The 112,408-nt window shown below is 42.9% G+C and overlaps 5 protein-coding genes and 1 pseudogene across 5 annotated transcripts; 3 read left to right on the plus strand and 3 right to left on the minus strand.

Moving 5' to 3' along the window:
* Positions 1-33,026: 33,026 nt before the first annotated feature.
* Positions 33,027-36,414, minus strand: LOC137591529 (homeobox protein engrailed-1-B-like). Its single transcript, XM_068309587.1, has 2 exons — positions 35,549-36,414; positions 33,027-33,613 (listed from the first exon to the last, which is right to left on the minus strand). The coding sequence occupies exons 1-2, from the start codon at positions 36,093-36,095 to the stop codon at positions 33,294-33,296; spliced, it is 867 nt and encodes a 288-aa protein (XP_068165688.1). The 5' UTR covers positions 36,096-36,414; the 3' UTR covers positions 33,027-33,293.
* A 9,071-nt stretch (positions 36,415-45,485) lies between these two features.
* c1ql2 (complement component 1, q subcomponent-like 2) lies at positions 45,486-47,916 on the minus strand. Its single transcript, XM_068309256.1, has 2 exons — positions 47,206-47,916; positions 45,486-46,613 (listed from the first exon to the last, which is right to left on the minus strand). The coding sequence occupies exons 1-2, from the start codon at positions 47,806-47,808 to the stop codon at positions 46,434-46,436; spliced, it is 783 nt and encodes a 260-aa protein (XP_068165357.1). The 5' UTR covers positions 47,809-47,916; the 3' UTR covers positions 45,486-46,433.
* A 4,505-nt stretch (positions 47,917-52,421) lies between these two features.
* On the plus strand, positions 52,422-58,415 carry LOC137591331 (metalloreductase STEAP3-like). Its single transcript, XM_068309254.1, has 6 exons — positions 52,422-52,512; positions 53,276-53,507; positions 53,898-54,164; positions 54,259-54,786; positions 54,887-55,051; positions 56,756-58,415. Exons 2-6 carry the CDS (start codon positions 53,289-53,291, stop codon positions 57,041-57,043), a joined length of 1,467 nt encoding a protein of 488 aa, XP_068165355.1. The 5' UTR covers positions 52,422-52,512; positions 53,276-53,288; the 3' UTR covers positions 57,044-58,415.
* Positions 58,416-60,729: 2,314 nt separating this feature from the next.
* Positions 60,730-64,563, minus strand: sctr (secretin receptor). The gene is made up of 13 exons (XM_068309255.1): positions 64,403-64,563; positions 64,208-64,307; positions 63,703-63,819; positions 63,160-63,266; positions 62,961-63,070; positions 62,742-62,874; positions 62,056-62,209; positions 61,905-61,965; positions 61,758-61,827; positions 61,534-61,625; positions 61,152-61,290; positions 61,022-61,063; positions 60,730-60,942 (listed from the first exon to the last, which is right to left on the minus strand). Exons 1-13 carry the CDS (start codon positions 64,442-64,444, stop codon positions 60,766-60,768), a joined length of 1,344 nt encoding a protein of 447 aa, XP_068165356.1. The 5' UTR covers positions 64,445-64,563; the 3' UTR covers positions 60,730-60,765.
* Positions 64,564-64,997: 434 nt separating this feature from the next.
* On the plus strand, positions 64,998-83,137 carry cfap221 (cilia and flagella associated protein 221). The gene is made up of 25 exons (XM_068309629.1): positions 64,998-65,088; positions 65,482-65,690; positions 65,889-65,989; positions 66,669-66,755; positions 66,846-66,941; positions 67,318-67,418; positions 67,549-67,652; positions 68,204-68,363; positions 70,127-70,244; positions 70,427-70,541; positions 70,629-70,740; positions 70,849-70,936; positions 77,664-77,753; positions 77,845-77,940; positions 78,359-78,443; positions 78,565-78,656; positions 78,858-78,938; positions 79,142-79,249; positions 79,352-79,522; positions 79,601-79,686; positions 79,776-79,839; positions 79,931-80,031; positions 81,649-81,741; positions 81,857-81,964; positions 82,709-83,137. The coding sequence occupies exons 2-25, from the start codon at positions 65,561-65,563 to the stop codon at positions 82,833-82,835; spliced, it is 2,514 nt and encodes an 837-aa protein (XP_068165730.1). The 5' UTR covers positions 64,998-65,088; positions 65,482-65,560; the 3' UTR covers positions 82,836-83,137.
* LOC137591554 (protein Mdm4 pseudogene) lies at positions 73,772-75,157 on the plus strand (annotated as a pseudogene).
* Positions 83,138-112,408: the final 29,271 nt, after the last annotated feature.

Here is a 112,408-nt window from a genome sequence, read left to right on the forward strand (position 1 = left end):
GTGTATGTGTGTGTGTGGAGGGGACAGCACAGTAAACACAGTTCCCAAGAGGCCTCTCTCTCCTCTCCCTTTCTAACGGGCTTAAATCCTCTTTTAATGAATATAGGGTCAAGCTAAATGGGAAATCCATCATGGCAATAAAAGCAGGAGGTTCCAGCCGGGGAGAGCTTGAAACGTGAGCAGGAAGACTTTTAACCGCGTATGAACCCAAATGGGTGAGTTTTGAGGGTGGGGGTGATCTCAACAACTGGATGGGTTGGCTGAGAAATTGATGTTCGTGTTCCCCCAGAAGATGACTCTTATACAAACGCGTCCACTGATCAGGTGAGGTCTTTAAATCTGTTGGACGGATTGCCTCCAAATGTTTCTGTTTGTGTTGGAGGTTATAATTAGCTCAGATTCGGGTTAAGTTTAACCAGGTTGATTGAGATTTGAATCAAGCTGACTTTGTTATAACATGTCAGCATTATAAAAAATGTAAAAAAAGACGTCTGAGGTCTCAAAAGGACTCAACAATAAGTCCAGTTGATATATTTTTTGCTCTTTTTAATATATAAGACATTAGCATTGTCATTAACATAACAGTAGCTAATAAGCTTCGGATGATCAAAAATCCGTGACCAATATAAATACATTTTGAATCAGCCTTTTATTTTGAAGAGGTTGCAGTTCCTCCTTTCATTTTGCCTCGCCTTCTTATGAAAGTGGTGTAAATCCTGTATCATGTTAGTTTTTATTATTGATGGTAATATGTGGGCAACTTTTTAATATCACACCTGAGACGGAAAAGATTGTAACTTCAACTATAATTTAAAAAAAAATAAAAAAATACACAACTGGCTTTTTTTTTTTTTGGGAAAAGCTAGAAAGTCCAGACGCCTCTCCTCCTCCCGCGTCCTTAAGCATCCAGGACACTTCCTTTGAGAGATTCATCTCCTCTAATCCAACACACTTTGCTTTCTCCCCTCGGTGGCTGTTCAAGCTTTGCCTATTTATTAAAGGCAAACTTTGAATCCTTTAATCCTAAATGCAGCGCTTTATCCCCTGAAGCATCCAGGAAATAAATCAGGATGCTTTTCCTTCTCTTCTCCTGCTACACGGCGACCCCGTTAATACCTCTACCGGGAGCCGCGGCGGCGCCCTGTTTGCTTGTAGCGGCGTGAACCCCAACAAAGGCCCCTGGTGACAACCAAGGTTAATCCTATATGTCACCATTATGCGAGGTCAAGCCTCCATATATTCAATGTGTCATTAATTTCCAACCTGCTCCAGCGAGAACAAGCCCTGCTCAGGTCCCTAGGTGCACACACATGAACGCACATATGCAGATGACTCCACACACACACACACACACACACACAATGACTCGCTACATTAGCTAAATAGCCAGAGCGCCGTCTCCTCTCTCTAATGAGACCGGTCTCTGGATCATGTAGTCCATTCATCATCCTGCTTGTTCCAATCCAGCTCTTCTTTTATCAGGCTTTCGTTCGAGGGCCGGAGTCGTCAGAGGCGACATAAATCACCCGTCAGCGCCGGTCCCTGAGCTCCCATAATGCTCTATTAGCAGTTCCGCCACCGCTATTGACAAAGCAGTGGCAAAGGTCTATAACACCCGGAGAGGCCGGGTTCATTCCTGCTAGTGTGCTTTATAGGGTGTTAATATTACCGGTCATTAATGTGTTGTAGTGCTACAGTGCTGCTGCTGGGCTGTGCTGCAAAATATATATTAGTAGGATAGCCTTGAGCCATAATAGATGCTAAAGTGTTTCCATGTCGACGCTAAATCAGCCACAATGAAGAATGAGTCGTTTGTATTTCTCTACATGCAAATAAAGCTCAACTTAGTCACAGTATGGGGACTTGGATGGGTTTGGACATCTGTTGGAATTTACTAGATTAGAATAAATAAATTCAGACTTGAGTACCTGAAGATTTTTACCAACTGACTTGTATTCCCTGCTTCACACAACTTTAAAACCCTGACATGCACTTGTGTGTCTTGAAGGTTACACGTTTCAGATATTCTGTGCGGTGTGTTGAGTCACTTCACCGATGGCGTTCCATGAGAGAAAAAAACGCCAGTTTGACTTCTTCAACCCTGAGAAACTTTTAAAAAATGTAAAAAAAAAAGAGTCAAGGAAGACGCCTTCTCCATCTCCTCACGAGGAAGTCGACCCCTCGGCCTTCACATCTGCAGCCAGTCCCTCAGGTCTGATCAGAAAAGACAGGATATGACCTCATATCCGACCCCGCGACCCAAGGAAGTGCTTCAAAAGGAATCGAGGGTTTAGCTGGAGGAAGGTTTGCACGAAAGATGAGGGTCCTGTCTGACCTTGAAAGGAATCTACGCTGTGATTTTCGCTTGTCAGATATGGATCCATCCATATCCATCTTTCGGATTAGATTTCCGATGGATTCATAAAGGTTTACATTCAGAAATGCTTTAGAAAACGTGTTGGGTTCCTAAAAAACAAGTCAATTCTAAAGATGTTCGTTGGCCTCTTTTATCCCATCAGCCCAAACCCAGGTGTTTGTATTCACTCGTGCGCCGCAACCACCGACCAGTCAAGACAAAAGGAGGTCCCGCTGGGGAGAGCATGGAAGTCCTGGTGAAGATAGACACCTCTGTGTCTCCAAAGAAGAATGGACAAAGGAGGAGGAGGAGGAGGAGGAGGGAGAGATGCTGGGGAGGAAACAAGGCTTTACCCATCATCTCCTGATCTGCAGCCAAGAGCACAGCTCGGTCCGATGGGAACACCCCCGTCTGTACACCTGTTCAAACCAGCTGGCCACCGCTACCTGTCTCAGACACACCCCCATCATCCCAGAGGTGTGTGTGTCTGTGTGTGTGTGTGTGTGTTTTTGTTGGTGAAGGCAGGCAACAATGTAAAAAAGGCAAATGCAGAACAGACATTGGACGATCAGTTAGCATCCAAATGTTGGAGATCGACCGACGCAACTCCCTGTATTGAGACACAAAACAAGGCTGTGAACAATCCTCCACTCTTCCTATATTCTTGGGTCTTGAAGTGTTTTTACCTCATAAAGAAATAAAAGAAAAAATGTTCCACACCTGACGATCTAAAGAGCGTCTTAAGAAGCACCGTCTTTCTTTGTCGGACATTTTTATTTATGTCTCCAAATCCAATATGTTCCAGGAAAGAGCAGAAAGAATAGAGCAGAAACCAAAAGGGAGGGCGATTTCTGAATGGATGAATGAACAGATGACCCCCCCTCCCCTCTGGGTGTCACAGATGTGTGTGTGTATGTGTGTGCGCGCAGCGGATGATAAACGCCAAACCAATTGAAGCATTTCAACACCAGCCACCTTTAAAGGGCCTAAATGCCATTTGCATGGTGTAATTACCACCGGGCGTCCTTCCCTTTGTGTCGGCGGGGCCACCGGGGTCCCGCAGAGAAATCATTCCTCAATGGGTGCCGAGGGAAATGAGGTGGGAAAGGTGCGACGGGGTTAAGGTGGTGGCATGTTCCCAGTTAGCCTCCGCATCATTTTCTCTCCCCCCCCCCCCGGATGAAATCCCTCCCTGGGATAATAATGTTCTCGATATGGGAAGATCACGTTCAGCAGACGTGACACCCCGACACCGGCAGCAGCCGCCGAGGCCTGGAAATGTAAATCTCACCAGATTAGCTCATCTGTAAGATGTAAGCAGCTTCTGTGTGTGTGTGTGTGTGTGTGTGTAGGTGAGATTTACGTGGAGGAAGAGGGAGATTTATAGGTACGCGTCTCAGATCTCGTTCCCTGAAATAGACCCTGAACGGATCTCATTGGTCCACATCCAGAAGACTTCCTGATCGTTCCAACTCCACTCCAGAACCACAAACCCTCTGCTTGGTTTTATGGACATCAGCGACGCAGCTTCTGTATAAAATGCCCATTTGTGGTTAAGAAAAGTTCCAATCACGTTGCCCAAAGGAGCTTGACTTAATATCTGACAGGTCCGTTCTTTCTCTTGTTCGCGTTTTATATTGTTCTACCTCAAATGTAAGACATATGTCTCAGTTTTAAGCAGTGTCCCTGCATTCATTTAGGAGTCAAACGGTTTTTTTCCTTGGGTAACTGAGCGGAGAACCTTGGAAGTTAGAAAAGTAAAAATTTTGACTTTTGTGCGCTTTAGTTTTCTAAAGAGGAGACAAAATAAGCTAATTATTTAGCATTTTGTTTCTTTCTGACTCTAAAAACTGAAGACTTGAAAAATAGCCTTCAGGCACTTTCAAAATAAAATCCTGGAAATAAAAGCAAATCAAATTTAAAATGATTGAAAGGATTTTATTTGTATGACATTGAATTTGTTAACATGATAAACCTTCCAAGCTATATATTGGCGATGTCTCCACTCCTCTACATTACCACCCTGTGACCTGGAACATATCATCAACTGCCAAATATAGATTTGAAACTCCTGTATCCAGATGATATGGATCTGGATCCAGTTGCCTATAAAACATAGAGTATCAGGAGTTCCCCATATTTAGATATTTGTATTGGAACATTTTTCACGGCCTGGAAATACAATCAGCTTCTCCTCGACCCAAGACCCACCCGACACAAAATTTGATCAAGATCCGTCATCAGCATTTTCAGATATTTCGCAAACATTAAAAATCTGCTTTTTTTTTTCTGAAACCCATCACGTAAAAATGGCTCAATGACAAACTTCGTCACTATTTTACGAGGCTCGGTGCAAACACGTTCCCTTTTCCTCAGATTTCCCGTGATATAAACCAGCCATCACATCCTGTCTGAACGTGGTTTAAAGGATTAGGCCGAGGTGACAGTATTGATCAGTGATGCATGATATCTCATTTTCTCTCCTACTCCCAACCTAAATATATATATATATCTCAGTGTATCACATAACCTGTGTCCTCTGGATGTATTATAATTTACTAAATTTCTTATAAATATTTTGTATAATAGTTTTCGTTATGCCCCAAGTGTGCAGGACTGACATTCTGTGCATTAGAATAACTTTATTACTAATAAATATCTTGAAAAAAAAAAAGAAAAAGACTCAGTCATTTATGCTAATGCCAATTTGCACCACCAGTTGTGTGTGCAGCCCAACGGCCTTGCATGTGTACATATGCATGCTTCAGGTGCATCTATTCCAGCACAGGCATAGTGCATACAGAGTGTGTGTGTGTGTGTGTGTGTATATGTGTGTGTGTGTGTGTGTCAGCAGCATCGCTCCATCTCCCACGGCGTCTACTGGAAGCTGACAACTGGATAATAGCTTTTTACTTTTCCAGAGCAGGGCTCCGGAGAGAACTAATATGATTATAAATCATTATTCAAATAGAAAGGTGAAGCGCGGCGCTCGGGATAGTAACAGAGCATGATAATAGCGTCATTACCTTTTATTTATAATTCAGATTTCTCTTATTTATTTTGCAGACGTGGCAACTCAACCTAATGCAAGACTACAGGGGATTTCTCTCTGTTGTGAGGAGGCGTGGATGCATCAAACCCCTCCTGGAAGAGAGGAGACAGCTGGAGATGAAGTGATGTGAAAGGAGGAACATTTATTACAGGGAGGGGGTGTTTGTTGCAACAAGCTAAATCCCTTCAATCAAAATCCTTTAAATGTTTTTTTAAAATGATGGTTTTTAGTGTTTTATTTGCCATCCAGATAAAAGGCTAAATAGCATTGATTAAAATGACATTCAGGTGATTTAGAAATTACAAAACATTCATTCTAGTTTTTAGCAGCCAGATTAAAAGATGAACCATTCGAGATGATCAGTTGAGGTGGATTTTGTTTGGAGTTTTGTGAGTAGAAAAAAAAAAATCAGATGCAAATTTGAAGTGTAAAGATGGTGAAAATATTTTAGAAAAATGACTAAAGCTCAATTGTATTCAAAGGCTTCACAGCACTCATTAAACTTATTTGTCTGGTTTGTTAAAACAGACATAAAACATGCAGGTACTGAAATGTCTTGTTGATTTCAATATTCTTCAAAAATGCTTCTACATAAGAATCCTATATTTCAGCTAGAAAGTTCAACTTGTGTCTTAAATATGGCAGACAAATTCTTTCTTGTATTTTTTTCCAAATGTCTGACCTCATGTAAAAATGTTTTACCTTGACTTTAATTTCTAAACAAGTAAAGTTTTTGCAGAGGCTGAAAGTTGCTGGGATCCAGATTCGTTGGCGGATATTCGGATTTAAACTGACAGCCTTCCTGCAGAACGAAGGTTTCCTACATCTGTTACATTAAATTACGGAGTAAAAAAAAAAAAAAAGTCGAATGCTGGCAGTGAGGGATCCTATGACTTGTTAGTTATCTGTAGGGTGTTCTTTGTTCTCTTAAAAGAAAACATCTCATTTCTGCATGAGATTCATCTGCGGCTTGGATGTGGCCGACCTGGACATCTGAATAGCGTTATGTATTTAAATCAGACTTGCATCCTCCTGAGAGTTGGCTTTTATTCAGATTGCAGAGTTAGGGGTTTATCTGATGGTTTTATCCAAAGTTTCAGCATCATTTCTATGGGGAAACATTGCACGACTTAAGTAACCCCTTTGTTATTCAAGCAGTCGTTCACACATGAGCTGCCGGTGAGCAGGCAGTGCATCAAATGTCACTAAAATTCACATGATTTAGCAGCTGATTAGTCACAAAGCTGGAGATTTGTGCAGAAATACGACAGGGAGGGAGAACAGAGCAAATCCATCTTTGTCGAGACGTGAAGATGCCGCTTGCTCCAGATTTGGTATTTTCCCGCACCGATGGTCCAAAATGATATAAATCAGAGAAAATGTGAAGTGACTGAAACAATGTCATCTACATGCTTAAGATAAGACTGCCATTAAACATCCTGAGAGTAAGGAGATTCTGATTAAGAGCTGATTGAGGATCAGTACGTCCTCAGAGGTTATGACAGCTGTTCTAAGCCCGAGATAAAAATCAGAGCCTTGATGTTCTCTCCAACAAAATGTTCCTCTTTAATCCAGCCATGTAACTAGGCTTTCTGCTGCCATTGTGTACATGCATCAGTGCAGAATGTACTTATTTATGATAGCACATGCATCGGAGGTGTGTTTGCATGTATTCTCGCTCATGCAGGGTTTTCCACGGCGTCCTACTGAGAAGGAATCTCACCATTTGTCCTCCAGCTGATTTCTGCAAATGCAGCAAAGGGGGCCCAACCCAGTAACTTTATTTTTGGCCTTCTAGCTTTAAGGCTTAACAGATGTCACTCTCGACTCAATTGCTGCTTATTGTTGCTGCAGAGGAACGTGTAGCCAGAAACGTCTTTAAAAATCAATAATTACTGCCATGAGAGTACATTCAAAAGCTAAATTACTTCCTTAACTCCATCCAAACCAGCCGCTTGAAAAAGTTACACAACAAAGAACTAAACACTCATCAACTGACATCTGACTGTCCACTGGAAATACATGTGTGTCCAAGATGGACACTTCGCAAACTACTTCATTAAGTTTCAATAAACAAGCAGAGAAAGCCGCACCAGTGATTTTCACACATGTGGTCGTTCAGAGAGCAAAACCGTGCTCGTCTGATCCACGATCGGCGTGACCGTCAAGCAATCTGGGTCAGAGCAAAACATTTGTTTCCCTCGATGACAGCCAATCATAGCAATGAACTACTTTACATGCACCTAATGCACGTTACTGTGGGGCTTCAGTTGCATCGCCCATCCTTTATGTCTGGGAGTAGGGAAGACCATATTTTTGCAAGTGACATTTGGAGAGAATAAAGAAAAACGAACAACATCAGTTGTTTCAGCGGTTGTTCCAAAACTACATCTGCTCACGTTCAAATGACCAAACCCTCTACAAGTTGTTTAAAATACGATCATTGCGTATAGAGGAAGGGCGATGTAGAGCAAAGACAAGTCAACTAAAGACTGGAGGTCACTGGAATTCTCATTTTCAATCTGGAGCCAAGAGTTATTCGAGAAAAAATATTGGTTTCCCCCATAATCATAACCCACTTGATTTTTGTCTAAACCTAGCAATGACTTTTGATAGCGTTGAAAGGCTCAGACAAATGATGTCATCCCGCTGACGAGGGTTGTTGGATCAGAAAATACTGGGAAGAAGTCAGACTGAAGAGGAGCAAGAGGATTGAATCCAGGTATTACACACTGGAACTGACAAGTGACAAGAAAACAGTTGTACAGTCACATCTAGGGAGGTCAAACTGAGACGTCTGTGGTGGACAACAGCTACACTTACCAGCATCCTGTGGTAAAAGTGTGGTTACTTTTTCAAGGGAGTAATCCTTCAGCAGAGGCCCTGAACCTCTAATTACCTCTGCAGAGCTCTTTAGCAGAGAACAAAAGAAGAGCCTGCACTGGTTTGGGCAAATTTAAAAAGGAGTGGATGGGAAACATGGAGTCTTTGACAAAGGAACATGCACATTCAGCTTCCCACCGGACCTAAATGGTATTTGTTGTTTCCTCTTGTGGATGCAGACTGGACTCTCGCCAGTGCAATAAAATCACTTTTAAAACCGAAAGACTGTCAGAGCTGCAGGTTCTGCCAAGGGATGATAAAGCAGGGTGGGGTAGGAGTCTTGACCTTGCAGTCCAGAGGAAGAGGGGGGACCATCATTAATGTGGCACCAGGAAGGTTGTACTCTTGACCTGACAGCCCTCGGTGTCTAGATAAGAGTGACGGATGAGATCCTTCCTCAATCCTATTTCTTTTTACTCTAAAGCCTGGGAAAACTGCGACCAGATATTGCCGTAATGAAGAGCAAAAAAACGGACATTTAACTGCTGAGGTGCTCAAGCACTCACTAATTCTGGCTGCTTAGCAACACTTCATTTCTCTCCTCCTCCTCACCCTCCTTCTCCATCCCCGGCGACAACACAGTCTTGTTGGAAGACTGATGTCTGCCCCAGTTTAACTAATTAATCTTTCTCAACTTGAGAGCTTTTCCCGAAGCCCAGCAGAGCTCGATACATCACTTCACATCAGGTGACAAGAGAACAAAACAGAGGAGAAGCCTCGGATGGATTACCGTGACTGAATATCCGAGAGTAGCGCAGTTCGTCAGGTCTTGCTCTGAACATTAATACACTACTTCAGTCCATTGCTGATGACATGTGTACCTGGAAACAGTTTCTAAAAGGTTCCCTTTGTTGACCCCTACCTATACTGACCAATCTTGGCCTGACCAATCTTGATCAGAGGAACTCGTCTAGGAAACCCCGATCATCTTGGAGCAATGTTTCCAGAGTTCCGGATCTTTTACTTGTGGTCGGTTGGGATGTTAGCCAGCAGTCACCCCTTCCGACCCAACCGGAGATGGGTTGTTTGTTTGTCCATCCCTTTAGATCAATGTGCTCTGCATGTGAGGCCAGTCAGGCAAGACTCTCCTTGGAGATCTCCTTCTGTGACACCTAGCGACCCTACCATCCCAGTTAAAGTCCACAGCCTACTGTAGGGCTTTCTTGGGTGGAGAAACGGAAGATTCAGTTGTCGTTTTTGTTCATGCAAGGTTGGTCTTTGTCAGCAAAGACTTCGTCTTGTCTGACAAGACATTGCGAGTAAATCTTGCAGACGCTGCAGCCCACTATCACAGAAATTAAGTCCACATTGTGTGGATTCTGATCGGGTTGGACCACGTGTGAGTCTTTTAATGAAGACTGAGCTTTTCAGTGCTCCACCTCTTTCTTCATCCTCTGGCTCTGATGCAATGACTTGTGCAGACAGCGGCCAACGTACTTAACCGGTCATTAATCTGATTTGGATTGGTCTACTGCCGCTATGATAACTTCTATCTGACAAGTCTGGAAAGCCCAAATTAGGACTCAATAAATGCATTCAAAATATTTGCTTGAGGTCTTTAAACTACTACTGTTATGTACTGTGACACATATAAATCAGGTTTTCAGACATTAGTCTTAGCACAGCAAATAAATTATCATTGTTACATGTGCTCTCTATCAAGCCTTGGCGGATCACATTGGATCTTGGCCGCACTGAGATCCTTCTGTATAAAAAGACGTACAGGAAACTCTTCCATTTCCCTGGGAACCAACAGGAACATCAAACGCTCCTCATTCTCATTTTTGTCCCGAGCCTTGTTTATATTAAGCATCAAAAGTGAAACTCCATCCACTGACGCCTCCCCCTGTTGCATCCTCGCTACAGCGTCTGGAATATTTTTAGGATGTCTGCTCTTAACATTGTTTTGGCAGTAGAAAATACATCTATACTATGGACTAATTAAAATGTCCCCTCCCACCAAGAGAGGAGGGAATTTAGAGGCAATTTTGTTTTAATGCAGACAACACAACACATTTGTTACAGATAAGTTGACAATGATTTATTTAAATGTATAACAATATAATTCCCAAACACAGCAGCTGTAAAATTTGACCTTTTAAACATTCAGGAACATCGGGCTGCAACAAATTATGTCTTCTTCATCGTAAATCCAGAATAGATAATGTTGCTTCTGTCTGCCAGGTAGGATCGTCTGTCTGCAGGACAGGAGTATGAGCTCTTATGTCAAAGCATCATTAAGTCCTGGTCGACGCTGATTGTTCCCAGCTGTACTCAAACATAGTCTGCATGTGCATACGTGAGTGTTTGTGGAGTTAGTAGACGCTGGCCCGTTTGGAACAGTGAGTTATATCTCCCCCCAAATAGTTTCCCTGATGTCTTTTTATTTGCTTCAGAGAATGACATAATATAGAGTGTAATGTGTGGAGCAGGAGTACGGTAGGAACCCAGACTTTCCCAGAGTCGATCCTCCCTCGGAGCATCGAGGTAATCACTGGATGTTTGAGAGAGGAGACACGTGACAAGGAGACAAGTTTCCCTTACAAGCATGTTGGCGCCTCAGAACAGTATCAGAAAAATGCTTAGTTTTGTGATAGTCCCACAGATTTGTAGATTCATACATGTAGTTTGATTGAATTGGAGCGTGGAATCAATCTCAGACCAAACAGACACAAGGCTTGGACAGCGGATCAAAAGAAGACTCCAGTTTTTGTCTCTTCAGGTTGAGAGGGTTCATTTCTGCAGCCAGAGATTTTCAATGTTAGTAATATAATGTCATGCTCTCCCCCCCTTAATCCAGGCCCCAGATTGGCGACGAGACAGACATTTCAACTGGAAAACCTGCGTGAGGCCTTTGACTTGCCCAAATGATCGGTTACTTGCATCAATATCAAGATCAGAGCCGCTTCAAATTAAAAATCAATATTCTTCCGTTTTCTTTGGCAGGAGCTCAATGTCAGAGAGTCAGGAGGCAGTAGCTTTAGCATTAGCTTAGCCTGGGTTTGCTTTTTTTTTTTTTTTACATAAAGAGATCTCCAAAGTGAAACTGTCATCAATGAAAAGCAAGAATCCTCAGTTTGAGGAAATCACTTTAAGGTTTCTTCTGCTAGATCTGCACACAGAATCAGAATCTATAGACTATCGTAATCTAACATGCTTTATGGGTTTCCTTTTAAAAAATAATGTTTGACACATCAGAAAGAAATAAGAAGTTGGGTTATGCTACCTGGGGCGCACCAATCAAACCCAGGATGCTGCGGAACGTAAGCACTGAGAAAGTCATTGTTTGAAATCAAGATTTGATGGATGTCAAACGGTCCATGCTGATCTAATAAAATCACACCTCGCCCTCAGTGGGACGTCGCTCTGGCGTGGTTGATCGATCTTGACCCTTGCTTCACTTCTAAAGCCAATAAACAGTTATCACAAACTGATCAAGGCGAAGGGAAACTGTTACTCTTGGCTCGCTGCTCTCTACAGTGATGAGAAATCACTTCGCCGTGCCTTATAGTCTAAATACGTACATCTGCACCTCACTTAGTTCGTGTTTTATCCGCATTTGCAAACATTTTTCTTCCCTCAGTGAGCAACTGTACAGAGATTTCTAATGAAAATCGTCTGTCGCTTCGTGATTGATTGCACAAACGACCAATCGGAACCCCAGCTACTAACAGTAGGTTTCATGCAAGGCTGCAATGGCACCGCCGCCTCTTCTTTTCATAAAGTGTACCATTACAATGCCTTTTTATCCACATCCTCGCACTGAACGAAAGAGAGCCAGACAGGATGGATCCAAAGCCATGTGTGCAATAGTGCAAATAATTCCACTTTTCATCAAATGGAATAGCGGTGGAGGAAGACGAGCGCAAAACAAAGCATGTGCCAAACGAATTAGCGAAATATATATCATGGAAAATAACTTCTTTATAAAGCGAGGGTCATGTACCTGCGCTGGATTTAAGATGCTTCTATGAGTTATCATGCCATCATTCCACGCTGTCAGTGCCTTATTATTTGGAGGATCAGTGACGCTTGTATTATATTTCACCCTGTACTCCTTTTGGGAATGTTCCACTGCAGCCCTGCTGGGCCCACTCATAACTGGGGGAAGGTTTAGGACTTCATAAGTTTTCCCCGAGAAAAGCCACAAGACTGATTTAGCTGTAATCTTATCCTATGTCTTTATAGAAGCCAGATCTGGTGCATCACGAGCGGTGCAGTTCATGAGCTGTAGAAACAAGATTCACCTTCTCGGTTACATCTAACGGGACGATCTCTGCAGAGAGAAATTAAAACAGCTTTGTAGGATCTGAAAGCGAGGCTACTTGTATACCTTGCGGCTGGATGGGTCAATTTAGATCACGTTCAGAGCTTAAATTAATCAGGGAGCTGGGGGAGAGGGTTTCAATTAAGAGAACATGGATTGAATTGTGCTTGTCTTATCAGTTGAGTGGATTTTCATGCACTTGTCCCTTTAGTGTGTCAAAAAAATGTATTAATATATCATTATGTGGACAAAAGACTGACCTTAAATCAAGAAGAAGTCAAAGCTGTCCCAAATTTCTCTCACAAATGCATGCATTTCATTAAAAAATAAATAAATAATGGCGCATTGTGAGCTAACCCACATCAGAAATCCAAAATTCATGCATGCTGTTTTTGTGGCAACGCATGAGAAGCAGCACCGCCGACTTATCCCAAATGCAGATGTCAGATCAGGCTCTCTGGTTATCTGATCTGACACGTAACATGGCAGACCCATCTGAGCGGTATGCGCCTCGAGACGGGAATGAAGATGAATCTTCCTTTTCATTTATCGGTGGGTTTTTGGGGTTTTTTTTAAAGATGATGCATGGTTTGTGTTTTTTGTTTTGTTTTTTTTTAAAAAGGTGTAAAGTGGCGTGGTTTCATGCAGAGGACATCCAAAAATCTCACACACACAGTTCAATGTGGCGTGGGTCAGATGAAGCATACCTTCAGCAAATCTAGCTTATGTTCTTGCAGCCTTATTGACATGCAGAGAGAGGAGCGAACGCCCGATTGTGGTCAAACTGAACCCTGAGGTGAGAAAAACTAGTTCTGTGTCAGAAGTTTTGCTGGTTTCTGACGGCATGCGAACTTGGCAGGCGGTGAGGATCCTGCAGAGAGTCGTTTTAGAACTTTAGAACAGAAAAAAATTGGGCTGGGACAGAGTAGATTCACATAAAAGTGTCTCAAATTTGAAAGTTTTTTTTTTACTTCACTGCGTCTCTGATGGACATAGCAGCAAATTCTGAGAGCTAGGAATGGATGAGGTTCCCCAGATTCACTTGACATCCCACGACCCAAAGTTCAGAATCTTAATTTGTTAAATTGACCAGATAAAGTTAAACCCATATTGCGTCTCAACATCCCCCCCCCCTGAGCAGGAACACAGAAAGCCAACTGATGGTGTCGACTCTCTGGAGGCAATGAGGAAGCACCAACCTCCTTATAACAGCTCCCATCTGATCGCCACCAGCTGGGGGGAACATAGCAGGTGAAGCTAATGACTCCTGATCAGCTGAAAGAAGCCGATCATAATTTATTAAAAATCTTTTTGGTACAAATCGGTAAACTCTGAATTATCTGCTTGACTTCCTGTTTGCTCTATTAACAGATTGGAATCAGATCTGATGTTTATCAGGATATTTATCACTCACTGACGTAAGATATTGACAAATTAATCAGAGAACTTTCCAAACTTCCCATAATCCACCTCAAAAATTCTCATATTTCTTGTTGAGAGATGTTTTCAAACCACTTACAAACTGAATTAAAAGTGGGAGTTGTGTACCGACAACCAAAGAACAATTAACAGATATGATGTAAATGATTTAAAACACACAGAATCACACCCTCTTAATTAAACAAGATTACTGATTGGTCAGAAGAGCATTTTTATTTTCACTTAAACTCATTCTCGATGAAAGAGTTCACATTTTTTTGCGGAGCTGGAAAGTCACCACAAAGTCTTTCCCGCTGCCTCTGACGATGACTCTTAAGGGGCTAAAATCTGGAGGGAAACACATGTTTCTGATCACTAATTTGATGTGATGAAGATGCAAACAAAGTGTCGGGCTGGATATCCCAGAGACGTCGGCGCTGGGCGAGGCCCCCCCCCCCTCTTTTCCTCATGGTTTCGGCTGGGCTCGGCTGAGAAACACAAACCGACGGAGGCGTTGGTCGGTCGGCGCTGAGAAAACCGTGTTACACAATTTGATGAGAAGTCGGGGAGAGAAAAATAAGAGTTAGATGGAGACGGAGCTGATGAAGAGGGAGGAATGAGAGCTGGTTAGTGGTTGTAGACGTGAACTCTGGCTGAACTCCCTCTCATTCTAGCGGCCTCCATCGCAGTCTCAATGGGATGAGGCGTTCGGGTACGACTCAGAGAGCCTGACATCAAACCGACAGCAAGACGTGATATCTTATTTTCCTGAACTGCGCTGACACAAACTCAGCTCTCCATTTAGTGTTTTCTCATGCCTGCAGTGAGAGGAGAACTTCCACGGTAACAGAAAACTCCCCGGCGCTCGATCCCAGATGTTCGTGCAGCCTCCTTCGCTTTTAATTCCAATAATTTACGGATTGTTTTCATGACGGAGGATAAAGACGTTCCCCTTGTCAGAGACTCTTTTGTGATTGAAAGAAATCCTTGACCCCTGAGTTCCTTCAAATTAAGCTGAAGGAACAGGAATGCATGTGCATGCAATTGTATCTGTCAATCACTGCTTGACTATAAGAGATGTGGACAAGCCTTCGCCACATGATTGAGCGCTTGCGTGAACGAGAGCGGTCCAAAAAGATAAAATTCTGGTTTCAAATATACACTCCGATTGCTGTAATATGTAGAGACCTGCTGATTACCTTTATCGCACAATATCTGACAGCGACATTTTTAAAAAAAAATTGGCTCTCGCTAATCGTAGAACTGCATCGAATCCGTCCTGATCCCGTGCCAACGTGTCACCTTCCTGCAGCTGGGGTTCCCCTGTGGAAGCGTCCACAATTAAAGCTGCGCAAATAAAAGGCTATCGCGTCACACGCCGAGGTGAAATTGGCTCATTTCAAGCATATCAATCAGAGCAGATGTGTGTTAAGATAATAGAACGACCGCAGCGAGGGGGGGGGGGTTTCTATCCTGAGTCTGGAAACCAGCTGCTTGGTCGTCGAGGAGGGAAATACGAAAGATGTTTTACCGAAAAACGGTTCAACTTGGTGGTCAGGCCTCGCTACGTAGCAACGGGCTAGTTTAAAGCTAACAAATTTGCGGCTTGGTTTTGATGCAATTTCCATTCCCTGAGAATCAAAACACATAACGTGATTATAAATGACTGGTATTTCACTTGTTTGACTTCATGTGAGACAAAACATGTCAGGCTACAACTTTTTAGCGTCTTCGTAGAAAAAGAAAACTGAAGGTTTTTGCATTTTTCCGTGACCGATCGCCACGACGACTCAAGATATGATTATGCTTGTAAAATTATTAGTCCACGCACCAAGGTAACTACAATTCAGCTTTAATTTCCTGTATCAGGTTCTGTTTGAACAGTGTCGCTGCAGCTCCCACTAAAATACGAATATAGAATATTTTTTACATTTATTTGATATATTTATTACTCAGAATTTTTTTTTCTGATTTTTTGGAAACCATGTTTTGTTGGGATCTGTTGGGAAACCAGAGCAGACTTTAAAGTTGAGTGTTTTCTGGCCATGAACTGGATCTGCTTTTTGGGGTTTAAAGGTAAAACAAAACCAACTCTTGAACGAGGGGAATTCTGGGAATGCAAATCACAGAAACTGAAAATATCCAATATCACGAGGACGTCTCCCCCCCCCCTTTATTGTTGTGCAGCGCTAGATTTTAACCATACCCACAAGAACAATAGCTCGCTGTAATAATTTGTAAGACTGGAATCAATGATATTCGGCCACTTGGGGGTTACAAAGCACGGATTCGGATATGGAGAATGTGTGAGTGGTTTTTCTTTAACATCGAACATTCATTTGGAGTCATGTTTCTGAAGAGTTAAGTCCAGTTCTGTCTCCTTTTTATATCTCCACCAACTCCCGAAGGTAACGTCTGTCTGTTTTCTCTAAACAAGTGTCTAAATACGCTTGGTTCCTGAACAAGAAGCGGCTTTCCCTCGGACCCGTTCGCTGAAACCAGTTGATTAAACCAACACCCAACGCGTTTGAGTCACAGGCGGATATTTCTCTGACGTTTGTCACTTCAAGTGTCTTTTATCCGTTTGTTTCGCCTCCCAATACTTCAAGCTTGACTGCCCATTTCGTGGAAGTGCTGATCTCTCCCCCGGGGCGGGGGGGGGGGGCACAAAGTCTGTTTGTCATCTTGCTAACAAAGTAAATTCCAGACTATTAAGGTTGAAGCATCGACAGAAGTAGCAGCATCTTCAGGGCTTTGCTTTTTAATGTCACGACTAAAACGTTCCGAAAGGAGTCTCCGTTGGGTAAAAATGCAGGTGTTTCTGGTACAAAAAAAAAAAAAAAATCCCAAGCAGATTAGCATAGGTGTTGTGATCGATCCATCACGGAGAGACTCAAATTGCCGCTGTTCCTCATCTCGTCCCTTGTTTGGCCTTGTTTGCAGAGGAAGTCGTGAACTCAGGGGAGAGCGAAGAGGCGGCTCATTCAAGTCGATATTTGCTCTCCGAAAGTAATTTGGAGCAGATTTTTTGGAATCAACGAAAAGGGGCTCCATTGTGATTCCCTTTCATGCTCATCTTCTATCTCTGAAGTCACCACAGGGCCTAAACAGCAGCATAAGGATGCCAGATGGATTAGAGGGGATTGTTTCTTTCTCTCCCTTTCTCCGTCTCTTCCAATCGTAACATGTTTTGCGTACAGGGATCCAGAAGGCAGATGACAGAGGACCAAATCACACTGGCTCTCTCTCACTGTCACTCGTTTCTTTCCTCAAAGTAACTAACTCTGACATATCTGGGGGGTTTTTGGGGGGTTTTTTTTCTTTCTTTCCCTGAACTGATCTCCTCCTCCACATGGCGACTCGCTCCAACAGTGGTTGGAAAAGGATGATCAGGGACCACTAGGGCGCTACTATCGGTTCCAATTAGTATTTTTCCTCTCCTTCAATTTATTAAAAACAGAAAACTGCCTCATACTTTTATAATCAAGTTATTTTGTCGCTTTAAGCACCTTTGTGCCGTTATATCAAACTAATATCTAAGTATTATTGATATCCCAGACATAACACATGATGTTACCACTCGCAGAGGGTGGAGTTCATCCATTTTTAACCGCAAACTTCATCACAGACGACCACCGTCAAACCACGTAGGGAACACTTCCTTTGAAAGCAATTAAAGAGGTTTGCGTTGCGCAAGTTATCATAACAGAAGTGATGCAAACAAGGTCGATAGAAGTGTTTCATATATAACGAAACCCATATTTCTCTTTCAAAAACAAAACTCGTTACTGATGAGCTGCGTCTCGCATTGGACGGATCCACATGGAGAAACATCTTCCCGGAGTGACAGCTGGGGGTAACATGTTAAGTGCGATTGCAGGGGTGGGGGAATGAAAAGAGAAATAGCGGAGTGCCCCTGTTCGGAGTCATCCGCCTGGGATCTGCCAGGGTGGTTACGAGCATCCTCATAAATACCTCTCACCAGCTCATCAGCTGCCTCATGCGCCGTTTTCCAGAGTTGCGGCCTGGCGGAGATGAACCGTGATGGATGCGGTGTGGAGCGGGTCGAGTTGATAACCCCCACAGTCTGTGCGCGGAGGGCAAAAGGTAATAGTAAAAAAAAATTTTTAAATTTTTTTTTTTAGGAATGTAACATTTCTTTCCAAGAATTATCAGAAAGTCGACCCTCATGTGTGTATAGTTAAAACACAATCATGCTGAAGGGTAGATTTAGCTTCGCTTTGTTGCATTCAATTGAGAACTTTCTCTTGGGGCCTGCTTAACCAACATATGGAAATAATTAAAAAAGAATATGCCGACAAAACGTGTAATATTTCAAATTAATTTCAAACATTGGCAGCGGTAACATAATAAACTGGAGGGTTGCCAGTTTGGATTTGGTGGCGACAGGTTAGTCCCTCTCTGTAAAGATGCACAAACTCAAACTCTTGACACAAAACCCTTGAGCAAGTCAAAGACCCAGGAGTTGCGTCCTGTGATTGCAGCGCAGGTATTTCCTCAAGGCATGCACTTCCTGTTTAAATGCCATCTTTAAAACACCGAGGAGCTGAACGCTGCATGCTAGCGCCAAAACCTATTTACTGCGCCGACGTCTCCCAGGACAAACGTGAAATCCTGGAGTCGGTTGCCATCTCTTCTGTCACGCTTGCTGGTAACAGAATTACTTGCTCTTGTCTGTACCTACATTTGTGACAAGATTCCAGCCAATGAAATTACAACTGCTGTTAGCAGCGGCTATCGCACACAGATGGAGATCATCCCGTTGCTTGTAGTCAGGTTAAATACTAGCTGGAACGGCGCGAGTGTAGCGGAATAAGCCAGGAAAATAATGTCCAAGTCCAAATTGTTCGTGTGTAATTGTAAATTTTAGCTGACAGGCAGGATCTGGAATGCACCTGCAGCTAACTGCGTTGCATGGAAATCAATAAGCTGCTCGGGTTTTTTTTGTTTTATTTCATACGTCCTTTCAAGGAAAATAAACATCAAATTATGAAGTGGCAGAAGCTTTAAATAAAGAAACGGTGAAGAGAGGCTTCCTCCATCATTCTAGGCTGAGTCCCCCCCCCCCCGGTTCGTCTCACCCACCACCACCTCACACCTCCCCAGCAGCCTGATCCCACCAGGTGGTTTGACTTTGCAGCCACTTTTCCACTTGAGGACTTAATGCAGACACACAGACCCAGCTGGAAACCATTAGGCCCACGGCCCAGCCACCTAGGTTTAAGACATAACACCAGCTCAATCAGCTGGTACAGGAGGCCTCCGACTGGACAGGAAGCTAACCGGGAACCGTTCGGAGTCTTTTAACCCTCGCTCCTGGAACGAAAACGTAGTTTACAAAATGCTTTTAATGTCTTTGTTAGCAGGGTGATGCAGTTGTATGAAACTCTACGTTGAAAGATTGAACATCTAAAGCTCACCAGTGACTTGCCAACTTTGTCCATCTGCGGCTCGGCGCTTAGCAAGTTATGCAAAATGAGTTTGCATTGCCTTTATCAGTAAGAACAGCTGCCTGATGCTGCTGATAAAACTCTGATGACAAAACCACAACAAAGACAAAGCCATAAAAACTATAAAATGTTCAGTAGAGAGGACGGAAACTGTAGAACTAAGACCCAACATTCCCCAACTGAGCAAGCAGTTGGCGACAGCGTCGGGGAAAAAACTGCTGGGTGGGCGGCCATCTGCCTTGAACAGTTTGCAGCAACAATAATTAGAGTTGAAATACAAGAAATATGGCTCATAATAAAAGAATAACATGATAAAAGTCAAGAAGATGGTTCCACAAGAGAAAAGGATGAGACTAAAATACGTGAGATCTTCTCAGAATGAATGCAACTTACTAAAACAACCGATCATTTTATGGCATTGAATTCTTTTTTTTCATATGTATTATTAAGAGAATCAAACAACGTTTTCTTTTCTCTTTGCCGAGCATGATTGGAATATTTCAAAATATCACTTACAAAGACGTTCTTGATCCCGGTCTTATTTTTACGGTGTGAAGTAATACAGTCTGGTCTGCGTTTTGGGATCCAGTGTCTGCTCCGAGGGTCTTTAAAAAGGTCCGCGAGGTCGCTGAAGGCTGAGTCGGGCTGAACAGAGAGACATCTGTCCGGGCCTGGAAGGATTTCACGCTTCTGCCCGTCCAGATGATTTAGGCCCTCCAGGGCTACCTGCTGGGAGAGGCTCCCAGCGGGTTAACCTGACACAGATGGATCCCCATGCTGACACTGAACACACACATGGACGAACACACAAACACATGCACAAACACATATGTGAGGAGGGGGAATGACAGATGCAAGTGTGGACACATAGGAGAAGGTACGTACTCGCATGCAGAAATATGCAAACAGACATGCATAAAGCTGGATTTCACACATTTCCACGCTGCAGACGGAGACTGGACAACAATCCAAGAAGACAAGGATGGGTAGTTTTTGGTGATCTCATATGAACAATAAACAAGTCGACTTTGGTTTTAAATGTAAAACGTTAAATTTTCCGATATTTGCTGTGTTTGTCAGAAAAGCAATAGAATTTAAAGAATCAGCTTTTAAATGTGACAAACGGTTGAGCCAATTGTGTTAAATATCAATGAATTTCCCGTCAACTAGTTCTTACAGCCTTTTCTTTTAATGGCATCTTAATGGGAAGGACATATTCTTTAAGGGATTATTTTTTTCCGATAACTAGATAAATGATCAAAGTGTTCCATGTCAGTCAGATCATCCTGATGACATCATGATGATGTCAGAATTTTTTTTAAATACCAAGCTTACTAGAACATATAAAGTTGTACAATGTTCATCTACATCGAGATTTCTCTTTTTATGAATCTCAAGCTTCACTTGTGAATGAATGCTGCAATACACCTCGACCGCCTGCGGTGGCGCTGCTGTGCAGCTGAATCAGAGCCAACTATACGAGTTTGAATTCTTTTCAAAAAGTCCAGACTGGTGTTTATCTTTATATGATGCATTCAGGTAATAATGTACTCTGAAAAGTTTCATTAGGTGTTCATATAAAAACCAAGGCGTTAACAAATAAAGAAGGATTTCCTTTTAACATCGGTCCAAATTCGTCCAATGGGATTGAGCGTCCGGTCCCAGTCGCCTCTCTTTATTCTGTAAAGTTCCCTGTGTTGAGTGGCAGGGATCAGCAACATCTGGCCAGAACATCAGGAAACTCCTTTCTGTCTCACACACACACACACACACACACACACACACACTGGTACTAAGACTCCAGTGAGTGTGAGGCGTAAGAACATCTGGCTTCCCAGACTTCCCCTACTGGGAATCAACTTTTTGTTGTTTTTAACCAACTGCCTCTCATTTCATTTCTGCTTCTTCTCCTCTTAGAGTCCACATAAATTAAGGACAAACTCGGTCACGTCTTATTTAATCCTCCCTCCTTCCATCACAGAAGCAAAAGCAACACATGACAGGACTTCCTTCTTTTTCAGCCTGACTCTGTAATTAATGCGTGGAAACAGAAAATTAGAGACTGAGCTTTAACGAACATTTGCAGGGATTTCCTCACCAATGAGCGGCGAGTTCAGCCTCAGACGGACTTCTGATCTTCTACTGTTCAGCTAATGTTATCATGATAACTAAACATAGATGCAGAGTCGGCTAAACAAGCTTTTCCTGGATCAGTTTCACCTTCAGGTGCAATCCTTGATCTAATCAGCACCTGTTTGGTTGCCAGGTTGTTTCTCCTCTTGCCTCATCCCACACTATGGCTTCTAAAAGACAATTTGACCTTTGACCTCATGGAAAACATCGGCAAGGGAACTGCTGAAAATTTACGACGGCGTAATTATTGTGAAGCTATTTAAAATTATAGACGTGAGTAAAAACATTGCGATTAGCCATCGGATTGGAGTCGCCAACGATTCGACTGATTGTGAGGAAGCGGCTCAAAACGTGCTGCAGATTCTTCGGCAAAAAAATTTGATTTAATCAGGCAAAATCTGTTGTTTTCAGTTTAGAGTATGCAATGCAAACAAATTCACCTCCATTTACCCCCCCCCCCTCCTTAATTCATCTGCTTGATCCCATTTTGGAGTCTGCGGGGCCTTTTTTCTGTAAAGCAACCGAGCCAAATAAGCAGCGAAGGCGAGCTGCTGTGTCGGTTTCCTCGGGGAGCGCCCCGGCTTTACCAGCGGCCCCAGGGGGGGGGCCTCCCGCTTCTGCACACATTAGTGGTTAATTATTATCAGCCTGCGGCCATAATGAGCGCCGCATCGACCTGTGGCTGCACATGTAGCAGTGATATTACTTAATGGAAAAACAATCAGTCGGTTATTCCCACCGAGTTTGCATAGATGAGTCGATTGATTGGAGAGAAAATGGGAACGAGAACATTTGTGCGTGTGTGAATACGTAGAAAATACACAAGTGTGTATTTAGCTCTTCGCTTGTTATAGAAAAATAAATAAGAAAATAAATAGGTAATTTAAATACATTTTTTGACAGTTGCGAGTGTGTAAAACTAATCAAGATTCACTTAAAACGATTAGGGATCATTTTATGACTGTTTGTATAGACTGAGGGACACACTAAAAACTGGATGAGGCAATAAACACTTCTTTCGCTCTTTACTTTCACTGAATAAAATTCTCTTTTCGCCTGCTGAGATTTTTTATGTGTGGATGCGAGAAAAGATAACAACAAAAAAAATAGGAAAAAGGAATTTAAAAGGAGGAATTCAAAACCAATAAATTGCATAACTGGTAGCAAACATTGAAAGTTGGCCCCATGATCGGTTTAAATGTTGATTGATTAGTAGATAAAGGACTTGAATATATCATATAGTCAATTACATTACACACCAGGGTAGAAATATAGTATATATGAGGCAGAAATATGTCTTACATTCACATATTAAACTTGATAAGACTTTCAATCTTGCTGCAAAAGATCATTCTGGAAGATTATTGAGAGAAAATGAAATGAATTTGCTTTCTGACGATTTAAGGCACTGAAATATAATATTTTTAAATTTAAAATAGCTCTAAAGAAGACCACTGCCCCGTCTTCTTCCACAGATCTGTGACCCTGGAGACGACTAAACGTGGCCTGACTTTAACACCATAATGAAAAACTGTCTCTTTTCACATCTGTCTTCAAATCCAGCTCCAACCAAGACAAGATCTTTGCAAAGAAAATAAATGCAAAATGTGGATTCAAATGTAACCTTGTGTGCTAAAATTTTTTCCCTCCCCATTATTGTGAAATGAGGACATAGTTTCCATGATTCCTGTGAAGACATTTGATTTACAGAGAAATCATGATTCATCCAAACCGAGAAAAATATTATCATGGCTGATGTTATCCTTTCATATCAAGAAAGTATATTTGTGTGGTATGAGGTTGGTTTAATTTTCAGCTAAATCAGTGAGTTTATATTACATAATGTTTAAACAGAATTAGCTACAGACATTAGAATTACTAGAATAAAGTACAAATGTGTTCTGATGCTTCAGATTCTTAAATATTTTTCACACTGACAGATTTTTTAACTTTGTTTAAATAAAGAGTTACATTTTACATTTCATATATTAAAAATTAAATTCTATGAAACAAATATTTTTACTCTTAGCTACTTTATTTGACTTTGTTATGTGACTGGATTCATTTCATGCTGATTTATGCTTCCACTCTTTTATTTTACAAACAAGTTTTACAAGATTTTTCCAACTTTTCTGATCCTTCATGAAATCTGTTAGCTGTTAGCACCTCCCCTTTAAAATTTTACGTGACTCAATTTAATATTCACCACACAAATAAACAAATTAAATTAGCCAAAAGAAAATAGGAAGTGTTTTTTTTTTCCCGAATATTTGGAAGGAGCCCCAAATATATTATTGTATTGATGATTACTTCTAATTGGATCTGAGCTGTGTTGGTTAACTTAACTCGCATACGAGTCGCTGGTACGCGTACGAACCCACACAAACACACTTACTGGTATCGCATGTCTGTGTTTGGCAGCCCCCGATCATTTTTTCTCTCCTCGGAGTTAAACACACGGCGTAGAGACTGTAACCAGAATGCTATTCTTACATGCAGAGCCTGAAAGAGCAGCGTCACACTGCTCTGAAGTCTGTATTTGTGAATTCCTGTGGAAGACATGGCAAGGATGCACACACACACACACACACACACACAAGCATGTGCACACACAAACTGTGCATTTCCATCCGCTAACCAAAACTAGCTTTTCTTCAAAAAGCTGACGTTTAAATTTCTCTTTGCACTTGCAACTTTTTGGGGGAGTTCATCCTTTAAAAAAAAACCCAGGTATAAACGATCAATTTTGCTCGTGGGCACTTCGGTGCACGCTTTAGATTCCTGTTTGGACACAAAAACAAACCCTTTCACCTTATAAAACCACCCCTCCTTTCTCAAGCGTAATTTCTGTTTCTGTGCATCTGGTTTCCAGTATATTAAATCGTTGTAGGAGGTCATCTAAGCACTGACACAAATCTGATCCCTGACCAGCTGTTAGAGATGGCTGATGTCGACAAACATCTGCGGTTCATCTCCGCAGCTTGACGGGAAATGGAGGACTCCAGCTCCCTCGTGCTCCTCTCCTTTTCTCCTTCTCGCTCATTCCGGGTTTCTCTCTGATGTTTTTGTTGTTTTTTTTTCCCCGCTGCCACCATCTGCTTCCCGATGATTTCTGGAATAGCGAGTTCATACAGAAGCAACGCGGAGAAGAAAACAAATTTAGTCGATATTCATCTCCACTTTAGGTTCGGTGAAGGGTAAAGAAAATTGTCCATATTGTGTAAGAGTTTGAGAGGATTCCTCCTGTCGCCTAGCTACTCGCGCTCACGAGGACATTCGTCACATCAACATGTCTTCCACGTTGCACGCCTGATCTTTCACCCCTCGGATTTGTCACGGATGCACACAGGTGTTCGGCCTCACACCTGTTAGCAAAGACACGGAAAGTCCAATCGAACGCTTCCCGATCTTTCTAAATCGCATTGGAGCGGCATAACGAAGAGTTTGTGTAACTGTCAGCTCACGCCTCGAAAAACAAAGTTATAAAGTCAGATCCGACGGCGGTACCAGCTGTGTGGGAATGCAAAACAAAAACCGACACTTCAAGATGCTGCCCGGAAAAATAAAAGAATAATTTATTTTCACTATGATTCCACCCGTAAGTGACACAATAAAAATATATGACAATTTTGGTTTTCGGTTTCTGCAATCAAACATCTAAAAAGCAAATTGTTATCAGATGAGGGGCCGCTGGAACAAAATCGGTTGAAACAGGGGGACTGTGGTCGAATTCATGACGACGATTCACATCTGGGTCGAATCCGGCTTCACATCTAGATTGTTGTATTAAACCCGAATCGGCCTAATCTCTCCGTATGAACGTAAGGTCACGTGACCTTTTCTAGTTTGACCGACTCGGATCGAAAGCAGAAATTCGACAAAAAACGAGAACTTTATCGTGACGTCGCACGTTCACAAGACAGTCAAACAGAATGACGGGAGGTGAAACACGTGTGCGTCGGGGGACGCTGACGTCAAGACGTCGGCGCAGACACGGAGGTATGCCTTAGATGCGACGTCGCGGACCACACATCGCGCTAGGCTGTGTGCTAAAACAGTTATCCACGGTCGTGCATTCCTCCGAGTTTGTGTCAACGTGCATGCATGCAAGAATGTGCGCACATGTGCATGGAAATGTCTTTTGGTTGCACGTAGTTGGGTTGAAAAACCTTCTCGAAGATGTCTGTTTGCGTTGCACGTAATTGTCCACGAACTAAATTGCTCATCTGCAGCAAATTGAACTTTGCTGTCATAGATGGAGCAGTCAGACCCACTAAATATGGGAAACTTTACTGCCTTTTGTCAAGAGAGGCTTCATAAATAATTTAGATTTCCTCTTCTGGATGCCTGCCAGCGGCTCTTCTCTATAAACCGCATGAGCTCCACGTCTTTGTCTGAGCAGCAGACTGCAAAAATGGACTGCCGACTCTTGACCCCTGGACGAGTTCAGAGCCATATTGGAGCTAATGCTTCTGCGAGGAAGGAGCTGAATCCACCGGCCTGCCCTCCCCGTGCCGGAAGGTGTGACCCACCTGTTAAACCAAAATCACTGATAATAATGTAATGCAATAATTCAGTCGATCATTTCGTTCGTTCCAGAGTTGTGACCGATCTGTCTGAGAGATGAGACGAACATCGTGTGTCTAGGAGAGGAAGCATCAAACCCATATTGTCTGGATAAGTCCCAGCAGAGGTTTGCCGCCGCACAAGATCCAATCTGTGCACGCAAGAGACTCGTTCACCCGTTCACTTGGACTCATTCACCCGGAGACTTGAGAATCGACGTACGAGTTGTGAACTTTAGCGTTTAGCCGACGTAAAGCAGGCAAGTCTAGCTCAGCATTAGCCTGATTAGGTTGGCGTTTGCTGCACATTTTGAAAAGATGTGATCGTTCCTTGAGTTTTATCTGCTGGATTTGACTCTCTTCTACACGAACCCCTCCACGAATGATTGAAATCCGCTTGTGTTTTTACTTTTTGCCTGTCATTACGTGGAGAGATGCCTTTCCTCTTCACTGGAACGCTGCAGAGCACAACTGTCGTCTCTGCTTTCTCACGGCAAACAGACTCCCTTTGCGCCCGGACTTCAATCCTTCACGAAGAACGTGAAATATTCTTCATGCATTGCAACCGAAGCGCGTGGTGCAGAATATTATGTTGCATTGAAAGTATTTACCCAGAATCCAGGAGTAATGTTGCAGCTGTGACTGAAAAATTTCATGGAGATGCACAAAAATTCGACAGTTTTGAGCACCTTTTTCGAATGATGCGAACATGTGGTCTCCATGTTGAGATGTGAGGTTTTACTTCCAAATACTGTTGATTTCTGTGTAATAGAAAACAGAAATCGAAGGAAAAAAAACCTGACAATGACTGTTTAACGTATTAATTACCAAAAAATAAATGTTTAGATCATATAAAACTACCATTCGGTTTCTTGCGATTGAGGTTAGCGGAGCCAAGATGGCCACCAAAGCCAAAAAAAAAGTAGCAAAAATAACAAGTACAAATATAAATTTTTAAAAAAGTAACTAAAATCAGCTGTTTTTGAAGTATTGATGACAACCTTGTTGAAATATTTACGTTAGAGGATCTTTTTCCTGATTGTGGTGAGTTCAAATTCGTAGGAAAGACCAGAGCGATAAAAATGTGTGTGAGACAAAACTCTCTTCTAAAAATAGTCAGATTTTTTTTAAAAACAAATTTAAGGAGGCTGTCAGAAAGAAAAATGTGTTTAAATTTTTAAACTTTCGATTTTAATTTTTTTATTTTGATGATTTGTCATCAAAATAAATTTTAAAAAAATCAAAACGCCAGATCGCAAACCTGCGTGTAAACCAAACGCTAAACCAGACAAAAATACTGGCCCACATTCATCACAATGATAGCACTCCCATCGGGGGATGATCCCCCCCCCAACTCAACATGCGAGAAGTCTTCCCATACGCCGGGTGGCTGCGGAGGGGCCCCACGCACAGATGACATCAGCGTTCAGCCCCTGACAGCCGTATGTAAATTGAATATGACTAATCGCTTCCCCGCATCACCTCCGGGCCACCTCGTTGAAAGATGGAGGGAGGAAGGAGGAGTGGAAGATCCCCACAAGAGCGCCGGCGTTTGAAGTGAGAGGAGAGGGCAAGAGGGTAGCCGAGCAGACGGACGACAAATAAGTCAGTCGGCGTTTGAATTTTTTTTTTTAACCCTTTGTGCTGAATTTTGACCAATGGGGATGCAGGAATGGTTTGAGTTTTATTCTCATCTCTTGTTTGACCAACATGGCAACTTCCAAATGAAATTGATGCAAAGGTTGAAGAGAAAAATCCCTTTTCTTTTTAAAGCATAATACCCCTCAAGGGGGTTAAATCGCTCTTCTGATCAAGGGCATCTTCTCAGGTTCGGTTTCCTCCAGTGATGTGGCACACACACACACACACACACACACACACACACACACACACTGCAAGGAGGAGAAGACGTGAAGAGTGTGAGAGGCAGTTGGAAGATGAAGTGTTTCCACATGTGGGAGGCGTGAGGAGGCCGAGGTGTGTGTGTGTGTGTGTGTGTGTGTGTGTGTGTGTGTGTGTGTGTGTGTGTGTGTGTGTGTGTGTGTGTGTGTGTGTGTGTGTGTGTGTGTGTGACCACCCATACAACAAGGGAATCCCAGGTGTTGTTCGCTTTACTCCCATTGCGTATTTATCCATCAAAGCGTCGCCATGACAATCAGATGCATCACATAAATGGTTTAAACTTTACACTCTCCTCACTTTTTGTTCATTTTTGTCACATTTCTGCGCGTCTACGTGGTTTTTCTGCTCATGTGACGACTTCCTGCACCGCAGATTTAAAAAAAGACGCCCCGGTTCTGATTTGAAGCTTGTCTGGCACGTAGTTGTGGCTGGAGATGCACTGTCATTTCCTGACGCTTCCTTTTTAATTAGAGCCGTTCCCCAAACTGCCCCGCCTTCGCAGCGCCGTGGTGCAAATTGGGAAATCATAAGAATCACATCCTCACATTTCAGTCAACTTAAAAAAAACATGCTTGGAGAAGTTGATTTTCTTTTGATTTTCTCGACATCCTTATAAACTGCTGAAAGTTCCTCTGGAGTTTTTGAGCAAAGTGAGTTTGCATTGTTTGTAGGGTGGTGCCCCCCCCCCCCACCCCCACCCCCACCCCGATGGGCAGAGTAAACAAGTGGCGCTGTTTGTATCCCCCATGTAATCTGGATTTAGTTCGGTGAGATCACGACTGTTGGAGCAGAGAGCCCCCTGGACGCTCAGATGCATTGTGGGACGTTCCCTCTCAATGCCACCTTTGTCTGTGTGTGTGTGTGTGTGTGTGTGTGTGTGTGTGTGTGTGTGTGTGTGTGTGTGTGTGTGTGTGTGTGTGTGTGTGTGTCAGGAGTACACTTCACTCACTGGGAATTGATCAAGTGTATTTTGACCCTTAAATTCAAACACTTTGATCCCCCCCCTTTGAATTCTGATTGGTCGCCTGCAAAAAGGACAAACCAATCAGATGAGCGATGCCTCCTCTTCATCACCCAAGTTTGAAGCATTTGTGCTTTATATTTAAATAAAAGTCGCATTGTTGTGCTAACTGGTGCTAACTAATCCATCTATAAAAAGCAACTTTCTGAGATAAAACGTTGAAAAGAGATAAAAGTGATGCAAAATGAAATGAGGTCAGTCAACATTAATAGGGATGAAGAAATAACATCCCTCTCAGATGACTGTCTCTGCTTATCACTAACTCCATAGATATGTAATCATTTTTAATATTAATCTCTATATGAGCCACAGCCAGCATGAGCTGAAGCTAAAATTAAATTTAAACTATACGTTAAATGTAAAAATATGACTTGAGAAGTTGTTGTTTTTGATCAGAATTAATTAATTCGTGTGTCATAATGATGAATTAAAAACCAGGTCCTGCTGATGCAAACAGCTTTTAAACAGCAGCTATTACTTTACAAATGCTTATATTTACATCTTTGAAATCAGAAAACAGCATTGATTTCTATATTTTTATGCCATCAGTGAACCACAATATTTAATTTGGGTAAATAAATATAAGAGCTAACGCTGGATAATAAAGGAGAGAAAAGGAGCACAGCTAGCGTGAAGCTAATACCTTTCATGCTTTGAATTATCTGGAAGGGGGTTTATTTCCTTTTTAACATGAATTATTTATAGGAAATGTTTTTTTCTTTTGTATTTTGGTACAAATATTTAGCATTTGCATATTTGCTGCATAATTTTTTACAACTGATGTTTGTTTGTCAACTGTTTAGAGAGAAAAGAAGAGCAAGTTTTATGTTTTAATTGTAAATTAGCCAATCAGAAGCAGCATAGGATGACTTTATCTTTAGTTGTTGTGCTCTTGTTCTTAAAAACAGAGATGATGATAACAAATGTTGTGAAATCGGTATTGGTTTTTATCCTGTTTTATACTCCATTTCAATGTGATGAATTGTGTGAAGCAAAAGAGAAAAATAAAGTAAAAATAAATCCTTTTCTGAATCCAGGTGGACATCTACACCAGGAAAAGAAGAAGAAGAAGAATTAGGATTCACTCTTCCTCCTCCTCTTCTCTTCCATTTAGTGTGGAAGGCCTGTCTGGAGTTCTGTACTCAGCACCACCGTCGTCACGGTGACCTGAAGCCCTTTGAATCCAGTGTGTGTGGAAACCCAGGATCTCTTTTCCCTGCTTGTACGTCTCTGCATGGGTGCACTACATTGTGTGTGTGTGTGTGTGTGTGTGTGTGTGTGTGTGTGTGTGTGTGTGTGTGTGTGTGTTTGTGTGTTTTCCCTCCACCTCTGTGTGACATGTATTTTCCAGCAGTGTGTTTAACACAAAATCAGGTCACCCCATTTGTTTGAATGACAGGTGGTTAGCCTGCATGTTTCTGGAGGAGACCACAGTTTGTGTTTTGTGTGCTCCCATATATCATGTTTAATTTTTTCTGATGGGGTAAAGAAGAAAAAGAAATCATGTGATGTTTGAGTTTAGTGCAGACTTTAAAAAGTTCAATCACCAAACGGATAAATACTCAAATGAAAGATGTGAATTTCTTTTCATTTTATACAGTAAATAAATTATTTCAATTTTAAATTAATCCTAATTATGACAGCTAACTTTTTTAATTCAACCAAGATTGTGTTCTCAAAATACCACAGCAGGCCCAATCCCACAATTGTAATTCTAATGCATTTCTAACCTACTTTTTGACGTGTCATGAATGCAACGTTAGTTCTAATAGAAATCGTATTTAATTTGATTTAAATGTAAGGTTTTTGTACAATCTTATAGCTTCAGATGTTATATAACCATGCTGGTTGGTGTTAACGCTTCATTTTGTGCTACCTGCTCTGAATCCAACTCTCTCCCTTTAAAACCGAAGAGATTTCCAGTGTGTATTCTCCTTTTATTGCTTTCATTTGCATATAAATTAAATCCATATTGTGCCTTCCAGGCAGAGTATGCTAACTATGCAAACGATCCTGGGCTTTTCTTTGTTTTACAGATAAATCCTCGGCTTCATAAGTGACAAGGTGGGAGGAAAGAGGGGGGAGAGAAGAGAGGAATCCTCTCGCTGTTTCATAATTGTATGAATTTTAAATACATTGTCACTGGATCCTCTTCCGCATTCACAGCAGGGAATGAAACTCTCATCAGAATATTATAGAGCTGCAGGGTTGCCTGGATGGAAAGTGCCTCCTCACCTCTGCTCACATGTAGGCCAGATGGCAAAGAAAGTGGCTTCAGAACACAATAATTGTGTTGCATCTGACAAAGAATATAGAATAACTATTTACATTGTTCATTTAAAGCAGCAGATGCTAAATATTTAAAATCTGCAATGTTTTATAAACACGTTTAGATTTGATTTTGACTCAAACTGGAAAACAAACAGCATTAAAGTGAATTAATAGATTATTTTTTATTTTATTATGGTCAGATTATTCCCTGTATTTATCTGGAGCCACCGGAACCCCTTCAAGGACAATCGGAGAACAGAAGATTGACTAGTGGAACTAGCTTTCAATTAAATTCAATTGCGCACTTCTACTACACTAAGTGTGTGCATTTTTCATAAAGAGGATAAATAATTTTTTTTTAAAAAGAATAAAGGTCAAACGGAACCTGAAAGCTCGTCATAATTGAAATCAATTATTAACTCGCAGCGCTGCGCGCTTATTAAATCTGCGCTCTATAGGCGGAGCTGAACGCAAACGCAGCAGCACCGCGACAAATAATTAAAAAGCCTGAAACGCGGAGGCCGTGAACCCCTCCGCTGCAGACCTCTGCAGGCTCGTTAGCTCTTAATTAAATAATCCGATCACTTGTATCCAAAACAAATAGAATCATATACATCATGGCAGTCAGAGCCGCCGGGTTTCAAAACCACGCGTCTGCACCCACCCCAGGAATAAAATACATCCAGTTCAGACGCCACTCTTCCTTTGAATATTAAAAATAATAATAATAATAATAATCATATATCAACTGAAACTGAAGGTTAAACAAGAAATCCGACTTTTACAAAATCAATGCAAGCCAAGAAAGCAGAAAGAAGGAGAAAGAATGATCTTTTCACAGGAACCCCCCCCCCCACTCATAACATCCGATTAGATACAGAATCTCTATAGATGCATGAGCCGAGATTATGGGATTGAAACCGACAGGATTTACAATCAGCAAAAGTTTAATTGTGGAATGTTTTTTTTTTTTTTTTTTTTAAAAACAGAAAAATGTTGAAATAATTCATTTAAAACGAGAATCAAATCTGATTTACGCTGAGATTCTCGATTTTTTTTCCATCAACATTGACATTTGGGCATCACACACACACACACACACACACACACACACACACACACACACACACACACACACACAGTTTACAGCAGCTGCTATCGAACTTGAACTATAGGTCAGACAAAGAGACGGACGAAGCGAGAATCTCTCAAAAAAGACTTTTCTCCATAAGACAAAAAAAAAAATTGAAATTAAAAAAAAAAGGAGAAATGAAGGAAAAAGTTTCCCACTGAAAAACAAATGAGTGTGATGAGCATCACGTTTATTTTTAGTTTAGTTCGCGCCTCATCAAACGTCAAAATAATAGAAAAATAAAGATTTCATTCAAGCACAGCTTTAAAAAGAGTTTGTTCCTTTATATTTGCTCCAATTAAATATCCTTGTTTTTTTTTAAAAAAGTAATAATATTCAAATAACATCATTTTAAACTAAAATTGATCCTTTTCTGCTCTTTTAACGTCGAGTGAAAGAAAGAAGTGTAGCCCGTCGTTCTACCGTTCTCTCTCTTTATTTCAGACTACATGTGGACAGATGAAAATCTTTGGCTTGTTTTGAGTCTGATGTGTTTGAAGGAAAAATGTGGCGCGACTGTTGGGGGGGGTTGGGATGGGGGGTTGTGGGGGGGGGGTGTCACGAAAACCTATATGGAGCCAATTTGACATCCTGAAAACAAGAAGAGAACAGATGCGGGGGAGGGGGGGGGGTGAGTCTGAAATGAAATATACTGTATACAACATGATAACTGTGGCTATATAAACTTTAATAAGGGTCATTCATATAATTATGTCCGTATACTGTCATTAACACGGTTCTTTTTGTCATTTATCTCCAAAAGAGTCAGGCCCCCGTGCAGCTGGGGGGAGGTGAGGGGGTAAAGGGGGGGTCCGGGTCGGTCATTCGCTTTCCTCCTTGTCGTCCTGTACGGTGGTGGTGGAGTGGTTGTACAGTCCTTGCGCCATGAGCTGCAGGGCTAGAGAGTTCTTGTAGCCGGTGGCCTTTTTAATCTTGGCCCTCTTATTCTGGAACCAGATTTTAATCTGGGACTCGTTCAGGTTCAGTTCCTGCGCCAGAGACTGTCTCCTCTGCTCCGTGATGTACCGGTTGGCCTGGAACTCGTTTTTCAGTCTCTGCAGCTGCTCGGCCGTGAACGCCGTCCGGGGCCGCTTGTCCTCCTTGGTGCTCTTCTTCTTCTTCAGTTTCCGTGTCCTCGGGCCTGGCGTGGAAACAACAATGGGAATAAAATATTTATTCTATGGCTGAACCACGAGCACCGGGATTCATCAGAGGAGGAGGAGGAGGAGGAGGAGGAGTGATGATGGCGCGTAATCGTCTCCTTTTTCCTGATCGAATGTAGGTCAACGACGGGAAGGCGCAACAGAGTTCAATATCTGAGATGAATCCATAATCAATACTGTAGGGAACAATAATAGTAAAGAAAGACACTCCCCTCTGCTGCTGAGGTCAAGATCGAACAGATCCAGAAAAATAAAAATCATTTCCCTGGACCCTGTTACAAAATTTACTAGAATAAATGTCTCCTTCAGAGCATCCAGGATTATTATTTAATATACGCGTGTGTGTGTGTGTGTGTGTGTGTGTGTGTGTGTGTGTGTTTCCAAAAATTAAATCAGAACCACGCGCTCGTTCGATCAGTGGTTTCCAGTATCTGTCAGATTGTTTACAAGAGAAACCGGATCAATGTGCGTGGATATAATCAAAACTCAAACCGGTTCTATGGTGGATATAATCTGGTGTCTGAATCCGGTTCGGATCCAGGTGGGCCTCAGTGTTTACTCCACTGCAGGTGGGACTTCTCCAAATGCGTAAAATGTACACATTCCAGATTTACAGCAAACCGCAAACGCATCTTTGAGGATGAAGTTTAAATCTAGAACCAACTGGTGTGAACGAAAGATTTTTAAGAGATCCACACTGGATCCATGAAGGTGTTTACTCCACACAGCAGCTACTTCACAACCAGAAGAAGACGGACTGACAGAAAGCATCATTAACACCCAGCCCGACGCCCCACGGAGCGTGAAAAGCAAAGCAGTAAAATGGAATGGCCCCCATTGAAAAGTAACGGGATCAAAATCACTGTCACACTTCGTGACCGTGGAAAACACAAAAGCACCACAACATCACCGCCAGCAACACTAACAGCACAAAAATAAAAACCTTCTAAATGACTGAAATATGAATTTACATAAATTATAATTCCGTTTCGATGTGAGGTGAGAAAATAAAGACGATTGAGTTCATTTTGTTCTTTTTTTTTTTCCTATTATGATCAGAGAACAAAACCCAAACAAAAAGAATGAATGAGGATCAGCTGACTGTCAGAAAACACCAGTGAGAACACGACTGGAGAAATGTAGGAATAAATAGGAATAAATAAAATCATCGGATTAAGACTGTCTCTAATATTGAACGCGGATTGCTTTTATTTTCTAAATAAAGCCCAATAGAGGAGCTTCTGATTGATTATTAAAATAATATTAGATTTTCAAACCAGTGGAAGATTCTAACATATTACAGTCAATAAATAATTTAAAAAAAATCTGGAATAAGATCTTCAATAAGATCGGACATTTCTAGCTATTAAATAATATTTTCAAAATAGTATTTTATACGACTTAATATTCAATAAACGGGTCAAATAAAATATGAAACAAATGTCTTTTCTTCTTGCAGACAAACCTCTCTTTTTCTTTGTTTATTTTTTTATTCATTAAATATTTTAGTTTGTCTTTTTTCTGACTCTGGTGGAATTTATTGAGGTGAAACCTCAAAACATAACGCGATTAAAATTCCACAACAAACACTGAAATTTAAAAGTTTTGGTTTTTTGTTTTGTTCTTGACAAAAATAAAAACTTTAAAGAGAATAATATTTTTTTTTTACTTTATATTGTTCATTGACTTTATATGATTTCACTGCTTTCTTATTTCAAATCATATTTTTTAATTTCATTAATGGCGAATATTTTTTTTATTTTTACGCACAAACTTTCTGACTGGATCAACCAGTTACAGAAAAATGATTTTTGGATATTTCTATTCCAACTTTAATTCCCTTAATAAATAAACTCCCCCCCCCCGGGGGGGGGGGTTCTACCGGCGCTCACCGGGGACTCCTAGCGCCTTACCAGATGAGGGCCGGTCCGAGTACCGCGTACAGTAAACCCAGGCGGGCCACAGCATCGGCTGGCTTTCCTTCGTGGGGGGAGAAGCTCCGTTGGTGCCGCTCAGAACCACGATGGACGACGGGCTGTCTGCGTACCGAGTCCCGTTGCTCGTCGGTTCTCCCTGTTTGTTCTGCTTGGACAAAGGTGAGGAGGAGGACGAGGAGGAGGAGGAGGAGGAGGACGAGGAGGAGGAAGGTGACGACGAGGCGCTGTCGCTGCTGCAGTTGGAGTCCAGGCAGAGGCTCCCGGTGTGCGGCGGGGGCCTCGTCCCCAGCGGGTTGACGTTTTCCCGGCCCGGCGTTTGGCTCCGGTCCCGGTAGCTCGGCTCCTTTCTGCAGCCGAAGTCCGGCCGGAGGATGTTGTCGATGAAAAAGTTGGTGGTTCTGTGGGCCTGCTGGGCCGCCTGGTGGGGTAAAATCACCGGGGGCGACGGGAGGTTGGGGGACAGGGACATGCTCTCCTCCTCCGTGGAGTCCCGGCCGCTGCCGGGCTCCTTTTGCTCCTCCATGGCAGGGGGGAGGGGAGGGGGGCAAACGTCGGCCTGTCCGCGGTCAAAACTCCACTTGTTGCTCGGTGGTCTCCCGCCCCCTTCGGTATCCACTTCAGACGCACCGCATGTAAAAACACGCGAGAATATAAGTAATAATAACCCCCCCGCGTCACTCGAGCGTCACCTACAGCGGCGACATGTCCACCCGCATTCCGACACTTGGCGCAGGGAGCGGTTCCGAGTCCGACCCAGAGTCGCTGCCTCTTCCCCGGCGCAGCATAACACCAACGAGCCGCCCCTGAACGCCCCTGAAGCCGTTCTCTCCCCGCGTGAGTCTCCTCTGCCTTCTCTTACTCTCTGGCGGAAGCACGTGCGCGCGTACGCACGTGCCGCGCGGACCAATCAGGTGCGGGGACCGTCCCTGTCTCAATTGACGACGTCCAATTAGGGGGCGAGCTGTCCGCGAGCGAGCGTTCTCTCTCTCTCTCTACGGGGCGCGCGCGCGTGCAAACAAACCCGCGCGCGTTTTAGTTGGATTTTATTTATTTATTTATTTATTTATTTATTTATTTATTTATTTTGCTGAGGCGCACGTGCGCTCACATGTACGCAGCAAAATAAAAACAAGAGAATGTTTTTGAATGTTGCCCAAAACAAAATGGAACGTTTATTTTATTCAGATGCACGTTTTATTTTTTTCAAATTTTAAAGAATTAATAACCAATTAAATTGAATGTAGTTTGGATTCAACTTTTTAAAAAAAAAATAAAAAAAAAATAGAATTTTGTTTTTTTTTATTAAAAAGTAAACGTCACTAATGCGCACACGCTAGAAACAGACGGATCACTTCTTTTCCACCTGTTTCTTCTTCTTTTCTTTTTTTTTGGACCTGTGTTTTTCTGTGCATTCACAGACAAGATAATTACTAATCCCAAAACATCCCGTTAATAAAGATCAGATAAGATTTTTTAAAAAATAAATTATTATTATTTTGGAGCCAAACGTTTCTCAAAAGGACGTTTTTCCTCATTTTTATTTCGCTTTCTTGCACGTTTGTTATCTCTCTTCCGCATCTGAAGCTCTTTTTGCACCCTTCGATGATTCTAACGTCTGCATTTTGTGCAAACAAGCTGAATGCAACGACATTTCACTTTTGAATCCCCATCCAACGTGTATTATTTGAATCACAATGAGGCCTTATAAAGCAGGAATGAAATTTGTGTGTGTGTGTGTGTGTGTGTGTGTGTGTGTGTGCGTGCGTGTGCGTGTGCGTGTGCATGTGTATGATCTGAGTCTCAGGAGTGAGAGTAAAATTGCCATCAAGCTCTAATTGGCAACTTGAAATAATAATATTAATAATCATAATAGCAACAGCATGAAAAGGGGACGTGTTGATGTTTAACACCGCAGCAGTGAAATCTTTATCCCGCAGGCCGGACTGGGAAGTCATGGCTACTTAATTAAATTCCAATTAGGACAGTATCAATATGCTGTTTAGCCGCAGCGCCATTGTGGGTAAATGAGCACTCAGTCTGCTCTTATCTGGCGCCGCAAAGAGAGGCTCCTTGAGAGGGGCTGCAAAAGATAATTTATAGCTTTTAATTAGTCTTCATTCTGCCCGATCAGCCCGGCGTTCATCACGGGGAGAGGGCTGAATAAAACCCGAGTCAAAAGCGCTGTCACCGGTCCCTGGCAGGGCCCTTAATCAAAGTGAAGCAGGGGCCGCGCTACAAGCCGCGTAATTTCCAAGGTGCTGATAAAGCTTGTTGAATAATAGCAGAGGCCCTCGGAGACACCATTTACAGAAATGACTTTATTGACGGCTTAACGTTGGTGATTCATTTTACCTTTCATGCATTGGGAGCCGGATTTGTCGCCTTAATAGGATGATAAATGCACTGACGGATCGCAGCCCCCGGATTTATTGAGTAGCCTATATATGTGCACACACACACATACACAGACACACACACAGTCTGACCATAAACCGAGCCTCTTGTTGAAAAGCTGTCTGGACTAAAGGCTCACCAGTGGATGTCGGCTGCTGCAAAACCTGCTGCTGTAAAAAGAAAATCCTGTCTGCACGTTTTAGGCTCTCTTGATTATTTCCTCCCTGCGTGCAGAATGAGATGAAACATCAAGACTGAACGAATGAAGGGAATTATCTCCCCCACCATCACCTCAGATTCTTGTTTTCTCCATCATTCCGGTTTATCTGGCAGAAGAGAAATTACAGGCCTGCAAATAGAAGAGACTAAAAAGTATTTCAAGTGTTCAAAACAAGAATCGGAGTGCTTCCAGTTCTCTTTAATGGATCCTGTTATCTCAACATGCTTTGGTTTCCCTGGGGATTTTAAAGCCCGGGCTCAGTCTTCAAGAAAATAAATTTATTTATGACTCCAAAACGTTATGAAGCAGTAAAACCTCACAGAATGAGTAATAACAAACCAGTTCCATGACTGGCTATAGGTGCAATTGGATCGGATTCACTAAAGAATGAAAATAAAAAATGTTACTAAAACTCTAGTCAAAGCTGTTCCAGAACTTTATTATCACTTTGTTTTAAATATTCACTCCAAACAAACTGGGGCTATTTTTTTCCCACACACACACCTTTGGAAGGTTGCGTTCTTAATAAAGAATATTCTGGAAAATTGAGACATAAAACTTTTTTTCTATCGACAAAAATAATCTCTTTAGTTACGTGTGTGGTCAGATGGATAGAAACTTGTTTCAGGACTCGGAGAGTGACTGAATGATTTTAATACTCGGGGATAAACTAATTTAATGCTGCAGCTGCAGGTCTGTGCTGCCACCTAGTGGTCAAAGGCGCGCTGCACGCGTTCCCAATATTAATTGGTCAATTTTGATGGGGTTAAAAGTTTTCTATGTATTAGAAAGTAATTCGAGACAACGTTTTTATAAAGTTTAAATTAACGCTACAATAATGACACTTTTAATAATGGAAAGATGTGTTAGAGTTAAAGAACAGATTCCCGTTCCCTGTTCAATATGAAGACGGTTTTTTTATCAATAGTTTGAAACAAATTAAAATGGTGAAAGCAGATCGAGCATATTATGGAATGCTCTTGGTACTAAACTGTGTTAAAATCTCTGAGCTCGACCCCTCCATCTGACAAACCAGAAAGTCAATGGGAAATATAGAACTCTGGCTCCATCTAGTGGTCATTGTATGTAAGTAGAGTGTAAATAATAGCAGAAACATTCAGGGTTACATTCTGGAATAAAAAAATCTACTGTATTCCTTCAAGACCAGAAAAGAAAAAAAGCCTGGCAACCCGTATTTCAATAAAATAAAATAAATCCCGACCCAAAACGGTCCTTGAAGCACAGAAGTATATTTGATACACCATACAAAAATGAAGAGGTATATTAAAACAACGTTTGAAACATTAACTTCGAAAGAAACAATTAAGTTGGATGAGAACTACCATAATAGGAAAAAATGTGAAATTCCTGGTTCGGTGAACGAGTTGCAACAAATTCAATGCAAAACACAAATTCAAACACTATTTCAAGTTTATACTAAATTGTTCTATCTAAATTCACAAAACCTAGTATAAACTGTAGTTCTACTAGATGGCAACATACGGCTCTATCGACTAGTGATTGGTGAATTAATTTAATGGGAAAGGTGAACTAGTCGTGTAATTTTAACTTAAACATGTCAGTAAGCCTTAATTTATAATTATCCAGGAACACAACCAGTTTTAAATAATTAAAAAAAAATAAAATCACGCATTTTATTTTTTTGCTTTTCATTCAGGCATCCAAATTTATTTCTTTTCTTCTTAAAATTACAACTTTATCCGTGAAAAATTGTGAATCTCAGATTCCTTCTTGTAGTTCTGCTTCTGTCCACTAGATGTCAGAGTAACACAACAGCAACTCGTCAGGGAGAGGAAACAAGTTGAAGGTAAGAATAAAAAAAACCCTCATTAGTGGAAAAGATGATAAGATGATAAATCTTTTCTAAAAGATTTTAAAAAACGACAATAAACCAGTCATGATGTAAACTATACCAACATTTCTTACATCCATATCGCAGCTAAATCTGCACGACACAACACTGAGCAGCACCAGACTTGAACGCCGCATGAATTTTCCCACTTTTCCACCGTTTGACATTTTCCAACTTTGTGCCACAGGTGTCACATTTAATCAGATTTGTGGTGGCGTGGGACAAATGTTAAGGAGATGTCACAATCCGGGATGAATTTTCAATTCTGAGCCACTCAATCCCGTCACTCTCTGCCACTCAACCCACCTTCAAATATTAAAATGCCAGCAATGTACAGAGGACATGTTTGCATACTAAACCGTGATTATCATTCACTGACTTTCCTCTCTCTCTCTCTTTCTTTATGTGCGTCTCTCTCCCTCTCTCCGAGGTCCAGGCTCTCTGCAGTAATAATACATGAAGGGCTCCTCTCCCTCATCCATTAATCAGGAGGGAGACTGAGGTAGAGGAGGGCTGATCTTTGGCCTTCTCACACATACACATTAACTCATCTACCATTAATAATGGAAGGGATATTAATGCAGATAAATAATTAAGATTCGGGGGATCTCTTTAGAGCCTTAATGAGAACAGGGGGACAGATTGCTCCTCGGTCTTATTACGTCTTGCTGAGAAGTTTTTGCAGGCTAAAGATGAAGATAAATGGGCTCCATCCAGTGTGGGGCAAATTGAATCGATGCAGACACTTCAGGAGGCTTGTGTCAACAGAATAAGTCATCCTGCTTCTGTAAAGATGTGATTCTCTGCATTAAATGTTGTTTGTTGGGTAAAAATGATTTGACTTTCATGATCTCTGGGAGGGAAAAAAAAGGATACAGGCTCCTTGTTGGGATTTCCTCACTTTTCCACCATCATGTTGATTTTTTTTTTTTTTTTTTGGTTAAATTTGATGGTTATTTCAGGTATTAATCCTGTGTTTCTAAGGAAACGCACCAACTAAAAGAAAAACAGATCACCCTGTTTGACCCCCATCGACGCTGACGAGATACAGGAATGTTCTGAACGTTATTCTCCACCCTGAATGAAGTCGGACGCATCCACGCATGACATCTCAAGGATGAGGAGGAAACTATCTGTTGTGACACGCTGCTTCATCTCTTCAATTTTGCATTCTTTAAGTAACAGAAAACTACACATGCAAATAGACGCAAATAAAAATTCAAATCCACCACATTTGAACGTTTCTTCTACTTCTTTTTTCTTTCTGCTGATCCCCAGATCGTAGAAACGTAGATTTTCCTTCAACATTACAGATCTGGGGCAAAAATTTAGGCCAGATTCACTTCCTGGTAGAGGGTGGCATCCACATTCACCACCCTGCATGGTGCGTAAAAGTTGAAAAATCATCTGATTGGTGCATTCCATTTGGTTATATTTGATTTTTTTTTTTTTTTGTCACCATTGCACACATCCCGATGATCTTCTTTTTAAATTTCCTGCAGCCTCACCAGCAGCATGGCGGTATCGTCCTCATCAGCCATGCGGGCTGGAGCCACTCTTAACCTTTCAATCGACTCTCTGAGGAGCATCTCTCTCAGACGGCATCCGGGGCCTGTCACCGGCGTCCGCCAGAGGAGAAATGAAAGATATAGTCCTCACCGGCTCCGTTACAATGACTTACTTCCTTAACCTTTACTCCTTTATATTCAGAAATGACAGATTGCAGGAGGAAGCAGGAGGAAAAACCTCCTCGGAGACCCGGCGATAAATTAATATCTCTGAGAAGTCATTATCAGATTTGAGAGAAGACAGATGACAGACGTTTTTACACCCCCGTGAGCAATCCGGAGGAGCCTGTAATAAAGTAATAATGGATGTGAATGAAATGCATCTGATCCCACATTTGCTAGGATTAAAAGCAGAGCAGTGCGTCTGTGGCGCGGCCCAACAGCCGGGGAGGTTTTTTGTGCGTCTGCGCTGAAAGGAGGCAACAGAGTGAGGAGGTGTGATTTTTTAAAGACTCCTAAGGGGTCATGTGACGTGAAGGAAGGACAAATCAATAATGATGTAATAAAAGTGTCAGAGGTGGACAGTAAACAACAAACAACAACAATATAGGATGCAGGATAATGAGTCAAATCAGTGGGTTGGGTTGGAAATGGAGGTGTGTGTGTGTGTGTTTCTAATTGGTTTGCATCACAGGAGAAACAAACAGATGGTTCAAAATTCCAAATATCAGCGTGGCAAACAGGAGGTTAAACCATCCTCCTTTGTTTCTTTCTTGACGAGGAGAAAATGATCCTCCTCATAATTATCAGATCATTTCATGAGGACTAAACTCTGTTCTCCACGTATTTTTTTTTTCTCCTTGTGGTTCTCAGTCATTTGTTTTCACATTGCAGCCACAGCAGTGACTCAAGCAGGAGGTCAGAGGGGTGAGGAGGAGGCGAGGGGGGAGGCAGAGGGGAGTGATGGCTGACAGGATAAGGATCGTGTGCGTGTGTGTGTGTGTGTGTGTGTGCTTTGCCTTATTTGGTCTAAAAATATCAGAAAATAGTTTTAAAAAAAACAAATTCAAGGACAGTCATTCAGCTCTTTTCTAGACCAAAAAACGGTCAAGATAAGTTTAATTTTCCCAAATTATCATCAAAAACCACCAATTAGAAAAGAATTATTTCTGTTTTGTTCATTGAAAATGATTGAACTGATTATTTGGTTGCGGAAACTTTTTTTTATTCCCACATATCTTCATGATAACAGGATTAAAAGAGCAGCTCTGATGGGATTTGAAATGAGATTTTTTGGGGCTTTGAACAACTGCCCCTCGACCTTTAAGGTTTCTGTCCGGCAGCACAAACAGACTCTGTGGACGTCTGAAGACGTCCCTGCTGCCGATGAAGTCAGCCAGTCGCACGGATGGATAAACATCTAAAATATTCACATACTAATGTGCAGCTATTTCAAAAACGATGCATTCAGGGACCTGGAAGTTATTGCATAAGCAGCCACACAAAACGATTTGCCGAATTAAAGGAATGCACTCGTATTGTCTTTTTGCATTTATTCACCTCCATGGAAGGAATTTTTTCTTCTATTTTCCCTCTGTTTTCCCATTTGGTTGATTAAACAACAAAAGATATGTCATTTTTCAAAGTGCAGAGCGACAGATGAAGTGACTCAGCGTTCGCATGAATCATTATCCAGCATCCGAATCATAACGCCGGGAAGAGATTCCTCTGAAGCAGAGGAGCTTTGTGGCTCAGCGTTCGCTGTGTGTAGTTCAGGTTTAATTCTACCACATTGAGAAGTTGGAATATTTTTAATTTATGTTTTAATTTTTTCTTATTTTATATACCTTAGTCATCCCAGAAGGGAAATTAGAATTTATAACTAATTAGAAATTAGAATAAAATGCAATCCACTGAGTTAGCAAGTTAGCTTAGCTTTCTGTTTAGATGAGAAATGGCGGGAAACAGTCAAGTGATTTATTTTAACCCTTTATAGTCCTATTAATTATTTCACAACAGCTGGAATAAAGTACAACTGGGGTCATTCCCTTTTCTTCAGAATAGTTCCGATAACCTCAAACAGCCCTTAAATCCTCGCTGGATTTCCTCCAGCTACAGAATCAAACAGTGACTGATCCGCCAAACATCCATCGTTCACTTTATCCTCTTTTCTGTCTTCTGGGCACGATGACATGAAACAGATGAAATTCCCTCAGATTGGGGTTCCCCTCTTTTTTTTTTTTTTTTAAATTTCCCTTCTTCTTTAACATTTGCATGCAGGTCAGACGTTAGCATCCGTTGGCGTGAAGAGATCGATCATCGCGGCGAGAAAATCAGCTTTTAAAAAAAAAAAAAAAAAGTCCTGATGATTGGCGGCCTGTTTCGGACAGCTGCGATATTTCACGCCGCTGCAGGATCCTCCGCTCTAGTCCGGCGTCTTCGGGGCTCCGTTATTAAATTTGACACGTTTTCCACGCAGGGTTGCATCCTTTTTTGTGACGCCGCCATGGCGAAGCAACGTGGATGAAAACCTGGAATAGCTGGGCGGCCAATGGTGACACATGCTATCATTACTTTAATATAATGCCTGTTGCTCAGCTGCTTGTCAAGATGCATCCCCCCACCCCCACCCCCACAAAATGTAATGTGTGTTTGTGTGTGAGGCCTTGTTCCACTTATCCATCAAGGAGTTTCAGCGCTGTCTGCCAGCCAGACTAGAAGGATGGAGCGACCGGATCATCTATCATGTTATTATGTGCGTGAGGGTGGTGACATGTCCCGCTTGTTGATGTCTCATTCGGTGTCAGCGGCCCCACTTTTCATCCCCGGCGTGGGGGTTGAGAATCTTTAAAAAAAAAAACGCCACCGTGCTTCGATCTGCATGCCGGTTTGCAAAACGCCCCCGCCCGCTGATGTTATCGCCACACTTTTCTGGTTTTAAGGTAGAAATGAGAATTTTTTGAGCTTAAAAAACCCCCAAACAGATTAAGCCATCCCTGCACCAAACATGTGTAAAAATAGGTGATAAAATAAAGAAGAAAAAACAATAAAAATAAATGGAATTCTGCTTCTGGTACATTAATTTAAAAAAACAACAACAACAACACAATTTAGCACCAGTGCAGACAATTTGATGCGTTAATCAATAAAATAAATCCTCCTTTTAAACATCTGATTTTCAAGCTAACAACAGGTAGCATCCATCCACACTATGGGATGTGAGGCAGCTCAAGAATAGCAGATACCCACCCAAGGTGGTGGGGGGGATGCGGGGGGGGGGGGTGACGGTCGGTTTGCGGGCAGCAGGAGAAGAAGCCAACACCTTAATAGAGGTTTATGTAAGCAGACGTGCTAATATTTGTTTCCTGTGATTTCCATTTAAATTGACAGGAATGGTGTGTAAACAGCTGTTCTGTTTGTGCTCTGGAGGGGGTGGGCTATAAAAAAAAACTTAAAAAAATTCTAACACACAAGCACAACAACCATCATCTTAATAAAGGCTTAGAGCAGTATGTGGGTCTGGCAAAACATTTTGCAAATCTCTAAAGGGGTTAATTAAAAGCAAAACAAGGGGCCTGGACAGCCTCCAGCTCCGGTTTTCTATCTGGGGACGTCTGAGGAGACGCAGGAGGCGTGCTATTTCTGTTTGTTCACCACATCTCACAAGAGGGTCACACTGTCTCCACGGAGCCATCTTGGTGTCCTTCAAAATAAAAGCATTTCCAGTGGAATATGTAAGGGAACCACGTCACGAGAGATGTTTGTGGAATGGGATGTGAAGCAGATGAAACACAGATCACCAATATTAAACACAAAAATTGCCATAAAAGATAATTTTTGGGGGGTTTTGCTGCAGCATCTTCAGATTCAGAGATCACACACAACAAGATTTATGTCAAACGATATTTATTTGCGCGCGAGGACCAGACACAACCGACGGATACTGAAGCAGACATCCATTTCTTTCACATGAGGTTATTTGGGCTATTTAGTGAAACATTGAACGCCAAACTCACAGCACCGTGATTCGGATCGCCACGGCGACCCACACGAGACCACCGGTGCATTTAGAAGGTGAAGCCTGTCGTTATTTCATCTGATCGTATATTCTAAAACAAAAAAAAGAAAAAAAAAGGGTCCAGCACCTCCGGTTGAGACGCATCACGGGTGAATCATGGAAGGAGAGTTTTATTTTTTTTTAACTGCATGCCTGTGACAAGTTGCTCTGAATACTGACGGGGAAAAAAAATTAAAAAATCAATCAACCCCATGTGGCTAAGCTCCAGAATTTTAGTTTTTGAGGAAATATGTGCATGCCAACTTGCGAATTACTAGTTGCAAGCGAATTAGCTTAGTGGCTATGCTAACCATTTTTGTGGGATTTCCCGCTCTCCATCCCTGCGGGAGTTTTATTCAAAATCACATTAAAATGCTAGTGCGACCGGGTCACGTCCCAACATTAATAGACGATCTGATATACATGTCTACGATTCCTGAAACACGACACCATTCATCCTTCATAAAAATCCTCTCCAGGTAAGGCCAGTTGCATCGAACCCAAACCAAACCCCTTCATTAGAAATGTCTTCATCTTAATCTGCGCCATCTAATCTCCGAATTTAAGGGATGTGAGTCGTGCGATCTCCAAGCACCTGGAACATTAGCTTTCTAATACTAGTAGTCTGACGATAGCAAAGAAGTTCTTCTTAAGTTAAATCAAATACATGTACAAAAAGTTCTTTCACCAACAGAACATAGAGGTGCAGTGAAGCCTGCGAGTGGTGGCACCTAATCTTAAAAGAGGAGAAACATATCAGACCATTGACGGTATTCATTGGTGACTAGAGTGTCCATGGAGCTGGGCTTTTAGTCGGGGTATAACATGAAGCCGGAGAAGGTGCTGTACTTGTTGTTATTGCCTCCATGAGCTTTTCCCCCATCCAATTTGACATAGATCTCATCCCCAGAGTCCAAGTGCAGCACCGCACTGTTGCTGGCGTAGTCGTAGTTCTGGTCTGCGTCTTGAGCTATGGCACTGGCCCGCACCTGGACAGGAGAGGGGGGGGGAAAAGGGGCAGGATATGAAAGAACACCAAAGATAAAAGCTGAAAAGAAAAGTTCACGTGTGCCCGAGAGGCAAAAGGAAACAGGATGCAGCCTTAAAAGTGGCATTTGGTTCGTAAAAGGAACAGAAATGCCTGCGATCTTGGGCTTTCGAGGTCATAAATCACCGTTAATTGAATTCATACGATAAAATAAGAGTTAACCAAGAATCTTAATTACATTTTAATCGTGCATCATCTTTCACAGTGTGACGACGTTCAAACTCCTCATTTAGACAGAGCGGATCCAAGCGGCTTTTTACGCATGAGCGTCCCTCCCAATCAGAGCGCGCTCACATCGCTGGATTCGACCCAAAATAGCAGTGACGTTCACTTGAAATGGTTCCACATGAAATAGAACCAACACGCAGTTGTGTAACTCGCGTTAAGGGCGATAAAAGATCGCGCGTAATGCGAGGCGGTGCGCTTTTTGAGCGTAAAATGCGCATTTTGGTAATTTGGTTTAACCGGAATGGCAAAGGAGAGTCAAACCCGCACAGGTATCGATATCATCCATCCTGCGCTTCTTTTATTACCTGTCCGTTTTTGCACAGGTCGGCCCACATGCTCGTCCCGTCTCCTCCCCGCATCAACACATGATAGGTGAAGAAATAAATCCCGGACACATGGCAGGTGAACTTCCCGGTGGTCGCGTCGTAGTGGTTCCCCAAGTTTGTAATCACGTCGTCAAACTTTAACACCTCATATCCTTCGTGCGGATTCTTCAGGCCGACGTAAAAAGCGATCCTGTAACTGCTGATCGTGGAGTTCACACCGTCTGCTTCTCCGTTCTCGCCTCCCGCCGCCTCAGCTAACGCAGGAAAGGCGAATTTACCGCCGCCTCCGCGCTCCCCCGGTGGCCCCCTCGGACCTGGGGGCCCTGGTTCTCCCGGTGGGCCCCTGCTTCCCGGTTTCCCCTGTCGTCCGGGTTCCCCGCGGCTCCCTTGCGCCATCGGCGGCTGCGGAGCGACGCCGTTAACGTTCTGGATCATCTCCATGGCGGTGGCGCTACCCGGTTTGGCGGTGTAGGGGTCGCACACCATCCGACAGGTGCCCATCATCTCGTAGTAGTGGGCGGAGGTCGCGGAGGTGCGGAGCAGCAGTAACGGGACGGCGACGGCCAGAGCCAGCAAAGCCATCGCGACGGCGGTCACTACGCAGACCACTGACCACTTCCTCCGGGGATCAGTAGGCGTCCGCGGAGCCGTTCTGGGGGGCAATTGTGACGGAGGTTGGAAGGGGGTGGGGTGGGGTGGGGGTTTCAGGACGAGTGAAAGAAATAGAGGACGGTCAGGTAGACATTCCTCGGTCCAGTTCTAGTCGGTGTTTGGAGCCCCTGGGCAGCAGGCTGTAAACCGGGGAGCGGGTGCGCGTCCAGCCTGGATGGAGAGGCGCGTCCGGACGGATGCAGCCAGCGGTCAAGAGCAACGAGGAGCAGGCCGGAAGACAGAGGATCAGGACTTCAAAATAAAAGACTCGGTCACTGATGACTTGAATTTGTTTCCATACAGATACGTTTGACCAGTACGTACTCCTACCAACCAATAAGGTACAATATTTAAGCGCAATTTTGATTTATTTATAGTTTAATTTTAATCTTCACCACTTTAAGGTTAAGTATTTTCATTATGAATGAATCTGGCTGCTGCATAGACAGTTTCCTTGCAGGTTTTAGAAGAAAACCCCCAGCAAGTTCCCGATTCAGTAGGAATTATCGCCATTATTATGTATTCAATGATAAAATATAGACGTAAATGTCATGTTTAATTCGTAATGGCAACATTTTATGAGGCCAAGTGTTTGAATGCTAAATAAAGCAGCTACTGGACTTTAATTTTAACGGTCTAACAGGAAGTTCTCTACTTCCACTTGTCTGACTTCACAAGTGAAGCAGCTGCAGTCTGTGCGTAAAGTTCAAGTCTGCGCAATTGTTATTCAAAATTGCACTAAATATTAATGTTCAACATTCAATATTTATAAAGAAATACCTCCGACGTGTCCATCCGTGCATACACTGCATGCACAGCGTTAACAAGCGAGTAATTACATATTATTATTGTAATGAAGCAGATTCATTTCATGCGGATTTTCCCCTTTGGGAATTAAATGCATCCATGAATTGATTCTTCTCTTTTAAAATCAGATCGGGGGTTGACTTTAAACAGTTCAACGTCAATGTGGAAGCTGATTTTACTTTTTATCGCTGGCAACCAGACTAGATTCTCTATGACAGACACAACATCCCATGGAATAAGAATCTTTTCCAGTTTTAATGTGTGGCACACAATTCTTTGCACACTTGCACTTGGAGCTTCCAAATGAATAAACCGCTCGACACCAGACCACTGTGGGGTCTTTTCAATGTCAGCATCGGCGGCCGAGGGCAAGTCGGTGTCATCGGATGCTGAACTTCATCGGTCACGCCACACAAACATGGTCACATAAGGGGGGCCTACACCAGCAGAGGAAGGGGGGGGGGGTAGGGAGACAGATAATGTATGCAGGAAATGGAGCAGAGATGTCTGACGGCTGTCGACACCTTCAACTCTAAGCTCCCCAGCTCAAGGCACATATTTGATGTCTTGTTTCACGAGGTGGAGAGCAACAGGTCTTGCATTTAGATTCTCCAACAAATTAAAATTCTCTCCGTGCACAGACACTCATTACTCTATTGCATACAGATTTGTCTTAAATACCCATTTAGCTTCTTTATTTGTATCCCAGTAAAGCCACTTGTTCTATTGCGTGGTTTAAGCCGAAAAAGACTATTGTTAACATGCCTCATTAGTCATTGCCAAATAACTGAAGCTTCTAATGCACTCAATAAAGAGGATGTTTGCTCATTGAAATTAAAAGCGTCTGTTGGTTTTGTCCTCAAGCTCAAGGACTTGAAATACTTAAACTGCACGACAGAACCTAATCACCTGGAATTCGAGCGCATCCACAACAGAGGCTTTAGAGCGACGTGGAGAAATCTTCACAGGCAGGAGACAAGGCTTAGTTGAATCCCTGTGGTGACATTGCGGAAGCCCCTACCTCCCCCCCCCTAACCCTCCAACCCTCCAACACCAACTCCGGCCCTTCTAAGCAATTTCAACTTGTGCTCAGCTCAGCTTTAACCCCGTGGAACACGGCTCCGGCTGAAGGTGAGACAGTCGAGTCGAGCGTCGGGGTCGAAAAAAAAAAAAGGAAATTGAGGTGGAAATGCGAGGATGCAGCAAAGCTGGGAAAACGTTATGCAAAGCAAAAAAAAAATCTCACTGACGTGACCAATCAGGAATAATTTAAATGAAACCCTAAAAATAAATACGCAGAATGACACACACAGAACACAGAATCTGCTGTACGACTGCAGAAGTGACCTTTACTCAGGTTTAGTACAGTGAAGTTTGTCTTTAGGCCATGGTGAGCCACAAACGACACACTGTGCACATTCTGCACTGCAGCTGCTGAGATTATCCCGCCCTGCGGCCATGCAATGTCGCTAATCATGCTGCATGCTAGTGGACTACCGCGTCATGCACATCAACCACGAGGCAGATGAGTCAGTCCATCATTAGCTGGAAAACATCAACGAAAAGCGTTTTTTTTTTAATCGGGGGAGAGGATGAGAATATGGGGCCAGGAGGAGGAAACATATTTCCAATATGGAGCAAAACTATGTAAATACAGGTAGTAGAAGGGGCACCGCTTTAGGGCAAAATACAGATAGACTCAGATCATTTGCTGGAGTAAATGTTAAAATGTACTTGGAGTTGCATTTTTTAAAAATATCTATGAACTAATATGAACATATTATCTCTATATAGTAGAACTACTCTCCTCATGAGGAAACAGCAAAATAAAATATTATTCTAAACTTGTACATAACAGTTTAGAGGTGTAATTGTTCTCAAATTAATATTGCACGTATCTGTTTAATGTGTATTTAGAGTTAGCTGTCTCTGTATTAAGTGTGGTTTTTAGCTCTTTGCACTCTGCATTTTTTTTTTGTGCACCAATTTTGCTTTATGTGCCTTTAATTGTTTAGTTGTTCAAATTTGAATTGAATTTGAACAACTTAAAGTTCTACCTAGTTGTGAGCTGATGACCTGTCTCGCATTGTCAGATAGATAGACTCTGTTTTTTCTGGATTTGCATCCTTCATATGTGTGAAATTGACACAGATTCTGTAAATTTGCAGGTGTTTCCTTTTAGCTGCAGGTTTGTGAGCGTGTTGATCTCATAGGACTACATGTCAAAATAATTCATCCATGACTCCCTAAACCCGCTGGGAGCCAGATTTGATTTATTACAAACGATTAGCAAAACACAAAAACGTCGTAAGTGTTCAGGGTGAAGTCACGTTGCAGGGAGGAGATTTTGCAGCATCAGCTCACGTCGCAACAAGTGACCTTAATCCACGATGAAGGGCACCGGGGACACCTTGACACGGAGACCAACGTCTTCCTCGGTGCAACATGTCGACGGTGAAGTCTTGCTCAACGTTTATACGGATCTACTTGTTCTCCTCAGACTAACTGTTTGTGACTGTGTGGATCTATAATTACATTTGCTTCACTCTCATCAACTGGACCAAAATATTGCACATATTAAATGACTGTTGCTTGTTGAACTAGATCTCATCCATGTGTTCTTGTCATGGTGACCTCAGAGAACCTCCTCTACATCCCTCCATGATAATAAAAAAAATTACAAATTGAGCAAATCTCAAAACCTTCAAGACCACATGAAGATTAGAAACTGTCTCAATCCGTGCCACCAGGGTTATTTTAGCTATTACTTGAGTGTATGTTGAAATCTGTCCCCATTGGATCAGAATAACAATCGACTGGATTTGTAAGATGAATGGGTAACCACAAGGGGAGACAACAGAAATCAATAGCTGAGAGAAAACCCAAAATCAGATATGTATGTCAAGGACTGTGACCTAAAGCAGTGGAAATAAACAAGGCCAAGAGAGTGAGAGAGCGGCTGCTGTGCATACACTGTGTGCGTGAATGTGTGTGCATGTTTGCATGCGGTGACACTGATGCAGTGCTGCGAGCCAGGGGGATTCAACCTTTTGCAAGTGGCAAAGGCAGACATGATGAAGTCGTGTTGACAGCGCGCAACCCGCGGTCAGGCATCTTTTTAAACACAATTTTGCTTCCACTTTTAAAAAAAAATTCTAATCCCAAGGCCAGCGTATCAGATACACTAGTTTAATAGCAGCAGCTGGAGTAAAAGGTGGTAATGAGAGATTCCACCACCAAAAAAAAAAGAAGACCGACAATTGGATACTGCTGTTTCATAACTATCACACCATATTATCCAATCAAAAAGGCGGCAGGGTGGGTGAAAAGATTGCATGGAGATTTAAAAGCAAACCCAACATGCTAACAATTTGCTGCTCCTGATTGACTTCTGTGCATTTGACACATTAATCACATTAGTCATTGGAGAGACTCAATTTGGGTTGGGGGTTATGTTGAACCACATGCAATGAGATACTAACCAGGTGCTAAAAATGCTCACATGCTAAACACATGCATTATAATTAACTTATTCCGTTTCAAAATTTAATCTTTAATGAAGAAAATTTAAAATATTATTCACCTGCTGTGTCAAAATTCAAGTTTTTAACGGTTTGGGAGCATTTGTAGAAACACTCATGTCTTGCAGGGCTTTTTTCCTGCTTATCTCTTGCAGACACGTGGGGGCGTGGCATGGGCGGGGCTTGTGGCGTGACGTCACTTCACCAGGAAGAAGAACCCGCACTGTGGAGGAAGAGCGGAGGAGCGGTTTCGGCGCTCGACAAGACTCATTAAACCAACAAAAACCGCTGGAAGTTCACGTACAAGGTGAATTATCGAACCTAAGACATTATATACACATATTTTAAATCTATATTTCGGTTTATTTTGTGTCTTGTTTGAGATAAAGTTTGTTTAGACGTTAAAGTTTTGTGGAGTTCCGTCAAGGACGTCCAGCCAGGTGGTTTGTTTTGATCAAAGTAATGTGAATTTAAGGTTTATTCGCCAAATAAACTGCTTTAATAAACGTACAACATGACTCAAATCAGTTTTTGAATAGTCATAGCATTATGAAATATTAGACATATATAGAAGTCATTACTGAAGTATTACTTTCACGTATTTAACATCTTTTGTCTTTATCAATGCTAATGTAATTAGCCGCTAGTGAACTTGGCAGCATCTCCTGGATGTTCATGGATGTTTTCTGAATGCACTTGCAAATTTCTTGATCCTTCTGGTCAGATCAGGAGCTGTTCCTGTCTTCAGGCTGTGTAAAATCCATTTGTGTTATTATGGGATGTGTTTAGACAGTCCACAGTGAACAGATCTGGGGCATGACAGCTGGGAGATGACGGGGATCATAGTTCTGTGCTTTAAAACCAGACGACACAGAGTAGAGAGAAACCTCCATCCACTTAAAATCCTTTTTTTAAAAAAAATTGGAACAAATTGCTTTTGTTTGAGGTTTCCTGCCTTGAAAAGCATATTAATGCATTTCATTATGTGTTTTCTGTCTTTAGTGTGCATTTTAGGAACGTAGATGTAATGTGGTTGTAATAAAACTGATAACAACGACTTGTCTCTGCAGATCTCAGTCTGCTATGCCTGATAACATGTCGAGGCCGTTAATCCGAGACAGAGGAGGCTCCAGGCGCCTCGAGGCCTCCATGTCTGACCCCAGCGCTCCAGTTGTTGGTATTCTGGGGACGGGCGACTTCTCCCGCTCGCTGGCGAGGAGGCTGGTGGCCTCCGGATACCAAGTGGTGGTGGGGAGTCGAAACCCCAAGCGCTTCGAGGCTCTGTTCCCCGAAGAGGCCGAGGTGACGCACACAGTGACACTGACACCAACATTCACACTTAGCGTGTAATTGGTGTTTTTCTTTCACCCCCCCTTGGTGATAATTATATATTTACTCTGATGTTACCCAGAGGCGTAATAGCTGTTGTTGCTGCTCACACTTGATGCCTGAATAATAACCTGGGTTACATAAAGTTAATTCTTGTGTGGGAACAGATTTAAACTGTTAATGTAAAATATGTAAGGTTTTTTTCCATCCTTCATGTTGCCAAGAAATAGGTTGTTTCTTGTAAAAGATAGAACGTTCTGATAATTATCAGAATATTTCAAAGGGATCTTTATTCAAGAAGAACTTTGGGAGAACTGAAGGGATTTTGATGCACACCCCTGTCGCTTCCGTCCTCGTCTCCAGGTGACCTCGCAGATCGAAGCGGCCAGCCAGGCAGATCTGGTCTTTGTCGCCGTGCACCCTGAGCACCACTCCACGCTGGTGGAGCTGAAGCTGACGCTGGCCGGAAAAACGCTGGTGGACGTCAGCAACGGGTTGAGAATCAACCAAGACGGGCCGTCCAACGCCGAACTGCTGGCCGACCTGTTTCCGGAGAGCCCCGTCGTCAAGGGCTTTAACACCATATCCGCCTGGGCGCTGCAGATGGGACCGTGGGATGGAAGCAGGCAGGTAAAAAAAAACCCCAGGATGACAGAATCGTGAAGAATTACTTAAACACGATTATCATAAGTTTGTTGAGCTCCGCGTCGTCTTTCGTTTCCAGATTTTCCTATGCAGCGACTGCAGCAAGTCCAAGAACATGATGACGCAGCTCTGCCGTAAGATGGGCTTCATCCCCGTCGATATGGGCTCCCTGTCTTCCTCCCTGGAGGTGGAGAACCTCCCTCTCCATCTGTTTCCCTCCTGGCGCATCCCTGTTCTCTGCACCGCGTCGCTTTTCGTCTTCTTCTACCTGTACAACTTCGTCCGCGACGTCCTGCATCCCTTCGTGACAAAGAAGGAGAGCGTTTTTTACAAAATGCCCATCGACACTGTGAACGTGACTCTCCCCTGCGTGGCCCTGGTGATGTTATCGCTGGTCTACCTGCCCGGTTTGTGCGCCGCTTTCCTCCAGCTGTGGTGGGGCACCAAGTACAAGCGTTTCCCCGTTTACTTGGACCAATGGCTAACCAGGAGGAAGCAGTTTGGACTGTGCAGCTTCCTGTGCGCGGCTCTCCACGCCGTCTACAGCTTGTGTCTTCCCATGAGGAAATCTGCCAAAATCAAACTGACGAACGCGGCTTTTGACCAGGTGTGACTAAAAAAAAAAAACTCAGCAAAGTCCAACGTGAAGCGCGTCGCACGTGGAGTCGCCGGAGGGGAATGCTTGACGTTTGTTGTGTGTCGTCCAGGTGAAGCAGGGGGTGGAGGCCCGGTGGGTGGATGAGGACGTGTGGAGGATGGAGCTGTACCTCTCGGCGGGCATCATGGCGCTCGGATTGCTCTCCCTGCTGGCCGTCACCTCGCTGCCCTCCGTGGCCAATGCCATCAACTGGAGGGAGTTCAGCTTCGTACAGGTACGGTTTAACGCCGACGCGACCCAAACGCACTTCCTGCTTTCTCACATGATTTCACAAACACAGATTTTTTCCGAGCGTTTGTGATTCTGCCTCCAGATTTAGTGTTAAATTTAGGATGTGACGAAGCCATCAGGAGGTTTGTGACTCAGTCCTCGCACGCTTCCGCCTTCTTTCCTCTCCGGCTTCCATTTCTTCAGGATTTGCCCTAATCCGGTTGTTGTCGGATTAGTCATGTGACCAAAAGCAAGTTTCGCAGACCTGCTGCCTGCAGCTGCGGCGCAGTATTTTTTGTGCGTCGCGTTTATGTGCACAAATGTGTCTGAGGTCATGTGGTTAAGGCTGCAGTTATGAGAAAAAAAGCTGTATTAGTTACTATGGAAACAAAACCCTATGTCACCAAAACAAGGGTCAAATTAAAAATGGAAAAAAGACCCCTGGTTCCATTGAAATGACTTATCAGAAAAATGGTTGAAGTAAAAAAAATGTATTTTATTTATCCCGTAGGACACATGTGTCAAATTCTAGTAATATAATTAAGGCCATTTTAACTTTGACAAAAAAGTTAATGTCCTAACTTGTGTTTGATGTTATTTTTCTTTATTGATTGATAGTTTGATCCTTGATTGATGTCGAGTTCTGTGGGTTTAGTAATCTGACAAATTAAAAGGATTTATGTTAGATTTGTGTTATTTATGTATTCAGACATGCATATATGTGTGTTACATACACACACACACACACACACACACACAGGGCCTGTAGGCATGTCAATATATATATAATGGGAGGCAGAGTGACAGGCAGCTCCTTTTTTGGTGTGCCCCAAATGAGCAGCTCGCAGGGGTGAGACCTGGTGGACTGAACTACCACCACAAAAAAAATAAATCTAAAGTTTGAGTCACAGGAAAAAGAGGAAACAAAATGATGCCCAGCAGAAGCTGGAAGCAGTTTGTCTTGTTTTAAAAGAAACAGACAGCCGACTGACAGCGTCGACCCTGTGGAGGCTCTCAGCCAACTGAGGAGGAACCGCCCACCTCCTCATATCACCTCCCAATCCGGCTGATCGCCACCAGCTGAGGAGAACCTGACAGGTGCAGACGATCGCTCCTGACGCGCTGAATGAACCCTGCGACCCAGACCTCTGAACGCGCCGACCATAAAACCATAAAATCATAAAATCATAATCTCAGACCTGCTGAGCGACGACAAAGCTGATCGATGATTACCGGTAGTTTGTTTGACTGGAGGTGTTTGTCTCTCGATTCTGGTCACGAGTGTGGTCGTTTATAATTCATCTAGATAATTCTACAATTTACAGAATCCCCCTTCGGTTATGTGACGGCGTTGTTGCGAAACGTCTTCGCTGTCGTCAAGTAAAAATAACTTTGCGTTTTCCGGTCAGCCCTGGAAAAAAGAACAAAAAAGCGAGGCCGTTTTCAGCCAGCGGCCTCTCTTGGAGTCAATATGGGATGGTTTTTGTAATTAGCAGCCCCTGTAGGTACAGTACATGACTCTCACACACACATTTAGGTCATGAGTGGTAGGTCAATGTGCATCCTCAGGCGCTGCAGCCGCCCGGAACATAATGAGCGAACGCAGCGCTTGAACTTAAGAAGGGTTACTTTATGGACGCTCTGAGGGATGATCGCAACGGTTTCTTGTGTTTTATCCAATCAGTGACGTTCTTCTTTTATCCTCCAGTCCACGTTAGGTTACTGCGCCCTGTCCATGGCCACCCTTCACACCCTCCTGTTCGGCTGGGACAGGGCCTTCGATCCCAAACAGTACCGCTTCTACACGCCTCCCACCTTCCTGCTGGTGGTGATTCTTCCCGTGACCATCCTGCTGTGCCGCGTCAGCCTCCTCGTGCCTTGCCTGGCGGGGCGGCTCAGGCGGATCCGTCGAGGTTGGGAGAAAAACCGGCACATCCGGTTCAATCTGCAGGACGACGGCCGCCACAACGGCCTGGAAGACATGAGCCACGTCTGAGAGAAACCACCTTCAAAAAGTGTTCATGAGGAGTCAGAGGAGGAGACGTGGGGTTTAAACGGTACGACGGACGCAGACGGATTCGCTCTTATCGATGACTCGTCTCTTCAGGCCTTCAAGGGACTCTAGAGATGGGAGTTCAGTCTCTAAAACACTGAATGCTACAAGACTAGCTGAAGCTTTACAGCTGGATTTCTGATGTTCAAACAGTCTCAGCCGTTCTTTTGTTGTGATGGATGATTCCACGTTGTTCTGTGGTTTTCCATGATGGGACCTGTTTTCTGTGTTGTTTTCTTTTGGGAGGAATTATTTCTACCTTTTTAAAATACAACACCCTCCTCAGCTGTGTTAATACTTTATTTGAACCTTACTATTCAGCATGAAACAAACTGCTCAGAGTCGGTATCTCAACGTTAAATATTATACGTGGATAATACGTGATAGCAAATTGATTTTTTGTTTGGAGCCTGAAATCTTTGAAAGTTTTACACAAATTGAAGGGATGTTCAGATTTTATAATTGACTTTCAAGATTTTTCAGTACATTGAATTCATAAATAAATAACCCGATGGAAGATTTTGCATTTCCAAAAAGAAAAATTTGTGAAAAATAGGTTTACGGCCATACATACAACACGTGAATACAGTCACTCAGGCTCTTCCAGTTTGAACCAATGGATGCTAAATGCTAATCTGCCCATACGCTCATGTTTCTGACATAACATAATTTTAAGTTTTACTTGCAAAGTAATATATAATGCAAACGAAGCTCAAAGGGTCTCGATTACTTGTGTCGGTGCGTAGACTGAAAACACACATCCAGAATGTGTTAGCATGAGAGTTGAGTTTCAGGTCAACACGCTAAGTAGTGGACGTGAACTTGAACTTTGGTCTTGTTGTTTGTTGTTTCTTTGAATATTTTTGCACACAAAGAAAACAGAAAGAGAGAAAACAGTTTTGTTGCTGACCGCTCATTAACCCCAGATCATTTTCATATGGTCCCTAATGACGGCGACCTCCGACCTCAAACGTTCTACTGGTAATCGCTGCTGCAGCGGTCGTATTTGGCTCCTGCACGTTGATTTACCATCTATTACCAACAAGTATTAATAGAATTAAAGAAAAATAACCGATCTTTTGATTGATTGGTTATTGATTTTTTATTTTTTGTGCACTAGCAAAATCTGTTGGTAGTTGGTTTATACCCATCAGCTCTTAGAGAACACATTGTAATGCTCTTGTGTAATTTCAGCATTTGTGGTCTTATCTGAAGTATTTCTGTTTTAAATGTTCTTACCAAAGTTAGTTCTCTTGTTAATTTTTGAAAATGTAAATTAGAAATTGTAGTAAAGTTGTGCCAATAAATGTTTCCCTGTCGCATTTCTCTGAGAATTTATTATATGGGTTTGAAGCTTATTAGTAAAATTATCCATCATGACAAGAGCTTTTCTATTGAACGTTAAATTTGATAAATTTTATTTTTTAATTTAACATTAAAAGCTCCTTTTTCAGTTTAGTCTGCAGGCTCAGATCATAAATATGTAAATGCTGCCACCTTGTGCTCAAGAACCTTTTCTTCAACGCCTTTTCTTTAAAAAAAGAAAAGCAAAAGTAAACATAATTAAAAGATGACACTTACATTGGATGAAGCCAAACGCACCTGTTCCCAGTCCCCGCCCACTCCAGGTGTCAATGGGAACCGCCCACTTCATCTCCGGCTGGATTTAAAGAACTGCCAGACGAGCACCGGCTGTCAAATAGAGTTGCGTTCAGGTGCAGTTTGGTGCGTCAGAATATACATTACTATCATGAATGTAAGTACCGCCAGCTTTCACTTCCTACCTTTCTCACAAAATTTGAAGAACTATTTTACCATAATAGCGGTAGTTTCACAGGTAGATTTAATCTGACACTGGGACTTTATTTTCACAGAACATGCCTCTTCTCAGCACTGTTGTCTTATTATAAGGGGATATCCATTTAAGAGGCGCAAACGACTCAACAAACATTTTTAATTTCTCACCCCACCAGGATCTATTTGACACGGCTGCCAACGAGGCGACCCGGCTGAAAAAAACGCCGACCTCCGAAGAAAAAGCTCAATTATACGGGTTGTACAAGCAAGCCTTGCATGGTGACGTCAATTCTGGTTGGTCACTTTTGGATCATTTTTAAAATTTTAAAAGAATTTTTTTTAAAAAGCCCTATAATTTATATGGAAGTGTGAAGTAAGGCTGCTTTGACCGAACTTGTACTTGAACTGATTGGAAAAGACTTTCGATGGGGAGGAGTTGGACTGAACAGGTTGGGCAGGTTGGGTTACTTAGTAAGAGTTGGTTGGACTGATGAAAAAAATGACCCAAATAATTAGATGTTAATACTAAGAACTTTATTTATCCAACATTTCTTGTCAGTTAATGAGAAAATTCCATACAAGTCAATTGAAGGAGAAACGCCACATTTGAGGACATTTACTTAACGACACAAGAATTTGTCTAAGTTTCTTTAAAAAATTTTTTAAAAATTGTACAATTCAGTACAATATTCTGATGACAAGAGAATTCCAATATGATACATGACATTTCCACATGTAGAGGAATGGAATTACTTCCGCCATCACTTCTCAGAATGTGACTTTGTGGTGCGTTTAAGGACAAATATTGACGTTGGAAATGTATTGGTCGATGCACAGCCCAGGTTTTAATCACGTTCGTTTGTGTCCTTCAGCGTGTCCCGGGATGACGGACTTGACGGGAAGAACAAAGTGGTTTGCATGGGAATCAAAGAAAGGTCAGACATCTGCATTAAAACAATTCCAAAGCATATCTTGAAACGTGTCAAAGATTTGAAATGTAATTTTATTTTTTGCTTTTTTTTTTTTAATCAACAGGTGTATCCAAAGAGGATGCAAAGAAGGCCTACGTTGACTTGGTGGAAAAGCTGAAAGCAAAATATGGATTAAACGAGGCGCAGGCAGCCAGCTCTAGTTCTACCTAGCTTCCAAAAATGAGAAATGCAACAGAAAATATATCTTTCTTGAAATTGACAAACTTTCCCCATAACGAAACGAATATTTTCTCATATTTAGAACATAGAATGTTGATGCAGAGCATTTGTACACAGTATTGTCACAAATAAAAGAAATATTTTGGTCTCAAACCTGTTTTCTTTTTTCTTTAATTGGAACTCCTTACTTCTGGGCCAATCTGGCAACCCGGGGGCATGCCTTCACTTTATCCCCCCTTTGGGGACTGAGTCACGTGATGTTTGATTTCGACTATTTTCGAAAATTTTGTATATTCAAGATCACGTGATGTTGGCGGAATAGCCACCTGATTGTGGCGTGAAGTCTACTACCCAGGTGACGGCGTCTTTGGCTGTTGTCGTGGCTATCAAACGGGGTTTGATACGTGAAAAGCCGCAGTTGCATCATGGGAAATGTAGTTTTTCTAATGAGTAAGGTTAAACTCGGGATATTTCGCCTTTTGGGGCTTAAATGCCTATTTTACGTCACAAATCTGATGGCTAAATATTAGTCCTAGAGGATGGATCATCATTGATTACTTCAACTAAAAGACTTAAATATAAAGTTTTGGTCTTTTACAAATTATTACGTATTTGGAGGTTTTGGTAGAAAAAAATCCACTTCATATATTAATATAAAATATATAAATGTATTGATTGGTAACATTGGCTGCAGTATTGATGGAAAAAGTGTTCGAATCACTCGTCCGCCATGCAGGGAGGGGGGGCACTGGTCACTGGGGAGCAGAGGAGCAGGGACACCTGAGTGTGGCCCCCCCCGCTGTGGCTGACGGAGCCGAGATGCTGCCTGCGCCGGCTGGGGAGGTGTCGGGTCAGCCTCCACCTCCTCCACCGCCTCTGGAGTTCATGCTGCACCTGGAGACGCGCACGTCATCAGATCAGTCGTGGATCACCCCCCCCCCCCCAACAACAACCACGTGTGTTCAGTTTTTACCTCTCCATTCATGAAGCAGTAGAGAACAGCTACTACAAAACCCTGAGGTGGGGAGGAGAGAAGGGGCATGAGTGTGTAGGGGGTGTAGTCTCCATCACTGATCGATTTTAAATACCTGCCTCTTATTTACCTGTGTGGATGACAGGGCCAGCTCCGCAGAGGTTTTGATCTTAAACACTGAGCTGTTCACATCCACAGGCAGGAAAACAAACAGGATGTAGTGCACACCGAACAGAACCACCAGGAAAAATGTGGATTTGATCAGCCTCCTGGTGAAAGAATAATATTTTCCCTCATTAGCAAAACTTTTCTTTTGTCAGGATTGCTTGAAATATTGAAAAGAGACCAGCTCACAACAAAGAATTGCTCCTCTGTGCAGTTATAGTTGGATTAACACGGCAAATAGGGTGATGGAATCTGTATTTTCTTATGCAAATTACATTTTCCCCGCTTTCATACCTACAAAGCCCACAATGGCAGTGAAACAATAACCCAGAATGATCACAACTCACTTGTACTGACTGAATTCATTCCTCTGGGCATCTGATGTTCTGAGTTTGTCCACCAGTATCCTCAAGATGCCCAGGAAGAAGATGAAATTAATCTGAAACGACTGACTTATTAGGACAAGAATGAGAGCTGATGCCAGTTTTAGAAAAAATAAAATCTATCTATATATATATATATATATATATATATGGAATGAAATGTGTATAAAAGGAGAAAGGCTCCTTACAAATATTGTTAGGAGGACAGGGACTTGAAGTATCCACCAAATCCATACATGTCTTCTGGTTTCCCAACAGCTTTAGGCACAAATAAATATTTTAAAATCACGCAGTTTGATTTTCTTATTTTGTAAATGATTGGATGAAATTTGTACCCTTCGTCTTCGTTAAAATACTTGGCACAGCCCCAGCAGACAATGACAAACAGGGGCACACCTGGGTGATGAAATAAAATTCAACCAAAAAAAAAAAAAAGGTTTATTTGGTTATTTGCTGCAGGGAGGTGACTACCCTCCTGCTCCTCACCCCAGCTGAAGAGGATGTACCAAGCCAGGTGTTTCCTCAGGGAGAAGAAGGAGCGGCTCACCAGGGTGAACAGGAAGTGACCCTCCACCAGGAGCCAGCTGTAGTTCGCCAGGATGGTGTAGTTGGAAAACATCAGCACCACCTTACAAGCAACCTGTGACATAGAAGAGGGAGGACTAAATGACACCTGCAGGAAAGAAGTAATACAGTGAAGGAGCGCCATCTAGTGGCAAAGTGTTTAAGTTACTGCTGTTATTACTGGGTTTTTATTATGGGAATTTCTTGATAAATATCCTATATTATATATATATAAAATCAGTAAAATGGAGATTATGTATATTGATTTGGAATATTTTTTTTTAAATATGAGTGATTTAGTGTGGTTCTAGATTGTTATACTGATGCAGATAATCAAACTAAGCATGTATTCATCTTGAAACATCTTATTTTCATGATCGTTATGTTATTTCTTTGCCTAGCTTCTGGGTTATTTTCATTTTGGACTTCACTGAGATTCTCTGCCATTTCTGCCAAATCTAAAACTCAGTTAAAGCAAACAAAGTGTTAAAATATTGCTTTTCAATCATTTGAAAATCTTTTTAAAAAAATACTTACAATAAAATATTTAATTGTTTCTAACATCATCTGTTGTAAAGTGTGTTTATAAAGTAGCCCTCCATTCATACTGGGTAGTGATCACAGTGGTAGAACTCTTCATTGGTGAAGAGCAGAGCGTCCCTGATGAAGATGAAGATGGCTCTCAGGATGAAGGAGATAAACATCTGGATGTGAATGTGGTTCCTGGTGCAGTGCAGCTTTCTGGAACGATATTCAACTTTCAGTTTTTTTCAAGTTTCAACCAAACACCTTATGTTTGGAGAAGAACCACTGTGAATGTTTTTCACCTGAACAGACAGAATATGGTGATGGCGATGGTGAGGGTGATGAGAGAGAGTGCGTATCCAGCGGTGTACATGGTCTTCACGTAGGAGAAATACAAATGAAAGTCTGAGGGCTGAAGAAAAAAATGGGAGAATCACTTTCTTATCCCTAGAACTTAATGCTGTGACGCCCAATCACATATTACAACACTACAACACCAACCTCTTCTAAAAAGTGGAGGGACTCATTGAAGACGTAGCTACAAGCATCTTCATGTGGGATGAGAGGGTCTGTCCAGCCATTGGCGGTACAATTGCGATGCACTTTGCCTGGAGAAGAACAAATAAAAACCCACATTTTTATTCCTTGAGGCCACAGGAAATGAAAATATATGCTGGAAAATTACATTGCAGGGGAAGATTTTCCTTGTTGCACAACTGTGTTCATAAACTTTATTTATTGACCAGTAAAACCATGTGAAAGCACTGCTTTCACTCAGCTGGTGCTTCAATAAACCTTCAGATCTTCAGAGAAGTCATCATGAAACCCATCATACTCATCTCCCCATAAATGTGTGAGGCGGTGTCTCTGTGTACGCAGGTTTTTTTTACAACTGTTTGGTTACAGACCCTTAGAGAGAAAAGCTTCCTCACTTCCCTATGAAAACAAATTGGTTCCCAGGCAAATAATTAACCAGTGTAAGGTGGCATGGATAATGGGTATCTGTTTGTTAATGTGTTTGCGGGTGCATGAATCATTTCTTACCGTCTGAATTGAAAAACTCGTGTTTTGGACACGGCTGGGAGACGGTTTCCCCAAGAGAAGCAGGTGGCCAGCAGTTCAGGTGATCCCACATTCCCTTACAGTGAACACTGGTGTTTTCTTCAGGGAGGGAATAGAAATGACATGTTTATTTGTATTTGTAGAAATCTATACAAATATTTGAAACATGTTAAAAATACAAGCAACAAATTTATTGATGACTGTGATTTTGAAAATTAATTTCATGACTAACATAGAATTTACGTATTACAAAATATATTCCTCATTAATGAGAAAATTAGGTACCGGTGGTACAAGGTGCCTTATAAATTTTGACCACTAGGTGTCAGTAGAGTACCGCAAAGGATTTGAGGTCAAACTGGCTTTAATCAAATATTTCATTCATTTTAGATATTTTTTTGTCAATGAAGAGGCTTAACACATTCACATTTTTGTGCAAGTATTAAATGGATTTAAAATACAGAATGCAAAAACTGCATTAGCTCACCTGTTGCTTTGTGTGAATTGAGGAGCTGCAGATCTTTCATGCACTTTTCCTCCTCCTTCATAAGAACGACATAAGTCTGACAGCCCAATGACGATTTTGCCTGGGAAATAAATTAATGAAAGAAAAATGCGCTTCCTGTTTTTATTTATTTGATTTTTTTTGTGGTTGAATAAAACATGCAAATATTTTCCTCACCTGCTGTAAAAGCAGTAGTCCAATAAGTCCAACTTTTTCCATTTTGTCAAAAGGGTTCCTTTAACCCTGTTAAGAAAGGTTTCTATGTCCACACCTCATGTCTGATTAGAATGAAAAGCAAAAGTCCTGACATGCAACAGACATGATGTCTGAAAATCAAACATAGGCCTTCACAGGGTCAATAATTAAATAAAATAGTCTGTAGGACATCTGATAAGCGCTTATAATGGCTTGAATAAAATTAAACTTCCTGTCTTGACTATTAAAATAAAGCCAAGACCACTTGAAAAATATTGCATGAGTCGCTAAAATGGTGGGTAAATATGCTCAAAAAGTAAAATTATGAAGCAATATCGATTTTTATGACGTGTTTTTGTTGAATCAATAGACTCCACACGTCAACGTTTTTAATTCGATGCTTTTATTTTGAAGGTCAGTCCGGTAGTTTGTGCTCTTATTTTTGGTGGCATGACGCATTTTGATGACGCCGAATAGCCAACAAATGATGTTCGTTCTCAGGGTATTAACCCCGCCCCCTTGGCCGGCAGCGTCACTATGGCAACAACAGTGTTTGTACGCGTGATTCACGATATGAGCGAAAGTATCTGAACGTAATGGTACGGAAATAGACGGAATATGGCGGTTTTAGCTGAACAATTAAAAAGTAGTTAATGCGTGAAAGAAATGTAAGTTGTGAAGTTCCATTGTTAAAAAAAAAACAACTTAACGAGAAGCTGTTAAAACTGCTATAAAGCATTAATTAGTTAGCTAGCCATACCGGAGTTATTAGCTACTAGTTATAGCCTCTTGCTAACTTATAGTAAAGTGTATGTATTTTCTCTTCACAATGATAATATCACCTGATGTCAAAGTAGTTTTTTCATTAATTAATTATTTTAAATTATTATTACAACATACATTGAAAGATAAAGGTGCAAAGGTGGAGGAAATGTGATGCTTCTCCTGCTTCTCTATTTCTCAGGTGAATTCACCTGATTAACTCCACAGGTTGCACAAATCTGTTGTCCGTTCTTTCATATTCAAATGACAAATTTCACATTTCTAATATTTCCCCACAGTGCTGCTGTCTCCTTGACCGTCCTCCGGCTGCCTCCTGTCATTTCCCTCATGAGGAGCCAGAGCTGACCTCTACCCGGGATGGAGGTGGCCCTTTCTGCCCCACCGCCGCTCTCGGAGCCCCTGAGGAGAGGGGCCCCCCTGCCCCTGATCCAGCTGGTGGAGGAGAGCCGGAACAGAGCTGACGCGCCCAATCGTCTGCTGGAATCAAGTACATTTTCAACATGACCTCTGAATTGTGTTTCAGTACGTGCTGCTTTATGTGAAGCGAATGCAGATGCTCCGGCTGCTTCAGCTGCATCACGGTGAACAAGGATGCAGTTTAGTTTGCTGCTTCTTTTTTGGTTTGTATTACATATCTGCTCTCTGTTATAGAATAAGCTTATTGCATTTACTCCCTTCCATATAGAAATCTACGCCAAGCTGAAAAGCAACAGCCTGATCGAAGCAGAGCCCTCAGAGCTTCACTTCACTGGGTTTCAGCTGGGGAAGAATTACACAAAGATCCTGGTGAGGAAGCTAAACTTTTACTATTGTGGTGTTCTTTCACCTTTAAATCTTTTATTGTTCTGCTCACTGGCTTTATTACTATTTGCTGATACCATTTATGGAGAAGTACTTGATGTGAAGTACAAATAAAAAAGAAAGATGGTTGAGTTGGGCTGCGAAAAGCGGGATACTTTATGACCTGGTTTACAAAGTCTACGTTATTCTATGCCCTTTCATAAAACCACTAAGGCCAAGTGATGCATTCTCCAGGACATGGATTCACCTGCTGATTTTATCACATGAGATTCAGGTCACTTTTTTGAAATAAAAAAACAACAACTCGTTTTCATTAAGGAGCCTTTCGTGTGTGGAAAAGGCCAAAGTGACTGGAAAAAACACAAAAAGTAAACCAAGTTTGTAAACCTCCCCTCCCCCCTCCCCAAAAATCAGTGACATTAAAATAATTAAAATTTTTGAAAATGCAATTTAAACGACTGTCAAATTATCCCGTTATAATTTCCCTTCATTTGGCTTCCATTGAGGAGAAGTTTTGATTTAATTGAACGGACACTCATTTTTTCACTCTCTCTGCGTGATTAATGACTCTCGACTGGTTGGAAGAACAGGGAAATGGTTTTTTCAAGTGCCCATGATTGGATGGAAATGAATCATTCTTCCTTCTCCTCTTCCTCTCCTTCAGAAACTAATCAACGTCTCATCTGAAGTCATGAATATTCATATCATTCCCACCCAAACTAGGCACTTCCAGACATCTTACACCAAAAAGGTATGCTTTGTTTAAATGTTTTTTATGAATCACAAATTGTCAACCTGGATGGAATACGCCTCCGACCTCATCTTCCCGATTTCTCTCAAGTATCGACTCATCCCGGGCCTCGCCTACACGCTGAAGGTCGGATTCCGTCCCGACGAGTGGCGCTACTTCTACGATTGCATTCGAGTTCACTGCAAGGTGAAGGATCCGACCCGTTTGAGCACCTCTGCACTTTGGTTTGGACTCCCTGCACTTATTCTGCTTGTTTTTTCACTTACATCTTTAGATCTGTGGCATTTAGCCGCAGCTGTAGATTCATGTTGACATTAAGAATGAATGCAAAGACACAACTCTGCACTTACACTCCCTCACATAACATATAGTCTCGTGCAGTCCATTAAACACCCCAAAAAGGAACCCTTACTATTTGCTTTTGCTTATCTCTTTTCATATCTTCCCTTTTACTTTCAGACCGCTCTTATCTCCGGAATTCTTGCTCGTGTTTTCTCCGTGTTCTCTCTCCCGTGTTTCCTCTCCGTCTTGCTCATTCAACCCAGAATCCTCTCTTTCTCAGGGGGACGAGAACCTGTTCATTCCAGTACATGCCTATCCTGTCATCGATGACCTGCGCATCCCACCTCTCATCGACCTATCAGCTGTGCCGCTCGGACAAAGGTGTGTGTTTGTGTGTGTGTGTGTGTGTGGATATTCAACGGACTGTGCGTCCTCCTGTCTCTTTGTATTTCTCCGCACAAGCAGCTTCCCATAAACCGTCACACTGTTCTCTCTCTCCATCTGTCTCTAGCGTTCATCACGCCATTCCTCTGAGATGCAGCTGCCCCGTTGACTTTGAGTTTCAGGTGCACATCATTCAGCCCCACGAGGCCTTTTCCATCCATCCTCTCACAGGTAACGACACGTGAAATCATTAAGAAAAGGTAAAGAATGGATGAAGAGTTTATTTCAAACTCGACTTTCACATTTTTGTGCTTCTTAGCTTTCTTTTTTTTTCTTTTTTGGACCGTTTCTGACAGTCGAAGCGTTTTTCTTTTTTCTACGCCGCATTCGGTCGGTTAGATAGAGGACACAAACCCACAGCGAGAGCTGCGTCGTCTCAAACCCTTGGCCTGCTACGTGTTTGTGTCTCCCAGTCACGGCACAAGTTGAAGGATGCCTCCAGTTTCCACACAGTGACTCTAAGTGATATTTGGGGTCTGGGAGGCATCACAACAAGACAGCGGAACCCGGCACTTGGGATTTGACTTACAGCTGCAGTTAGAACTCGGCACAAACAACGAAAGAGAAGAGATATAAATGAGTTTCTTATTTTGGAAGGGCTTCTTCTGTCTGTTATTGGAGCTGGAACTCATAATATAAACACTTCCAAACTCTGTTTGACTGCTTTTAAGAATTGTTGTTTCATATTGTGGATGTCTTTTTGCTTTTCCTGGCGCCTCTAGGTGTGATTCCAGCCAACGGCGATGTGCAGGTCATCGTGACTTTTACCCCCCTTCAGTACGAGACGTCTCAGGTCACCTTCCAGCTGAGCGTCTCCCAGTTCAACAGCAAACCCTACCTCTGCACCGTCACCGGGAGCTCTGCTCCTCACCTCGCGCTCAGGTAATCACAGCAGCAGCCAGGAGATTTTTTATTTTTAACCGATGTGTAAAATTGGGTGTGAGATTTTCTTTTAGAATCACCACTGGCGTTCAAAGGTGGAACAACAGCTCAGATACGGTGGCGGTGGCGCCTTTTTCACTTGCTTCACACCCTTTTCCTTTCACCGAAGCCTCAAAGAAATGCTCGAGACAAAGCTTAGTAAGTGTCTGAGGTTATGTGTAGTTAAAGCAGCTTCCTTTACCTTTAAACGTATTTGAATAATGTACAGTTTTCTAATTTAAACGAATAAGATTTTCAATGACAATTTTGGGCCCCGTAAATTTGAAGTAATTTACGGGGCCCTAATTTTACCGGGAAGTTACGTTGAATTTCCTGGTAAAATTAGTACATAACTCATGATCTTGCAAAGAAAATGATGATCCGAGGACGACGCGGTATTCCTAATCCTACTGCTCATGTATGGAAAGTGGATCGTGTCAAGAAAAGTTTCCAAAAGAGTTCAGAGAAGAAACGCCGCTCAATACGACTGGATATCCAGAAATCACTGGAATTAGAGCGAGAGTTGCTCCATCACTACACTGACAACAGAAGTGGTGCCATCTACTTGTTGAAAAAATATCATGCACACATTGAAGTAGAAATCTGTTCCGTGAACAGTGTGAAGTCCATAAAAGTAGATGTATGAGGGTCGTGATTTAGCGTCAATAGAAATCAGAGAACATACTTTACAGCCTGTAATAGCGGGTAGATTTTATTATCTTCTGCATAATAACAACACATCTGATTAAATAGTTGAGTTGTTACCGCCTTACATGTCTTTGATGTACGTGATGTGGACTTTGATGTAAGTACATAGAATTATGTTTTTTGAGTGACATATCTCATCGATGACACTTCAAAGTTGTGAACCAGTGGAAAATATTGCAAAGGGTGAAGACAACAGATGTCCAACTTCAGCCACACGTAAGTCTGGACACGTGTGTAAATACACTGTATTATACACACAGTACTTGGAGATGTAGAAGTACAGTATGCATGCTGCTTTATTAAAAGGGCCTTACAGGCTGATTAGAAGCTCGCAGTATGACCCCTGATATATAATTCCGTTCCCACGAGAAAAGGGGTTGCTATCCATCACCCGGCTGCAGCTCCATCCACGGCGCTGTCTCGGTGTTATCTCGGCTGAAAGTTAATAATTCATGAAAATAGCTTGGTAGCTGGAGCAGTGATATCAAGATAGATATGCCTCCCGATGGATGTTTTGCATATTGAACATTCTCTCTGTGTTTGTTGTTGTTGCGCCAAATAAAAAAAATATGAGATATGTGAACAATGCGAGCGAAACACGCGGGGAGCCCGATGTTTCTGACTCATCTGACGGAAGCCCTTGGTAAAATAAAAACCCGTTCCGCTTCCTTGTTGAATTTTCCATCAAATTTAATCAATTCCACACAATAAATAGCCTCGCAATAACCGCCGTGATGCAGCTCGCAAATCATCGTCACGCCTCTGACGCGAGGGTTTGTGTTGACGGCGCGTCAGGAGAAGTGTTGAGTCAACGCTCCGGCTGTTTGAGGATGTGATTGGTGATGCCTTTTTTTTTTTTTTTCTCTGCTAATATTTGAGTGCAGGAAAGAACAGTTCCATTAGTAGTATGCTGATGAATACATTTAGTACCCTGCCCCCCTCCCCTCGTCTGCTCATAACCCAAATTGTTTTATTACATCTGGGGATGATTTACACTTGCTTTTTCTGTCTTCTAGAGCTCTGGGAAGAGATGCAGCATCTGCAGAATACAAAAGGCCGCCGCTGCCGCCTGCCAACCGTGTGCCAAGAAGCAAAACGAAGTACAGGACGACTAAAGAGGCGGAAAAATTAAAGGTCTTTAGAGTTTAGATCCGTCCCCTATGAGTTCAATCTAAAAAAACAACAACAATTTTTACATGAAGTTAACGTTTGATGATTGAAGGGAAGAAAGATGCTAACATTTTTGGTGTTGGGTTCACGTTTGACCTCAAATCCATCCTCTATTCCTGGTGGTTTTTCTGTCACTCATCCCTCAGACAGCGAGATATCAAACCAGCGTCCAGCCTGGACCGAACATTTGCACACATGCAGGGGTGGCGAAGATCCTGATGAGTGACACCAACAAGCTCAGGTCGAGAGACCTGAAGGACTGTAAGAACAAACCGACCGGTTGGTGTATTTTTATGTTGGGCGTCATAAATAAATTCCTTATTATTCAGGATGTCTTCTTCTCGTCAGCCGTATCCCGTGGCGGCGCGGCCGATCCGCCAAACAGGAAGATGAAGGAAGCCCTGTTCAAGAAGAGGGTTCAACAGAACGTGAAGGAGGAGCAGAACAACCGGATCAGATGGTGAGCCGGAAAAACGACATCTCACTTAACATCCACCAGAGGTGTGGGGAGTGTTTACCGCTTGGACCTGATTGTCACTTATTTGGTTTTCTTGCTTTTCCCTTTCAGGCAGGTTCGCCGGGGTCAGGACCCCATGTCGGATCGCAGCAGGAGGCGAGTGGCGGAGGAGAGGGAGATGGCGCTGCACGAATACAAGGTGAGATTGTTGGGTTTTTAAAAAAAATTATTATTCACAGAATGTTTTGATGCAGAGGGAATGAAAAGTCCAGCAGCATCATCATCACCATCCCCAAAGCCCTCGGTCTATTTTTAGCTTTATCTGTCAGCAAATCACCGCCATTAAAATTATGCTGAATTCGCCATCAGGAGACTGATTTTTGTTGTTTGTCTGGACGTAAAAAGAGATTTGTTCATGAACAAATCATGTTGAAAACGGGACAAAAACCCTGCAGGACGCCGACCCTTAGGGGCCTCGAACTGAACTGTGTGATCAGACAAAAGTAGGGGTGTGTGGGTGGGGGGGTTCACATCAAGTTTAATAGCTGTTTATAGTAGAACAGATTTATTTGCTTTCGATCTTTTCATATTTGCGGTTTTCTTTCAGCGGGGGAGAAAAAAAAAATCTGATTGATTCCCTCGGAGTCGCAGAGTAAATGTGCAGACTCAGCCAAAGCTGCAACACTTCTCAATTATGAGTGTGTGTGTGTGTGTGTGTGTGTGTGTCTCTCTCTTCACAACAAAGTCATCTGAACAGTTGACAGAACTCTCTCAGACACTTAGCAGCTCCTTCCTCCCTCCTCCTCCTCCTCATCTCCTCTCCACTTGTTTCCAACGCTCCGATGCCTCGTCCTCCTTTTTACAGCTCCATCTCACATTCTCGGTCTTTTATGGGGAATCTGTCGTTTTATGATAGCAGCTATACTTCTCTGTGGAAACATACGGCGTGTGGTGGTTCACCGTTTTGCCATCTTATCTTTTCTTTATGTTTTTTTTTAGTGCTGTCAGGCGATTAAAAAAAATCATCTATTTAATTACAGGATTTGTAATGAATCTAATTAATCACATTTTAACCTCATACCAAATAAAGAATTTGAATTCTAGGACATTACAAAATTGTAGTGCATGACTAATCAATAGAATGCACCAAGAAGAGATTTGAAATCCACATTTTTATTGGTTAAGTGTGCTTTATTAATGAAATTTAAAAGAAAAAAAGGCCAAACACATCAGCAAACCGATTAGACCAGGGGCATTTCTCAAAAATACAATATGAATAGTTAAATAAAATAAATAAAAATCAGAAATAAAATAAGGCTGAGTCTCAAATAGGCACGTTAGCAGACTCTCAATCAAAATGAATACTAAAGCTGACTCAATACAGCAAGTCACGCCTCTAAATAAAGCAACTAAATAGCAAGATGCTAACAGGCTTTTCCTTTTAAAGGGTAAGCTAACGTTCAACTCTGTGTCCCTGACATGTTTTGCATTTAAATGATACACTATATTACCAAAAGTATTCGCTCACCCATTCAAATGATCAGAATCAGGTGTCCTAGTCCCTTGGCCTGGCCACAGGTGTATAAAATCAAGCACTCAGGCATGCAGACTGTGAAACAAGACATTTTGTGAAAGAATGGGCCGCTCTCAGGAGCTCAGTGAATTCCAGCGTGGAACTGTCGTAGGATGCCACCTGTGAAACAAATCCAGTCGTGATATTTCCTCGCTCCTAAATATTCCAGTGTCAGCTGTATTATAACAAAATGGAAGCGTTTGGGAACAACAGCAACTCAGCCATGAAGTGGTAGGCCACGTAAAGTGACGGGAGAGGGGTCAGAGGATGCTGAAGCGCATGGTGCAAAGAGGTCGACTTTCTGCAGTCGATTGCTGCAGAGCTACAAACTTCATGTGACCTTCAGATCACCCAAGTACAGTACGCAGACACGGAATGGGTTTCCATGGCAGGGCAGCTGCAGCTGCAGCCACACATCACCAAGTGCAATGCGAAGCATTGGATGCAATGGTGTAAAGCACGCCGCCACTGGCCTCTACAGCAGTGGAGACGCGTTCTCTGGAGTGATGAATCACGTTTTGTCCATCTGATGGACCAGTGTGGGTTAGGAGGTTGCCAGGAGAACGGTACATTTCAGACTGCATTGTGCTGACTGTGAAATTTGGTGGAGGAGGAATTATGGTGTGGGGATGTTCTTCAGGAGCTGGGCTCGGTTAGTTCCAGTGAAAGGAACTTTGAATGCTTCAGGATACCAAAACATTTTGGACAATTCCATGCTCCCAACCTTGTGGGGACAGTTTGGAGAGGGGCCCCTGCCTCCTCCAACATGGCTGTGCACCAGTGCTCAAAGCAAGGTCCATTCATATAGCGCTCCCTAAAAAACATTTACATTTACATCGGATCCATTATTCATTCATTCACACTTGGTGGTGGTAACTCCGTGTGTAGCCACATCTGCCCCCGGGGCAGACTGACGGGGGCGTCTACAGCGCAGAATCACTGCCTTTCTGTTGACAGTCCCGTCTGTCCTGCGTCGCGTCCGTCTCTGTTGTCAGTCGCTCTGCTTTTTGACTGGCAGCGCGGGGGCGAAGTGACGTCACTGCAGCCTACGGGTCTCTCAATGGGCCAAATTTAGAATGCATGCGCATCGACTTGCCACTCGCGATTAATTACGTTTTTTTAAAAAAAAATAGCGCGTTAATTTGCAGCGTAATTAATGTAGTTAACCCGTGACAGCCCTAGTTGTTGTTGTTTTTTTTAAAACTGTGAAATGGATTTTTTTCCCTCCAACACTAGATGGCGCTACGCTCGTGGCCGACGGAGGCGAGCAGACCGGAAAGACGCGCCCCCGCGCGCACGCACCTTGTTTCTGGACCCGTGACAGCTAGCTCATTTGTCACATGTGAACAGGCGTGAGCTTAGGTCAGAAAAGTGGACATCCATTAATTCTGTGTCCGTTTCTGTGACGTTTATTGTGTCTATTGAGGAAGTAATACCAGCTTATCACGGATTTTGATGACCATGAGCTCCCCATCGGATGCGCCTCCGGCTTCAAGCTCGTCATGCGGGACACCTGGAGAGGAAAGTCGGGTAGTACCAAAAGGCCCTCTCTTGCAGATTCTGCGTGTTGGTGGAGCTCAGAAAAAAATCTTCACACTCAAAGAGGTGATGTATTACCTGGGTCATTACATCCTGGGTAAACAACTCTATGACAAGCAAAGGCAGCACATAGTCCACTGCAAGGGTGACCCCTTGGGCAAGCTCCTGGAGGTGGAGAGCTTCTCCATCAAAAACCCAAGCCCTGTCAATGAAATGCTCAAGAAATACCTGTTTGTGCTTCGTTCTCCTGACGCTAAAGGGAATCGTGGTCAGATATCTGTGGTCAAAGCAGGACTGAAGGCTGTAAATGATGGGCTGGTCCAGCAGAGTCCCGCCCAGAGACGACCTCAGGAGCCAGATGACGACCCCCTCAAAGGTCCACGGTCGGCCGGCAAACGGCCCAAACTGGATGTTACTCTTGATGAGATGGACCTCTCTGGCCTGCCCTGGTGGTTTCTGGGTAATCGTCGTGGCAACTACAACAATAGTTCCACTGACGTCCACATGAGCCAACTTTCTCCTGCTCAGGAGGAGGACGCAGCCATTGTGTCGGACACGGCAGATGACCTCCGGTCCCCGACTGAAGGTGGGAGTGAACAGGTGAGCTTGGAGATGGAGGAGGTTGCGCTGGAGAAGGGGAGCGGAGGAGATGGGGAGTGTCCACCTGAGGATGAGGATGGAGGGAAGAAAGAGAAATCAGATGAGATACAGGAGGAGCCAGATGAAGACATGGAGATCTCCACACAGGATGCGTGGCAGTGCACAGAGTGCAAGAAGTATAACACACCTCTCCAGAGGTACTGTTTTCACTGTTGGGCTTTCCGTAAGAACTGGTACAAAGACGTCCCACAACTCGCCCATTCCCTTTCTGATCCTGACATCCCAGCATGCAGCTCTCTCACCGTGACCCACGGCAGTGGCACGGGCATTGATGTGCCGGATTGCAGCAGGGCGGCGTCTGAACCGGTCATCCTACCCTCCCATTCCACAGCTGACCAACCCCTACCCACTGTGATTACTGGGACAGGCAAAGGGCCGTGGATCTCCAATGACCCCAACAATGAGCAGGCTCCAGAAGGGGCGAGTCAGGAAAGTCCGGGGGACGAAGCTGAGGATGTTAGGCGACGGGTGCTTTTGGAGCCTTGCCAGCTCTGTCGAGTGCGCCCACGTGATGGAAATATATTACATGGACGTACGGCTCACCTGGTAACATGTTACCGATGTGCACGGATGCTACATAAATTCCGTTGTCCTTGTCCTGGATGTGGGAAGATCATTCAGACAGTTATTAAGGTGTTCATCCTCTAAAAATACTTAGATAATGTCATGCTGTGGGTACCAAAAAAACAACAACAGGTACATTAGAACAAAAGCAGCCATACAGTGGATAGTAGTCTGTTATAATCTAATTGTAGACAAACTAAGACATGCACCTTAACCCCTAAGACACGTATGCACAAAACATAGCACTTGGAAAAGCCTGCTGTTTGCATGGATTTTTGTTGTTCAGGCTGTGTGATTTTTCTGTTTCTTGGCATGCAGTTGTGTAATGTTCCATTTTATAGAACCGGAATTGTTTGCCTTAGTTTTGTTCATGTTGGTTTGGTTCTTGGTTTTCACTTCTGTCAATGAGAACGAAGTCGGTAGAGTGGTGTAACTTTTTTTTTTTTTCTGGCATCATGGGCATTATGAGACAATTTTTCACCATTTCTATATAAATCTTTTTTGGTTTTTCATTTCAAATTTGAGTTATGAAGACCCAGGTGGAAGTTAAAGATCATTCAGACAGTTATTAAGATGTTCGTTCTCTAAAAATACTTAGATAATGTCATGCTGTGGGTACCAAAACAAAAACAACAGGTACATTAGAACAAAAGCAGCCATACAGTGGATAGTAGTCTGTTATAATCTAATTGTAGACAGACTAATAGACATGCACCTTAACCCCTAAGACACTTATACACAAAACGTAGCACTTGGAAAAGCCTGCTGTTGGTTGCATGGATTTTTTGTTGTTCAGGCTATGTGATCTTTCCGTTTCTTGGCGTGCAGTTGTGTAATGTTCCATTTTATAGAACCAGAATTGTTTGCCTTAGTTTTGTTCGTGTTGGTTTGGTTCTTGGTTCTCACTTTTGTCAATGAGAACAAAGTCAGTGGAGTGGTGTAACAGAAATGTTTTTATTTTTTTTCTAGCGTCATGGCCATTTTGAGACAATTTTTCACCATTTCTGTATAAATCTTTTTTGGTTTTTCATTTCAAATTTGAGTTTTAAAGACCCAGGTGGAAGTTAAAGCGTAAAAAAAGTCTTAAAACTGGGATTTTATTGTCATTTGCTGCAGCACCTTTTAGGTTTTTTTATGTGTTTTTGACATAAGTGAATGTTCTGTTTAGTACGAATGTGGTTTCATACGTCTTGTTCCTCTTAATATAATTTTTATATTGTAGAGTTTTATTTGCTTGTGAGTGAACAGCTGAAGTATTCAGTGTAATGTTCTCATGAAGGAGCAAAATAAAAAAATTTCTTCAATATTGACGAAAGCCTTTCCTGCAGTAATTTACATCATTGCTGATTTGGGTTGAAATGCCATTATAATAATATTGAACTTTGAATGGACACATATTAATTTGGACACATATTACGTACCGTATTGGCCCGAATAGAAGACGGTGTTTTTTGCATTGAAATAAGACTGAAAAAGTGGGGGTCGTCTTACATTCGGGGTCTAGACATTATACCCATTCACAACGCTAGATGGCGCCAGATATCAGCAAATGCTGAACTTAACTCCCCAGGCCAAAGCGAACCCCTGTCTCGAAGAAGAAAAATAAAAAAAAATAGCGGTTAAGAAAGAAAAGAGAATAAAATAAGAGAAGAGATAACAGAAAATGGAGAAACGTAGCGACAATCTGGAGAAAAGTGGGTCGAAGATCGGCCGGGTTACCCGGCAGCTGAGGAGAAGTTATGATGCCAACTTCAAGGTGATGGTGATAAATGTGAGTCTTCAAACAATTGCAATGTGATCAAATATATTGAATATATTGTTATAATCATTTGTTTCAGATGTACTGTTATTATTTTCTGTATAAAAATTAAATTTGGTGTTCAAAAAGTTTTTTTCCAAACTTGAGTCTTGAAAAAGAGGGGGTCGTCTTATAATCAGGGTCGTCTTAAATTCGGGCAAATATGGTAATTTTTTTTTTTTCTACTTGTAATGGAATAAAGCCAAAAAACAAAAAACATGACCAAAAAAATCGCTTCCTTGAATATTATTATTATTATTTCAGCATTTTCAAAGACTGTCAAATGATTTTTCAGCCCTTTATCCACTTTTTTTTTTTTTAATCCTTTCAGTTAAGATGCATCCAGTCAGCTTATTTCTCCTCCTTACAAAGAGAATTTTGACACTTCAGCCAAAAGGATTTCTATAAAGAGAATAAAACTATTGGAATAGTTTTTTTTTCTCTCTCTTCCCCCTACTGGCCTCACTTCAAACAGCAAAAAAAACAGAAAGAGGAGCTGCGGCGTCTGGATTTTACCCAAATCCTCTTTTGTGCCATAACAGATTCCCTGCCAGTTCTGTTGCTGTGAGAATAAAATGCTCTGCATGTGGAATAAATGTGTATTTATGACAGAAAGAGAGCGAATGGATCAAATAGAATTCAATTTGTTCCATACGTTGGTGTAGGAACCAAGATCTGCAGATGTTACGACGCTAACGCTTCAAGCTATTTTTAGTAGCATGGTCGCAGATCAGATTCGCAGGGTCTTCATCTTCATCTGCATGCATGCATCAAACCCTGATTCTGTCGTAGGTGAAGAAGGGCGAAGTAAAAAACGAGGAGAAGTTTGTGGCCGGACCACCGAAGCTTTCCTCCGAACGGTTGCTACGTGACGCTGGAGAGGTCAGAACTTTCACATGTTCAGAATAAATGAAAGAAAACTGATGCTTTCAACTAAAAAAATTTTTTTTTAAATGTCTTCAACCTGCTTCAGGCCTGCGAGGGAACCCCGTCCTTCCAGATCTACTCCAGTTTTAACTGGGAGCTGAAAAAAAGAGCCCTCAAACTGTTCCAGCAGGCAGCACGCAAGGTACATCCACCAGGGAAGTGTGAGTGTGTGTGTGTGTGTTTGGGGGTTGCCCTCGAATGCAGTCATGCTTGAGCGTTTTCTTCAGATGCACAAATACATACATCGCACACACACACACACTTCCAGCTCATCTCTCAGGAGAACGCCGGCGTCCCCGCGGCGCTGTGACTTTAGTTCATCCGTGCGGAAACACCTCACTTGCTAAAAAGTGTGACATTCTCTACGCGCTCCACTTAAAAGCTGAGTCGTCTGGCGTCTTAAAGCTGCAAAAAAAACAGTTTTTTAAATTTTTCTTTATTTTTTTTAAAGTAATTGCAAAGAAAGGCATTCAAGCAAAAACAGCGGCGGTGGCTGCGGCCTCTCGTTTGACCCGCAGGTGTCGGTGAGGTCATCAGACTCCTCCTCCCTCTCGTTACAGGTGGTGATCCGATGCCGCATGAATCGTAGACTTGCCCGTTTGAAGACGCCACACAGCGAGAAGCATCAGCCGTCGTCAGACAGAGGTTTGGGTTTTAAAAAAAAAAAAAAAAATCATTTTACGATATCTTCAATCAGAAATGAGAATGTAAACCTGGGTTTTTGACCCCGCCCCCCCCATTAAAAACATTTTTTTTATTCCGGCAGCGGGAGAGGAGATGACGGATGATCTGAAGATCTCGCCAGACAGAGTCTCTCCGTTCACTTTCCCCGTTTTCTCTGATGAAGACAACCCCCTGGTGAGGATGTTGCGCGCTATTACAACAGCCATGCTCGTCATTTCTTTGCAAATCGCTGCGTCTTGTTGAAACCAAAGCTTTAAATGGGGGGGGGGGGCTGGTAATGAGAAAAGCAGGAAGAAAATGAACTTATTTTCCTTCATAATTTTCTCCCCTACAATCCCACGGTGTCGTCTCCTCTATCGTTTTTTTTTTTAAAAGGTGCTGGGGAATTTCACCCCCCTTCCCGTGGATCCCATTGAAGTAACCGTGACGACTGATGTTCCTCTGTTCAAGCTACAAGTAGGTATTTTTTACAGAAACGACGTTGAGTTAATTAAACCGGGGGTTTGTGGTTTTATTTGGCTTCTGATATCACACAAAAGGCCACTTGCGTTCCAGATGATACACCAAGAGTTATCTCCACTTATCTGGAGGAAATTCCATTCTAACGTCTGTTCTGTTGCCATGACAACGGTAACATCCTGATGCTGTTGTTGCTCTAGGTTCCTCAGCAGTATAAGCTGAAGGGCTACAAGCCTGTCTCCACCTGGGAAGCATTCAGCTCTTACATTCCCACAACCCTGGCCAGACCGCTTCGCACCGGATCCCCGGTAACCACGAAAATTATGTTTATCCGATCCGATAGGGAGCGTTCCATTCACGATATGTTGTTTTTCCTTAAACTTCCTCTCACTGTGCCGTCAATCCAACAGGACGAGCCGGTTTCTGAAGAGAAGATAGTTCTTCCTCTGCTAAGAGAGGAGCCCCAAACGTCGGAGGACCACCAGGGGCGAGGAGCCAAAGCAAAGGAGGCCCCCAGTCTCACCTTCGCTGCTCCTGCAGCCCTGCACCTGCCCATCCCAGCGAACCCACTCAGAATCTTCGTAAGGCTGTTTTTCCACACGCATGTGCGTCACGTGATGTCACGTGTTCCCCAACGGTGACGTCAGCGTGTGTTTCAGAATCCAGCTCCAGGTCTGCAGGCTTACAAACCCACCCCGAAATACCTGGAGAGTGACCCTGAGTTCCACCTCTGCCCTCTGCCCAGGTAACGACGACACGTTTGTGGTGACAAACTGATTATAGATCCGATTGTCGCCCCAAAAACCCTGACGGGAAACGCTTCTCTTTGTGCAGGTATACGATCCCCGAGGGGAGTGGAAACACGACACACACTCAGAAGAGGTTCCAGAGCAGAAAAGTAAATAAACACTAGTAATCGAGTTATTTTAGAGGCATTTATTTGTATCAAACCAATCAAAACGGGCCGTTTCTCTCCTCGCCGACCACAGGAAGTGATTCCAGGGCTCATGACATGGAAGAATTTTGATTTGATGGCCTCGATCTCTCTGAACAACCATCCCACTCCCACCCGTGACTCCATCATCCTCAGGTAAGTCAGGCTTAACTCCTAAGATAACTTTGAAATGCCTCCATCCTGACAGCGGGCTGCCTAGATGTCAAATTGGAGGCTGAGGATACTCCGAGGTTCCTCGTTCCCATGCTCCATCAGTATGGGAGCTAAAGTGCTACTACATGTTTACTCTGCTTGTTTACAGAGGGGAAAGTGGCCGTTGTTTCCTGCAATCCATTTCCTTCCAGGAAGAATTTAAACTTCTAACCCCATGGTGGAAAAAGGCCCAATCCCCCTTTGATTATGTCTTCTCCAGCTTCTAACGTACATCAACCAGCGCACCTCAAAGGGTTGATGTGGAGCTGAATCTGCTATCTGTACCTTCAGATCCTTTACGCACGTGTGTAACGGGAAAAAAAAAGAAAAAAAAAAAGGGGGGGGGGGTTGTAGGACAAGCTTAGAGATGTTTCTCTAGTGACGAAGACCTCGCACGAGGATGTAATCCATCATCTCACACACGGTCTGACAGAAACACGACTTCTCACCGGCTTTCAAAAATAAATGTGTCACAGCCACATCCGCAGCACTCCCAGCGCCTGTCAGGATGCAGGATGTCAACGTCTCCACGCCATCAGACGTGGCGGCGAAGAAACAGCCGCTCGCCTTCAGCTCCTATGTGGAATCAACGCGTTTAACTCGGACTTTCTCAAAAAGATAAATGAGTGCGTCTGGATTCCCAAACGGGATTAAAACTTTTAAGACATTAAACTTACATATATTTTGACTCGTCCCCGCGTGACAGAAAGTTTAACGTCGCGACATCGGGTCTGATTTGACGAGATGCGTGGGTTTTCGGATCCGACCGCCACCTTTCTGTTCCGCTCACCTTCCCCGTGTTACATAATCAGATGCCTGACAGGGCGAAGCATTCTCTTTATGCCTGTCAGCAATGATCTGCAGGATAACTGGAGATATATCCCCCCTGCCATTTTTTTTATTTTTATTTTTTTTAAGCTTTTTTTTGGAGAAAAATGATTTTCCCTGCAGCCTTCCTGCTCAGTCTAATTTATTTCCCATCTCTGCCCCGCTGTTTACATTCAGCGTCTCTGGTTATCTCTCAAATGCAAGACTTCTGTCAGGTGGTCGTATCACAATTGTCAAAAAAAAAAAAAAAAAAGAACTTGACAGCGGGACAAAGAAAGAAGTGTGTGTTTTTCTGCACTGATGTCTGGATCCTCTGCTTCTTGACTGCTTCAGAAATTTCCCTGGAGGATTGGGCAGCAAAATTATCATCTATACAAGCTCAACAGTATGGAAATTGTATGGATTTGTGGTTCTTTGGTGCACAAATATATATTGTTTGGGTTTTTTACGGTTAAAAAAAATAAAAAATCGCTCGTTGGGGAATGACGTGCAATCTTAGTGATGACTTTATAAAAATCTGATGCGCAATGAGTTTCTTGCGTGATGTGTGTGTGGAGTTTGGCTGCCCCCAGAATCGTTTTAAATCCAAGTTGCTTCAGCTTGAACTCAGAAGTTCTTTCATCTCTGAGACACCAAACAAGTCAAAAGCAGTCCTTTCGTCTCATTAAAATGGAGTAGATATCAGGCCCTTATCTTGATTTGTTGATGTGTGTGTGTGTGTGTGTTCTACAGGTCTAACAACTACAGCACAGATCTACTTCCTTTGGCTGCCCCTTCTCCTCTCGACGCCCCTTCCGATGATGCAGCGTCACTAAAGGACGAACCGTAAGCACATGAAACATTGACATCTATCGATGGTCTCCTAGGAAACTTCCCAGCTTCTATGGTCAGACTGTGTGTGTGTTTGTGTGTGTGTGTGTTTGTGCATTCTTGCGAGCAGGTGTGAAAGCTCAGGAGTCCAACTAACACCAGCGATGATAAGAGCACAGTTCCTGTGTGGAGAAGCTCCGGTCTCCCCTAACGACCTCACCAGAGGAATGACAGCCAGGTACGTCTGTGATGTTTGTTATGAAGACAAACATTTGGAGCTTTTAGCTCAATGGATCCTTATTTACACAAAAGGAAGGACTTACGACGCAATAAATAAGATGAATGTAGGGTTTTATCGGCGTACACACACACATAACTGATTGGTTCTGTTGGAACGGGCTATAAACATGTTGGACGGGTCGTTTGCGGAGGGGAAGTCCTCGGGATGAAACAGACATCAAGTTAACGAACGTGTAAAATATACCCGGGGGGGGGGGGGAGACGAAGCCCAGCGTCGTTCAACAAATACGCATCAAATCAATCCGTCATTCACACCGAACTGCGTAAATCATCGCCAACACACTGTCGTAATTCAGTTCACGTGTTTAGGAATAATAAAACGGCTGTGGAGTGAAATGAATTCGAATTCTTATCTGTATGGAATATCAGTTTTAAACTTTTGAGTCATTTTAAAGTCTGCATTTGTGATCTTTTATTGTTTTATTCGGACAAAGTGGCAGAAACGAGTGGATATCGTGTTATATTGTAGATTTTTATTTTTATAATATATATTTTGACATATTAGCAGATGATTACTTGAAAATGCCGCTCAATCCAGCATTTTAGTCAACTCTGACAATCAATAATACTTATCAGAGCTCAAATTGTGTGTGTTGTCGATGCTGTGGGGCTGTGGTTTCGGGTCTGTGATGCCGTTTTGTTTCAGTTCCTCTATCCGTTATGTTAAATTGCTCTGTCACAGGCGGCGGGGGGAGCTTCACACCGACGAGTCTGAGTCAAACCAGATGGGAAAAAGAGTGATGGGCCGGCTGAAGCGACTTGAAGCCACTGATAGAGTCCTTCATTCACCGGCAGACGACGAGGAATAAGCAAAAACGAGCACGCTAAAACCTCCAACTGGGTTTTGCACACACACACACACACACACTGACACAAATACACAGCGTGAATGCATTTCAGGATTGCACCCATCCTGCTCGTGCACACTAAAATCTAAATTCTGTGCTCTGTCACGTCTGTGAAATAAAACCTGGTTAATTTTTTGCCTGCTGCTGAGCCTCCCCCTCACCCGCTGAAAATTAACAGTGAGACGTGTGCATAGAAAAGCCTGGAATCTCCATCTCCTCCCCAAACCACCCACACAGACCCGTATTTAAGCACAGCTATGGTATAAAGCTTCATCACATTACTGTCGACTGTGTTCTGCATGTGGAGCAATGTTTACAACAGTTATTCCTATTAAACGGCGCTATGTGGTTAACAATGATGTGTTTTGTGACGGTTCTTGATTAAAAAAGACAATTGCATGCTTCCCATTGCAGCGGAAATGTTAATTGGTGTAATTAAACTGGAGGAGCAACACTGGTTATTCAAAATGTAATATGCAGCATCTATGCCTGGCTGCTGATTGGCTGTCAGTTCTGCTATTTATTTGAAGCATCTAATCCACATCTGGTGGACTATATTTATGTGGTGGCGCACAAAAAACAAAAATTGCTGAGGTCAGAGTTAATTTTTCCAAAAGAGGTGACGTCACGGAGGAGCCAAGCACAGCGAGTTTCCTCTCACCCCTAGAGGGCGCTCCAGCACTGGGAGACTCACCGTTAAGAGCTCCAAAGTCATTTGTCTCTCACAGGCAGTGAGCTTCATCAAAATACAGCAAAAGGATTCAGAAAATTCACCCCTAACCCCCACCCCCCACCCCCTTACCCTAACACATAAGGGTTTATAATAAAGGGGTAGATTTTGTAGAAGACATGGAGGTGAAAGCAGTTGTTTTTTAAAGCTCATGTTATATTTAGAACCTTTGTGCAAGTTGAAACCGAGACTATAAGCTTCAAATGATGCAACAATACAGTCAGATCTTAAATTAAAACCATTCAATTAATGAACAGGTGGTGTAATAATAGCGGCAAGTGTGTGTGTGTGTGTGTGTGTGTGAGAGAGGGAGAGTGTGTATGATGTGTGTGAAGTGATGTGGAGGGAAAGAGGAAATGAGATGCTCTTATTGCAGCTGGTTTGAAGCATCATCTCATAGGAGGGGAAATAGCTTCGCTCGGTTGGCGTGTTCGTTACAAACGTCCCCGCCGTCCTCCAAGAATCTCAATAAACACGCAGGTCGAGCTGAAATCAAGGTCATTCGAGGAGTTTTAATGCCTCCATATTGTCCATTTACAACTCAAAAATAACCCAGAGATGTGATTTCAACTTTTTTTTTAGCTGCTAACAACAGCTTCAGGCGGATTGGTCGGTTCCAAATTGTCTGTAGCTGTGAGTGCGTGTGTGGTTGTTCGTCTTTCGTGTGGTTCTGCGATGAGCTAGCAGAGAATAAATGAACAAGTATTGATAAATGGTGGATATGATCAGATCCTACGTCCTGCTTCCTGCTTCCTCACACCTGACGTCAAACCATTAAAAAAAAAAAACAGTTCGATATTACTTCCAAAAAGTGCAAAGGACAGTAAAAAAAAAAAGACTATATCGATGGCTTGAGGCTTCCAGAGGGGATTAAAATGTGAAACTGATGGCCCCAGCCAGTCAATAATGTCTGTGTGTTACTGTGTAAATGAAAAGCATCCTGATCTCAGTCCTGTGGATCAGAGCAAATTAGAAAAGAGTCCCGGCGATGGTGGAAAAATAAAGCAGTCACACAATGGTGGTGGCTCTATTACTTAATTATTTCCCCCTTATAAAAGGCATTGATTGTTGATCAGCAGCAACATAAAAGATGCTCCAACAATGTCTCATTCAATGCAATTCTGCAGACAGGAGTTAAGATGTTTTTGTGCAGTTTTGATGCATCTTGAGCTGCGTTTGCTGCACGCTGCAGGTGGCGGATGAATGAAAACGTCGACATAATGTGATTCCAGTCCTACTTGTGAATCATCCCACCCACCTGAGGGGTCGTACGCTAAATCATTTCCACTCCGATTCACACTGGCGTGAGCTCTCGCCGGAGCAAGAAACACCGTCACTGAACATGATGCAGGATTTCTAAGAAAAAGAAAATAAACTTCCCGGGTGAGAAACAGTTTGGGTGTTCTCAATTCTGTGACTGGCAGCCCAGAAGCTCCCGTCTGAAACTGAAATAAATGTGGTCCAACTCGCAATAAAGTCACCGCTGCAGGCGGGAAAGATTTGTTTAAACCGCCAATTCTTGAGGCGTTTAAGAGGAATACAGCCCATTTCTTCATTTTTAAAATGAGCTGGAGTCTGCGTCTCCAAAAAAAGAGAAAGATGGAGGGTTAGCGTTTATTAAAATGTAGGAGGAGGATGCTCACAGAGTATTTCCTGACTAAAGCGACCCAGCCTGAACCATTCGGAGAGCAGAAATCAACTGAAAGCCCAATTTGAATTTCCGCAAAGGTACACTTCAACCTCTCAAAATTGAGTGCATTTTCGTGGGAGGAACAACCGAGCCGGGCATGTCTGAGTCGCCCTCTCAGGCAGAAAAGTAACAGGTGACCTGAATCTGCGTTGGTGCAATCACCGCCGCTTTTACACCTCAGAATCAGCTCCGAAAAAGGTGTTCAGGGAAGTAAAAAAAAAAAAAAAAGTTTCACCAAAGCGCCAGTCGTAAAAATGATCATTAGCGTTAGTCTCCAATAGCAAAATCACAGCAACTCCACTAAAAAAAGTGACTTTTTAATGATTTATGTCGTAAATGTTGCCGGGAAATTCGCTGGAGCAAACACTAGCATGCTGGCTACGCTCAGATTTTTGGCGGGAAAAACCGTCGACATCCCAGCAGGGGGAAAACAGGTGGTCATGAACATGAGGCTAAGTTGGAGTCGTAGCGACGAGCTGCAGAGATTTGAATATGAGCTCTTTTTTTTTTTAGGGAGAACAGAAAACCAGTGTCAAAAAAAAATAAAAATAAAAAAGGAATGAATTCAGCGAGACAACTTTTTTTTTTTTTTTTGTCATCTTGATCCAGGGAGGTGTAACCGATATAATAAATGACATCTCATGTGTGGAAACCGCAAACAGAACCTGACCGGACGGAACTCAAACCTCAACGCTCTTGGGTTTAGCGAGTTCATCAATTCTACCTCTCTGGTATCAAGGAAATATTCACTCCCCGCCGCCCCGGCTTCATGACCTCGAGGCAGAGCGGGGCAGGAACGTGACGGAATAGATTCCACATTCTCTCCGGCGGAAGAACACCGTCCGGTGTTTAATTTAATTTCCTGAAAATGTCCGATTAGCCCTGAAACACAGATGTGGACGTGACGTCAGAATCCATCACAGATTCACTTTTCCAAGTGTGTGAGTTTGTGTTTTGTGACTTTGACTGGCAGTCGACGAGTTGTGCGCGAAATACACCAGCGCTCTTTCATTTCAGTATGTGACGGATGTGCATCGTAGCATTAAATAGGCCGCCAACACAAAACGGGACCACATAATGCCCCCCTCACCCCACCCCGCCGTCATTTCTGAGGAATACAAATGTTTATTTTTTACCGATGGGAGTTATTTTTGTAAGCGGTTTATTCTCTATATCTTTACTAGACGTCAGGTTTAACATTCAAATCACGCGCGCCGCTTCCTGTTTCGCTGGCGTCGGAATACTTAAATTGCACGTCTGTCGAAAATCCCTTCACCTTTCACTGACTCAATTTGCTATTTGTCATACGGTGGCAAATGAATTGGAAGTGATTCAGAGCAGGCCCGGCGCTTTCCTTCATATGTTTTAAATAAGACATGAAAATCATCTTGGTTTTTATTGGAGGTGAAGACTTTCTGTCTGCAAACATTTGGTCATATATTTTAATCAGAAATAAGAGCAGCAGAAATAAGAACTGAAATTAAGATACAGTAAGTTTTATTATATATAGATGATAGTATGGATCAGGGATGTCAAACTCATTTTCACCGAGGGCCACACCAGCATGTCTGTCCTCAAAGGGCCAAATGTAACTTATAAATGTAACTAAATGTGACTCCTTAATGTTAAGTAACTCTGAATTTATTACTTATTCAAGTTGCATCAAACATCAAACACAAGCTAGGACGTTGACTTCGTTCAAAATGTTTTTGTCGGAGTTAAAATGGGTTTAATTACTGCATTGTGGGAAATGTAGTTTTGGTCAAAGCACACTTTTGACCTATTTATTTTTAGACACTCTGACCTTTTATGCTCTCGCGGGCCGTATAAAATGATGTGGAGGGCCACATTTGGCCCCCCCGGGCCATGATTTTGACACACATGGCGTAGGTGATACTTCAGGTTGATACGGAACGACAGGATTATTGTCACGTTCCTGTCACAGTACTTTTTAATGAAGGTCATTAGAGATACGTAATGGCGTCAGAAAAGCGATGATGACAGGAAGAAACACGTGATTTGATGCGAGTGCTGCAGCGGTGAGATATTTAGAGGTAAAACTGTTTCCATGTAAGACACAACACAACACGAGAGAATCCAAAAAGGTGGTTATGAGCTGCTTGTTCACCGCTAATTAGCCGAGTAAACCGCAGCGCAAATAGCGACGTAAGCTTTACGGGCTCCTAGCCATCCATCCAATTACCCAAGTCCAAAAGCCCGCTGTAGCCAAAAAGTATTCCCAGCGAGCAGCTTGTAGTACAGCAGCGCTGTTAATTTCCTTTTTTAAAAATTTTTTTTTTTTTTTTTTTACATCTGTTCTCCTTTCGTTCCATTTCGTTTGAAGGTAATTCCTTCAAGGAATGAGACTCGACGGGCGAAGGGAGCGTCTCTCTCCGACTGTTTTTGTCGTGACAGTTGAATAAAACTCAAAATTTTTAAAGTGAGTTTGGCTTTTTTTTTTTTTTTTTCTTTCCTGCCCCTCCAATTAAAAAAATAAAATAAAAATAAAAATCCAACATTCCAGTCAGTTTATCCTGCCGGGGTCTTCCAAACACTCCCTGTGCTCAATTCCATTTCCTCGTGTCTAATAGATGCTCTCTGTTCTTACACTTCAAGCATCTTCTGCTCATTGGTTGCCGTGGCAGCGGGAATTCTTATTGCATGCGATGCACATTTAGATCCGTGCATTACTTTTGTAACCGGGGGAACACTCTACATAGCAGTAACTAAAGACATAAAATAATGATCAATTTGTTGCCTTTAAGTGTTGTCCCAACCTTCAGACCCCGTCTTGTTGTTTGTAATTCCGTTTTACACTTCAGCAGCTTCAAAATCAGGTTTCTGAGCCATAAAAATGAAAGCAAACCATGTATTTAACTGGTTTAAGGTTAATTTCCTCCGTTTCAAATGTGTCCTGAACCGCAGCATCATTACTTCGATGGGCTACACTGGCGAGAAAAAAAAAGAGGACGTCGGGTCTGACGCTCGCCGCTGGCGTCACGTTTTAATGAAGTGGGCTCCGTGACAACGGGGTTGAACCCAGAGAGAACACAAAGAACCCAGAATCACGGCTTCCGCTTTTGCTTTTTTTAACAAATATCCAATCATCTCATGATCCGTGCTCCGCCACACGCGTAACGCCGGCCTTGAAAAATGCATAGAATTCCAATCAATCCTGAATTTACACTCTTATTAATGCAAATATGTTCCTCCAGCCTGTTGAAGACAGACATTTATATTCCCCCACCGCAAAATTTTTTTTTTAATTTAATGCACCATCTGATCGGCTGATCACCTCAGAGACTTCACAAGGTCAAATCCCTCGCCGGCGACGGTTGTCATAGTAATCGCTGAACCTTGAAATTATGGAGGAACGGTCGTTCTCATGCCTGGTGCTAAAATGACTACTTTGCAATCCATGTTTATGTCAGTTTGACTCCATTCCTTCCTGTTTTTTTTTTATTTTTAGGAGCAGATTGGGCGTTTTGGCGTAATCAAGATACCGCAGGCCGTCTGGTTTTGTAACTACTCTACATTCTCCACCTATGTCAGAGCAAGTTCAGACTGTTATCATCAAGCAGAGACACGTGTTTGAAAATCATTACAGATTTCAGCTCTATTTGCTGTCAAATTACACCCAAGTCGACCTTGAGAAGTCTTTTTCTTGAATTTCTGGACTCCAGTGATTTTACAGTCGCTAAAGCAATTTAATTAATGGACCTGTTCCTCATCTTGAGGAGAAGCAGTAATGACAAAACGTTCCAGCAATCAGGGCCCGCAAAAAAAATAAATAAAAAAATCACACTTAGAGTAGAGAACAACTTGTTGATAAAGCTTCTCTGTGAATTAGCGTCTTTGCCTCTGTCTGTCCTCGCAAAATTAAAAAAAAGGTTTCATAATTGTCGCTCCAGGAGGAGGCGTGTGAGAAATACAACCTGCAGCATGAAATTGTACTTTAGGTCTCTTCATAAATAGATTTATTTGTCAAAGTGGAAAATTCTCCATTGTGAGTATTCTAAGTTATTCAAAAAGATAACTTATTGATTATTAAAACATGTTATACTAACATGCAATTTGTTCTAGATCAATTCTTGGAAGGTTTTATGTGAATTGCAGGACATGAAGTGAAGATGGATCGCCCCTGGGGCTGATTGCTCTCCCTGATTCCATCATGAAGGGTAATTATGTCGCTGCATTTATCATCTTCAGATATCAACAGACGAGGTCTGGACTCATTTAAATCAGACTCCTCTGCTGTGGGATGTCACACATGCCGTCGCCAAGAGCAAACGCCACGTCGACGCCTCCCAACGTCCGCCGCGTATCACGGATGGGCACGCGTCAGACGAGTTACGGAACCGTCAGAGGAGGAGACACCCCTGGATGACCTGGATTACGACGAGACATAATTGGATCGGATCAAAGTTTTCGCCACGTGTGCGTCAAATGTGATCACGCCGTAGACGATACAAGCAGAATGAAATAATTAAGACGTGTTGGAACGCCGGTTTGCTTTATTACAGCTTCTTTATCTGTAACATCTCCATTTTTAATTGTCATGTCACTTTATCAGGTTGTCAGATGATTCTAATTGGCTCAGAGCGTCACATGACTCGTCTTTCCGTGCGTTTTTTATGTTGCGATTTCAGAGCTGACACCCGGGTTAAATCTTTATATTTTTCCCTACCTGCTCTCGGTGCTTCTCTGATTTATTTAAAGATACGGTTTGTACTCGTCTCCGTCTCCGTGGCCTCGGGGCGGACGTCAAAAAAAACAAAAAACAAGCCAAACCGGGCCTACAACTCAATTTCAACCCCCGCCACTCCGTTTCAGTATCGTTTAATCTGTAGGAGTTAGATGACGATTTTCAGAGGCGGCTCAATCCCGACGAAGGTACACGCTTAATGGTTCATTTCAGCGTCGATGCACTCCATGGAGGTGACCCCGGGGGCGAGAGGGGTGGGCGGTTTAGAAAGGTCAAGCAAGGGTCGGCCGAAAGCTAACCGAAGCAATAAAGATTGAGAAACGGAATGAATGGACGGACGGAGGCGAGGAACGTGCGAACGTTTGTGTGTGAAACTTGTCAATATTTAATTATAGAGACAAAAAAGCCCCAGCAGGGGGGTGGGTGTCACGTCCCGATAAAGCAGCGGCGCTTCATCGCAGTTGTGTTTGTCGTACGGTCGCAAGTGCGACAGCTGATTTTTTTTTTTTTTTTTTTTAAATATGTGGAAAGCTTTCAATTAAAGAACGCTTTGGAGCTGCTGAAGTGGGATTTACGCCGCCAGGCTTCATCAACGTGTGTGTGTGTGTGTGTGTGTGTGTGTGTGTGCACGTCGGGGAGGATTAAAGCCCTTCTTTTAATCTCTGATACAGATTAGGACTCGCGTTTCCATGAAAAGCTCGGCTGCCGTCAATGACGTCTTCCTCGTGACCGATGCTGTATGTCTGAGGATCCAATTTAAAAAAATAAAAACACACGTTTCAATCTTTTGTCACTTCGACAGTAAACTCAGAATGTCACTCGTTCATTCCCAATTTTTCCATTTTCCGCCCGCAGGCCCACTTTCCAGAGTTACTATCTACTTCCTGGTTGAGTGGAAGTAATATCTCCAATAATTATAAACTTGCTAGTACACTTAATAAAAAATCTTTATGATTTTCCCAAGCCACCACTTGTTAGAATAAAAAATGTCAAACCTTAGATCGACCCAGTTTCTCTCATCTCAACATCTACATGTTCATTCATGCTCCATATATTTTCATTTCTATGAATGGCAACGATACAAGTTGAAATAAATCTCCTAAATCCTTTAAATCCATACGTGTTTATATGATAGCTGCGATCCAGTATCTGCGCTTTTGCACGTTTGCGTCAGTACCTTCTTTTAAAACATAAAACTACTTCCAGATTATAATCCCCGAATTAAACGTGCAAGCGCGATATTTTTCCCTGTGTCTTATATGTGATACTCTGAGACGTAACACATCCGGTCCCATGCGTGCACGGTGTGTGATGTATGCATATGAGGATGAACGTCGAGCCGCATGCATACATGCAACACATTAAAAGGGAAGTCTGCACGCATTTGTTCATGCAGCTCAATATCACCCACTTCCCTTCATTCACTGCTCACACACACACACACACACACACACACACACACACACACACACACACACAAACGGCATCGTAAAATGTAGGCGATCTGTCACAAATCACTGAAAATATGTTTTACTCCTCGCAGGTAGTTCTGCAGCCTCCGTATCTGTATAAATGCACACACTGGATTGCTTTAGCCTATGTGTGCAGATAAGTGTGCACTGCCAGTAATAATCTGTCGGCTGTCATCAGCGTCAGTGGTGATGCTGCCCAACCCCACTGGGATACCACACACTGACACACACACACACACACACACACACTGACACACACACACGTGCTTCGAATCCCGGAAGGCACGAGAGATGAGCGACGCAGCTGCTTGGGAGTCTCGATGAAGGCCGGGAATCACCGAGGGTTACCCTCTGCTACTGCAGTATGCATGTGTGTGTGTGTGTGTGTGTGTGTGAAAGCCCTCTCAAGGAGAAAAACATTTAGACTTTCCCAGCCTGCCTTGCTTTTTTTTTTTTTTCTTAGTTTTTTTTGTTGTTGTTGTTGTTGTTGTTGCTTTCCTTGCATTTTCTCTTTACAAAAAACCTTGACCTGATGGTGTTGCGTGAAAAAAATTGCAAACTAGAATCAAGGATCGTAATTTTGTTTTTTGCCCTAAAACCATGGATTCGCTCCTCATAAATAAAAATGGTCTTGCAGACCTGATTTTTTTTATTATTGTGTTGGCCAATATTCAACCCAGGGGAGGGGGTTGGGGGGGGGTAACATAGTGCCAAGGTCACATCTGCAAGACAGTTCCTCTCAGAAGTATTTGCAGCTAGAAATTAGGATTACTGTGCTAGCGTGCTAACGTTTGCAGGATTTCTAGGACTGATCATCGCTCATCATCTCAAATCTGGCCAGAATGACTCATTGGGCCGTGTTTCGTAATTCACACCTATATTCTCAGATTAAACAGCGGCAGGTTTCATTGTTAGTTTGCCAGTTCTACTCACAACACGGTGAATTGTTTTACACCTCAGACAAGCTTCTGAGACCTTGGAGGTGATATTTTGTTTTCCTGCAGGGTGTGTGTGTGTGTGTGTGTGTGTGTGTGTGCACGTCGCCACGTCGGCTGCGAAAATTAATTTCCGCAAAGCCCGTTGTTCTCAGTTTGTGCAGGAATGGAAAAAGTCAGATAAAGAGGAATACACTGGCGGATTCATGTCGACCCATTTTAAAAAAAAAATTATTTCAGCATGTATTGAATTGTGAATCAATAAAAAGGAAGGGAAGAAAATGATCTGTAAAGTCACATGATTCCCATCACGTCAGACTCAAACTGGGATTTTTTTACAGTGGAATGATGGAGCTGATAGATTTGCAGGCCACAAACTTTGCTTTTTCATATGCAAATAACCTTGACTGATTTTAAATAGTTCATAATGAGCTAATTGAAAACACTTGAGCCAATCAGACTCCTGTTCCCTAAGCCACTCCCACAATCTCCCCCCCGCTGAGCTCAAGCCACACCCCTAGGAAGTCCATAATCGCTTCTTTTTTAATTTTTTTTTTGTTCTTGATTTTTTGCATTACTGCTGGATCTGCCAGAGTTTATGTGGTTCCACCAATGAGGACGTCCCGCCAACAATCCCAGCTGCTTTTTTTTGTTGTTTTTTTTGTTATATCAGAAACCCTGAATCCGTTTATTCACCAGAACAACCCACAAGGATGCATTTGTTTTACTGGTAGAAAAGGACGCAAAGCGTGGTTTTTGCTCATCGACCACCAGCATCCTTCTCATGAATTCACAGTGAGAGATTTTATGTTAATTTGCGCTTTGAAAGTCCGTTCCGAGCTTCTTTTTTCAATCTGGCGAGGAGGGGCGGGGGGCTCTCTATAGAGATCGACTAACCCTCTTCATCACCTCGACAAACGTGATCTTTGATTGGAGCGTGTAAACCCCCGCTCAGCCACCCGCTGCTGCTGATGAAGTCCAAAAAAGGTCCTCACAAACCCCTCTTCTCCCCTGGAAAATAAAAGTTTAAATGAATGTATACTTCATGATGGTTGGAGTGTGAGGTCTCCGAGGTGGAGCTCTATGACACCAATAAGACAGACTGTCGCTCCGTAATGAGCTCAGAAACTGCATCCCACTCTCTGGTTCTCTGGTGTGCTGGAAGGTAACAGGCCTCACACTATTTTATTTTATTTTTTTACCCAGAACTGAAAATACTTTTTTGGTTCTGTTCAGGCAAGAAGACTGGACTTTCATTTTCTGGTGGCGATTCTGCTCCTTTTTTGTGTGTGTGTGTGTGTTTTCTCAACCAACATCCCTGATTATCATTTTGATTTATTTCCATGTGGATATTTCATGCAGGACAAACACAATCCTGCTGTTTACTGTCTTGTATTTCCAATAAGTCATTATTGCTTCGAGGGTTTAGCAGCGCCTAGTCAATTATCCTCAAGTGGACCTGACAGCATGCCTTAATATATAATAATACGGACGCTGGAATATTAAAGTCAATACCATTATTACCTATGATGAACGGCTCGATAATTATTCTGACTTCATATCATTCTTAAGTTTTTTTTTTTTTAACAGTGGGATCGACTTTAAAAAATCTCACGTTCTGCGTGAAACTTGGCATCCAAACAGAAGTAATTGTTTCCCGCAAAATGTTATTTATGGTTCTGAATCGTTCTCCAGTTTAAGAGAATTGAAGCCAAGCTCAAATCCTGACTACAATCTGTGGTTTTTCGGTCTGGTTCAGCCGGTTGCAGATCAGCAGCTGGTAGCGGCCGCCGGTGGAGTCCGGTGGGCGAATGAAAGCGGCGGCTTATGTTTTCATGATGCAATCTGAGCATGAAGTGTGTAAGCACACCATCAGCAGCCCGACAGTCTCTTTTATTTAGGTGTGTATTTACTCAGCGTGTTCGGCCCGTGGGTTCATGTGGTTGAATCCACCGCTTTTTGCTGTGCGAAATTTAATCTCTACAGGCATTGTCGGCAGCTACAACCCGTCATCTCCAGCGGAGCTGTAAAGTTTAGAAACAGTTGTAAACAAGTGGATTTTTCTTTAAAAATTCCTGCTGACATGATTGTAAATCTACAATATGTTCCATCATACTGATGCCGGACAAACAGCAAATGTAGAGTTGTGCTTTCTGTAAGGTAAAGGGGTTCCTTTCGGAACCAGAACACCCGAGACGGATTGAGATCCAATCATCCGGATCCTATTTGGAGGAAGTCCACGGCTGGATGTCCCCGGAGCCACATTATGTACCGAGATTTGGTTCCATTTGGGTCACTGTCACCCAAATCGTGTGTTTTTGGGCTGTCTGGTCCTAGGTGAACAATATTTGTGATTGTACTCCCATCAACAGTTGTCACCTTTGAAATATTAACTTAAACAGCTCCAGACGCCCTTAGAAAAACTCATTTGTGAGTTTGTGAATCTGTAAAATAACAAATTTTGCTGCCCTTTACCAAACATGTTTCCCTTTGTACCGCTAGTTCATTCCTTTTTCTTCACCGCGGATATTTATTTGTGGAAGCACCAACTCCACCTTTCCTTCATCCTCATTAGTCCCAGCAGACTCATCAGCCACCGCCACCACCACCATGGCTGGATGATATTTTGCCCCTTGGATTCACAAACTCCCTGAAGAATCTAAACACCCATGACTTTCTGAAAGTCATCACACACCATCTGCTCCAACAAATAATTGTCTTTAATCCTTTCGCTTGTCACTCCTGATTAAAAGTTCCAGGTGAGAACAGATGGACTTGTGGTCGGATCGATGACGGCGGACACGAAACGCCATGTCATTTTAGTGTCATTGATCTCCGATAAACTCATTGGCGACTCCTCTAGTTAACAGACAAACATAATGCGCCACTAGATGGTGACCATAAAGAGTTTTATCTAGAAAGTGGCTCCAAATGAGGCCAAAACTATTCCTACACCAACTGGCGCTGCTCTATATGTGCCACAATAGCCGCTCACACTTCTGTAAATGTCTTGTCAGATGAGACCTTGGCAACAATTTGTAACAATGCCAAATCCACAGACTTCCAGGGTATTCAGGGTCTGCAAACAAACTCACACTGTAAACTAAATTAATTGGCATTTTCTTTTTCCCCAAGCACCAAAAGCGGGGATTTGACAGAAACATGGAGTGCATCCAGTCACGGCATCGCGTCGCAAAAGGTTTCCAAATGACATTTTGATTTGCATGTTTCCTCCTGCCAACAGCAATGAGCAATTAAGGCATGTTGCACTCAAAGAAGGCAGGCGGTACACACACACACACACACACACACACACACACAAAAGAAGAAAAAAAAAATAAAATCACACATTGTGGCTCAACCCCCAGAAAAGATGTAATTAACACCTCCTCTCCCACCCCTTTGCTCGCCCCTCCTGGCTCTGGCTAAGCTCTCACTACACTATCAAATCAAAAATACCAGCATGTGTTATGTATGTGTGTGTGTGTGTGTGTGTGTGTGTGTGTGTGTGTGTGTGTGTTTTTCTTCTGTTCGACTTCACTAAATAAAGAAAACCCTTTTCTACACGAACAAGCCGGCAACACGGAACACGCTGCGGCTTTATGTTCCGTCCTGAGAATTTATTTATACTCAGGACAATCCTCCAGCTCTCATCCACGATCGCCAACACACACACACACACACACACACACGCACACACACACACACACGGGCGAAGGAAGGCCTCTCAGCCATTCCTGCCCCCTTTCCATTACACAGCGGCAACACGGTGCATTTGCTGATGCACTAGCCTTAATGGCAGAAGGTACACACACTCGCTGTGTTTCAAGAAGTTGCGCAAGAAGTCTTGTGGGGAATCAGGAGTTGAAACGAATCGACCCTAATGGAGAATCTGGACTGTCACTCCGTTTGACTCCCGTTTGATGCCGCCGTCTTGTGATGGAAATGCAGGCAATGCATTACAATGAGAAATTTCTCAGAAACCAAGGTAACCCATTTGCCGTGCGACCATGTGCTCCACTGCACTAATGGCATCTATATTTAGGTCCTTTGGTGCCCGTTCTGCCCCCTCCCTGAAGACACACTCTTAGGGTAAAATTTCTAGCTACAGGTTAAGACTTTTAAACAGTTAGTTAGAACTTGGACAACCGGTGGGGTGCAATCCAAGTACAGCGGTACCTCAGCGGACCCGTGACGTGTTCTGATAGTTTTACGTAAAGAGATCATAGAAAAGCGTGAAAAAGGGAAGCGTCTGGTTGATCTCGCCAAAGAATATGGATGTAGTGCATCTACAATCAACATGTTATTAAAACTCTGTTGTTCATGGTGAGATAGGAGCGCATGAACCAAAGAGGGCAAAAAAAACAACAGGGACAACTCATTTATTGTGTAATAATCTAATTGTAACATGTATTTATTACATGTTTTGATGCATTTCTATGCTTTATAAAACATCGCCTCCGTCTCATCTCCACTTTTTGCGATCTGTGATCAGCTGACCTACAGCGAACATTCTTTAAACTAAGCTGGGCGACCTAAAGGATGAATCCTTTGTAATGAACCGGCCTGGTTGCGCGTCTCGCTTTTATTCCAACCTACTTTGCCTGGGAATAAATTGCTCCAGATTAGTTATTAGTGACCAGCTTAGCGAGCTCATTACCTCTGATGGCTTCTTTTTTTTTTTTTTTTTTCCTTTTCAATTAAACTCTTTATTGAATGAAATGATGAACGGCCTCCAGAACAAAAATGCCAGGGGGGAGTAAACAGCACAGCGCAGAGAGAATAGAAAAACCCCCTATATCATTTGTTAGCAGATTTTGTCACTTAGAAGTTTTCCTTGAACAACTTCCATCTTGCTTACTCCCCCCCCACCCCCACCCCCTGCACTAACCTTTGGGAGCCGCTTCAGCTCGGAGCGCCGGCAGCATTGTCAGACTGAAATATATCACACAAGTCTCTCTTGGATTTCAGGTCTGAAAGCTGGTGTTTTGCAGTTGGTTAAACAATATCCTTTAGCACGGCAGATTTAAGTGTCGGGAATGAAATTTTAATAAGGAACATTAAAACCGTCCTCCATTCGGCCCCAGCCATTAAGCCAGACGTCAGTTTGATGCTCGCTCCATTTGTTTTGCCTCTGTGATGTGTGAGGCGGCTCGTTTGCTGGCGCTCAACTGGAGGATTCCCCCTTTTTTTATTTTTGAGAGGAAAGAAAAAGACATTTGAGGATGACTTCTGCTACTCTGATTTGATCTGGATTCAGATTCATTTATACACAAATAATTTGACGTACGCCTTCCTTCCTCTGCCCAGTTGGAGCCAATTGCGTCGAGTCTTTCAGGAAAACACGAGGGAGATAAAAATCACACATTTATTTCTATTTAATTATTTTTTTCTGAATTTAAAAAAAAAAAAAAAAGGCATACCTCCACCCCAAAATTGCTCAAAAGAAAGACTTAGCTCCCCATCAGCATCACGCTGCTCCCCAGGAAATGATTTCTGTATCACTCGTCATGCATGATGGAATTAAACCAGGGGGAGGGCAATCACAACAAATAGCAGCAAAAACATGTTGGATGAATGGGAAAACAACAAAAAAAAACAAAAAAACATGGCAGACAAACACAAAGAGCCACAAGAGGAAATGAAACCTGTCAGAGAATTGTCGGAGGAAGTCGCAGACAGACAGGTTGAGACTGTGGGCGAAGGGGAATCTGAAATTATCTTGTTTTTTCTTGGTTAAAATAAATAAATTAATGATAGTTAGCAGCAGATTCGACACTCAGACGTTGCATGTGTGCATCCATCTGCTCACAAGGTCGGTTTCTTTACTTTAAACTGAACTCCAGTGGCAAATTTTATCGAGATTAAGGGGGGGGGGATCCACCAAAAAAGGAGCAGTTTTGTAGATCCTGTGGAGATGAGAATCATAAATGATAGGAATCAGTATCTGAACATTTGGGTTTAGTCTAAAGTCGAAAAAATTCCTTGATTTAAGCCTGGAACTAAAATATGAACCAATAGATCTGCTGAAAGACGGTTAGATCCAGTCGTGCATCAGAAATTACCAAAATATCTCAACTGTTCTCCATCAAATCTGAAGTGCAATTCCAACACAGTCGAACGCCTTTTCAGCAAAACCGTCAACACTTGGGGATTTTTCTCCGTTTTGCTCTTACGTGACCTAACTTACTTCCATCGCCCCTAAAAACATCAGCAGTAAAAGTGTCAGGTTTGGGGTTCGGTCCTTGGAGCGGACAGAGGCACCAATTTCTCTACTGTCAGCTTCAATTGACCAGAATGCACCGGGATGACCCACACAGCCTTGAGAGAGTGGGGTGGGGGGTAAGTTTTCCAGAATTGCCTTGACTTCCCACACACAAAAGCTTTTTTGCCCCTGGTGCTACTAATACTGCTGCGTGTGCATGTAAAATTCATATCAGTGGTGAAAGAGTGAAATATTTGCAGCCTGTAGCTAAATTGTAGGATAGTGCTAAAATCACGCAAATTGGGCCAAAAAAATATCACCAGACCTACATTTTTAGTGAAGATTTCACATAATCCAGATTTCCATAAACCAGCAACACACACAAAAACACAACTGCTTTAATTACAGTCTTTTCTGTATCAATGACACTTAGAACCCCGGCCTGATTGCGCCTCTACATGATGAATGCTCCTGTCTGGCCTGCTCTTGTCTCAGCACCTCTATATACCGGCATCGCTATATACGAATAATTGGGATTTTGCTTGTGGATGAAATTATTTATTCCCTTAATGGCAGCGGGAGAGTTTAGTGGCTCCATTTAAGAGCTGCTCCAATCAATATTCTGATATTAAAGCGCTCGCGGGGACGAACCGACGGCATTAATTAGCACCTGAGAGCATCTTTAGCTCATCCTTTTGTTCACCTGTCGTTCTTGCATGTAGGGATCCAGCGTTTTTCCACCTATCCCTGGTCAGTTGGGTTCCTGCTGCCCCCAAAGGAAATCTTTCTTTTTAATAATTTTAATTTTATTTTTTTTGTATCTAAAAAGCTTCTTTGCATTGACCAATCAAGTCTCTGCTTCTAAACGGTGAATGCCTGTGAATGCCCCACAGGCAGCCAGTCAAATTGAATTTACAAAAGCAATTATAAGACATGTAAGGGGAAAAAAAAAAGCACCCGTTTTCCATCACAGCGATTTTACGCTGTCTGGCGTTTATTTATTCTCTATTGCTTACTTGTACGCAACTTAATGTGTTTTAATTTCATGAAATTGCATCTTTTATATTCCAAAATTCAACATTTGTTTGTTTTTTTTCTTTACGTTTCTGGCGGTTCAATGCCGGTCAATTCAAGTACACATCCGCCATAAGCATGAAAACAGATAATGCTCTAACAAATGAGCCCCTGCTGGGTTAAACGAGAGTATAAATGGCTGAAGCCGGCACATCCGTCACCTGTTTTATGAGCAGCTATGCACGGATAAGATCTTTTATCGACTAGACTTGCAATTGCTTTCAAAGTTGCGTCTGAAAGCTTCTTTCACCTGCCTTCAAGAATAAAGAAATAATGGCGCCGGCATGTTGTTTTGCATGCCTTTCTCGGCCGCCACTTCTTTTGTAGAGGAGATGAGGTTTATCCGTTGCGTCGTTTCGGCAAGTTGCCGTTCAGACATGCTTTTCTGCAAGCTGTCCACATCTGCAGGCTGGCTCTTATCTCCTTCATTCTGTCCCTCCTTCGCCATCCATCTCCTCCATCTTCACATCTATCAATCCCTTCACTTATCTCCCCCTTCCAACACCCTTGCCATCCTTTTCCCACCTGCGCTATGTCAGTTGCAGCATTCTTCCACTTTTTCTACACACACACACACACACACACACACACACACACCTTTCTGTCTCGCGGAGACACTTTCCATTCTTCAGCTTACAATTATAACGTAACAACGCACTAATTTGTAATTACCGAAACCGGCAATCTGTCAATCAAAAGGGGAAACTAGCTTTAAATGGTATGTTGAAAGTTTTGAAAGTGGATATCGGGTTAGAAATCTTTCGCACAGTTCTTTGAAGTCGACGAGCTGCCAATCAAATCTGTTTTTCACACACAGGTAGGAGCTGTTCCTGGACTCGAAGCAAGGCTTTATTGGAGCTGCTGTTCAGATGGAGGATACATATATAAATGAAAATCCCAGAGTGTTGCCTTTTTAAATAATTTAAAGGGATTTTGAGTCATGGCTGATTAAAATGAAGAAGAATCTGTTTGGATTAACCAATGAGAAGCCAAAACACTTTCTAAGTCTACATTTTTCGAAGGTCAAAATATTCCTTTGTTACGATGGAACCTGGCTGATGAAAAATGAAGTAAAAGCTATTTTTTAACATATTTTAGAGTAGCTACTAAAAAAAAAAAAACGATTTCTGTGAGGTCCGTACAAACGGGGAACCAAAACACGCATTGAAAGCCTGCAATTGATGCTGCAGCAACACCTCCCTCGACGAACACTGGATCGCATTATTGAGCGTGAGAACTCATGCAGGTTCCCCCCACACCTTCTCTCGCCCTCCCGTTCCAGTATAGATCATATTCACAGCCTCCATTCAAAATCAAGCGACGCTCGTACGGTCGTGATCGTGTTACATTTTCAAGCGCGGTGTCAAGTTTTCTCAGGTGGGGTGACCCCGCTGTCCTTCTCGGACGTCATCCTTTTGGATTCTGGGAAAATCATTAAATCACGCTTCTGAAGACCAAACAACAAAAATTGATCAGGACTAACTGCGTGGTTAATGTTGATTTACTCGAGGACTGAACCTTTTATGTGGGCCACATATTGAGCTACAATGAGCGAAAATGCTGCATCTCCCCTGGGGGGTCCAATCTGAAATATCTTTACATCTCCCATCTCCAGCCCATAAATATGGACAGGAGCGGTTTCTACCAACCAACCAAGAAGAATGAGGTGAAAGTGAAGAGAATTTGTACTTGTATTAGTAGAAAATTAAATTAAATTAAATTCAGATTACCAGTAATTTTATTCTCGATGCACGTAATCACTACACATCAAATCGGCCAATCAGTGAGCAAGGGCAAAAGTCATTTGCCGTATCAGAGATGAATGTGCAGATACAGTAGCATCAATAAAAGGAGTCTTTCAGTCTTTCAAGACAAGTCTTGACTAACCTGGGCCTCTAAAACCTGCTCTATTCATTATTGAAAGAACATCAATGTCTTATCCTGTTGGTGAATTTTATATGAGGATCCAAACCAGTCGAAAACACCTGACATTCCAACTCCCCCACCCCCACCATCGGATCAGAATAGTCCGTGTTCTCTGACAGCACTTAGAATTATAGATCATATGAATTATGGATTGAAGAGTCTAATGGGAACAAGGAAACATGTTGTTCTTTGTATCTGTTTGCAAAAGGTTCAGTCGGCTTTTGCAGGGGAAAAAAAAAAAAGACGGCATGGTAGAACAAGACTGCCCAAGAAACGGCTTTCCATTTAGTTTTCCTACTTTCAAGTTGAAATGACCAGATCTATCCTGCAACAACACTTCAAATGAGACTTGATTAAAATGATTCACTCAAGCGATTTAAAAGACAATGAAAAGTTTTGCTTTGACTGCAGCAATTTGAGTGTAATCAGTTCATATTGTAACACTTGTTAAATGATTGATAAGATGCATCCATCCATCAGTCTTTTTTTCTCTCATGCTAGTCTGGACCAACAGCGACATTTTCTGGCTCATCCAATGGGTATTCCATAAACGCAATAAACCATTCCAGCACATGTTTCAGATTATAGCTAATGACGCCAATAGAAACGTGTCATCAGCATAGAGCATGAGATTTTCTTTCCTAATCTGGAAATTTACAGTATAGAAACCATTATTCCCTAAATTCCCAGTTTGGGAAGAATATAGTAAATATCTTATCTTTACTCTGGTCATCCTCTCCAAGGAACCATCACCTTATCGCGGTGGAGAGGTTTGTGTGCCCTAAGGATCCTGGGAGCTATGTTGTTGGGAGTCTTGTACTCCTGGTAGGGTCACCCAAGGCAAACAGGTCTCAGGTGAAGGGCCAGACAAAGAATGGTTCAGAAGATCCCATGAAAAACGGAAAAGGGAATAATGTGACCCTGCCCGGAGGAAGCCCGGGGCCCACATCTGTAGCCAGGCCTGGACGGAGGGCCCGTCAGCAAGCGCCTGGTGGCCGGGTCTGCCACTGGGCCCGGCCGGGCTCAACCTGAAAAGGCAACGTGGATTCTTCCCATCCCTGTGGACCCACCACCCGCAGGTCAGACCGATGGGGTCGGGTGCGCTGCCATATGGGTGGCAGTGACGACAGGGGGTCACGACGGACCAGACCCGGGCGGCAGAAGTTGGCTTTGGGGACGTGGAATGTCACCTCACTGGCGGGGAAGGAGCCGGAGCTTGTGTTGGAGGTGGAAGGTTACCAGTTGGATCTGGTGGGGCTTACCTCCACGCATAGCCTCGGTTCTGGATCCAAACTCCTTGATAGGGGTTGGACCTTGTTTTACTCCGGAGTTGCGTCAGGCGTGAGGCGCAGGGCGGGTGTGGGGATACTCACAAGCCCCCGGCTGAGTGCCGCTGTATTGGAGTTTACCCCGGTGGATGAGAGGGTTGCTTCCCTACGCCTTAAGGCTGTGGGGGGGAAAACTCTAACTGTTATTTTTGCATATGCACCAAATATCAGTTCAGAGTATTTGGCCTTCTTGGGGTCGCTAAATGGGGTCCTTGAAGGGATCCCTGCAGGGTGCTCCATTGTTCTCCTGGGGGACTTCAATGTACACGTCGGCAATGATGGAGACACTTGGAGGGGCGTGATTGGGAGGAATGGCCTCCATGATCTGAACCCGAGCGGTGTTATGTTGTTGGACTTCTGTGCTAGTCACGGATTGTTCATAACTAACACCATGTTCGAACACAAGGATGCTCATAAGTGTACCTGGTACCAGAGCACCCTGGGTCGGAGGTCAATGATTGATCTTGTGATCGTATCATCTGATCTTCGACCGCGTGTTTTGGACACTCGGGTGAAGAGAGGGGCAGAGCTGTCAACTGATCACCACCTGGTGGTGAGTTGGATCCGTTGGCGGAGGAAACCTTTGGATAGACCTGGTAAGCCCAAACGAGTAGTGCGGGTGAACTGGGAATGTCTGGAGGAGGACTCTGTCCATGAGGCCTTCAATTCACACCTCCGAACGAGCTTCTCATGCATCCCTGTGGAGGCTGGGGGCATTGAACCTGAATGGTCGATGTTCAAAACTTCCATTGCTGAAGCTGCAGCTGAGAGCTGTGGTCTCAAGGTCTTGGGTGCCTCAAGGGGCGGTAACCCTCGAACACCGTGGTGGACCCCGGTGGTCAGGGAAGCCGTCCGACTGAAGAAGGAGGCCTTCAGGGGCATGTTGTCCCTGGGGACTCCTGAAGCAGTTGCAGGGTACCGACAGGCCAAGAGGACTGCAGCCTCGGCTGTGATGGAGGCAAAACAGAGGGTGTGGGTGGAGTTCGGAGAGGCCATGGAGAAGGACTATCGAACGGCACCAAAGTTGTTCTGGAGGACTGTCCGACACCTCAGGAGGGGGAAACAGGGAACCATCCAAGCTGTATACAGCAAAGATGGGACACTGTTGACCTCGACTGAGGAGGTTGTCGGTCGGTGGAAGGAACACTTTGAGGAACTCCTGAATCCAACTACCCCAACTGACCCGTCCTCTGTTGCAGAGGCTGATGGGGGATCACAGTCAATCTCTCGGGGCGAAGTCACCGAGGTAGTTAAACAACTTCACGGTGGCAAAGCCCCGGGTGTTGATGAGATTCGCCCGGAAATGCTGAAGGCTCTGGGTGTTGAGGGGTTGTCGTGGATGACACGCCTCCTTAACATTGCTTGGAAGTCTGGGACAGTGCCGAAAGAGTGGCAGACTGGGGTGGTGGTTCCTCTTTTTAAAAAGGGGGACCAGAGGGTGTGTGCCAACTACAGGGGCATCACACTCCTCAGCCTCCCTGGGAAAGTTTACTCCAAGGTGCTGGAAAGGAGGGTCCGGCCGATTGTCTAGGCTCAGATTGAGGAGGAACAATGTGGGTTCCGTCCTGGTCGTGGAACAACGGACCAGCTTTTTACTCTCACAGGGATCCTAGAGGGGGCTTGGGAGTATGCCCATCCAGTCTACATGTGTTTTGTGGACTTGGAGAAGGCATATGATCGAGTCCCCAGGGATATACTGTGGGAAGTACTGCGGGAGTACGGGGTGAGGGGGCCTCTCCTCAGGGCCATCCAATCCCTGTACGCCCAAAGTGAGAGCTGCGTTCGGGTTCTCGGCAGTAAGTCGGACTTGTTCCGAGTAGCTGTTGGCCGTCGCCAGGGCTGCGCTTTATCACCAATTCTGTTTGTGATTTTCATGGACAGGATATCGAGGCGTAGTCGTGGTGAGGAGGCTTTACAGTTTGGTGGCCTGAGGATTGCTTCGCTGCTTTTTGCAGATGATGTGGTCCTGTTTGCGTCATCAGCCTGTGACCTGCAGCGCTCACTGGTCCGGTTTGCAGCCGAGTGTGAAGCGGCGGGGATGAGGATTAGCACCTCCAAATCTGAGGCCATGGTCCTCAGCAGGAAACCGGTGGACTGCCTTCTCCAAGTGGGGAATGAGGTCCTTCCACAAGTGAAGGAGTTTAAGTATCTTGGGGTCCTGTTCACGAGTGAGGGAACAATGGAGCGTGAGATTGGACGGAGAATTGGGGCAGCAGGAGCGGTATTGCAGTCGCTTTACCGCACTGTTGTCACAAAGAGGGAGCTAAGCCGAGAGGCAAAGCTCTCCATCTACCGTTCAATCTTCGTTCCTACCCTCACCTATGGTCATGATCGATGGGTCATGACCCAAAGAACGAGATCGCGGATACAAGCGGCTGAAATGGGCTTTCTCAGATGGATAACTGGTGTCTCCCTTAGAGATAGGGTGCGAAACACTGCTGTTCGTGAGGGGCTCACAGTAGAGTCGCTGCTCCTTCACGTGGAAAGGAGTCAGTTGAGGTGGTTTGGGCATCTGGTGCGGATGCCTCCGGGACGCCTCCCTAGGGAGGTGTTTCTGGCACGTCCAGCTGGGAGGAGACCTCGGGGCAGACCCAGGACCAGGTGGAGGGATTATATCTCAACATTGGCCTGGGAACGCCTTGGGATCCCCCAGTCAGAGCTGGTGGATGTGGCCGGGGAAAGGGAAGTTTGGGGCTCCCTGTTGCCGCTGCTGCCCCCGCGACCCGACTAGATGATGGATGGATACTCTGGTCATACAAAAGTGAGGTAAATGGTACATTTGATCTCCATCAAGTGTTATTTTACTGTTAAGGTTAAATATTAAATTAGTGATGTCATTAAGAGAATTCACCTTTTCAACCGTGGAACATTTTCATAACCAGCCTGTTATTTTTCCAACAGTCCCTCGTGGCGTACATCCAAAGCTCGGCAGCAAACAGTTTAGTGATATAATTGAACGAGCTCTGCCGGTCCCAGGATGGAGTCTTGACCTTTGCCATATGTCGTAGGTTTCATCTCCCATCTTATCTTGCATGACAACCCAAGGGATTATTATAATATTCATTCAAACAAGCAACGTCTCCTGCTCGGAATCATTCAACACATTCTGAATATCAAGTACGTCGAATGGGATTTAAAAAAAAATAAAAAAATAGTCACTCTAATCGCTGCTCTTTATTTCTATGGATTCTTCTCCTCTCCAAATGCCCGTCTCTTTCAATTTCACTTACAGTTGCTCGGATTTATATCGGACTCCTGTGATAAGCTATAACCACCTTATTTACAGCCATATTTGTAGATGATACATTAAAAGACCAAGTCCAATTTACGGCGCAATTCATCGGCCGCATTCTTGTCATGTAATCTGAAGGATTTAAGAGAAGAACTGCCTGCGCCGTGCGATGAGGTGTGTCCGAGGTGGTTAATTTCAGCCTTGATACACACACACACACACACACACACACACACACACACACACACTGTTCATGCTGCATTCCACTAATTCCCAGCAGGGCAATCCGCAACCAGTGAAACTCACAAATCAGTGCGTGATTGATTCGTGGTCTTGCAGTGAAGCGACTGATTGATATAACATGCCAAGGAGCGAATAGCAGGGTGTTGATGAGGTGTGTCTACAACATTGAATTTTGTTGTCATAATGAATCAAGGACCCAACAAAATCAAGGTAGTTTGGCCTTTTATACATAGAATATAAACACAGGTAGTTATTTATGTAATCATATCTGTACATGTAAACTTGTGGGCTTTCAATATGTGTGAATATGATCGCGGTTTTCCTTATTTCCTGGGTTGTTTGAATGATAAAAAAGGTGACCCTTTATGATCCTAAATTAATCGAATCAGATGAAAAGAGAAAATTGAAACAGAAAAATGAAACGGAACGCTTCTGCATCTCCACACGAAGCGTCTTTCTGAACAAAATCACTTTCCAAACAGCAATCTATATTTACTCCCCTCAATTCCTCAGCCTCTGACAGCCTTATTAACATGTAATAATAGGGCCATTAGCCGCTGCTGATCGCAGTGGTCAACTCTGACGCATGGGGTCCACAACATAAAGCCAACTCACACACACACACACACACTCTTTCCTCGCACCATTGATAAATTGACTTGGAGATCAGCGGTTTCAAAGAGAGGTAAAACTCCACCACCTCCCTCCCACTTCCCCTGTGGCATTTGTAATTTACATGATCACAGATCTAAGTGGAACACTTCTGTAGGCACGAGACGTCATTTCTAAAAGAGATGCACACTTGGCAGACAGCAGGCCGTCGTGACCCCTGAAGCTCATTCACGTGACCGAGTTCTACAATTTGGAGGGACATCACGTTTTTGCATGCGCTCCAGAGTGTTCTTGTGATTTCTATGGCTTGGATGAAGACATGATGCCTGAATTTATTTGAATCGTCATGAATGCTAATTTTAATGCAGACTGATTTTAACAGTCACTGATGAATGGCTATCGACACAGCTTCAGTGTTTACGATGTTGGGTATACCAAAATTTGGATTACTAACTTTCTAAAGCTTGTTTCATATTTTTTCCCGCATGGTAAATTGACAGCATTTGTCATGAGGTGCAGGGTTAGGACCCAGTGGAAAAACTTTACTCAGAAAAAAATAAAACTGCAGGAAACACAAGAAAATTCAGGTAGTTTCACACCGAGGGAACAAAACAATCTGGAAGAGAACCAAAGGAGAAGCCGGCTTAAGAAGCCTCAGGCTGATCGGTCTGATCAGGCACAGGTGTGGAGATGAGGAACAGGTGTGGAGACAAGGCTCCGCCCACAAGCTGAGCCCCACCTCCTGCTACACCCCAACACAGCAGAGCAACATGAGAAAAACACTAAACTGGAAAAGACAGAATTTTCTGTAGCTTTTTGCATCTGAATGTTTTATTCCAACGCTGTGGATCAGACAAACACATGCGTGTGCAAGCACACGCTTCTCCATTCAGCCACCTTGCACTGACAAAATAAGAAGCAACACGGCATCGCGGTGAAACGATATGAAACTAACAGGATTTCACCTCAGAGTCTACCATCTGTAGTGACGCATCTTGAGTTGTTAAGTGTGATTCTTGGCTGACAGACCTGTAGAAGAGCATTGCACGTGTCTGCATACATATGTGCTCTTTCTCCACATTTCACACACGCTTATGTTGTTTGCACTGAGCTGCTTGACAAGTTAGTTTTGGTATTAGTAATAATAGCTTTGGATTCAATTTTTGTGGCTGCTACACACACACACACACACACACACACAGACACACACACACACACACGGATCTCACGGTGATGTGCAGATTAAGTAGCTTCAACAGAAGCAAGAGCACAAAAGGGAAGAAAAGGCTGAATACTTGTCTGATTGGGTTATAAATACTCTCAATGGGGTCTCAGTCTCGTAAAGATTATCTCTAGTGCACAGAGCAGCGAGACAGCGTATGTTTGTGGCGCTGGAGGAGGTGTTTGGGTTTGAATGCATGTGTGTGCGTATGTGTGTGTGACAGAGATATAGCGACGCAGGAAAGAGAAAGCAAGAGTGTGCATTCAGAAAAAAAAAAAGTAAATAAATTAAAAAAAATCCATCCGGGCTTGTTTTCAACTTGCAGGGATGACGCTTGAATATTTTATTCGACTCTAGCGAGCTCGAAAGAACGTACAGAACGTACAGCAAAACACTTGCAAGATAAAAATAAAAAATAAAAAAACAACTTCTAAACGCTTCAATGTCTTTAAAGGTTCTTCGTTTTGCAAGATTGCAACCTTCACATGTCTTATATGTGTGTGAGTTTTGTGGCGCCGGTCCAATTATACAATCACATGTCTAGAAAATGGCTTTCAAAGAGCACTCCAATCAGCAACGGGGGGCACGTTGGCCTCTATTTCCAACTCAAGATTATAACCTACAACATTGTGATATAGATTTTGGCACCTGTCAGAAGCTAATCTGGGACAGGTATCCATTTAGCTTCGTAATAATAATTCAAATCGCTGCATTGCCCTTCTGTGAAAGCGATACAAATGCACCCTGAAAATATTTAATGATCCAGATTGCATGAAACACAGTTAGTGAAACAATTTATTCCGTCATTTCTATTACAACACAAATCTTCCAGTTCCAGTTCTGCCTGGTAACAACTCTTCTGTTGCAGCAGAAAATCCCTCTAGCGACTGTTTCCCCACAGGAGACCATTTCAGAAAAGATGTCTGTATCTCGCTTCTTCTTCCTCAGTCCATTCAAAAAAACCCCCAAAAAAACAACCAACCTGTTATCATATTCCCGAACCGAAAAATTAAATGATTTCCAAATTTCTGGCAACCGCAACTGCGCTATCAGATGAAAACTTTGCAACACAAAATTGCATTTCTGTGGCTGCGGAAGTATAAAAAGAATCCTAATCTTTAGTTAGTATAAAAAAAAAAAATAAGGGGGGGAGGATGGAGGTGTATTTCCCAAAATGACACCTCTGGCTATTTGTGGGTTACCTCTGCTTCTGTCTTCTCCTCCTGCATCTGCTATCATTCTCTCCTAAATCCAGAGAGATCGCCCTGTGAAGGTAGCAGCTGCCAGTAGATTTGTGTTGATGCTGCCTCAGGTTTCAGATGCAAATAAACACACCGCGGTGCATTCGAGTCTCCACCTGATGAGGTATTCTAAATTTCCAAAGGCAAGTTATGCAAAATGGAGCCAGAGACGTGGGATGGTGTGTCATAGAGGTTGGACATACAGAATGAAAACATTTTTTTTTTGTTTTTTTTGTTTGTTCGGCCTTACGCTGCTGATCCATTAAAGACACCCACAGCACTCACTTCTACGGTTTCTCCAAGGTCTGTGTAAGTCAGATAAAAAGCAGAACAACTGAAATCTTTTTCATTCCAGCTCGATAAAAAAACATGAAATGATTAGGATGACAGCTCAATCCAAAGTTTTCTAGACAATTTGAGCTTCGACTTTGAACAACGGGGCTTTAAAAAGTGAGCTGGAATCAAAAACCAATGTTGTTGAAAGGAGATTGAAATCTGAATTAAAATTTTTGATGCTGACCATCGCAGTCTCACAATAGCCAACCCCAGGAGCGAGCGCGTCCGTTGGCGACAGATGGTGGCTGTGATGGCTTGGACTCAGGTTTCCTCCTCATGGGATCCAAAAAACAGAGCTGCCACAGATGTTTGGAGGACGGCTAGTCATTCCTCTTCATCACTCCCATGTAATAAATGTCATTCTCTGAGGACTTCCTCTGAGCTGGCCTTTTTATACATGGATCCCGCTGAGATAATCCCAGTCTGAATGTGTAGGTTTTTATCATCCAGGAAGCTAATACTGCCGTTTGAATGTGTTTTCATGGTTGATGCTTGTGTTAGAATAAAGCAAAAGACACAAGCAGCCCAGTAATAATTATGTCCTTCTCAGGATGATGAATTCAAACACAAATTTAATTTTTATGGTGTTTTTCCTTTGGGGAGGAGCTAATCCAGCTAATGCTAAAGAGCTATGGTGCAATACATGCAGTATTTATTTAAACACGTGTCATTTCACAAAATTAACATATTTATCTTAAAAACTTTTTAGGCATGTTGTTGGGTTTTTTTTATACAAGAGTTGGAATTCCAAAATGTAAAGTAGGTGTTCTGCGAAATTGGAGGGAAATAGAAAGTTCCCCTAATAATCAGTTGCACTTGAAACTTTTATTTTCCCATAGTGTTTAAATATTTAAGTTATTTTCAGCACCAGAACTATTGCATGTATTTTTTGCTAATCATACCACAGGATATGTAAATATATTTTAAGACACAACACTAAAAATTTATCTCACGGGAATTCTGAAGTTTTAATAAAATCAGTATTCAATAATTATATGTCATAATGACATCCCATTAGATTTATGTTTTGACCAGACTCCCCCTTGAAATCTCCCTTAAAACCCACACATAAAACTATTTTGCTCACATTTCCCCTGAGCTCCCATTTATAATTTCAGGCACCCAGACAGAATCCAAATCCATGTTTAATGAAGCCATCAGTAGCAGACGTCGTCTGATGTACACCCCCCCCCCTGCACACGCCCCCGCCCCACTCTTTCTGCTTCGGAGTTGCAAACATTGCTGCATATGGCTGAAGAAGTCGGATGAACCCAGCCAACAAGCAGATTTCCCTTGAGTTTCCATTAATGAAAAAAACTCCTCCGTCTAGCCCCAAGATGGTTCGCGTTTGGTCAAATTCGCAGTTAAAGTTCTTTGACTTTCACATTAACCTTCCTTTAACAATTAAATCTCTGCCCAGGTCAAACCGTCTGAGCCTTTGAAGGAACAACCTCCTCCTTCAGCATCCCCTCAGGCTGATGCCCTGCACCCATCCCTCTTTGATTGTTTTATGGGACTATTTTAGTCGTCCACATCATTATAAATCACAACAAGGAGTCCTGGTATTTGTTCTCTTACGCACACGTCAGTTTAATGTCATAAAACATTCCCGATGCTGTCATCAGAGTCTGTTTAATGACGTATTCCCAGTGAAAGATTAATTTTTGAAGAGCCATCGACCTACATCAGGTCTGTGAAGCGTCTGTCGATGCTGAAATACATTCAAAGCACGACAAAAGCCATCGGATGTGGCCGTTCAAGGCATCATCTGCGGATATAGATGACTGTGTTGGCAAGCATGTTGTTGTCTGGGAGTGTAAAATGATGAATTTGTGTCATTATGCTGGAAATGTTTTTGGGTGGAGGAGGAGGACCAATCAGCCACTTGTGACTAATAGATGATTGAACCAGTTGTTGATGGCATAAATAACCCCGAAACAGTTTTAAAAGTTTTGATCAAACACCCAAAGTCTGTAAAATGCCTTTGCATCGAGACGTTGAATCTGCTGTTGAAGGTATGAACAGACATTAGACCAAATGTTCCTTTAAAATGTGACAACACAGGAATGATAATTTAAACTCATTACAAACCAGATATTATAACTTGCGGTAATAATACAGCCTAGTTTCTGTTCTGCTGAGCGGCTCTTATTGCTGCCTGCAGTACAGTCTTTTCCTTGTCACAGCTAATGAATGAATATTCCGCTGAATTAATTTGATAGCATCACTGATCGAGACTCAATCGCAGCTCGGCGTAGCATGACTGTCTGATTCAGTCTGTTGAGATTCTGACAAAAAGACCTACAGACGGATCCGTACGTTTGATAAATCATCTCGGGTATTTATCGCGTCAGAGTGAGCAGCGTTGGCTTCATGTCGACTGAACAAACCCGACACCCTTGAAGAGACCAAAGGCTTCTTCTTCATTAGTGTCTTCCTCTCTTATCCGGCTCTTCCCGCGACTTTGGAAGTATAATCAGAATATTTAGGGAAAATAAATCAACTAAAGATCCCTGTATATTTGTTTTTCGCATTATTATATGAAAGAAACTAATCACTCCTGGAATTTGACCAACCAGAGAT

Source organism: Antennarius striatus, chromosome 24, assembly GCF_040054535.1.
Source record: "Antennarius striatus isolate MH-2024 chromosome 24, ASM4005453v1, whole genome shotgun sequence".
Taxonomy (NCBI): domain Eukaryota; kingdom Metazoa; phylum Chordata; class Actinopteri; order Lophiiformes; family Antennariidae; genus Antennarius; species Antennarius striatus.

What these genes read in the sequence shown, in the direction of transcription:
- LOC137591529 (XM_068309587.1), bottom strand. Translation starts at nt 36,095, where the DNA reads ATGGAGGAGCAAAAGGAGCCCGGCAGCGGCCGGGACTCCACGGAGGAG. An exon ending in CTCGGACCGGCCCTCATCTG is followed by an intron (nt 33,614 to 35,548) that starts GTAAGGCGCTAG and finishes TTTCCACGCCAG; the next exon opens with GCCCGAGGACACGGAAACTG.
- c1ql2 (XM_068309256.1), bottom strand. Translation starts at nt 47,808, where the DNA reads ATGGCTTTGCTGGCTCTGGCCGTCGCCGTCCCGTTACTGCTGCTCCGC. An exon ending in ACCTGTGCAAAAACGGACAG is followed by an intron (nt 46,614 to 47,205) that starts GTAATAAAAGAA and finishes TCTCCTGTCCAG; the next exon opens with GTGCGGGCCAGTGCCATAGC.
- LOC137591331 (XM_068309254.1), top strand. Translation starts at nt 53,289, where the DNA reads ATGCCTGATAACATGTCGAGGCCGTTAATCCGAGACAGAGGAGGCTCC. An exon ending in CGTGGGATGGAAGCAGGCAG is followed by an intron (nt 54,165 to 54,258) that starts GTAAAAAAAAAC and finishes TTTCGTTTCCAG; the next exon opens with ATTTTCCTATGCAGCGACTG. An exon ending in GGGAGTTCAGCTTCGTACAG is followed by an intron (nt 55,052 to 56,755) that starts GTACGGTTTAAC and finishes TTTATCCTCCAG; the next exon opens with TCCACGTTAGGTTACTGCGC.
- sctr (XM_068309255.1), bottom strand. Translation starts at nt 64,444, where the DNA reads ATGGAAAAAGTTGGACTTATTGGACTACTGCTTTTACAGCAG. An exon ending in CGAGTTTTTCAATTCAGACG is followed by an intron (nt 63,267 to 63,702) that starts GTAAGAAATGAT and finishes GTTCTTCTCCAG; the next exon opens with GCAAAGTGCATCGCAATTGT. An exon ending in AATGAATTCAGTCAGTACAA is followed by an intron (nt 61,291 to 61,533) that starts GTGAGTTGTGAT and finishes TTCTTTCACCAG; the next exon opens with GAGGCTGATCAAATCCACAT.
- cfap221 (XM_068309629.1), top strand. Translation starts at nt 65,561, where the DNA reads ATGGAGGTGGCCCTTTCTGCCCCACCGCCGCTCTCGGAGCCCCTGAGG. An exon ending in AAGAGGCGGAAAAATTAAAG is followed by an intron (nt 70,245 to 70,426) that starts GTCTTTAGAGTT and finishes CTCATCCCTCAG; the next exon opens with ACAGCGAGATATCAAACCAG. An exon ending in TGGCGCTGCACGAATACAAG is followed by an intron (nt 70,937 to 77,663) that starts GTGAGATTGTTG and finishes ATTCTGTCGTAG; the next exon opens with GTGAAGAAGGGCGAAGTAAA.